The sequence below is a fragment of the Carassius auratus genome, chromosome 10 (genome assembly GCF_003368295.1).
Source record: "Carassius auratus strain Wakin chromosome 10, ASM336829v1, whole genome shotgun sequence".
Classification (NCBI taxonomy): Eukaryota; Metazoa; Chordata; class Actinopteri; order Cypriniformes; family Cyprinidae; genus Carassius; species Carassius auratus.
This window is the reverse complement of record NC_039252.1, coordinates 7,996,510-8,140,688: the sequence shown is the minus strand read 5'-3', so window position 1 is coordinate 8,140,688 and position 144,179 is coordinate 7,996,510. Positions and strand designations below refer to the sequence as shown.

The following is a 144,179-nucleotide window of genomic DNA, read 5'->3' as shown; positions in this document are numbered from 1 at the left end:
GCCATGGAAAGGAAGGGAGAAAGAGATTAAGGGACCACCAGTATCAGTGTCCTTCTTCACCAGACAGGTTAATGAGGTTGAGAGGGTAACTTTGATGTCAGGAACCCTCATTAGAGACCGAGTGAGCCTGATTTATTACAACAAGGAGTCAGTTTGAAGAAGCAGGAAGCTTTGAACAAGGATTAATTGCTAGGTGAGTGTTCAGACCAAGGGTAAGCCACAGCCTAGACAAATAGTTGTCTACATGGGCGACATTGGGGGGAGGGAAAAGGGTGGGCAGTTGGCCCTCCATATCGTCAGTCATGGAATGTCTTTTGTCAGACCAGTCCTGGTTGTACAGGGATACATGACGGTGATAAATATCCTCAAAAGGAAGCAAAGGCAATTAAAGAGGTCCTATTATGCTTTTTCACTTTTTTAACTTTAGATTGTCTGTAATGTTGCTGTTTGAGTACAATTAATTTCTACTTCACTGTAATTGAGATATTTGGGAATTAGATCAAGTAATACTGAGTAAATATGACGATTTTTGTATTATTCCTCAATTCCAGGTATTTTGATAAAGGGGCTCACTATTCTCAAAACCTCTCAAAACTCATAAATGCTTGCTCTGCAACATTGCATTCTCACGGATGAGGCATGCAGATAGAAATAAAAATGTGAAAAAAGGCCGGAAATCAATAGTAATCAACATAATTGCCAGAATATAAAATTAGTTATATTTGTTTCATTTTCTTTCTTTTTTTTTTTTCTAGTATAAGTGCACTGTGCTCACAATTATTTGTGCTTTAAATTACAAATAAAAAAAAACATATCAGCTTGTGATCTTAAATTCTGATCTCGAATTGCACAATATATTTTATTTGTGCATGCATTTGAGAGACGTTGTTGTGTGCTGCGTATACATGCAGTTTACAGTTTTTAATTGTCTTTTTGGTAATTTCTTTTTTGGTAATCTCATCAAACCGCAGTGCACAGTTGTTCTCCTGAAGCTCATTTGGCTGCAGTTTTTCCGCACTTGTTTGACTCATGCCTTACTCTGAGGTGAAGCTGAAATGTGTGACTGAAAAAATCCTGTCTGATGTGGTCATAAAGAGATTAGGAGGTTCCGCATCATAATAAAGGAATTTCTTATCAAGAAAAAAAGGGACAAAAACTGCAGGCCACCCCCTGGCTCCACCCTTGGTTTGAGCATAAAAAAGATCTGCAAAGTTACAATGCTAAGTCCAATTCAATTGGAGATATTTTACTTCAACAGAAATCACTTTTCACAAACGAATGACTTGTTTGGACTACAGCGCACATTTTCCAGTATTTGTGATATCACAAATACTTATGATTAAGACCTGACCTGGTTGAGCTGCACTAGAGAAGGCGATTCTCATTTTTATGGAAAGATATCGATTCTTAAATCCTAAGAATTCTTCAGTTTTCAGATAATGGATGGAACACTGAAGGGCGACTCCTATCCAATATATCACAATAAGAATTGTCCTTTGGTACTTTTAATATGAAACAAAGTCTCATATTTCAAATTCTGTCCATTGTATTGCATTATTCAAACAATAAATAAAATAAACCTCTGTGTTTTGGCGCTGTTTAATGTGGAGTGACAGATCGCTGCTGTAGTGCATCGTGCCTCAGTTCAACAGCTTTAGCACAAAATAAACATGACTAAACATCTGAAGGTGAGTTAAAAGAAAGAGTACAACTTTACAATATGTATCCTGTCTCATGTAATCGCTCAATCTGTGTTTCAGCCATGCAAAGACGTCAGTATAATGGCTTGTAAACAATGTCATGTAACGTCACTTTTACCTCAGAAAAATAATCTATATTGAATCGAATCCGTAATCGAATAGAATCGCAAGCTTGTGGGTGAGAATCAAATCGAATCATGAAATTTGTGTCAAAACCCAGCACTAGTTATCACTATGTCGGAGACATGATAGCTTTCCCAAGGCAGACGAGCTTAGAGTGGTTATTATCATCTGGGTTTAAACCACACTCAAATTGATTTGATTTTGACCAATATTTACAATGAAGCTCGCAGGGACTATGGTATGGTGCATGACATTTCCCCGACCATGCGCCAAGTGGAGCCAATCACAACACACAGTACATTTCGTATTTCTGAAGATGGGCCTTAATTTGATACAGGAACAGTTTCATGCCAAACCGGGGACATAGGTGTTGTAATAATATAAAATATGTCAAAATTAATGTTTTTCGAACGACCTAGTATGATAGCCTGTTCTACTACACCCCTGAAATAAAATAAAGACTATAAAAAAGCATAATAGGACCCCTTTAAAAGATCTGGCAAACTATCTAATATGTTTTTTGCAGCATTGAGTAATGTAGCCAATCAAAAACATGTCTGTTGATTTATTCAACATAGTGGCCAATCAGAGACATTACAGTTTTCATAATTTAGAATCATCTCATAAATAACTAAGTGCAGATGCGATGTAAATAAGAGATTTAGACTATTGTATAGTTTAGAGAGCTTGATTGTAACAGAACTTTGTGAGATCGCGATGAATTTTGACGAGTGATTCTTTTAGTGATAATCAGAGCAATTTCCCCACTGCGCTCCAAGCATTTGATGCAGGATTCATTCTCAAGGTATGACTGATAAGCAATGGACGGGACAAAAATCACCAATCACTTGCATAATAATTGGAACACAGTGTATTCTGGAACCGGTCCTGGCCCAACTTCCAACTTCCTGGGCGAGATCTTGCAAACTAAACTAATAAAGTGCAAACTTTATTGAGATATAAACATATCAATCAGTAATTTCATTTCCAGTAACAGACGGTCAAAATTTCTGAAATGAATGTATGACAATCCCACAACTGATTGTTTATTTTTTCCTCACATGTCTAACACATTGATTTAAAAAGGATGCATCTCAAGTGACAAATGAAAAAAAAAAAAAACAGTAAACATATCAGAAAAGCAGCTCGCACATTTTGGTTAAAAATGAAAGGCCATCAACTGACACTTAAAATGAGAAACATTGCCATTCAAATCAGCAACAGGAGTCAAAGTCCCAAAGTTTCGTAATTGCAGGCAAACTCTTGAAGTTATTCTTCACTGTGCTGTATAGACAAAATGCTTTGCAAAATTGTAGGCCATTGTTTTTATTCATTGGCAACATCTGAAAAAGATTTGTATTAGATTAAAAACTTGGTAGTGTACAAATCAAAGTTTAAAAAGTTATTAAATATATATTTTTCTCCACAGTAGAAAGCAAGCTATGGAGGGTCGGAGCAATATGAGAATACGTAAATTATGAGAAAATATACATTTTGGGCTGAACTATTTTTTTATTTGTTTGTATCACTTTGGGATGGAGGCATCCAAATATGTGAATCTCAACTTATAAATGCAATAAGGAAGTATATGGTGTGTTTGTGCGGGCCGTCATGCGAGTGTGTGTTTCTGTCTATCTTTGACTGATACACCGAGCCCTCCGATATGAAACTCATCACGCTCGGCCCAGATCAATAAAAAAGCTGCGACTTCAACCTTGAGTATGATTGCTGTGGAAAATGACAAGATTGCTCCAGCTGAAGAGGAGACTCATCCAGGCCTCATAGAGCAGATGAAAGTGGAGAAGTACAAGATGATGCAGACCCAACCTACAGTCACCTTTGATCTGCCATGACAAATCAAGAGCTGCGGCACACCGCCTGTGTTCTCCACTGCATTAGTCCATTCACATCTACTTGTGCTGGTCACATAATGTCAGCCTGCAAGGAACTTATGACACTTGATTGTCTCCATTTGAAATAAGATGCAATGTGAATGGGAAAATGTTATTAACATGATGTTACGCGCATGTCAATGGAAGGTAATTTTATGTAATAGAGCAAAATAAATACAGTGAAGCAACTCTTTGGAAAGAGTAGCTACACATACATGTACATACAGTACATAATATGAATTTTAATTAGGGTGACAATAGCAAAAACAGTAGAATACACCCAATACAACTATAACACAATCTAAATCATACATCAAACATATCATAACAGCAGCGTTTAAGCTACATATCGGCTAAATCCTAAAAGTAAGTGCTTCATGTACTTAATGCATGTGATGCTGCTGACCCAGGAGCTCTTAGTTCATTGTCTGGTTATTCTGATTCGAATAAGTAAGGCTGGACAAAAAATTGCAAGTCATCCTCTCTGTTTGAAATCTTCAGTCATGTCTACAAAGTTTTTATAAATAGTGTGCTATCTTCTTCTGCTTGTAAACAAGGCACAGTGCATGCAGATTCTCATGTGAACTTGTGTCAAAGGACGACACGGAAGAGAAGAAATTGTTGAATAAAGTCGTTATTTTTGTTTTCTTTGTGCACAAAAAGTATTCTCATAGCTTCATAAAATTACAGTTGAACCTTTACTACCTTTCTGAGCTTTTAACATGTTAGTTGCTTTGCTGTCTATCAGGGTATGAAAGCTCCCAGATATTATCAAAAAGAACTTAATTTGTGCTCCAAATATGAATGAAGACCTTACAGGCTTGGAATGACATGACGGTGAGTAATTAATGACAGAATTTGTATTTTGGGGTGAACTAACCCTTTTAATGGAACAGGCATATAGAGCTCACAGTCAGTCTCTCTTTAAAGGTTTATTAGTTATTGTTAAAAATCTATTTCCCTTTGGAGAAAAATAAGCAGAGTTATTACTTGCTCTAGTTCTTCCCGTTCCTTGCCACAATTTTTATGTTTTGTCCCACTTCCATCCACAAAATCCAGGCACTAAAAACAGTGTGTTTCTGAATGAATCACATTGTACACATTCTTAAAAAACCACCACCTCCTAAAACAGTTGTGTTCTATCATGAAAGCAGGTTGTTGACTTTCTAAAAAATGGTAAAGTGAGAAGTCAAACTCCTGCCACATCTCAGTATGCTGAAGCACGTATGCGAACCGCTAGGTCATGGTCAAATTTTTGCTCACCTTTGAAACCTAAGCTTTTAAAATGCAGAAGAATAAAAATCTATTTCCCCTTTTATCCTGTCGTTCTCTCCAACACTCACAATACAGAAGTATTCATGCACAACACTATAAAATATTAACAATGCAATTTACCTTCCATCTGCGCTTCAGTCTGCATCTTTGATTTGTTGCCGTTTCACTTTGTTCCTTTTTTTTTGTCTGCCTATCAAAGACACACAGAGGAAGTTCTAAGAACACTGCACTGTCCTGTTTCATAAGGATCCCATTTCATCTCATTTTCATAGGCCTTTTTTATAGGATAGAAAACGGCAGTCTTGTATTTTTTCCCCATCGTTAAAGGTGTTTGGATCACCAGTGTTTAGGAATACAAATTAGAAGTTCCTACCTACATGTTTTCAGCAGAATATCTCTAGTTCAAAAAGTGCCAAGCTACTTTTTTGTAAGTGTAGTGCAACAAATGTTGTTTGTGTCACATTTTATTGCACCATTTTTAATTTTTCACCATTCACACCTCAAAAAGCATAAACAAAAACTGAGTTTTATTTTTAGCTGAACCGTAACAGCTATTCCAACCATCTCATTAAGTTTGTCAGCAAAGGTGTGAGGAGAAGTATCACACTCGACATTAATCTACAGCATAATAAGGACTAGGAGGATCATTAATGCACCAAAGAACATTTAAGAAGGACTGAAAAAAAAGTGCATGCCTTCTAGGTAAATTCTTTGAAAGTAATACCCTGTCTCTAAGAAAAAAGACCTTTGAACAGACTATGTATTTGAAAAATGGGTTAGGAACCTATTTCTGTCTTTTCGGATGTGTTTGGTTTTCAATGAAGCACCTAGGAGGAAAAACAAACACGGGGATAAGAAATTCTTTATTTCAATTCCAAACCCACATTTTCAAATGCTTGAGCTCACATTATTGAGCTGAAATGAAGGATCAGTTCATGGTTACATTCATTTTAGCTCTAAACTAGCAGATTTTGGCGCCACTTTCCAGTATTTCAAGGGCTTCAACTTTTCTTCAACTTTCTTTGCAGCAATGACTGTCATAATTAATGATAAGCATCACACATTCTGCTGGTTTTAGACCCTGATGGGGAGGTGCTGCAGTCTTTTGTCACCTAAGCACCCTTTTTCTTTTCCCTGAAATTGGTGTCAATCAGCAGTAATAGTGGCAGGACACTTCAGTGTCATCCTGTCATCTGTTCTGGGTTTGAGTGAGAACTTATGTGGCAGACACATAATTTTTGCATAATCAAGAAGTAATCAACTTTGTATCAGCCTACAAAATGACATACGGTATAAGTCTGTAATGATTGCTGTTATCTGGGAAGAAACGGAGAGATGGAGAGAAAATAATTAGCATTGAGAATGGATTCATTTCAATACAGTGTTGTTATTGTTAACTAAAACTAATGAATAATTTCTATTAACTGAAAAATAAATAAATAAATAACTAAATACAAATATCAGATGAAAACCTGGAAGGAATATAAGAATTAAAATTGAAATGAAAAAAATAAATAAAAAATAATAATAATAATAGAATAAAAATATAATAAAAGTTAAATAAATAAACAATTAAATCATAATAATAGAAGTAAAAAAATCAATATCAAAATGACTTAAATCAAGCTAAAATGAAAACTGAAAGAATAAAAATAAAGCTAAATGTAAACATTAATAAACATCAATAAGGTATATAAATAATACTAAATTTACATTGCACTGTAAATGTAAACTAAATTCTATTGTCTGTGAACTGCAAATACTTTGACATCTTCCACTTTTAGTTGCTGCTTTATTTAAATACTCAAACACTCACGTTGAATTGTTATTTCTATTTATAAAGTATGACTAATTTTAAATGTACACATTTTATATTGTATTAGCACAATTTGTATCATAATTCGATTTAATAATTATCATCTTGTGATGGAAATTACTACATGTTGATTTTTTTTTTTTTATGTATTGCTTTGAATTGCCAATGCAAATTTTTATGTATCTCAAAGTTACAATTTCATACTATTAACAATTGCATACTATTAAACTTAAAGGGGGGGGGGTGAAATGCTCGTTTTCACTCAATATCCTGTTAATCTTGAGTACATATAGAGTAGTACTGCATCCTTCATAAATCCAAAAAGTCTTTAGTTTTATTATATTCATAAGAGAAAGATAGTCTGTACCGATTTTTCCGATTTTTCTTTGCGATTGCATCATCCTTAAGAAATAAACGATACGCAAATCCGTCGTCAAACTGGGCCTTGTGAACAAGCATCTTCGAAATGCAGGGAACAAACAAAAACACTTGCACAACTCCGTTGATGTTCTGTAAAAAATAAACTCCATCCACTGGTCCCTTAATGCTGTTTTTTTTTTGGTAATCTGTGCAGGGTTGTCTTGCCCAGGTAACCAAAAACACACTTCTTTTGTGACTTTTCGCGACGCTCTCGCTCTGATCAGTGAATCGCTCTGATCAATGAAATGTCTGTGCTGCTCAGCCTCGCTATACGGGAGCGTGCGCTCTTCCGGCAGAAGTGCCTTAGCACCCATATAAGGAAATTCCGCTCCATCTAACGTCACACAGAGCCATACTCGAAAAAAACTTTCCGAAACTTGTGACAAACCGGAAGGAGTATTTTGGGAACAGAAATACTCCTTCAAACGTACAACTTAATTTTTTAAACTTTGTCCATGTTTAGCATGGGAATCCAACTCTTTAACAGTGTAAAAAACTCAGTATGCATGAAATAGCATTTCACCCCCACCTTTAATGCTTCATTTGACACAATTAATTTATAAGAAATGACACAAACTTAGTTTTTCCACATGAAACCTCGTGACAATCAAGTATACAAACTTCAGAAAAAGTTGTATATAAATCATCTTTTGATAACAGACATATTAGATTCATATTTGCATAATAGATTTTCATGGTTTAAGGATATATGATAGCTTTGTGTGATGAACAGACTGATCATTTGTTATCTATTGCTGTTTTTATAGACATTAATAAAAGCTAAAGCAGGCGGATTGACTTACCTAATCAGACAGACAGTATTCAGTACACTCTCAAATACTCTGTGGCCCTGTCTGCCAGTCCAAGGGCTCGTTCATTAGTGATTTTAATTATGTTAAACCTCCAGGTGGATTAAATCTACTCTCTAAAAGCATTACAAGCTTGCTCATTTAGTTTTTGATCATTAAAATGGTGCTTTGCACTCTCTCCCAAGGCAGCTGCTCCTTTCCAGCTTCTCAGCCAAGTAGCATCTAATTTTCTCCATGCCTAAAACGTTCTCCTACTAATCAGATATCGTCCAAGTTGTTCTTGATCTCATCATGCAGCTGTAAATGAGAATATGCGGGTGTAGATGCGTGTGGTAATGAAACACTGCATGTCATTGAAAGCCGAAATATGCTAATATAATTATGAGGGATTTTTGTTCATTTTGGAAGCTCCTTTTGTTAACTTCTCAGCAAGCATATCTCTAGAGACCCGGTTAGAAGCATGAAAAGAGATATCTAAAGAAAAAAAAAATGGAGTAGCTGACAGCTGTATTGTCTTTTACAGACTAAACAATTTGTTGAACCTGAATGGGCAGGCAGTGCATCTTTCTCAGATTGGTGGAGCTAACATTCTTGTCTCTAGCATTGCTTGACAAGGCCAGCGAGGTTTATAATAGCACTGTCATAACCAGTTTTCTAAAAGTAATTTGTGTCCGTATCAAAGCCAGTCAGCATAGGAGCGAGACATTTGACCTATCATATTTCCCAGTGGGCGTGGCTGCTCAACAAAAAAGAAACCAAAATGATCAATCAACACGCTACTAGGTCTACATAAGCGGAAAAAAACACAACATTTTTGAAAACAGATTTCAAAGTGCAAGTTTTCAGATGTAAAAAAAAAAATATATAGTTTTTCTTGTTGCAACTGGAGGTCACGTAGTGTATATTTAACTGGCCTGTTGAATGTTTGATGTGTCATCATTGAAACTGTTTAATGATTACACCTCACCTTAATTAGCACATTGACTTTGCAGAGTCTCTTCTCTGCATCTGAGATGACCAATGCGTGACTCACCGTCAGAATGGGGTCAAAACAATGCAATAACAAATGCCTGGCAAAAAATTCCCACTGCTTCTAAAAACCGCAGGTGTGCTTGCGCCATCAGTAACAGCAGACGTTTCCACAACAAATCCTCTCTCACTGAAGCGGCTGACCTGCTGCGTCCACACAGAAACAAAGACAGCTTCATCACTTAACTGTAAACTAACCAATCACCAAATCATGATAACTTAAGGGGTAGATGCTTCTGTATCACTACAGGGTGGGCAGTTTGGCCAGTTACTCAATTAGCTGGTGAGACAGCTGGTAGTTAGCTGGTAGTGTCTCTTTAACCCTTTCGAGTCGATTAACGCATATATTCGTTTTGAGTCATTTTCTCCTGATAACCCCGAAAAGAACTTAAATTACACTCTCAGTTTTAATCGTACAGATAAGAGCAATACATCAATCGAATCTGTAAAGGGTCTAGTTTTTTTTGGATACAGACATAATAACAAAAAACCTTTGTGCACTTATAAAATAAAGATAACAAACAAGGTGCGCTGTCTACAGTCTTTGTCTCCGCTGATCGTCATGTACAAACATTTCATTAAAATGAACTGTAACTCCGTGAATACTCAACGAAGAGACATGAGAGAGATATCTATAGAAAGCCTGGAATGTCTACTTTTAAACTAAAACAAATATTGCTGCCGAAAACAAATATTCTGAGATAAAGTAATCCATATGAAAACAAGGCGATGTCTGTTTTTCATATCTCCCTTCATTATATTTAATGTGACCATGCCCCCGTGCTGAACGCGCTATTCAGATTCAAACTGAAGCGCGCGGCTTGAATACGCCCACACAGAAGAAAAGGCAGCGAGACTGTTCTTCAAGTTTTTATTTTATTTTACTGTTTGCTTCGCGATGAGAAATGGATGCTATATGTGTATTTGCCCCTGAGACCTCCTTCGGGAAGAATGGGGCCTCCGCAGCGTCCCTCTTCCAAGTGGAACAGGTACGTTTTCCCAGTCTCACCCAATGAAGTACTGCTTTGACAATGGTGAGTGGAACTACTTGTTCCGAGCCCCGGCCTACACCTAATAGGGGTGCAGGTGGCTTGCACAGGGCACTGGAAGGGGCAGCACCCATGGCGCTTTGGTAGATCCCATTTTGCGTCGGTCACCGACGTGGCGTCGAGAGTGACCAACTGAAAGTGAACATCTTGGTTACGTATGGTAACCCTCGTTCCCTGAAGGTGAAAACGGAGATGCCACGTCCCGTCTCATCGCCATGATTGCTGTACAGCCGCTGAGCTTCTGGGTCTCCGGCTCGGCTCCTCAGCGTAAACCTAGAATGCATTGCACTTGCTGCCTTCTTATACTCACGCTGTAATCAGAGGTAGCTGAATGCAATAATTGCATGCCATTGTGCATTGGCTCGTTTATTTTACACTCAAAGTAGATTGGTCTATCGAAGCGATATCCCATTTTGCATCGGTCACCGACGTGGCGTCTCCGTTCCCTCTTTCAGGGAACGAGGGTTACCATACTTAACCAAGACTTTTCTTACACAGTTGGACTAGGACTCAAACCAATATTAGTTAATACTTATCTGAAACATAACTGGGAACTCCATTATGCCTCAAATGTAAAATCTGAAAAATGTCCTTATGGGTCTTCTTTTCTTTTTGCCAGTCTATAAAATAAAGCAGGCAATATTTGTTGACAAACCGACATTCACTTGTGGAAAATCAAACAAAGTGGCTCTCAAAGCCAAACTTCACTTTAATTTTACTTCAAGCGTTTGGACAAAAACAAGCAGTCAAACAGCACAATTCCGGGCATTTAAATCAGAGAACATCAAGAGTTGTTTCCATGGAGACGCTAAGCTTGTTTTAGATCAGAAAGTGTGGAGGGGACAGAAGGTGAGGGTCCTACGAGTGCTGTTGAGTCTTCACACAGAGTGAGCAATAATTAAATCCCCTCATTACAAAGCACTAGAGAGTCAGGTCGCCCGAGCCGCCGAGACCCTCCAGGTAATGCAGACAAATAGCGTGCAGTCAAGCGCATATTCCTGCCATTATGACTGCATTTCCTGAAAAATCCACACTCAGAAATCTAATCTACCAAGTAGATTCATTTTTAGCTGCATGGGAATAGCAATTTATTACTTAATTTTCAAAAGCCACTAAAAGGCAACTGCATTTATTTTTAGCATGCTGTCAAATTTGAGTCACCAAAGCATTTGTTTATGAAGACTGATATATATGACCAAAAAATATATTTTTAAATCTTAACAAAGTATCTTCAGTTGTAAAATATAGTTCAAAGATAGACAACCATCAGGTTGTGTAAGCTAATAATTTTTTTTTTTTTAAATCAGGTGGGCAGATGAGCGTATTTATTTTTGTCTAGCAAGAGAATAATTCAAACAGAAGTGATTAATACATATTTTCGGTGAGTACCAGACCAGGAAGTGTAAGGCTGTGTTCAAAATCACACACTCTCTGAGTTGGTACTTATTTTGAAAATGTTTGAGATCTGTATGTTCGGTATAAATGTGTGTAGTATGAATGTACTACATTTGTGTTGTTGTCATTATCATGCGACCTACCAGCATCAGTTGCTTTGCTGTCATTCACAAATCCTCCCCCATGGCCTCAAGGGATAGTAAAGTTTTTACCGGATGTGCACTTCAGAATCTCACCAGAAACAGTAGATCATCCAGTTTCCAAATGATCCTCATGGAAACAGCAGTTTCTCACATAAAAAAATAAAATAAAATAAATAAGAAATGAAAAATCACAATTCTGGTCCAGTTGGAGTACAATGCATTTTGGGGTACAGTGTGGTCTGTAGTATCCTCTGTTGTTAAGTGCTCACATTAAATATAGTATGTATTTCTTCATAAAAAAGTTAAACAGTGTGTTTTCAGCACTGTTAATTTTTCTAATAGACTCTGCTTCCAGCTTTGCTACCGTTCGGACGTTCTAGCTTACTGCTCTGTGCTTTGCTCCTTATTTCTGTACTTTTCTCAGATTTTTCTAAGATTTTTACTTCAGCAGATCGGCACAGTGCTCCAACAACAGATTTTTGGCACAAACGCTAAAACTAAAAACATTGGGATTGGAATAATACTACAAAAAGAAGACTTTGTCTCCCACTGCTAACAGCTTACATTCCTGTGACAGGATAACAACTGCATAAATTCAAACAAAAGAGAGAGAAAATGCCTCCTGTTGGATCTACTTGTTGCATGAACTGCTGCAAACTTCTACAAAGGATTGTGATTCTTAAAAACAAAGTTACTTTCTGGACTTCCAAAACAGACGGAACACTTAGCAGACCGTCGTCATGGACCCTCTCAGCATACAGCCGGTGAGTCCCATGAATCTTCTGAATCTCAACAGTTTATACCAAGTGTAGAGGAACAAGCCAAAACTGATCGCCACACTAATCGATGGCACAAACAGGGAGCGAGACCCAAGGGAATACAAGACATCAGATTGTCACGAGTTTCTTGTATTGCTGCCATTGCTTCCTCTACCCCAGATTCGACTATGACAAGGCTTGTAAATACTGGTATTCTACCACCCTCTATACATCTGGAGAACAGATTTGAAGCATTAATAAATGTGGGCGAGGAATCCCCAAATGTATTTAAACATGGATCTGATCAGCCAGCAGCTAACACTGCTACTAACAGGTGCTCAAGGACGAGCAGACAGCGGCATTCAGCTCAGAGCGCAGCCGAGCCAAGGACTCTGATAGTGGGTGACTCTGTTATCAGAAACATCCATAGCAGGACTACAACAACATGCTGCCTTCCTCAAGCAACGGTCTCTGATGTGAACAAGGAACTTCAGAACATTCTAATGAAGCACAAGAATGCAAATCAAATCATCATCCATGTGGGAAAGAATGATATTCGGAAAGAGCAGTCAGAACTCCTTAAGAAGGACTTCATTGAATTCTTTGAAACACTCAAAAGACTCAAAGTTCAGTCGTTCATCAGTGGACCACTCCCAGCAAGGGGAACAAATATGTTTTCACGGTTGCTTGGGCTCAACACATGACTACAAAGATCTTGTAATACAAAATGAGTCAATTTCATCAACAACTTCAATCTTTTCTGGGGCCATAGACAATTGTTTAAACCAGATGGCCTCCACCCAAACAAACTTGGTGCAAGAGTGTTTAAGGACAATATCTACTTCTCCCTTCGTCATCCTTCAGCAGAGTGTGTCAATCCATTCAGCACACACACACCGGGTCCGAGTCATCATGTGGTTGACATATCCCACAAGGACACTGATAACACCATGCAGCCAAAACAATCACTGCTGATAGACACTATCCCTGCTGAGCCCTGCCCACAGAGCTCCTCACAGACTGACTGTGATGTATCATAACAGCTACAAGATTCCCCACCCAAGTACGACTTTCTGGAAAACAGCCAGGGAAGCCAGGACAACACATCACAGCCACCGGAAACACCAGAGACACAGCCCATCTCACCAGACACATTATCCCTCTCTCCAGAATCTCCACTTCTGTGCTTCTCACAGAAAATGGAGGAATTGGTGTATGTTGGGACTAAACTCTCCCACTCATTCGCTGCTAGCCTGCAGATATCAACAAAATAAAACGGCGGGCCCCCCAACCACCAAAGACTGTGGGCCCTGTTCCTATGAGAGCTCTCCGACCGCTGCCACAACGCCAGGGCCCAAACCCTCTATCTGCTGAAGGTGAACCAAAAACAACTGATAGCAGCTCTCAGTGATATGTGTCAGGTCCCCACTATAATAGCAGCAACATTCACAATTGCTTACAGACCAAGCGGGAACCCAGTGTGCCTGTAGCTTTCTCTATTTCAGTTTTATCACGTGATAGAAAGTCTAAGGCCTTCTCAAGCCGAAGGGCAAACTCATCTAATCTGCGGCCTATTATGCATCAAACTAAGATTGATATAAAGACACCAAGCACTGCCATCAAGTTAGCACTTTCAAACATTCGCTCACTAAAAAATAAAGGCATTGGCATTGTTACTAAGGACATAGTACTATCTGATCAGTTCTGTATTTTCTTTGATATATTGATCTCGGCTACCACTGAATCTAGATCTGTCTCTGCCAGAAGGAGATGCATAAACGAAAACACAAGTGTACTATTTATGGAGGCTATATCTTTAACACCAAGCATTTCTGCAGACTCTGTTGATATTCTCCTTGATTCCTTCAACTCAAAAGTTAAGAATGTTATTGATGATATTGCTCCAATTATAGTCAGTAAGAAAACAAACAGACAGAAATCAGTTTGGAGAAGATCAACAGCAGTTCAGACTATGAAAAGACAATGCAGAAAAGCCGAGCGAATGTGGAGGAAGACGAAACTTGAAATTCACTATAGCATCTATAAAGAGAGCCTTCATGCTTTTAATGTGAAACTAGCCACTGCTAGACATAATTTCTTCTCAAACCTTTATAAACAGTAACTTAAATAACACTTGTACTCTTTTTGCCACTGTTGAGAGACTGACAAACCCACCAAGTCAGATTCCAAGTGAAATGCTCTCAGACAGCAAATCCAATGAGTTTGCTTCTTTCTTTTCTGAGAAGATCATAAATATCAGGAAGGCGATTAGCACTTCCTCAAGTAATGCAGAGGTCAGACAGATTCGGCTATAGACAGATGTCTATTTTTGAAACAATTGATAGCAAAATTCTGGAAGACATAGTGCAGCAACTAAAATCGTCAACCTGTTGTCTTGACACACTTCCCACATCTTTTTTCAAAAGTGTGCTTGACTGCTTAAAAGCAGATCTCTTAGAAGTGGTGAATGCCTCACTTCTTTCTGCGACATTTCCAAACTCCCTAAAAACTGTTAAGCCCCTCCTGAAAAAGACCAATCTTGATAACACAATTTTGAGCAATTTTAGACCAATATCTAATCTTCCTTTTATAGGTAGAAAAGGTAGTTTTCAGCTAAACAAATACTTAAACTCAAATGGATACCTGGACAATTTTCAATCTGGTTTCCGAACGCATCACAGCACAGAGACAGCACACATTAAGATAATAAATTATATTTGCTTAAATTGTGGCAAAATATCGGTGCTGGTATTGCTAGATCTCAGTGCTGCGTTTGACACTGTCAATCATAACATACTACTAGAGAGACTGGAAATCTGAGCATATCACACCAGTCCTCAGGTCCTTACACTGGCTTCCAGTTACATTTAGGATTGATTTTGAAATACTTTTACTCGTATATAAGTCACTAAATGACCTAGGACCGAAATATATTGCAGATGTGCTCACTGAATATAAACCTAACAGAGCACTCAGATCACTTGGATCAAGTCAGTTAGAAATACCAAGGGTTCACACAAAACAAGGGGAGTCCGCCTTTAGCTACTATGCTGCCCGCAGTTGGAATCAGCTTCCAGAAGAGATCAGATGTGCTAAAACACTAGTCACATTTAAATCTAGACTCAAAACCCATCTGTTTAGCTGTGCATTTATTGAATGAGCACTGTGCAATGTCCGAACAGATTGCACTATATTTTCACTGTTTTTTTTTTTATCATTTTCTATCTGTTTTTAAATGTTTTAATCATTTTAAAAGTTTTGTTAATTTTTTCTTCATGATTATTGTACTTTCTTTTATGTAAAGCACTTTGAATTACCATTGTGTACGAAATGTGCTATATAAATAAACTTGCCTTGCCTTGCCTTGCCTAATAGTGATTTTATTTATTTTTTATTATTTTTTATTATTATTTAAGAATTATAAGCGAATCAAACCAACCAGCTATAAAGTGAATCAAATTATTAACTTTGATCTGAAGTGTGTAATTACTTGCTTTAATGAGGAAAAGAACTCATGGAGGATTGTAAATACAGTATTAAAATATGCATATAAAAGAGATTTATAGAAACAATATATTTTATGTTGCAAAACACGCATATGCATACAAATATTTAAGCAGAGAGCGTATAGACTGACTCTATTAAATCATTTACATGTACAATGCTTCATGGAAGTTGGTGGGCACTAAAATGTTATTTTAATGTGATCTGCTAGCTACTGTATGATTCTCTGATTGGTGGATTTTTTTTGCAGAATAATTGTTAATGTAGTTTTAACCAACAATTCTATTGTTACAACAATTATTTAAAGTTTATGTTATGTGGCCTAATTGTTAAAAAAAAAAAAGATTTATAAGATTTAAAGGTCAATACGAATAAATTTCCCTGTGGAGAAAATTAATAGGGTTTTTTCTTCTGGAAACCGACTCTGTTGGAAATTTGCATACTGTGCACAGCGTACATAACATATACTACAGCACTAGTAAGAGTAGTAAGGGGTTAGTTAGTCAAACACTCCCAGAAGACGTGTCTCCAGCCATGTGTGAAGATTTCAATGTATTCTGCTGTTCAGGTGAAGGTTAATAGTTTGTTCCGCCACTGAGGGAGTATGAAGGTTTTGAAAGTGACCTTGTCTCATGCTGTGATGGGACCATCATCATTCGTTGAGTGGGAGGAAATGGAAATCTGAGTGAAAGTGCTTAGGCAGGAGGTTATAGACCTAGTGGTTGTCCTGTATGCCAGCATCAGAGCTTTGAGAACACCAGCACTGTGTGCCACATTGTACCAGCATACAACATTTTATGTATCACATGACCCTTTAGAAATCATTCTGATCTGTTTACAATATGCTGACTTATTATCAATGATGGAAACAGCTGTGCTTCATAACATTTTTTTTTTTTTTGGGAACCTGTGATACTTTTTTTCAGGATTCTTTGATGAATCTTTTTTTTTACATTTGTTTTATTAATTTAACACATCCTTGATTATAAAAATAAATAAACAAATAAATAAGTAAAATATTCTGAGTCCAAACATTTAAATGGTAGTGTATACATATACATTTTGGTAATAAATGTTCTTTTTTAATAATTGCTGTTCTTTTTTATGTTTTATTCATTCCATTTTATTTATTCAAATACGATTTCCAACATAAAAGGTGAAGCTTTGCATCACAGGAATATATATATATATATATATATATATATATATAAATATATATATATATATATAGTTTTTTTCAGCTTTAATGAGCATAGGATACTTCTTTAAAAACATAGAAAATCTGTCTGATCCCAAACCTTTGAAGGGTAGAATAATTTGAAAGATGTTTCAGTTTTCATGATAAAAAACATAGTAAAGTGATTTTTCTATTGTTTCTGTTAGAGTATATAAAAAGCAGTTTACATCTTGTAGCAAACAACATCTTAAAAAAATGTTTTTGATATCAATGCTCAAAATCAAAAAGTCATACAGAAACTTTTTTTTTTTTTTTTTTTTGCCTTCTGTGGTTAAAAGGAATAGCTCACCCAAAAAAAAAAAAAAATACAATTCTGTCATCATTTACTCAAGTTGCGCTAAACCTGCATGAATCTTTCTTCTCTTGAACACAAAAAAATATATTTTGAAGAATGTTTCGTTTTGAAGAATACTCAATGATACTCAATGGCTACCGTCAACTGTTTGGTTCCCATCTTATTTTAAATATCTTCTTTTGTTTTCAGCAGAAAAAATAAAAAATGATTCATACAGGGTTGGAACAATTTGAAGATAAGTAAATGATGACTTATTTATGTATTTATGTATCAGAATGTGCTAATTTTCAGCAATTTTTGTTTTGACACTACATACTGTAACATCTCCAGAAAAACAGAAGCATTTGGAGTTTTTCACAGGGAGTTTGAAATAATGGGTTAATAAGTACTATGTTGTTTAGAATAAGAGAAACTACTAATGCATCTGTTTAGACACACTTTCTTTATCAGAGACATTATTTCGAAGAAGCCAAGCTGAGATCATTAATGCAATTTTACTCTTGAATGGCACAATAGGAAGTTATTTCTTCCTTTCCTAGCTGCACACACTTTAATGATGTAGGTTTTCTTAACAAGGCTGCTGTGCCGTTGGCTTTTACAGCATTTGGATAATGAAAAGGCCGAGCTGCAGTATGTACGGCTTTATAGCGCTCTGAATAAATACAGATTTTGCAAATGGGAGCTGCAAAAAACTTGAAAATTACCCACTGGCAAACACAAAGGGGGAAAATGCCTCAAGCCACAAATCTGCGCTCCCGCTGGCAGCCGTTATTGTACCTGCCCACAGACAACACGTGAGCGGACACAATGAGACAGAAAAGCCCTGCTGAGTTTTACAAAACTGACAAGTCTTGTAGGAGCCGTGAGTGAAAGCTTGCTGAACCCTCGTTAGATTTACCTGAATTTTGAGCGTAGGCAAACCTGCTCTCTAATCCAACAGAAGCTCTTGGGACTTCATTCTGCACGCGTCCCTGGTGCTGCATCTCCAACAGCTGCTACCTGGGAAAATAGGGCACCTGAACAAGAGACGCTGTGAATGTTTGTACTAGGATGATTTCTGACTCTCTACAACAGCGTCATCAAAATTATACTATACATATTTATGGAATTCAAGCCATGCAACACAACCACAATTGTAAAATGGATCACTTTGGTTGATTGGCCAGATAGAGGCTTATGTTTAATTAAACATAAATATGATGGAAATATACATGAGCATACATATTAGCATATGAAGATTTCAAATTCAAAAACTCTTAAGTCCTTCTGGTTCAGTGATTTCACTTAAAGGCAAAGGAAAGGTTATTAGTCAGTTACTGAATGCCTTATTTAAAGAAAAAAATACATCCAACATAATTTTTTCTTTCATAGGAGCCTGCTCATTAGTGGTTTCAGAGTGTTTTGCATGTTCATTGTAATTATTTCCAATTTTTTTTTAATTTTACTACTACATTAAAATTACAAATAACACTTAAAAAATGGAGGACAATGGTGTCCATACAAGAAGGTTTTATCTTTATTATGATACTTTCACACCTTGGAAAATTAACTAAATCAGTACTTTAGGCTGGAAATTGTCTGTAAATAAGCTAGCCTACTAGTTTAGCATAACTCTAACTGGTAGGGAAAAGATATTTTTGATTTGCCAACACCAGATATCATAACACATGCATTTCACTCATGCATAGCATAACAAAGCTCCTGTGTAGGGAATTTTGCATACATGCCACTAGCATACAAAGTATTAATGTTTCAGAAACCCTATCGAAATGCATAGGAAATAAAATGCAACTCAATTTAAATCTGCAACAATGATTATATATATATATATATATATATATATATATATATATATATATATAGTCCTTAGTGGAATAGACCTGCTACGCTGCTGCTGATGATGTGACAGAGCAAGTACAGAGACTTGCTACTACCAATACATCCACAGCATGCTGTTGTGAGCATGTAATAAATACTGCTGCTGCAAATATAATATACATGAAATAACCCCTATAAAGCATACATTAATCACCTCATAGTAGATCTATACAGGTGGAGCTGGTTTCAGAGCTTATACAGGAGAGGGCCAATCAGCTGTGCCATGTGATAATGATGTCATTAGGTCAGACTCAGTTAGACCTATTGGACTGCGCCATCTAGAGTTTCATGCCAGAACTCTGTATTAATATACTTAATATATACTTATATACTTAAATCCAGTATATAAAGTAAAGTAATTTCCTTTATACAATGAGTTCAAATGACTTTACTTTTGTTAAACCAATTATCCAATTTGGTAAAAGTGTTAAAGAACACATTCAGCAAATCACATTAAAGCTATATTACCACACTACTACACAACCTAGTGCCACGGTCATCAACTACATTATTTTTTATATTCCAATTAGACCTATGTTTTGTTTTTTGTTTTTTTGTTTTTTTACAAGTGGGTAGTAGGGTAAACAAGGCAGTTTAACTCCATACTGATTGCTTTAACTGCATCTATTTGGAAGTCTGGTAACTGATCATTAAATCTAAAGCATATAAAGACTGTTACACAGACTCAAACACAAAGGGCATTGCTTCCTTCATTATCTGACTCTCACAGTGTAACAACACAGTCCATTAATCACCAGCAAACCCAACAGCACTACTCCGCCATTCTCTTCTCAGTAGGGGTAGCAACTAAAGCGCCCGGTATCTCTTTTTGACTGACCACCATAGTTAGCTTGTCTGGACAATGTTCAAAGGCAGTCAAAAGGCGGCTTTTGTGTGATTGCCATGGAACTGAGGAAAATTTGATTACATTGTCGGGAAATGAGCACAGGAGACTTTTTCAAACAGTAATGGGTCTGCTGTGATAAAACTCATGCATCCGGATGCAGCTGTGATGTAACTTTAATCATATAGACAATAACACATACACATGCAACTATAAACTGGATTAAATCAGAATGGATTCACTGGATTTTTTTGATTGAACAGAATTTTCTATCTGAAAAGTTAGAGTGGTTTACAAAAAAGTCATATGATAATATCTGCTTCAGTAAAATTACTTTAGTTAAAAATGGGTTTTTTAATTAGTTTCACATTTGAGACACCAAAGCAGGAAGCCATGGCTTTATTTAAAAGAGATTTTACTGCCAAAACTTGTTTATGTGGCAAATAATTTGATGCAAAAATGTCAAATAACAGATTGCCAAGGTCAATTCCTTCACAAAGTCCCATAAAACGTAATGAGCTTATTCTTATTAAAGTTAAAAAGTTGCCAATTTGGCTTAGAATTTTCTCCAGGTGGCAGGAGAACAAGATTGAATTTTTTGATTCATACGGCTATAAAAATCACAGATTAGCACCTGTAAATGCTGATTAGAACTAGGTCTGTACTGTATGTAAAACATTTACCAGCTGAATTGGGTTTTATATTATATTTGTGGAGTAAAGTCGCTTCTTCTATTGGTTCTTTGAACAACTTTTCAGTCAGATGAAACCGAATCATTCCTCCCACCTAACATAAGCAAACACCCCAGATATAAAGGTTATTTCTGTTGGTGTGATAAATAAAATAACACCTGGTCCAGAGAAAACTGGATGCTGGGTGCAAACATGAGCAGAGAAAAACAATTCCCTAGTGCACAAGCCTCTACCCCATTCAAACAAAGCGAAAAAGCCAAGGTCGCTTCCTCGACTGACTTCTCTTAAAAAACTGAAAGCTTAGAAGAATTCCCTTTTGAAGAAAGGTTAAGCGTGATATGTGACGGTAAGACTAAAATGAAAATGTTGACTTGTTTTCTACCTTCCGGATTTACAATTTTTTTGCAATTAGAAATGATTTATTGGTGAACTCAACATGACAGGACATACAATAAAAATAAATAATTAAATTAACTGTAAATTACTGACACTTCATTCTTAAATGCACTGGTAGTTTAACTTAAATAGTTTAATTTCATCAGTCAAAGTGTGTTAAATCTTCTAAAGATCTTCTAAAGTGCAATATTGAGAAAACAAGCCTGTGTTGGTCTTGAAGATGGAATGAGTGTCAGCTCGGTGCAGACAGGTCGTTTCCCACCCATGCGGGAGGCCCCCTGTGCACAGTAAGTCTTCTGTCCCCGGGCAGATATGGATACTACGCCAGTCTCTACTGATGTTGCTCATCTGCTTCTCAGAGAGTTTGGCTGAGTCAGCGCCCCATTCAGCATAACGCCCTCCATGTGGGCCCTTCCATTTGCATTTCCATTATTCATTTTGTATGTACTAGCCTATACCTGTCTGTGGTAGGGGACAGAGAGGGTAGCTTGCCTGACGAGCTCAATTCTTGCATCAGTATTTGCTTCATTTTTACACTAAAAAATAAGATTGCTAACAAATTCCTTTAAAAAAAAACACTTACTTTTGACAGGTGCCATAGAGTCTTGTACAGTTTGGTGCTTTGTCTAGCCAAGAATCACCCACTTAGAAAGGAAGTATCCGTCTGACCAACATGGAAATTGTCCAGCCACAATTAAAGAGAAGTGTCATTCTGTGACCGGCCGTACAGAGGCACGGAAGAATATTCTAATGATTTCACAGATGTACCACAAAAAATAAAAAAATAAATAAAATAAATGTATACATACATATATATATATATATATATATATATATATATATATATATATATATATATATATATACTGCTTTTTTCCTGTGGACAGGACATTAAACAAAACCTTAAAGTTGTGATGAAATGAGAGTCATGACATTTACACGTACTGTACATCCAAGTAAAAAAAAAAAAAGGAAAAAGTGGCCGTTGCAATAAAAAATAAATAAATAAATACACATTATGTAGGTTTGCATTAAATTGTGGATGAGCAAGGTTTTTGTAGACAAAAAAAAAAAAAAAAGCTTTGCATTGCATTTAAAGATAGCATAGACAATTTCAGAGTGGCTAGCAATAGCAAGCTAGCTTTGAAGGCATAAAATCCCACCCTCCCTGTAAATCACTCTCCAAAGACTCGCCTCCTCCAAAACACATGACCGCACACCGGCAGACCAGAGACTAACCATAATAATAATAAGAAAAACGCCTTCCATTCTTGCTCGGTCTGCAATGGACCGTGCTGATGACCTATCATGTCTGCATGGACTGGTTGCAAAAACATATGTTGACAGGCACGTAGGACACCTATCATAGCCCTCGGACCGAGTGATATGATTGAACAAACATTTTATGGTCCCACGCCTTCCACAGATTATGAAAGATCTCATGTCGTTCCAAAACCGTTACTTTCATTCATCTTAAGAACACAAATTTAAATATTTTTGATGAAATCCGAGAGCTTTCTGATTCTCCTTAGACAGCAATGCATCTACCACGTTCAAGGTACAGAAAGGTCATAAGGACATTGTTAAAATATTTGCAATACTTTTTTGTGTACAAAGAAAACAAAAAGGTGTCATTTATTCACCAACTACTTCTATTGGGTGTCAGTCTTTGATGAATAAGATGAAGAAAACAATGCAGGTTTTGATGAGGAAATTACAGAATTGAGCAAATGGCGAGTAAATGACTTCAATTAAATGATTTCAGTTTGGAGTAAACTATCCTTTTAAGTAAGGTGTACAGTAACTGTGAAATCTTGAATGAAAATGTTACTTACCACAGTGACTTTTATATTGGAAAAAGTCTTGAGTAAGCAGTTATCTAAAATCCCCTCTAACATTGTCATAAAATGGTATGAACTGCTACTACCGATGCCTTTATGCATTAGCGACAGGCTCACATGACGAAAGCCTTGTGTTCTCTTGTCATCCCGGATGCAGACATCAGGCACAGATTTGGCTCAGATCCAGGACCCACACTTCACATCCATTCTGTCTCATTCTCAACTATTTCTATGGTGACAGAGAGAGAGAGAGAGAGAGAGCGGGAGAGAAAAATGCTCGGAATATGAAGCCAGGCAGAAGTAATAAACTTCCTCAACTTTTAGAGCCCTTTAAACTGTTCCATCTGCCAAAACATGTTAAAACTGTTTGCCGAATTTGGGGAGCACATAAAGGAGTGGGGTAAGATGTGTCAGCTGCATCACTCTTTTAGTGTATCATATGCTCCCTTTTTTTTGTCATTGGGAATTATTTACCATGGCCTCTTTGATATGCACATGATAAAAGTCACTTGATTCGTTCCTGAATGAATCGTTTGAACAAATCTGTTAAATGAATCATTATTCAATGACTCACGATTCAATGACTCACTAATGAAGCCAGACACATGTTTTGTTCATGAACAATTCATTTAAATAAAATATAAAATTACTCACTAGGCTTTTATTTGTTTAATTTCGTGTCATTTTAATGATTATGTTGGGAAAAAAAATGTAATGAGTCTCTCTTGACTTTCTTGAATGAATCTTCATTTTTGAAACTAAAATAGTAAATGCAATACTGTGAACCATAGCCTATGCTTCAGGGTAAGATGTGCCATGGCTTTGCATTTCAATGTTTCACTGGGCTAGACATATTTGAGAGGACAAATTTCTATGATCCTGACCTATAAACACATTCTTTTAATTACAGTTATCAGCAGACATCTAACAGACATGATATTTTTACATCTAATAATGTCTCTCTATCTCATTACTTCTAATTAAAAAGTGGCACAAGTCCCCTATTGTTTTGCATTTTGCCAGCCACAGCACATTTCAATTGAATTTCAACAAGAAGACCCTGCTAGAATCCATGTTGATGTTTGACAAGAACATCGCTCAGAGTGTTTACCGTCTGTTTACACTTTTGGGAAATCACAGTCTTCATATCTACCGCCTCAGCAAACCGCGGGAAATGTTTATTAATGTTGTCCGCATGATTTAAGGATGCAGAGCATTGCATGTGAGTAATAACTTTCGGGTACCTAAATGTCTTGGCCACAGCTGTATTCATTAGAGTGTGCCCAGATTGATTACTTTTAATGAATGAGCAACCACTGTACATCAGGTAAGGGCTTTTGGGTGTGATACTGACATCAAAAGAAATGTTTGTTTGAGGTTTCCATTTCATACTTGCAACAGTGTTTGCTCATGCATATTCTATAACTAATAATCGATGTTGGGGTGTCATAAACAATAGAGCGAAACGGATACGCTATGATAAACCAGAACCCACTAATCTGCATGATAAGATGTTTTTTCAAAGGATGAGAATGCAAATAGCTTAAAAGCTTCTCATACGACTTGAACACCCAGTTTAATTTTTGGCTCACGGGTGGAAGAGAGGGTAAAATGTGTTCAACAGAAGAAAGACAGCTTTGTACTTTTAATGGCAAAATCATTTCCATTTTTCTCCTGACATTAGTTGCCTACCTCACATATCCCAGTGCCCACCCCAAGATGGCATCCACTATCGCCAAAGGTGTGAATCCATTATCCAAGCTGCTTTACAACATCGACTACACCGACACAAGCGATACAGCCTCCCTTGGCTACATATAATTGATAAGGCTCTTGAGAAAGAAACCTAGGGACAAGATGAAGATCAGGCTGAAGGAAATTGATTGAGCTCATAAATCCTGTCCAGAGCAGCACCATATTTTATTAGCACTATGCTAGAGGAGTGGGATCCTGCTGCGATTTTAAAAAACGGTGATTTGGTTTGTGTGTGTGTGTCGTGCCTTTGTTTTTGTCTGTCTCCATCTCTAGGGACACATTTTACACAGATACTAGATATTTGCTTATTTCCCCATGAATAATGTAATTAGATTCACAGATTTGTAATGGAAAAATACATTATACATATGCGCCATTATCAAAAACAACAAAAGAATCTCTTAAAACCCAACAGCTTCATTATATAGTCATATTGCCCTCAACCATACTTCAACCCACTTTTGTCTTGCAACCCCCCACCCCCCACCATCATTTGGTTCATAGAGACCTTTTTTTAATCCTGGCATCATCTGTCCGTCTGTAATCTAGCACTTGACTACACACTCCAAGAGATCAGGGTTGTGCGCAGAACAATAAAAACACGGAGCTGAACAGATGTGGGTTTCTTGCTGGAGGGATATGCGGCATATAAACAATAGTACTACCAAGAAACAAACTGTGTGTGTTAAACACTGGGAGATTTCTGTGAGGACCACCTGAGCTCAGAAATGTGGCATCCCAATTGAATTAATAACCCATCCCTGAAGACGAACTCCTGCTCTGAACCCTTTTAGTAGCTTTCAGGAAATGGATGAGTCTGGTAGGTTTTAATATTTTGGTTACCTCACGGCTCACTGCATTCAATCTTATAATCATAATGAGATTGTCCTAGCTTGCAAGACACTAAGTATTCACATATTTACCCTGATGGAGAAATATGGAAAGAAGTGTGCGGACATGTAAAACGAATTTAAAAGGATGAAAAAGCATGTAATGAGTCTCAAGATGTGTTTTTGTTTGTACTGGATACACAGAAGGTTTCATATTGAGTTTCTGGCTGTTTAGCTGGCTTTTCTACAAGAGTGAGAAAAACAGGACTTAAGGATTACAATATAGGCCTGTATAGAAATTGTGATAAGACATATATCAGAGGGCTTACTGAAGAGACATGGACTATGATTTGCTATGACAGTAAGTTGAAGGTGGTATTAGAGGGAGGGACCTTGATATTCTAAAGAGCATTTTGATTGGTCAGAAATGTGTGGTGCAGAATGAGTCATCAATGTATTTTTAAATGTAACAAGTATTGTTATGAAAAAAAAAAATCCCTCTAGAATAGGGGTTGTCAAATAACAGTCTGGGGATTCCACAAAGGGTGCTATCTATATGGAGAAAATATAAAGTATAATAAATAAAAATAAAGAAGAGAACATTCTTAATATGTTTTGGAATCTGCACTTAAATTAATAATGAAAGTATTATTTACCAATATTCATAATACAGTATTAACACTTCTTTCTGTTTTCTAAAGATTTGCTATTATTATTCTATTCGCAAAAAAAAAAAAAAAAAAAGATAAGAAAAGATACTTTTACCTGCATCATTAATCTTCCTTAAAGGGATAGTTTACCCACAAACTGAAGTTGACAATAGCCACTGACTTAGTATTTTTTACATAGTAGTACATAGTATTTATTTACATAGCCTAGTATTTTTTTTGGAAGTCAATGGCTACTATCTACTGTTTGGCTACCACAATTCTTCAAAATATCTTCTTTTGTGTTCAGCATAAGAAAGAATACAGGTTTGAAACAACTTGAGGGGGTAAGTAAAGGATGACAAAATTTTCAATTTTGGTTGAACTGTCCCTTTAATTTCTTTTGAGGCTTCCTGTTCTTTGCCTTTGTGTGCATGTACTCAACCTAATTTGGATCAGATTAGCATTGGTTAGTAACTGAGTATGACAGTTTCCCATTAAATCCTTCACCACATCTCTCCGGTTAAATGAATAGAGTGTTGCAGTGGATAAAGCATGTGACTTGGAGGTGATGAGAGGTGATGCCGTGTGCTTTCAGGCGCATCAGAGTGTGGCAATATTTTGACTCTTATTCGTATATTCAGATCTTATTAGAGTCAAGCATCTATTCCCATGAAATGATGATCCATTTTTAAAGCAGAGAAATGTCTATTACTATGAGAAATTTGGCTGTTTATCAGATATTATTTTTAACTTGCTACTAAGCCAATTCTCATTACTTTTATGAACAAGAGCATACAGCATGATACAAAATATGCTTGTCTATATACAGTATATATTACATATGTTCCTTCTGGTCCTCAGATCTGTCTGGTTGACAGCCTTGCAGCTGTGCAATATTCTAATGATAACAGATCTCTAATCTTTCAATGTTTGTATCACTCTGCTTGCATTATTTCTCATAGCGAGTGTCACGGCAGATGGCCAAATCCACTGTAATGTTATAAATAATACTGTTTTTGTGTCACAGAATGAAGTTTTAACTTTTTTTTTTTTTCAGGTCAGAATGAATTTGTTAAGACTTTAAAAAAAAAAAAGATCTACTTAAAAATGTGCTTCAACGTTTTCAGAGATGTGAGCTCCAGGGTGTCAGTGACTATTCAGCGCTCATGAACCCACAGAGAGCAACCTTACCTCGGCCAGATCTTCTGGAATTTACCGCTGGCTTTGATGTCTCTATAGTGGTTAAACATGGGACAATATTTGTTTTGGGTAAATCTAATGGCCAGTCTTTGGTCTCATGAATCTATATATTTGTTCCAGAGCAAATAGTTTTGGCTGAAAACAAAGTGTCATACGATTATATTTTATGTAACTTTAATGCTGTATATCAGAGAGCTGCCTTTGTACTTGTAAATGCATCACCTAGCGATTTTATTATTCAATAAATAATATTTTATATAATTAATAGCAGTATTTAATAATTGTTTCCGTATTGAGAGACAATGTCTGTCTGTGTGTGTGTGTGTGTGTGTGTGTGTGTGTGTGTGCGTGTGTGCACAATGGTGATTTTAGTTACATTACTGTGTGAGTCAGCAGTAAAGACTTTTATGTTGAAAGAGACTGAAACAGGATTGTAAAAAAGGTAGTTATTTTTACTAAAAAACACATTTTTATTGTGAATAAGAGCTTAAGATGAAAATAATTCTGTACTATATGCAGGTAATCATAATCACTCAGTCCATCTGTCTCATAATACTCTGCTCCACATAATAATAATAATAATAAAATAATTATTATATTAAAAAATACTAATACAAAATGCTTTTAATGAAGCAACTCAACGTTCCTTCGTTACTCCTGGATGTAGGTAGTTCTGCACAAAAGAGGTTTTTTAAAGACACTCCGTTGCTGAGGATCTTTTTTTTTTCTTTTTCTACACACTTGTGCCGTCAAACTGTTTTATAAATGAAAGCATAAAAGCAGACTAAATGAAAGCATGTTTTCCAAGCCTTGCTCGTTCTTTTTAATCAGACCAGAAATGTCATGCATGAATTTGTACCTCAGTTAATAAGAGTTCATATGAATTTTGCACAAATTACTTCTTGGAAGGCCATACAAGCAGCCTTTCACGATTAGCCATCAATATGACTGAGAGATATGATAGCAAAGCACCCAAGATGTTCTACAGATCTCATGATTGAAAGGCACCGAGCGGAGAGGTTCAGGAATGAGTGATGTCGATCTCCATAGAAAAACACATCAAGGCAAACTTGGCAAGAAGCCAGAGTTTAAATATGAAAAAGCATATAATGAGTCTCAGAGGAGCTGCTCTCAAGCTCTGGAGAAAACATGGTAGGAGATTGAGGCCGACACAAGGAAAGGAAAGTATATTCAGGTGGAAAAGGCATCAAGGTCTCTGCAGCATCTTCCCCGAGGCTGTACCTCCACTGAGAAAGTGTCATGAAGAGCGAGGGCGAGCGGGAGGTGTGGTGCTCTGATGGGCAGACAGATAAAGACTGAGTGACTTCATCTACACATGGGATAATCTCACACACCGTGTGTCGAGCCCTGGACGTGACACATTATATCTCCCAAAATACTGACACTGAACTGCTACTGTACATCTAGATTAGATATGAACAAGGATCTTGTGTTGAAGCACTCACTTTATCAAATACATGTGTATGTGAATAGAGGAATCAAGTCCTTTAATAAAGAATTCATTCCTTTAGTGCTTTCAGCTGTCATAGTTTTGATTCACTGGCCTATATCAACATATCTCGACTGCTTAATAAAAAATAAATTACATTTTATACATATTTAAGGTTGTGCAGTATAAATTCACACACACACACACACACAAACACACACACACACACACACACACACACATTATTATTATATTATTATTTTATTTTTATCATATTTTTTTTTTTTTTTGAAAATGTAATGTAAATATAAATGTTCCATATATTATATGAGATAAATAAGTATAAAAAATACTATAATACCCAGATAAATACTATAATTTTCTTATGATTCTCATATAATAATAATAATAATACATTTTCAATAATAACAATAAGAATAAGAATTCTTCTTATTATTATATCATTTAAATTTTATCATGTTTTTAATTTATTTTTAGATATGTTTCCATATATTATATGAGATTAATAAAAAATACTATAATCTGTAAATAAATATAAGTAAATATAGTATAAATACTATATCTGTATTATGATTCTTATATGATAATAATAATAATAATAATAATACATTTTAATAATACTATTATTATTATTATTATTATTATAACATTTAAATTTTATCACGCTTTTATTTTTTATAACGTTTTATTTTTTCATGTATGAGATTTAACATAAATTATATTAATCATATATTATGTGATTATATTACAAAAATCAAGTTTAAATGACAGCCAATGTTATTCTGCTTAAACTTTTTTAAGAGTTCAGTTTAAAAATTGCAATTTTTTTTTTTTTTTTTTATGTGTGTGCATGTTCTACCACCATTAAGTGAATAAAGGACCATTTTCTTTCCTAGGTGAACTATTCTTTTAGATACAATTACGATTTAGGTAATAAGAAATTGAGGGTGACTTTAGTATTGCTGGGATCTCTTTCTTGCATACGTCACTAAACCTTCGCCTTCACACGACACTTACCTTTCAGCATTTTTCTTCTACCCTCTGTTGCTGGTCTTATTCCTCTCTGCCCGACGTGCACACAGACACACACATACATCCGCGTGCAACAATGCTATCAGCCATTCCAGGCACGCAGGCTTCAGCACAATGTAAATTATTCAGCTGGGCTTGCTGGAGGCTGCAAGCGAATCATAAATCGAGACAATCTGGGGCCATTTCGAGGGGTGACTATGGTTAAACGAAGCTAAACATCGATACAGAAAACTCTCACAACCCTAATGCCATCAAAAAGGATCAAATCAAACCATTCACACTAGCACATATCTCGCTATCAATGTTTGGCCATCAGTTCTCCGGAGCAGTGGTTCACCTATCTTTTGTGGATTGCAGGTCTTGGCAGGGCTTCAAAGGTTAAACAACACTTTAAGGATGCAAACCAACCTCAAGCCTTGCTAAACGACTTTAATTATGTATGGCTGCCGGGCCAGAGAAGCCAACAGACTACCTGAAGCAGTACCTCATTCTACTCATGTTCAATGTTTTGACATAAAATCCCAATAAAGCTCTTCTTGCACTGTGAAAATGAATTAGGAATGAGGAAATAAAGGCATCAAAGCAATGCTTGCTCGGCACTGAGTTACCAAAGGTGCACTGCATATTATGACAATTTTATTACTTTTTATTTGTTTATTTATTTATTTGATCTAAATAGGAACCATGGGTCATATTTCGGGCATTTGATTATACTACGGCTGTTTAAAAAAAACACTTTTTGTCCTGAATAGCATGAGTGCAAATGTGATATTGATTTTATACAACAGTTCAATAAATAAGAAGTTAATTTAGTGTTATGTTTTGGGAACAATGCTGTCTCTCTTCGCTCAATTTGCCAGTGAAAATATTAGGTTAAAGCCACAGCAGAATGGGTGCCTGTCTCAACACACAATGATGAATAAATCTGTTTTAAACTAAACAGATGAACGATTAAAAAAATGAAGAATGAATCAGGTGAATGATTCAATAGCCCATTTAGCCATTTACTTAATTCCTGAATGAATCGGCCATTTGAATGAATCGAATTAATGAATCAGTCACTCGATTACTTAGGGGCCGTTCACATATCGCATATTTTGCGCGCAAGTTCATTATTTCCAATGTAGGTGCGCAGCATGCGCGCTCATAATGGAAGCGACCGCGTGCGCGACGCGCCTGGAAAAAACGGGCGCATCGCACCGCGTGCGCGTCGCGACCGCGTCACTTCCATTAAGCTGTACATGTGGAAAGTGCAGTTTGATGACAACATCGCATGTTGTTTACTTGATGTGCTTACACGCCGATAGCTAAGTTAACAACACAGAGATATTTGAAGCAGTTTTACTCACCGCATGCGGTTCCAACACATGATCGTGACCCTTTTTCGTTGGGACTGCATTATCCTTAAGAAATAAACGATGTGCAAACCCAGCGTCAAACTGGGCCTTGTTTGTTAAACAAGCATCTTCGAAATGCAGGGAACAAACAAAAACACTTGCACAACTCCAAAAATAAACTCCATCCACTGGTCCCTTAATGCTTTTTTTTTTTGGGGGGGGGGGGGTTGTCTTGCCCTGGCAACCAAAAACACACTCCTTTTGTGACATTTCGCGACGCTCTCGCTCTGATCGGTGAACGTCTGTTGTGCTCTCATTGCTCTGCTATACGGGAGCGGCGTGCTCTTCCGGCAGAAGTGCCCGTAGGACCCATATAAGGAAATTCCGCTCCATCTAACGTCACACAGAGCCATACTCGGAAAAAAAACTTTCCGAAACTTGTGACAAACCGGAAGGAGTATTTTTGGAACTTAATTTCTGAAACTTTGTCCATGTTTAGCATGGGAATCCAACTCTTTAACAGTGTAAAAAAAAACTCTTTAACAGTGTAAAAAACTCAGTATGCATGAAATAGCATTTCAGCCCCCCTTTAATGTCTATTATGTTTTTCACATTTAACACAGTGCATTTACATGAAAGTCTTCAGGTCAATTAGAATAATTAATCACCACATCCTGTAAATAATGAAAACATTTAATTGCTTGACAGCCAGCCATAGTTTACACACAAAGAAAATGCTGACATTTTTATAATAATAGACTGTGATAATCATATTCTTTTTTTAAAACAAAGCAGTAATCAGTTTATGAATTTGTAATCAGATGTACTATATATATATATATATATATATATATATATATATATATATATATATATATATATTTAGAGAGAGAGATACATTACTTAGCAGAAAAATAAACCTTTAGCTGCATTATTATTCAGAGCGATACCTTCTGTGTGGTCAGTATGTCATTATTTCTTCTTTATTTAAATATTTAACATTACATTTGCCCATATCAAACTCTTTGAAGATTCTAAATTATTCAGTTACCACACACCTTTGAGTACTTGGCATGTATTATTTAACATAAAATATAGACATATAGCATTGTGTGTGCTAGAGTGTATAGCACTGATGATTTTACCTGTCCTGACAGAACTCCAAACCTGACAGAATAATAATTAAGCCAGAGAGAGAGAGAGAGAGAGAGAGAGAGAGTTATTCACTTGTTTGTCCAGCTGGTGTTAAACTCATAGTCGTGCATTTGTTTTTTGAGGTGAGTGTGTGTTCGTGTAGGAATGTTCTCAGCAGGACAGCCGCCATGTTTAGTGAGGCAGTTTGCTGTCTAATTACACACTGCAGGAATGACCTTCTATAGACCTCCTCCTCTCCAGCCTCAGGTACGAGCAAAACAGGCAATATTTCCTCTAAACAACTACACTGCAGTGAACTTTGATAATGGCAGCGTTGGTTTTCCATTAATATTTGAAAGTGAAGTCAGCCTCAGGAGACACCTGGTTGCCCCCTACCATGGTTTACTGTTTTTAATACATTTGAGAGCTTTACCCATGATTTGATTCCTGATAAAAGAGACCAGCATGCATGTCCATGCAGGTCTGGGCTAGTGGACCTGTATTTAGAAGTGAAACTATAAACTATATCTGAACTCTATGAACGCTGATTGCCAAATAAAATCTGAAATTCTAAGTTTCTGGTATTGTATTTTCCCATAATAAAATGTGAGAGCACACTCTTTAGTCATGCAGATTGATTGCAAATATAAATATTCTAGCACAGTATATTATATGCCTTATTTACTACTGTAAACATAACATTTTAGTATGCTACATGAAAACAAAACTCTTTTGTACCAATTTAGTTCCATTTAATTCCTAGCTTTAAAATTGCCAAATAATTGTCTGTGTGAGAGGTGCTTCAAAAATTCAATTCAATTAATTCAATTCAATTGAAGTTTATTTGTAAAGCGCTTTTTATGAAACAAATCATTACAAAGCAACTTTACAGAAAATTAAGTTTCTACAATATTTAGTAGTAGCTTCTAAGTGGTGACTGTCAGTTTATGTGCATGTGACAGGATTTTTCAGAAAAAATGTATACAAGACGTATTCAACCAGACGATGAACACTATTAACAGCAATTATTATATGATGCAATCACACTCATAGCAATATTTGTTAGTTATGTTTGTTGATTCAGGGTTAGCATCATCTGAGGTCCTCTGAGCGGTCAGTATCATCTCTTCTCAGGTTTTCTGGATCCAGACTGGAGCTTGTGTAAATCTTAGTTACAGCAAGACAGAGAAACAAATAGAGACATCATTAGCTTAGCTGCCATTCCAACAAAGTAAAATGAATTAGTTGAACCCAAGCTAAAGAATAATAATGTGCATTTGATCAGATATAACTGCAGTCCAATATTTGGAGATGCATTATTTGAATTCTTGGCCAAAGAGTGTGTCTTTAATCTAGATTTAAACAGAGAGAGTGTGTCTGAACCCCGAACATTAACAGGAAGGCTATTCCAGAGATTGGGAGCCAAATGTGAAAAAGCTCTACCTCCTTTAGTGGACTTTGCTATCCTAGGAACTACCAAAAGTCCAGCGTTTTGTGACCTTAGGGAGCGTGATGGATTGTAGCGTGATATAAGGCTAGTTAAGTACGCAGTAGCTAAACCATTTAGGGCCTTATAGGTAAGTAATGATAATTTGTAACTGATACGGAACTTAATAGGTAGCCAGTGCAGAGACTGTAAAATTGGGGAAAAATGTATATACAAGTTATATACAATCCAGCAGACACACAACATCATAAGACTTTGCTATTTGGTTACATTTCGTTGTGAATTCAGGTGACCAAAATTCTATGTCAATTCAACGTCTAATGTCAATGTTAATTTGATGTCCAATACCAAAATACAATCTTAAGTCAACATCAAATTGGCATCAAATACTGATGTCAACCTGATTCTCATTCTCATCCAAAATGCAACTTCTGTCCAACGTCAACCTGACAATATATTGACATCCTGTTCCTGCAAAATGTATATAATGTGACTACAGCTTAGCTGTATCTGAAATTGATTCCATTTCCTTATTTCCTCTTCCCTATATCTACTAATATAGTCCGCTGAATGATTGAATGAAAACGTGTGAGTGAATTCTGACACTGAGTGTGCTGGACGGACTGTGGACATCTGGTGAAATGAGGAATTCATTTGGTCCACTTATAGTTCCCTAGCGGCTAGCTAGGTTGTGCTCTCATTATTGAGGGTGCATTGTGGGATTTAATAAGTGCACTCAATACTGTCCACTATTATTCCGGACATCACTACAAATTGCTGTCCACTCAAGTATAGGCTAGTGAACTATATAGGGGGGTGATTTAAAACACAGCCTAGATTTGGAAATGATCATGCATAGACTCTTCTTTCTTAATTAAAATTCTTCTTCAAATCTCTCAAAATTCAATTGCGTTTGCAGTTAGCATACTGCTAAGCTAACTGTGTGCGTGCACGCAGATAATAGTAATACATTTAGATTAGTCACGTGAACTGATCATGCATTATTATTAGGGCTGTCAAATGATTAAAATTTTTAATCAAATTAATCAGAATTTTCAGTGGATTAATCATGATTAATCACTATTTGCAAATACACCTGAATCCTAACCATTTTTTTTTCTGAAATGCGTACCAAAAGATAAATAACAGGACACAGATACATAATTTTCATGTATTGATTCATCAATATGTGTTTTTTTTTTTTTTTTTTTTTCTGAATTTCAAAAGTTTAACATTTACTTAATCAAATTTACCTGACCACTATATCAAACCATGCCATTTAACTACAGATAGTGTAAGAGTTTTATGTGAACCAGTGGTTAAATATAGCGACATATCTATGAAATTATGCATAGAGAAACTCGAAAGAATGAACTCAGAAACACAAACATGCGCCCTCTGAACTCTGGGCACTCTTGTTTTTAGGAGGTGTTCATTTGCCATGCCACAATTCTTTAGGATCGATATTTTCACGTTCTGAAGGCTTCAAGTGCCAGTAAAACCAAGTAAAAATGCAAATGCTTTTTCAAACAGCTGTAATTTTCGCTGCATTGCATGTAGGCGTTCTGCGCATGCGCAGTGTGAAACACAGGATGCTATAACAGGAAGAAGCTCCAGCGTATCAACTACCAAAGTCGTCTCTGTTTATCGAGCTTGGCATGAATGTATTTGAGAGTAACTGGGGTAAAACCTTAACCTTCTTCTGTGTTTTCGTCGCGGCGATCGCCGCTGTTTTTTTCTATCTTGATAATTCAGAGATCGACGAGACTTTCCTGACCTAGATAATTTGTCACACTGCGCATGCGTGAAATGCGTTAAAAATTTTTACGTAATTAACGACAAACAACTAATTAACGTCGTTAACGCGCTATTTTTGACAGCCCTAATTATTATATTTGATTTGACTTTTTACTGAATTCTAAATTCATAGAAACTATAGTAAAACAATGTCATTAAATTATTATTACAGCTTCAAATTGGAGAGCATGTGTGCATACGAAGGACATTTAAATGGTCATCAGCATTTTAAAATCCTCTAAAGTTTTTTTTTTTTTATATATATTTTAAAACAAAAATATATAACTATACTATATACTATATAACACTATACTTTGTGTTGTGTGTATAATTGCCTTTGCATCAAATGACAAAAAAACAACAAAACAAAAAAAAAAAAACTAGTTAACGCTATTGGGAGGGTGTTTCTAATGCAGTGTCTATGGGAGGGACAGTAAATTTACATTGTTCTTCTGACTGCCGTTATAAGCATCTCTCTCATTTTTTTTTCTCCCATTCACTGCTCTCGAAGTTAACCCAACTATAATGACTTCTGCAGCTGCGAAACCTGGAAATGGTTAAATGTCTACAATTAAAACAAACTGCTGCTCCCTTGGATATATTATAATTATTATTATTATTATTATTATTTGACGCACTGCATTAAAAGCTCAGCTCTTACCACTGAAGACCTGGCAAGCAAGTGATGAAAATAGTAAATGTGCTTATTACCTGCAGCAGGGTTTCTGATGTGTTTTTCTCTGAGTTGGTCACAAAGACTTTAGCAAGACTGCCGTGTTTGGAACAACTTTGGCATCGCACACACGTGTTGTAATGCAATAAAGTTTGCAGTTCACTAGGTTTTAAAACAGAGCCAAGGAATGATAAGCAAATTCGATGAGTGTAAAGTTAAACTGTCTAAATGTTTGCCTGGCTCTTAAAGCAAACATTCCCCATATTTTGTAACTATAAATGACCGAAATGAAATGCCTTCAAATCAGTGTTTACAAGATAACCACACTCAGTGACATAAGTGAAAGTATAAACACAAATATCCTACTTCACAATGAGCAGATAATGCTACCGCCATGCTTGGATTCCACCCCTCAATGTGATTTAATTAATGTTTGATCTGAGTGGAATATGAAACGATATCATTTAATGACCTTTCATAATTGCTATGACACTGATGGGAGTGGTAATTTATCTGAAGGTCTCTTTTCCATCTGCTGTTTCCTCTGATGGTCTCTCCATGCCTGTTTTGTTTGAATATCTGGGCATTATGATGAGTGACGCTTGTTTAACACTGATGGTTTTGACAGGCAGGGCTGTATCGTTAGAAACACAGGCCATAAACCGCTCTGGTTTCAGATTCCGCAAAGTTCTGTGGGGCTATAAATGAACCCAGTCACCCAAGACGAAAACATTGCACACACCACTATAAAGCATTAAGAAAATCAAATACTAAAGTATATATACAGTACTGTAAATTGCTGTTATGAGTAATTCTACTTGGAATGTTACAGAGAAATATAAAGTTGGGTTGCTGTTTGCTGTTGTCTTTGTTTAATTTGTAACTCTGATCTATGCTTTACGCTCTGCAGTAAGTTACAAAAGGATCCATATGTCCTTTTCCTGTAAATCCAATCCCAGCATCCTATGATTCTCTGTTTAGATAACAGCTCTCCAGATTGGGACACAGCTTGTGGCAAAGGTTGGGAAGGTCTACCCCCACCAAATACACACACACACACACACACACTAAAACCCACTCAAGCGCAATGATACACACGCTCCTGAACTGAAGTGCCGCCACACTTCACAAGTCTTGTCAACAAACCAACGAAGCATCTGTCATTTTATTTGCCGCAGTTTGAGGCTTCCACTTTAATGTTATTTCACGGTTTGGCGAAAGTGCAACAATCACCACCTGGTGATTGCTCAACCTTTTAATTTTTGAACAGGGATTTGTTAAGAAGACGAATAGAAGAAAACCACTGCTGCATGTCTCAAGCCTTTCATCATTGCTGAGGCACAGACTCCCCATCAAGCACAAAAGTACCCTTATTTCTAGGGTGGTGCGGGGGTCTGGACCCCAGGGAGAAATGTTTTTATCTAACACAGCACCAAAGCAGTCTGGTTACAAGGAGAGCAGCATTTTTATATTTTCTCGAGAACTAATAAAGTTAATATGATGCATATGTAGCAGTCATAAATGAAACAGGCATGAACAAAAAATAAATAAAATGGGTAGGATTTCCGTAAAAGACCTACAGTAATAAACTGAATGTGCTTTAAATACACAACCATGTTTAAATATTTATTTTCCAATCCATTCAACATTTTTAATAATTGAATATTGATTGTTACAGCTAGCTATATTATAACCATGTTCATACTTTTGAACTGAATAAATATTTGTAATTAATAATCATAAATAACTGATTTGACAACCTTGACATGTTTCTTACCCGTGTCATTTGTGTATGTCTGACAAATATGCATCACGTTATGTTTAGTAGCTTATGTTAAAACTGTGTAATCCCAATGCATATCCAATACATAAATCTTACATTTACACCTTGAGGAGAAATACACAAATGGTCAAAATATGTCAGAGTGTGGAACAACAAAACAAAACAGAAAAAAACAGCTATATAATATTCAAAATAAACTTGTATAAATCACTTTTTGATATACTATATTAATACATAAACAGCAATACATGAAATAATATATAAATAACAATATATGAAATTGCATTCTACAGTATATCTGTTTTTAAAAATCATCCAACAAGATGGGATTTCCATGAACAGCTCATTCTAATAAGAATTTAACCTCAGTAAACGTCAACAATTATCCATATGGCAGCTGTGAAAAAGTAATTGCCCCATAAATCAACAACATTTTCAGTGATAATTCAATTTAGGAGGCTGAAAACAGGTAGGCCTTTCTGTTGAGTTTAAATTGTATATATATTGAACCATTCAACCAGAGAGAAGTGCTCACCTCAAAGTTTCATACTCCACACTCAATTCCTCAAAAAAAGAAAAAATAATAATAATAACGTTGTCAGTTTGGAAAGGGTTACAAAGCCATTTCAGAGGTTCTTGGACTCAATGGAGCCCCAGTGTGAGTCATTTCTTTCGAATGGAGGAGGTTCGAAGCGGTGGTGAACACAAAAAGTAGCCAACCTGCCAAACTTTCTCCAAGGGCATTGTGGCACCTCCTCTGGGAAGTTTCAGATAAATCCCAGAATATGGTTTCAAAGAACTGCAGATATCTCTCTAGCATTAGCTGTAAGGTCAGTGTTCGTGACTTACAAAGAGAACAATAAGAAGAGCAGCAAGGCGAAAAACCACTGCTTGCCAAGAGGAACATCAAAGCTCATCTCATGCACCTGGATGATCCCTGGATGAATATTCTATGGATAGATGAGTCCCATAATACAGCATTCTACTGCAAGAATGTCATATCTATAGTGAAACATATAGTGACAGCTTGAGTCTGTGGGGATGTGCTGCTGCCTTGGGAACTGGATGACTTGTTATCAGTGCAAAAAGCATAAGTTCTGCTGTATAGCAGGCAATTCTGAAGGAGAATATCCATCCATCTGTGCGTAAGCTGAAGCTTAAGTGTAACTGCGTGATGCAGCCAGACAACAAACCAAAACACAGAAGCAATTGCAGATCTGAATGGCTGAAAGGAAACAAACTGCAAGTTTTAGAGTAGTTTAGTCGATGTTCTGACCTGAATCTTTTGAGATGATGTGGCATGGCTCAAAAAGAGCAGTTCATTTTAGAAGATCTACTGGTTTGTCCCATTTAAAGCATTTCTTTAGTCTTCTAAAGACTCGATTTTTTGATTTCTCCAGTCTTCTTTGTTAGATCTTTCTATAGGCCAATAAAGTCTTTATTGCAAAATTGGATGGTTACATAAAAAATAAACAATAAAGAAATAGTTTACCCAATAAAGAAGATTCTCAGGCCATCCAAGATATAAATGAGTTTGTTTCTTCATTGGAAAAGATTTGGAGAATTTAGCACTACATCACTTGCCCACCGGGTGATCCTATGCAGTGAATGGGTGCCGTCAGAATGACAGTCCAAACAGCAGATAAAAACATCATCATGTCTATATGTACTGTATGTATGTATACTGCAGAACATCATTGCACAATTGCACCTGCTGTTCCTGAGTACAGTATATTGGTTTTCTTGGACATAAAGTCAATATTTAAAATGGTAATAACACTTGATTATCGCAGGCGCCCTGGATTTAGCTTGATATTTCCTCCTTCTCGTGATGTAAGCCCGGGCAGATATCTAACTATAATGTCAGCATGTGTAGCAGCAAAAAGAAAGATAGCATTGACACCAGAGTGAAAGCACTACATGGGACAAGGGCAGCTGCCAGCATCATAACTTCACAGGGTATTAATTGTTTCACCGCTGTCAGCAGGATTGTCTCCGCTCGTTGAACCCTGGCCAAGGAGCGGCCCATCAGCCAAATTGGAGTCCAGTAGGTATGTAAGTAAGAGTTCCAGGGAATGATGTTTTCGCATTACTGATCGAGGTGTCAAGCTCAATTTCTGAAAAAGTGCTGAGGCCAGGTGGAACTCTCAGCCTCTGGTAATATTCACAGCAGTGAATTGAAATGTGCGACTGAAAATTATACCTACTTATAGAATGACAGTTAGCTCAAAAACTGATCGGAGTATGTTTTAGTGCTCATAAAAGTTTATGAAAATTAATATATTCTATTTTTGCTTGCTGGGCAAAAAAATTAAATAAATAAAAACTACCATAGATTTACTATGAAAGTGCAATATATTGGTGCCAGAACATCATAGAGACATCATCCAGAGTGCTCTAATATTTGCGCAGCCAAAGGAATAGTTTACCCAAAAATGTACATTCACTCACCATCAGGCCATTCAATATGTGATTCTTTTTTCTTAGACTTAGCGTTACATCATTTGCTGACCAGTGGATCCTCTGCAGTGAATGGGTGCTATCAGAATGAGAGTCCAAACAGCAGATAAAATATCACAATAATCCACGAGTAATCCACACACATCCAGGCAATCACTTAATATCTTGTGCTGCATTGCTTTTGGCTAAAATAGAAATCTAATCTATCCATACCATTGCTTTCACAAGTGAAATCTGAAACAGGAAAGAAATATGCAGAGATTAAGCAGTATTTACAAGCAAAATCAGTCCAAAACAGTTCTAAACAAATATTTTGGTGGATCCGGATGTGAGAGGACAACAGAGGATTGACTTTTTATGGATTATGGATTTTTTGGGGGGGCCAAAACTACAGTTTAAAGTTAAAATGTCTCAATAATTGATTTACTACATAATATGTTGACTGATGGACTGGAGTGGTGTGGATTACTTGTGATTATTGTGATGTTTTTATCAGCTGTTTGGACTCTCATTCTGACTGCAACCATTCACTCCAAAGAATCCATTGTTGAGCAAATTATGTTTTTGATGGCCTGAGAGTGAATAATTATTTATTTATGTTTTTAACTATTCCTTTAAGCAATAGCATAGCAGTGATGAGAACATGTACCAAAACCTAAAAAACCTAAAAATAAATAAAAAAGAAAGAAAAAAAACATATATATTTGGTCCTGAAGTGGATAAACCAGCATAGTCAGGAACACTCTTCTCCTGCCATGACCTTTTTCTGGACTGTTGTTAAAGCCCGCAGCTGTCTGGCCTCGATTTCCAGGCAATTGTACAGTTGCTGAGACTCAGTGCACTGGGATAAGCTTTTCTCTTTAAAGACAGGCAGATCATGTTAGAACACAAGCCTCTTTTCACTCTTGGCAACAAGGATTCACCTATTATATAATATTTAATATATAAGATGGTCAGCTTCTCAGTAATTGGCTTTGCTAAATCAGTTCACAGACTTCTTGAGAGGTTAAATGCTTTTGTTAACTGGCTTGTTAGTTTGAAGGGGACACTTGATGGACAGAAATTGCAGGGTTGTGCTAATGATGAAGCAGGAAATAGCAGTGCCACTCAAACGTTTCCTTTGCAATGAGGACAACCACAGCCAATCAGATTCAAGTCCATGTGAGAGCCCATAATAATCGATAAGACTGTCATTGTGGAATTGATAATAGCAATGTCAATCAAACCCAGGGCCTTTAGGTGAGCCTATATCAAAAGAAAAACAATCTGAAATAATTGATAAAATAATTAATCACATTATATATTTAGACAAAGGCTATTTAATATCTGAAAAACGGGGTGACTGATAAGAAGGACTACACTATATATCCTTTATTTACAGACTTACCATTTATAAAACACGGCTACTTCAAAATTAACCTTAGTATGCTTGTATACTGCTTTTATGCTTGTATGCTCAGGTGTAAATCTCAATTATATTCATGATAGTTGATAGTTTTCTGTCACAGAAAATCTGTATCAATATATTGTTTTCTGTAAGTGAGTAAACAAGATGATTTTCACATAATTTAGTTCTCCAGTTCTCAAAAATACCGGGAACCATTGTTCTTTATGTTTAGTTTTTCACTAACCACGCATAACATTTTTTTTTCCTCAAAAATACAATCATGTACATACATGCATTTCACATATTATTATAGCCAAGTTTGTGCTGATTACAGTTAGATTAGACTTTAGCCATTTAGATATTTATAAGAAACTGAAAAAAGCACAAATGTCAGGGCATGACAAAACTTCTCCAGGCCCCAAAATTACCCTAAGACTCCAGAGGGTTAATGTAATACCAAATATGAAAATAATAATAAATACACAAATAAACCAATATAGAAATTTATGAGTGAACCCATGGATGCTAAATGCTAATTATCTTATTGGCTATGTGAGCAAACTCCATTGCCCACCATCCTCTTTGGCAGCACGAGAATGATCAAATACGCAGATATATCATCCATTAGCTATGGATAAAGAAAGCGAGATATGAAACTGTACAGTGTGTACATTTTATTTAATCCAAATCAATAATATGTAATAGCTATGTCCACGTGCACCAGAAAGCAGAATTACTCGAACAAAATAGTTAATATTTCATTTATCTTCCCAAAATTCATCTGAAAAGTCAAACGGAACATAAAATCAGTGCATAAAATATTTGGATAGAGAAATGGTCATTTCTTATCAGCTGGATCGTTGTTTGTTCTTTTACGTTAGTCGTGCTAATAGACAGTCTCTCACTCGTTTTCCAGTGGAAATATCGAGTAAGAGTGATATGAGAGGGGAAGAGATTGTTGCTGGGGATGTCAGTTCGCCAGAAGGGGGCATTCGGATGCTGTCTGACAAAGTTATGGTGCGACAGGCGGTTGTGGTTAACCACTCACACTGCTGCATCTCTGTACTGTCGGGAACTGTACAGGAGAGGAGAAACATTCCCGATGGAGTAACACTTCTAAACAGTATTCTGTAAGCGCAGTGATTTGGGACTGGATTGAAATCTTTTAAACATCCTAATTCACACTGATATTTTAAATTCCACGGATTAATCAACGGTAAGCATCATCCTTTTGGGAAAGACAGTATTTGCGCAGTATGCTGCGATGGAATATACTGAGACGGAAGGGAATTGCTGGGATTTCCATAAGTTTGACTTGTGGTAGATAACTTGGATTTGGAATCGCGCGTCTCCTGCTCTGTTTGTGAATTGAGGTATAATTTTAGGATGCAAAATGGATTCTTTCTGTTCCAGCGGATGGTTATGATGCGAGTTTTGTTTTGAGGGGGAATTGAAAGATATGGTCAGTGGTCAGTCAGGAGAGACTGAAAATTTCCCGCGCCTGCTCTGCGGTGGAAGACTACAGGCGGGTGCTCGTGGAAGAACCGAACCATCTGAAGAGAGCGCGTGCCATGCCGTTTTGGGTCTCGAGCGGTAGAAAGCTGTAAAACCTGTGGCCAGGAGTTGACTGAGACGCGGTGATGGGTAAGTTTGCGTGTTCTCACTCGGTCCTAAGTGAACGTGGAAACCACGGTGGATGTTTTATGATAAATTGGGGGGAGAGTTCCATCAGTTTTGTACATTTTGCAATGTAATGTGAACTGGTTTCAGACGGTGTGCATGCAGTAAAACTAAGAGATTGAATGTACTCTGATAAAGCACAAAATGTTCATGCATATTTATGCATACATTTATTGGATGTTCGCCTTAATTTGCATGCATCGATTTATTGTACATATGATAATCATACATATTTAGTGCTCAAATTTGACCGTGCGTTCACTTCATCTCACAAGTGGTTTGATTCTGGTGAGGCAAAATCAAGTGTATCCAACTGTTCGTTTATTTTATGGTCATTTTTTCAGTTCATATATATATATATATATATATATATATATATATATATATATATATATATATATATATACACACACACACACACACATACATACATACATTATGCACAACATTATGTATTAGTGTTTTTTTTCATATTTATGTTGCTTCTAATATATAACTCTAAAATATTTAAAACGAGATCCTAAAACCTAACATTATTGCTTTTATTTATTACATATTAAGTTCATTTCAATTGTAGCAATATCATTGCAATCCGTGGTTTGGACTACTAAAGGGTTAAGAGCTAATTGCTAAACAACATATTTCTCAATCGAGAATGAAAGGTCCTTATCTACAAATTTGAATGTTCTAACAATATATTAAATAATTGTATTATTTACTTGTAAATGCTGTTGTTAGGCGCTCTTCAATTGTGACCCACCAAATGGTGCCATTTATCCCTAAACCTAACAACCAATTAAGTTGAAAAGTGTGAATATTGGTAAAAAAATATCGGTCAGACTGATTATTGGCCTATCTCTGTGCTCCATCTCTCACTGATTTAAAGAGCAGACTGATGCCAACTCATTGATTAACACTGGAATGCTAATTGAACCTCATTTTTGGCAGCAAGGCAATTTCTCAGAGTGTGCCTGTGCATTATTGATAGCACACAGATAGTAGATAATCTTTTGTGGACTTCTTACTTGCCTGTGCTGTTAGAAAAGATGCACATTATGTGCTTGCATTGTGGTATGCGTGCACATTTTTTGCAACGCAAGTGTGCATTCAATGCCTGGAGTGCTTAATGAAGATGTTGTTCAGTTTGCATAATTAGCTTGTTTGAGCAACTGAGTTATTTCTTCATCATCAAAGGAAGACGACGCAGCAGATTTTATGTTTTGACAGGAAACAATGTGGACACAATCACCATGCACTGGATCAGTGAAAACTAAGTTTCTTTAGATGTTAATCTGTTTCATTTTGCATTTGGTAAATGATGCATACTAGTTATATTCCTTACATATTTCTCATGATTTCTGGACTCATTATGTAACTAAGCACTGTGATTAGCTGTAAGCCGCAGACCTTCTCATGGCCACATTAGAGTACTTGATTATAGATGTGCTTCCAATCATTTTACAGAGGTTGTTTGACAGATATGTGACCTGCTCTGATTGTTATTCGTTAGGGATGTGCAGCAAGATGGCCTTCCACAGCTCGTAAAATGATGAGCTATGCTTGGAGCTTTGCGGCACTATAGTGGGCGATTTTGACAGCAAACATAAAATAATCAACCTGGCAAAAATTTTGGAGCATTGCTGTGAAGGGTATGCAGGCCTGTGCAGAGGCAAAATCAGTTTTACCAAGAGAGAAAAAGGTGTAGTTGAATCTAAAATAAGAAAAGTGGCAGTGCAAGTTTGCTACAAATTAATTTTCATTAGACTTCTCTTGGATCATTAACTTTATCAGCATCATTTCATTAGCAATGTCATTAAGCTGATACAGTATGATTGTCTGTTTAGTATGAATGGGAGTGAGTGACGTAATTACTTTATTGTACCGCAGCCTGCTTGTGCATCAGTTGTTGGCAACTGTATACTCATGGATATCGGCACCTCTTTGCTTTGTTTTGTAAATCACAATCAGTGGCTTCAAATATTGCTTGAACCCTGAAGCCTAAAGACATGCAGAAATATAATAAGGTCATTGCAATTAATAAGAAAAGATCAAATCAAGTGGCATTTTTTTTTTTTTTAAAAGAAGGAAAGATGGCACCAACCTTATCAGCAAATAAAACATCTCCCAAATAGACATTTGTTAGATTTGACATGATGCGATAAGAAATTTTATACTTTTCTAAATTAAGACAGTTATTCAGATGTTTTCTGATTATCAGCTTTGTCAGTCTTATCAGCTGATTAAAACTAATTGCGAAAATGGATAAGAAATGTGTAGTTAAATTTCAGATCTAGTGTCATTTGTTGAGAGGAGGGTTTGCTATTTAGTTGTCTTGTGCAGTGATTTCATCATTTGTAGGTATAATGGAAGTAATTTTTTGAGGCCACTGTATATTATAATCATGAACAGGAGGTGTGCTAATAAAGTTCATAAATGTTTGGTTCTGATATGCTTTTAAATTACTTCATGAGTACTAGAGTTCTTTATGAATATTTTCTCCTTTTTAACCTCAGAGAACATCTGGCAGAATTACTGTAACAGTACTGATTAATCAAAACCGTTTTATTACATGCATATGGTTTTAAAATGTTGTTTGGATGGGTCTGGAGTCATTTTGTTTTCAAGCAGAATGGGTGTTTTGATATTTCATAACCACTTTCATGAATTCTTATGACAATATTAATGTGTCATAGCCACATTCTTCATCTCGTACAGACATATAATGCCTTAGGAACTTCATTTCAGAATGTACTTTCTAGGAAGCTTTATAAAAGTTTATGCATCAGAGATAGAATTGAAACACTTTTAAAGCAACACAGTGTAGGCATGAAGGCCAGAAAGATGCAGCACAAATGATAAAATCCCATTACTGGAAAATGTCCAGGCTGTGGCCAAGACCTTCACAAAAAGAACATGTGTATTTTACCCAGACCTCTAACCTCTTGAGCCAATGCTTAGCCGGGAACTCACTGCTGATATAATTCCTCGCTTCACCCCCCCCACCCCTCCACCACCACCACCATCTCCCCCATTTATATTGACAATAACAACACGTAGGCTTTTGTGCATAAAGGAAATATGGACAAAGGCTGGTAGCAGAGTCACTGAGCAGCCAGGCAAATACACCTGATTTGGTTGACTGACAATCATTTAGATTATAATTAGGGACTAATAGGATGGCCAAGGCATATCTCTCAGGACATTTCCTTTGATACTGTAGTGGGCTCGTGTCCAAGCTTATTGGAGGACTGGCTTGCTCTGATAGCATGTTTGCCATTGCCAGAGAGAAGAATTAAACAACATGGCATGACTGGATTGATTTGCACAATCACCACTGTTAATTGAGTCCTGTGTGGTATCATATTGCTGTATAAATGTAATATTTCAAGGGTTTATAATCACAGAACAATTACAATATTTCTTCTCTCATTAGTCGTCTTAATCTCTGCTTTGAAACAGCTCAATAATTAGAGCAGGGTATTGTCAACTACCTCACAATACGATGCACATCATTTTGCACATTTCACAATTCAACAAGTTGCAATGCATCATAGCGCCCTAATAGGATCGTGATTAAATCTGCGGCAAAAAAGTGAGAGAGATACTCATGAAAGTGAATACGCTTTTTCAAATGTGTTTCAAACTCTTGCTGTTTGATTTAATGTGTGACTAATAATGTATGTACATATTGAATACAAGTTTAATTAAATAAATCCCTTTTTAAGTAGCATGACTTAGGTAAAACCCTATTCATTTGTTTATTTGTGTAATCAGGATGTAAGTAGTTTCTTGACAGTTTTCTCTTTTTCTATTTTAGGCTTTGCTATGAGGCACCGCTGGTTCATGGTGCCACTGCTAATGCAGGCATGGCTGTCTGCCACCCCTTGCTTTGGTGAGCGTCCTTGCCCCCGGAGCTGTCGATGCGATGGCAAAATTGTATACTGTGAGTCTAGCGCATTTCGTGATGTTCCCAAGAACCTCTCAGGCGGCTGTCAAGGCCTGTCCCTGCGGTATAACAGCTTAGCAAGCCTGAAGGCAGGCCAATTTGTTGGCCTCAACCAGCTCATTTGGCTGTACCTGGACCACAACTACATTGCCAATGTGGATGCACGTGCTTTTCAAGGGATACGGAGGCTCAAAGAGCTAATACTGAGCTCCAACAAGATCACACTGCTACATAACACCACATTTCACCTGGTACCCAACTTGAGGAACCTGGACCTTTCCTATAACAAGCTACAAGCTCTACAACCAGGGCAGTTCCAGGGACTGCGCAAGCTACTCAGCTTGCATATGCGCTCAAACTCCCTTAAGAATCTTCCCTCTCGCCTTTTTCAAGACTGCCGTAATCTTGAATTCCTTGACCTTGGTTACAACCGACTACGCAGCATTACTCGCAATTCAATGTCCGGCCTGATGAAGCTAACAGAGCTGCATATTGAGCATAACCAGTTCTCCAAAATCAACTTTTTCAACTTTCCACGCTTCTATAACTTGCGTGCTCTTTACTTACAGTGGAACCGCATTAGGACCATGAGTGAAGGCCTTACATGGAGCTGGACATCATTGCAGAAGCTTGACCTTTCAGGAAATGACCTTCAGGAGATCGATGCAGAGGTGTACCGGGGCATACCAAATCTTCAGACACTTAACCTGGATTCAAACAAGCTTGTTAATGTGTCTCAAGAAGCTGTGGATGCCTGGACCTCTTTGACAGCAATTAGTCTGGCAGGCAACATGTGGGACTGTGGACCAGTTGTTTGCCCACTGGTGGCCTGGCTGAGAACCTTCCGTGGAAACAAAGAAATTAATATGATTTGCGCATCACCCAAAGAAGTCCAAGGGGAGAAGGTTATGGATGCTGTTGATGCCAATGGGGTTTGTAGGGCTGCTATGCCATCAACTGTATCTGCAACTGTTCCCTCTACCCCATTTATCGCCTTTGCCCAGTCCACAGCCAGCTCTTTCATGCCAACTCTAAAGTCTGGAGACAGCAGAAGGGGCCAGGGGACATCCTTGGAAGGTACCACCTCTTCTGCACCTTCTCAGCCCGCTGTCCCACCACCTGAGCAAGACTTTGAACCTGTATCATTCCACAAGATAGTGGCAGGAAGTGTTGCCCTCTTCCTGTCGGTTGCCATGATCCTCCTTGTAATTTATGTGTCATGGAAGCGCTATCCAAGCAGTGTTAAGCAGCTACAGGAAAACTCGGCTGCAGCTCGCAAACGTCGGAAAAAGTCACGGGAGACAGAGCGCACACTCAGCACACCATTGCAGGAGTACTATGTGGACTACAAGCCTAATAACACAGAGGGCACGGATGTGCTGGTCAATGGTACCGGGCCATGCACTTACACCATCTCTGGCTCCAGAGAATGTGAGGTAAGACTCCACAAAGCTAATTACCCATTGGATTTGGTATGAAACAAGGTAACTGCTTTTAACAAGGTTCTTCACCTCTTGTGCTGTTTTGATCCCTTTTTTGGAGATTGTAAGTGTTGGATAAAATGATGTGGGGGAATGATATGTTTTTGGCAGGGATAGTTTAGGAAGGACATGTTTTTGAAATGTTTTTGGCACATTATGTGGTTTGTTTAACCTTGTATGAGGTGTGAATTTACAATTGCATATTGATTTGTTAGTGCATATTTGATAAGTCCTGTTAATCCAGTTGATTATTTGTCTTTTAGAAACAACTGTATTTTGGGATGTGGTAGAACACTGTATTTTTACACTGATACAGTACGTCTACCTGCAAAGCCTCCTTCTACCTTTGAGGCTTCTACATGAAGAGGATAGGATGGCTTATAATATGCTCTGTCATGCAGGCTCATGCTTGTTCTTTTAACCCTAGGAGATTTGTGATTCTTTGAAAATTGTAGTTACAGTAATCATAGAAAAACAAACGTCCTTAATAAGATGCTGTGTTACAATTATTTATTTGTCTTCATTAACATATGTACGTATGTGCAGTGACTCCCGAGACTGTAATGAAATTATTTTGTCTATGGTTATCTTCAAACACATCCTGTTGTTGAAAAAAAAAAACCTTCTAACTATCCTTCTAATCTTTACTCCTATATGCTCGTTTTAATACAGTTTGATCTTTACTCATAGTTAGTGTGAAACAGAGCAAAGTGTAGTGTGAAACAAAAGGATCTCTCTATTTTCTGTCCTTTTTTCCTCGTGATCTTCCTGGGGCTAAGAGAATGCCTTCCAAGGGCTCTTATTTGACTTCCTTGTGTATGCCTTCATACCTTTATTTTTGCCTCTTATCTTTAGTTCACACTCATCCTTACTCTTGAATCATCTTTCCCTCATTTAGATTATCCTCTTTTATACTTCACCACAGTCTGCATTTCCAGTTTACAAAATACAGATTTTCCCAGTATGCCCCTCAGGACTCCGCTGACATCGTGTGTTGACAGCTGGGAACAATTGCCACATTTTAAGGAGCCGGATTTGTGTGTGGTTTATATACATGGCATGGCTTTTAGACATGTGCCGGTATTCAGTAATGCGAAATATCACATTAATGAATATGCATTATATTGTTATCTCAGGCATTTCTAAATACCGTGAATAATTATACATAACAAATTATTCAGAATTTGGAATGCATTTTAAAAATATTTTTCCAATCAACTGGTCAAAATGCAAAAGCTGTATGCTGCTTAAAAGATGCGTGTGCGCTCTGATGTAAACAAGCCTGCATGAGAAGCACAAGGGGGAACACGTGAGAGATGTGCTGAATGAAAGCACATTCACTCTCTGACAGCAGATGTCGCTAAACTGCAGAAATGCAGCCGTTAACCTGGAAACCCAATAAATAAAGCAGCTGCTACTTTCTTAAATGTATTTAAATAGATTTACATAGCCATTCAGATTTGTGGATTTGCTATGTTGTTCCTCAAAGTGCCAAATACTTAAATATTTAATAGGCTTAATAGGCTATTCATTTTCAAACTTTTTTTTTTAATCTGAAAAATATATAAAGTTAAACTTTTTACACAGATTAAAGTGCAATAGAACTATATAGACCAATAGGTATAAATTTCCAGTAACACAATGGTTACTGAATATGTACTTTAATATGTATAAAACCTTTAACTTTATTGCATTGCTTTATTGTATTTAAATATTCAGTTATTTTTTATAAGAAAAAAAGTTATTGAAACTGTTATACTGTATAATGGCCACTTTTTTAAAACTAAATTTCATTATTGTGATAATACCGTATATACTGTGATAAAATCATTACCAATTAATCGCAACATGAACATTTGATACCGGCATATCCCTAATGGTTATATTTACATAAGTTTATGCTTTTCCCAAGGGCAGGTGCTACCTTTACTCCTTCGGACTGAGAAACCTGTCAGTAGTGCAGTAAGGTGTCATTAGAGGCAGACACTGCCTCTGGCAGGGCCATAATAGGGCATATATGCTGGTGGCAAGCAAGACAGGGCTGAGTGAAACAAGAAAGGCAGGAAGACATTCTGGACAGGTAAACAGGTATGCCAAATCAGGTCACAGGAGGAAAAGACTATAAAGGTGGGTAAGAACACAAAGGCACACACAGAATGACATCCTGACAGTGATGTTGACCTCTGCGCATGGGTCTCTGCCCCTTCTCTGATCTGCCACCTCAAAGCATTTTTTGAGAGATCATAGGTGCACATCAGAGTCCAGCAGATTGGCATGTTTTTCTCTTGTGACTTTCCCAAGTCAAGGAACAAACTTTTTTCATTATTACGTGCAAATCCCTAAGTCTCTTGCACAAAATGTGTCCCTTTTTGATATGGTGATGATAGGTGGTGACAGCACAATAGAACAACTGAAAAAGAAAAAAGCATGTCTTACGACATGCTTGGCCAAAGGGTCACAGTTTGGCTTGTTAGCATGACCTTATTTGCTCTTGCTAGCAGATACCGTAAATTTACCCTCTGGCACTACAAGTAATTCGACAGTTATTTAAAAAAAAAAATACCTTGCAAACTATTGTCTAAATTTTAGGGTGAACCTGTCAACTCCATAATCATCAAAAGGCCTAACATTGAGTGCACGCACTTGACCTGTTTCCATAATGTTTTCCATTAATAGTCTATAATTCTGAATTGTTTGCCTCTTTTTTTCCCCTGCCATCCTGCATACCACAGCATTGCTGCATCAACACTAATGTGGTTTGGCTTCCCTCCCGTGCAGCAAAGCGCATGTCACCCATGATTGATGAGTTCTATTCTCTCTCTTGCGATTTGGTATTCCACACGCGCACCTGATTTACGGGCTTTTCACATCAAGCCAAAAGACTAGATTCAAACACACAGTTCAGATTGCTCCTGTCTTGAAAACCAGTGTTCTCCTCATGCCTTACATTGCTTCTGTTGCGAATCACAAATGGCATAAAGGTGTGGAAGAGACTGCTAAGAGGTATTGTCCTCTGACCTCACCTTGAAAGCGGTTCTCTGTTAAACTGACATACGATTTAGCCAGCTTTCATCGTAAAATATAATGCCAAGATCTAATGTCTTCTTCGATCGATTTAGATCAACCGAGGGTCTTTATCGTCAGAACTCATAAAGGCTCAACTGCGGTGCATTCAATCCATTTATTTAGGTGATGAACTTTATTTTACTGAACAGTCATCATGCTATAGCAGATCAGAACTGTACAGTTGTGTTCTTTGCTCTTGTAATCATGATTTATTCATTTTGGTTAATAAACCATACTTTGAAATGACATGATTGTACTCAAAACACACATGCAGCTTAATATTTGACCTTTATAATAGTTGTCACAGTTTTCCATTGCAGTATTTATTATTATAGTTGTTGGTAGATGTCACAAAACCCATCAGTTAACTTTACATTGCAGCTTATACCTCATTACATGTTCTCATAAAACATAAAATACTCACATAAGTGCAGGAACGAGGGCGTCACTCTGCCAGGCCCATTGGGGCTATTGTGTGTGAATGTGTTAGTCGTGGAGACTCTGAAATCAAGCGTGTTTTTGAAGGCACCTCATTCAATATTAATTCTTTTTAGTTGTGAGCAATTAGGCCAGTACCATCACATTTTGTCATATTGTACATTATGTTGCTGTCACATTTGCATTAAAAGCTTAACCTGTCAGCCCGTGATGGGTTTCGTGGACTTAAAATTGCTCTAATTGCTTTTGTAGAAAAAAAGAACAAGAAATTTGCTTCATGTAACAGTGAAAGGCCTAGAACAAGGGCATTAATCATCATTAGACTCAACAAATTTTAACAGTGTTGAACAGTACCTTTGACCCCAGCAAATAATGAAAATGGACTAATCCCCCACCTCCCCCCAAACAGACAAAAGTGCTTGCTGGAGATTAACGTTTGGAGCACAAATCTGGTTAACAGTTCAGAATGGGCTCATGAATTAAAAACTGGACAGCTGGACTAAAATAGAGAAGGAAAGGTGAAGTAAGAGACATGCACTCACAATTAAGTTAATTCTGCTCACTGATCAAAAAAAGCGAACTTTCTTTTTTCAGAAAACAGGGTCACGAATAAAAATGTTTTTCAGTTCAGCATTAAACATGGGGGATTAGAAATAATCACCTACTCAATGGTGTTTCAGTAGTGATCTTTTATTAAAAAATGGGGGGGGGGGGGACATACAGCTGCCTGTAATCATGAGGAATGTTTTCATTTTATTTATGTTTTCATTTTATTTATTTTCTATTCGATTTAATCTTTAATTTTTATTTAAAATTGTCACTGGACAACTTTTTTTTCACCTTTTGTAAAAAGATTTCTCTGTATGTTTCTATTACAGATGCTTTCTTCTAATTTCAGTTGATAGCATACATCCTGAAATACAATCAGGAGTATTAATTGCACCTCTACCACATTTCTCTTTGACTAGAGGACAGTTTAAATATAGTGGCACAGCTTACCCCTCTCTTTCCTACTGCACATGAACATTACTAATTGAATCTAGCAGAAAAAGGAAAGAATCTTCTCTGATGGTACAAGAAGTGAGAAATGGGATGAAAAAGAATTTAGAAGAACAGATCCATCTCACTGTGACCTGAGAGTCACAGCCCATTTAATTTAGCACCAATCATGCTTTTTAATGTCTGCAGAGTACATTATAATTTATTGGGATTATCATAAACTTGAGACTGCATCCTGGCACAAGGGCATTCCAGCCTCCCTCTGCAGAATGACTTTCTGATAGCAAGTCTTGACGTCAATCATCATGAAATGGCTAACCATGCTTTTTCTTTAACTCTTCTGATTTTTATCCCAGAAACTTCAGGTTGGCAAAGCTTTGGCACTTGATAAATATTTATGCCCATCAGTGCCTGTCATTTTTGGCCAAGGATCCTGCATAGTGAGCAGGGCTGAAGGGTCCTCAGCGTTTGCTTCATCAAGCAGGGAGGAGGAACAGAACCAATGAGGGCTCTCACTGCGAAAGTGGCCCCTCATGAAAACAGTGCCATTGAGAAGCAAGAGTGGTTTTCCTTTTTTTTTTTTTTTTTTGTGCGGGGGGGGGGGTTGTTTGGAATTGTGAGAGAGGATTGTTTTGCGTCCCAGATGGCCTCTTGTAATTCAGTTTTATTAAATACAGAGTTGGAGTGATTTAGTTGGTTTCCATGGTGGTTGGTCCAAGTTGTCTGTGTAAAGCATAGATGTTGTTTGGAGGTTTTTGTAAATGACAGTCTAGTGGAGTGCAAGCACCCTTGGCTGAAAAGTGACAGTAATTCAATGGTTCATTCACATTTGAACTTCCACAAATCTCTTTAGTGTGCTTTACTGGATTTGTGACATGAACAGACATTACGTATTCCACTGGTACATAGTTAATGTCAACCATTTATGCTAAATGTCCAAGATATCAGCTGTGCAAACTTCTGTATTTAATTGGCTTTGTACTGTACTCTGTAGAATAAAGTTTAATCACAAAAAAAGAAAAAAAAAGTTTTTAATTATTGCAACTCCTATCATGAATTTATTACCTTTTTTTTGGAAGATGGACGTATGACTAAAATTTTATGTCATGGTTTGAGACATTGAGTGGTGGTTTTGTGTCTATATTAGTGAATGTCAATAAGTTATTTAAGTGAAAGATAATTCAGTTATGTGAAGTATGTCTGAACCAGATTGTTTATTGGATTTGTATTTGAATAAATATAAAATAATATTAGATTATGTGCTTATTTCCTCCTTTTTTTGCATTTGAACTAAATCTAATCTTTAAACATCCATTTTCGAAAATCCAGTGAATATCCATTTTTCATATTTAACCTATGCATCTCTAACTATATTTATTTCATTTTGTAATTGTTAGATGCTATAGGATTGAAATCGCCAACTACCTCATGGAGCGATACACAAATCCTGCTGCCTCAGGCTATAATTTTCCGCTTGGCGTCAAGTCTTTTTTAATTACGTTGTGGATACTTTGTGGTATAAGCGATATAGCATGTTTAACACATTTCTCCCATCACACATTATATACAGTAGCATCATTCCACCCAGCCTTACCTTGTATTTGCCTACACAGCTAACAAAGTACCCTTCCCACTGGAAATTACAGACTCATGTACACTCCAAAGACTGGAGCATTAAAATCCATACAATAACAATGTGGCATGTTTTATGAGGGAACGGAGGGTGGCACTGGCAGGAAACACAGTGGGAGAATGAGAGGCAGGCAAACTGAAAGCCTAATTAATCCGGCCTTCCTTAATTAGCTTCTGTCCCCTCCATTATGTGCTTTCCAATATGTTCGCTCCGTTTCTCTCTCTCCTGCTCTTTATCTCAGTTTTTTTACGGTGTCCTCTCTCCCTCGCTTTGTTTGCTGCTCTTTCTCTATTCATCTTTTTCACAGCCTCTATTTGTTCTGTTTCTCTTTCGTTCCCTTTACTTGTGTCCGACTCTCCATCTTCCCGTCTCTCTCTTTCTCTCTCTTCGCCTTGTGAGGACATCGGCAATATGCTTCGGTGTGATAAACAAGCTCTCTCCGTCGCAGAGGGCAGCAGAGGCGACGGCGTAGGTGTCTAAGCCTGCGTGGTGTGTCTCTGACGGATGGAGAGAGAGACAAAAGCACAGCTGTGGACTGATATCGAAGGCTTGTTTCCCTGACTGGGCATTGTTTGTAAGGCGCTCGAAGATGGCGGAATGGGAGAGCTGGTCATTGTGTTCCGTGTCTGGCCCTCGGCCCTGGGCTGGAGCCCTCCCGTGTTCTTATGTCGTGCTTGAGCAGGCATTTGGCCCAGTAGGCACACATGAGGCTCTCACCTCTCGAGTACATGGTGCATGGTGGGCTAAAGCATGTTTCTTGTTCAGAAGCTCAGTTTTGAGCAGAAGAATACCGCTGATTATGATTATAGTGCAGCAACTCAAGGGTGGAATTAGCAGAACCTCAAATGTCAAGCGCATACGTTAGTAAAGAAAGGGTGTTGTCAGCTTAAACGGCTGTTTATTCCTTTTTCAGGCAGAGGTTCATTGTGCTTGAATGGATAGTTCACCCAAAAATTAAAACCTTGTCATCTATTACTCGCCTTTATGTTGGTATAGACTTTCCTGTTTTTGAGGAGCAATTGTTTGAACCCCCTTTAAAATCTACTGGCTGTGGGAAAATTGAAATATTATAGACGATGATAATTAAATGAAGCAGAACCCATCTACTTTCCTGCCAATGGCCCGGTGTATGATAAATATCTTTAGTGGCTTTCTTTTTTCCCCTTCTTTTTTAAAGAAGGTCTATTTGCGTATCAAGGTCATCTCACCTCCCTCACGACCGGGGCGGTCACCACATTTCTCTTCACTCCTGTTATCGTGAACCGCTCTTTTTTATCTTTGGAGAGGGCAGATTCAGGAAGGTTGAGGAAATGAAACAAGGACAGTAGAGCCTTCATTGTGGATGGAGAGGTGATCTGGGAATTGACCTTTAAAGTCGTGTCTCAGAAATTCATAGCCCAATGGTTATAAATGTCTTCGCCGGATAGCTTGTCAAGTGGATATATTTACCTGAATTCAGTTTTTACTTCATCCTATGTTTGGATATTGGCAATGCTCATAACTACAGATAGAAAACAAGATGATTTTAAATTATACCTGTATGACATCTCAGGAGTAGTTTTTTGTGCAATCAGAACTCCATAAGCCAATATCTGATAGTTCCATAAGCTTCTGTCACTACAAATTAAAAGCGATAAATTGTTCACCTCTAGATTTTACCTGGTGCTAGGACAACTACAATTATAATTGGCCTTCGTAGTTCATCTTGTGCATTTTACATATCTTAGGAAAGATAGTCACAAGAGAGCAAGCTCACGAGGAATGCTTATTCTGAGCAAATCTAGGGCGGCTTTGTGTCAAGAGAAGTGCTCAGAGAGCAATCTCAATGGCAATGAGGTCGAAAAACATTGTCCCTGGACAGAGTGAGAGGATGACATGTCTAACTCATCACTGGAAGTGTTGTTTGGCGGCCATATAATCCTTCATGCATCATTTCAATGTCTGCAATATCTTGTCTGCAATGTCTGCCAAGGCCTGTTGGGAGCATGCACTTAACTGAGCCCTGGGACTAAAGCCTGTCTCCTGTCAGAATGGTGAGATAACCAAGTGTGGCTTTGCAGGTAATGACTGTTCCCTGTGACTGGGGCTCAGTGTCTTGAAGGTCTCACGGGTCTCATTGTGAACAATTCGAAGTATAGTGCCAAGCTGATATACAATTTCGCTGGCACTTGCAATTCTTTGGCCCCAGATGCAATTTTGAATTTTATTTTCATTAGCTGTAGCTCTCTAAAGCATAATTATCTCCAGCAGGTCTAGCTTTTAACACCTTCATTATATTTAGGGTTATGTCTCTGAATATTGAACTTCAGTCAGTTTATTAGCAAATAAAATTAGGTTAATTTAATGTTATTTTAGGTGTAATTCATAATTCCTTTTACAACTGTTCTCACATTCAGTTGGACAAAGGCTGTGCTTAAAACACGAGAATACGTCACAGGAGATATTGTGAACTAAATCAAGCTGGACAAAGGTGAGCATGTGTAGTTTTAAAGAGAGGACTTTTATTTCTCATCTGGAATCATGTGGATTACATTGAATCTTCAATGATTTTGGATGGTCATAAAGGGTTTGTGGTGAGCACCATTCAAGTTATTAGTCTTGTACCTGAAATCAGGGTACCACTTATACTTGGGCTGCATCCAAAATCCTAAAAATTGCTGCTGTTGAAGAAGTAATTCCAAGGTAGGAAGGCATCAAGGCTTGTCCGAATCCAATCTTAACCTGCATGCACTTATCTGATGTTAACTTCATAAATGTATCCTTATAGATCTCCCATAATCCTCTGCTTTCCATTCTATGACAGTTAAAAAGCTAAAAAGAAATATGGCATCTGGAAGTTGTGATTGGTGGTAGGTTGTGTGCAAATGAATGTTTCTGACTAACTTTTTCCACTTTTGATGTTATTTCAAGCAAGAAATTAGTATTGTAGTAATGAATAATTGTTCACTTAATAATCATCAAAGCTATCTCTGATTTGTTGTAGATCGTTAAACCATCTGGTGCCTCAGAAGTCTGTCCAAAATCAGTTTCATAAGGTTACCTCCATAGGACAGATGCAGATAGTCTGCTGCCTTAGCTTTCAGACACAGTTTTTGACTGACCGTTCATCTGTTTTTGCTTTTGGATGCAACTTGTGCGCTGAAACATAAATTCATTTATATTGCAGCACACCTGGAGCTTATAGTTGTTAAGTGCCTTGCTCAAGGGTACCACAGCAGTCATCAACTGAGGAACGATGCACTTACCATTGAGCCTCTCTAGAACCCCCTTTAGTGTTTTCATGCAAAATGTACTAGGTAATTATTTTTGCTGCACCTCGGAAAAGCAGAGAATCTTCAGATGGGAATTTTTAGATCGTGGTGATCTAAACTGGCTCTGGCTTTTTTTCTAGTAAAGTGGCTGGCACTCTACAGATGGCCTATTTTTTAAAGTGGGGCTCCTTAATACCTCCATCGAGGGGCTGCAGAGTGGTAAACACTCCTTTCAACACTGGTGCCTGCGACCGTCCCAAATGAAATGATCCACTTATGATTTACTTTGCCTATGCCCTCGCATCCTCAAGAGCCCCCTACTCTTTCCATCTGTAATTCTAACACACCCCTCCTCGATCATAGATGTACCCCTGTATGCTAGCTCCCACAATCTTTGTTTTCTCATGGGGCCTACGCATACAAGATGCTCTCTGTTTGATTTTCATATTGCATTCATTCGTGCCGAATCACTGTTGTTTGCGCTTATGCTGTACCATGTTCTCAAACAAGACCCGTGCTGAGGTGTTTCTTCCTGAATAGGTAAGCTTTGTTTTAGTTTCAAGTGAGGGTACTATCACCTCCTACTTCGTTGCTAGATTCAGGCACCAATTTTTGGATATGCCTCTTTAGCATAGCACCCTTCGGGCTATCTCTGGCTGTGTCAGATAAGTCAGATGCTACCCAAACCACCCACTACTCTGCCTTGCTCTCAGAGTGAGATGATATTTTTCAAGAGGAGGCAAAAAAGAGGCAACAAGGGCTTGTGCTTTTCTAAAATTCTTGATGCAGTTGTTTTTGTGAGGGAGTCATATTGTTTGAGTTGTATTTCTTGTGTATGCTTGCATTTTGCATCTGAAACAAACCCTTTGAACATCAAGAGAGATGTGAAAATTACATAAAATTTTGCTGTGTTATTGAGAGCAGAGTTTTTTAAAAAGTGGGTCTGCAAAGGAAGCACTGAATGTAAATTTGAGAGAAAGAGAACATGTGAAAAGATTGTTGTCACCGTTATCTTTATTGTGGGTAGAAAAATAGGTGCACTGTCAGCTTAAGAGTAAGTGAATATTGTTTCTGTTTTTAATTTGTTTTGGCTTTAGTACAACACCAAACTTTAGGGGAAAAGTATTTAGAGAATATTTAATGTCAGTTAATAAAGCATTCAAACTAGGAGCTGTGTAAGATTAAATGAGACTCGGTATTGGGGAAATTCATTTCAGTTATTTCTTCTAACGACAACCAACGCTCGTCAACCAATTATTAACCATTAACTATAAAGATTATTTTAAATTAGAATTGAAATAAATTAGGATACGTGTCTTTGACCCTTTAAAAATACGAGCATTTGTTTTCCGGGGATTAATTTTACATGCGCAAAAAGCAGCAAACAACAGAACATGAGGATAGGCGAGTCTTCAAATTAAAATATTTTGACAAATTACTGGAAAAATAAATCAATAACTTTTAAACGTTTAACTGATTGTATTAATGAGTCATAAAACTTACAGTCGGTTTATAGGAAACTGGTTAAAATGAACATCCCTACTTGATACTGTAGCCTAGTCAACAATATAGTAAAGATTAATCAGAGCAATATAAATATCTAATGGCAGAAAAACAAACACCTTACAATGTAGGTTGAATAGTCTCAAAACAGTAGCATGGGTTGTGGTTGTTATGGCAACAAAAAAACACAAAATTTTGTCCAGCCACCTTTCCTTCTTCCAGCCTATGAATTTTGTATCGGGTTTGCTTAGTGTCCTGTGTGACTGATTCTTTGTACATTGTGTTTTCCTTTGTTTCATTTACAGTTCAGGTACACTTTATCTGCCTGAAATCAAGTGGCAGCTATCAGTGGCTTGGCAACCTATCTGACATCAAAAATCTGGGAAAGAAACAAGTCATAATGTGCACTACACCTCCCTATGGATGTAGAATTTCTTCAACAGTTTTTTTTTTTTTTTACTTCATAAAAATATAAGTGCTTTCTCATCAGTTTCTTGAGCTTCTGGCTAAAGTGTGCCTCAAGCTTATGTTTAAAATTCTAATTTCTTACCAAATAAAAGTAGGCTTTTTATGCAGTGCAAGACATGACCCAAGTTAAATATATAAAGTATACCTGTTTATCACATATTGGGCCCATGTTATTAAATGGTTGAAAAAACCCTGATCTCAGACATTGACATTTGCAACAGAAGGAAATATGAATCACAGATATTGCTCTGTCATACAAGAATCTGTTTGGTGGACATTCCAGCCTGGACCATTCTCTCCCACGTTCGATCTGAAGGTGCTCCACTTTGTCGTCCGTCTCTCGCCATCTGTAAAACGAAAGCCTGGCTGGCTATGCTTGGTGAGTCACACAACACATCAAATGCCTGCGACTAACCACTTTTTTGACCTGTAACTGTTTTTAAGAATGACTCACTTACACATGGAAAATGAATGATGTATTGATGTACTGTTATTATTTATAGGTGGATATTGTTGTGGCTGAAGGTTACAGTGGCACTGTCCAAATTGCTCATCCAAAGTGTCTGGAGCTCTGACCACTCAAGAGTTTTTTTTTTTTTTTTTTTTTCATATTGCAGCTGCTTCTCATACAATGCTTTTCAACAGCAAGAATCATTGATTAGAGTGTGTGAATGGACATAAAGCAGTGAGTTCACAATATTGCTTGGAGTGAGGAGTTTTTCTTCCCTTTTTGAACGATGGAGCAGAGATGTACTCCCTCACTTCAAGATCTTAAAAGGCATTCTAAGATAGCAAATACATCAAACACATGCAAAAGATGATTTAACTTAATATATGTATTGTATAAAATGCCACGATTACAAAAAAAGTTTAAAGTTAAAAAGTTAATTGATGTATCAGATTTAATTAAATAACAATGAACAGTTATTGTACAGCATTAATTTATTTCGGCTAACTATTTTATTTTAACATTTCAAGTTGAGTGTATTTGTGCATGAATTAATGAACAGTTGTATATTCATAAATTGTAATTATAAAATGTGTTTTTCGTTGTTAGTTCATGATACTTTAACATTAATTTTACAGTAGATATTTAAAAGAGCATGAGGAGTGGGAAAAAGAAAACCTGGAGTGGCTTGGAGTAATTACAGAATGCTTTAAGTGGTAAGGGGGAATTGCTTTTGGTTCAATCTCCATCACACAGTGCTTTATACTTCTAAATATAGGAAACTCAGAGAAGCCGCCTGGATTAGGTTTTATTTCTTGATCCACAACCAGAAAAACTAAATTTGCACTTATGTGAAAATTAGAAAAGAGTTCCTTGAATTCTGTTGGAGGTAGTACACTGGACGCTTTCATTGATTTCCCCATCATTGCTGGCATTTGAGTGCCGTCAAAGTCCTCCCCAGTCTCCTTCAATTAGCTTTCTGCCTAGGAGCTCTGTCAATCCCCATCTGCTCCTGCGCCTATCAATGGCTCCCCTCCACTGAGCAAGAAAGAGATAGAGACAAGCCCTGTATTTGGAGCCTTTTTGCAGGAGAATAAATAAGGCTGAGACAGTGGAATGTCCAGACTCTTCATGTCACATACAGGAGTGTTCATAAGCAGAAACACAAGACACTTTGAGACAATTGGTATACAGTTTGGTCTTTGGACCTTGAATATCAAACAGCTTACTTCAAAAAAACCCTGCTGTTTCTCATTGCCCTGGAGGTAACTGGTTCCGGATATGTTGCGTCCGAAATCATAGATGGAAAGTGTCCTAGCTGCTGAGTCCCAAGAGGGCTTGGCACCTCCAGCTGGCAGGACCATATGGGCAGTCAGAGAAGACATGATGGCTCCAATTTCCATTTCAGACTTTTTTTTTCTGCTCCTGCCTAAATTTGGGGAAGGGCTTTTTAGCATCGCCTGGCTTTTGAATTGTCTGTGGTTAGAATTCCACTGATAGCTGGACAGTGAAAGCTTATGCTTTTTTCCCCAAGGAAAATGTGGAGACTCATTGGAAAGACACAATAAATCTAGAACAGAAAAAAAATATTGACATTATGGCACTATTTAGCTGCTAGTTTTTGCAAGACTGCGCATTTGTGTTCTAGACTTTGGCTTAGTCTTGATGGGTGGTGTAATTACCAAGCAGTGGGTGAGCAACGAAATTGGCGACATTGAGATGACATGCTGAGATATGCTGAAGAAGCGGGTGAAGAAGTGGATTATGCCAAAGATAACTTACTCCCATAGCTTTATCCTTGTATGCACTACTTCCTGTAGTTGCCACATACTGATTTCACAACTGTGTAAATCCACAAATATTTTAAAGTCCAGAATTCTGATTGGACTCTTCCTTAGTTTTATTATTTTCCATAGACTCATTTGATCGAAAGGCTGCAGTGTCTAGACACATAAGCAGTCGTGGGACCAGCAGGTGCTTCACTTGTGTTTGCGAATGCACTGTAGGCGAATCGGAAGAGTCCGGAAATGGCCCAGCAGTCTCCTTTATGATGGTCCAGACGTTCATGGCTGATCATAGGAAGCTAATTCACAACAGGGATGAGAAATAATGAGCCGCTGAATAGTGGGAAGGCAAAGAAATGAAGCCCCAGCAGCTAGCATGGAACAAGGTCAAATCTGACAAGAGGAACCCTTTAGAGAGGTTAAGAGTTTGGGGATAGTCTCCATTGTTGCACAGCCTCATTGTGGTATCGACCGCAAGGGTAGGGGTGCTACATCATTTTTGTTAAAGGAAATGTCAATATTAGCAACAGTGTTTGAAATGTTAACAACACTTGCTCACTGGAAAAGAGAGACCAACCAGGAAGCATAAAGTCTAGTAGAATGACTCATCGAGCATGCAGACGTAATGACCGCTGACTCCCATTCCGAAAATGTAAGGTGAGCTGAAGACCCAGGGCACCAAGTTCTGTGGAGGTGTACTCTTACCTTCTTTTGACAGGTTAAATCTGATGTTTGTCTAACGAGCCTCCAGATAAATATCCTTTCCTATATTCCTACACTCTTCATCCTTACGCCTTCTCTGAGTTATAAATAAATTCCTGCTGCATTAATGTCCTTGTCAAAATAAAGCAGTCTCCAACAAATGCACCGTGGAGCACCAAATCATAGTGGAAATTACTTAATTGATGGGGCAACCTTGGTAATTTAATATGGCAGTCTTTACCTAAGGAATATATTAAAGTTTCAATGAGTCAAATGACATGTGGCAGTCTTTACCTAAGGAGTCCGTGCAAGTTAATGCGAGTCAAATGAGAAGGTTTTTGCTTGAAATTCCAACTATGTTTGGAGCTATGTCTTTCAGTGCCCAACAATCCAAATATGATTTTGTAATGCATAGCCTTTAAATCATCACTAATACGACCAAAGCGACCAAATTTACCTCATCAAACATCTTTGTTTTTTTTCTTTTCACTATTTTTTTTCACTATTTTTTTCTCTAAATGCAGTCCTATTTCCCTTCCTTCCTTCTTCATCCCATCGACTGCTGCAGTGCCTGGAGGGGTTAGCCTCAACTCTCCTGCTCAAACTGAGCTATTGTTCCTCAGCTCATTCGGTTTGACTGGAGGGGGGAGAAGACTCAAAGGCTCTCTTGTTGAGGAAGGGTGCTCAGAAATATGGAGAAGAGATATGAGGCTTGGGGTATTGGCTCTCCTGGTACAGTACCGGTTTAGATTCACAGCAACATCTCCCTTCACCTAAGCTTTACAAATCCTTGTTATTTGCCTGAAAAGTGTCTTATGGATATAGTATGTTTTGTTTGGCAAGGTTTACCTCATTTTTATTTGTTAATTAACTTTTTTGATCAGAGGGTTAATGAGCCATCAGTCTCTTTCTGTCTTCAGTGGAATAAAGCAATTTTTGAAGGGTCAACTAATAGTTTAAGAAATACTGTTCTTTGCAAAGTTGAACTTTCCACTCATATACTTTTGCAATCCTCAACTTGTTACATGGGAATGGGCTTTTGGTGTCCTTTATGGTGCATCAAGTGTGTGATGGGGCGGCTTGCCTCATGCCAGCAGGGAATTTCACATAACTCATCTCAGTGGGAGATGGACATTCGGTACAGTTGGGCGGTAACATCAGGAGCAGCAGCCCAGAAAATGGGTGAAACGGAGTAGAACTGAGTGTGACTCTGGCTTATTTCATGAGTTCATATCACAGAGCTGTAGAACAGCTCGCTCCAGCCTCATGCAGCTTCTCTTCTCATTCTAAACTGGTCATGCTGGCGTGGGCTCAGCAGGAGCTTTACAGGCTTAAGGGGCTCAGCCGCCAGTTCTGATTGACAGGCATCAGTGCTGATGTATGTGACGGGCAGCCCCTTGACAGCGCCTGCAGATATCTTAACGCAGGAGGCTAATTAACTGTCCTCCGATAAATCATTGAATGTGGCAACTAGCCTGAGGTTAGGAGGAGAGTTTCTAGTGATTGGTTAGTGTTAACACTTAGCGTATATCTTGCCCTATGAAATCAAATGTAAATGACAATTATTGGTGTTAGGGGCTCGATCAACCAGAAATGCCTCTATGGCCTAAAATTTACATCCCACTGTGGTTATTTCTGCTGTAACACTTTTAACGGTTCACACTTGTTTTTGCTGGGTGGTCACTGTTACTAATGTGACTGCATCATCACAATTTTTGTTTGCTTTCAAAAACACTAGCACTCAAAATGGGCTTAGTTACAGTGGTCTGTGAAATAAAACATTTTATGTGGCTAAATTATTGAACATCTAGAGATGTATACCTGTGGGGAGATTCCTTCTTTGAGTGATTTCTTTTGAAAAGTGGCCAGCAACACACAAAAGCACTTGTTGTCAATAATGGATCCAACGTGTCTTTTTAAGGAGGGTTGAATCTTATTAGAGACCAGTTAAAAGAAGAAACCAAATGGAGATTTATATATTTTCATTAGCCATAATTTGAATTTCAAAATTTGTACACCAAAAAAAATAAATAAAAATAAAAATCTAATAAAGATAAGGACATTGTGATTTGTAACAGAGCCATAGTGAGTATACAGAACATAAAGAAGGGGTCAAATCGAATCTATTTTGCTAAATCTGTTGGCATTTGTGAACAATCAAGACTCATATAAGCAGGAACCACAGCACCTTCTATATTGTTACACCCAGAGCCATCCTTTCCCAGGCTGGTCAGTTCACCGTGGGGCCCTCTCAAGTGCGGGGCCCGATGCGACCACACCAGTGCGAACACACACCTGGTTACACTTTATTGGTTAGTAAAGTGCAAAGTTTGTTGCCATCTCTTGTTCAAGAGGGAGCCTGGGGGATCTAGCCCACATCACAATACAAGAAAATAAGGTTAGAGGTTAATACGCGCATATATAAATTAATAAAGGGTCTTGAGATTTAGAGACGGCCAATGATATTGCAACCTAATGAAGGGTATGCAGCGTTTCTCTGGAGCCAGGGCCCCAGCCTCGCAATTGACAAGCTGTCCACATTTGAGTGTAATTTAAGACCTTCCCCAAGAGAGCCCAACAGAGTTAGGACATGCCTCTTCCTTTCGGTCTTCCTTATTCCCATTTCTTCATGCTGGACCCTAGGCAACAACTTATACTCTCTATCTCTATTCCACAAATTAGAGAGTCTTGGCGTTTACTGCCTACATGGGCAGTTGATTTGTAAGGCAGCAACATAGCTGCAACAGAACCTCAAAAGTGGCTGGTTTGGGATGCTACATTTATAATCTGTCTTCACAATTTGAGCATGCTTATGATGCCTTAAAATGCTAATTGCTTAGCAGCTCACTAGGTTTTTGGAACAGAGTCGTCTTTGGCTTCTCCATGTACACACCAACTTATCCTTTAAATTCACCTGTAAGCATTCCGGCAGACATTTATTTCCCCAACTTGACGTCTTTTCATTCTCCTATGCTTGCCATCCATTTATTCTCCTACTCCTCTATCTTCCTTTCTATGCCTGCCTCTCCTTCCTATTTACTTTTCGTCTCTTCAACCTGTCTCTGCCAGCCCCTGTAGTTCCCAATTACTGCAGTCCTCCATCCATCTCGTTTCCCTCCTTACGTAGTCTTTTGTCACTGCTCACTCCTGCCTTCTCTTGGCACCCTCCCTCTGGATCATTGCAATGTGCCTAGCCATCCATGGTACAGTGCAAGGCAACAGAAGCACTGTTCCTATTCAGACTGAGGACTAGTGTCCTGCAAGATTGTTTTCATCTTTAAATTCATACCCATTTTCACTTTGCGTTTCAAGTTAAACATGCTCCCAAGAAAGCATCAAAGATACATGCACACTATTGAATATGTCCAATCTGAGACAGACAAAAAACAAAAATAAAAAATAAAATAAACTAACAAGTTTACCTTAAGAAAAAGGATGTCCAGACTCGGTGCTGGAGAGTTTAGCTCCAACTTGCCTCAACACACCTGCCTGGAAATTTCTAGTATGCCTAATAAGAGCTTGATTAGCTGGTTCAGGTGTGTTTAATTGGGGTTGGGGCTAAACTTTGCAGGACAGTGGCCCTCCAGGAACAGAATTGGGCATGCTATAGCTTAAGACCATTTTGCCAACTAGATGGCCAGGTAAACCATTACTAATACATTTTTTTAAATATGATATATATTTAAACCCTTCCGCTAGGGTAACATGTCTTATTACTAACTTGGTAAAAAGTTTTCTACAGGTAGGTGAAGTCTTATGTTGTATGTTGTCCCAAGTCAAACATGTTTGTACCTGAAGCCTCATCAATCAAAAATAGTTGTATGAGGCCCCTGCATGGCAGAGACCCGCTCCCTCATTCCACCCCATCCAATAAGCAAGGAGAACTTTCTGTTCTCACCATGGTTCCCCACATTAACAGTCCAGAGCAACTGTGCATGTGAACTCTTTCTCTATTTTGAATTAACATGGGGTCATATTGAGTTACGTGTTGTTGTGGTCCCATTTTGAGTAAATGGCATTATGACAGCTAAGATTTAAAGTGGTGATTTGTTGAACGCCAAGAGAAATAAATGGCCCTGTAGAGTCCTAAGCTCTGGCCAGCATTAAGCACTCTCACCACACACCAAGAGATCAAGAGAGAGAATTGAGCTCTCTTCCAACAGCACCATTTATCCACTGAGTTTAACCACCCAGTTTGGCTCACGCTGAGAGCCACAAATGCCTTCATTACCTTTGTTTTTAATCACTTAATTTCCCAGTTTTTAATGAATAAAGAAAACTACAAATGCACAAACAGCATAAGCAACAGTGAGCCTGCTCCGTAATAGCTTATAAATCTTTTAAAACTGGTAATTAGCTACTGCACTGTCTCATACTGGGCTTAGCTCCACTTCCACAAACAGGAGCCATACGCCAAGCGTTCCCTACACTTCTTCTCAAATAAGTTTCCGTTGAAGAGCTTTGCTGGTGGAGGGATGGGAGGAGTGGGGTATTCATTTGTTTGTATACTTGGGAGAGTTAAGTTAATTTATTTACCTGTAATGTTTTCCTTACCTCCCATAAATGATTCACTCATTTTGTCTGTAGTTCATTATCAGGCTCTGCATTTTTAGTGGAGCCTATTTTCCAAATGCATGTGGAATTGTAATAAGACTGAAGCGTTGAGTGTTACCTCTTAATATAATGCCAACTACAAACATTGTGTGTGTGTTGCTGTTAATTTGCCATGCTGAGTTTGCCTAAGAGTCCCCTCTGTACATCTGAGCTCTAACTGAATGGTCTTTAAGCTGGGTTAATAGAGTTTATGTTTAAACCGCCACAGCTTGCTTGAATACAAAGAACCTCAATGCTGTGGATGTTTCAGAAATTAGCTTAAGATAAACACACACACACACACACATATATATATATATATATATATATATATATATATATTTTTTTTTTTTTTTTTTTTTTTTTTTTTTGAAGGAGGTGCATTTGTAGTGTTGTATTTGTTGCTAAAAGCATTCTGTTATTACTTTGCTCAAATTCCACTCTGGGTCTCTCACTCTCTGTGTTAGGAATTTGCACATTACTGCTCCATTGTGATGTCCTTAGATTTGTATTAATTATTTTAGTTCAAACATAAACAAGCATGAAATATATAGAGTGAGATCATGTTTACTCAATTTCTATATGGTTGTGATGACAATGCATTTTAGAATACTTCAGGTTGCCCAAAAACACGACTGAGAAATGTCATGCCTTCGCAGCAAATGCACTGTCCAATTGATGTCATTCGCGTTTTTGCATTGACTTTGTATGTAATCTACTTGCGCAAATAATTCTATTTGCATTTGGTGTGTACACACCATTAGGATTATAACATCCCTTACGAAAAAGTAGTATACTTCAAGTTTATTTTACTAAGTATAATTAAGTAAATTTCAAGTATATTTTAAGTATACTTTATGTAGCAAGTATACAAATTTCAGTGTTCTAGTAGTACACTTGTAAGTGTACTGTTTCAATACTCCTTGGGACTAAATTGGCCCACTTTCTAGTATATAAAAGTATACTTTTAAGTATACTTTAAGTATAACAGTAGCAAAATTTGAGAACACTACTAGTTTATCTCTATGTTTGTAGTTTGTACTGCAATTATATTAAAAGTGAACTTATAGGTTTACTGATAGTTTACTAATTCAATACTTTGTACACTTTAAAGTATAGTCTCAGTAAACTACTAGTTTAGTAGTTTTATACTGCAAGTATACTCTGTTCATCTTCGGAACACAGTTTAAGATATTTTAGATTTAGTCTGAGAGCTCTCAGTCCGGTACGGTCAGTACGGTATACTGTCCATGTCCAGAAAGGTAAGAAAAACATCATCAAAGTAGTCCATGTGACATCACAGGGTCATTTAGAATTTTTTGGAGCATCGCAAAATAAATTTTGGTCCAAAAATAGCAAAAACTATGACTTTATTCAGCATTGGCTTCTCTTCCGTCTCTGTTTTGAGAGAGAGTTCAAAACAAAGCAGTTTGTGATGTCCGGTTCGCGAACGAATCATTCGATGTAACTGGATTTTTTTGAACCAGTTCACCAAATCGAACTGAATCGTTTTAAACGGTTCGCGTCTCCAATACGCATTAATCCACAATAACTTAAGCTGTTAACTTTTTTAATGTGGCTGACACTCCCTCTGAGTTCAAACAAAACAATATCCCGGGGGAATTCATTTACTCAAACAGTACACTGACTGAACTGCTGTGAAGAGAGAACTGAAGATGAACACAGAGCCGAGCCAGATAATGAATGAAACACTTACTTTATTATTATTTATTTATTGCTAAGGGTTGCATGTGATGTTGTGTTCTTAATGACAATTTTCCTAAAAATGTATCCTATTCCTAAAATAAGAAATATCCCAATAGATCGCCTTGCTTACAGTATCGCAGCAAATCACAGTATATCGTATCGCAACCCCTGTACCGTGATATGGATCGTATTGCCAGATTCTTGCCAATACAGAGCCCTAGTCCACTCCCATTTATGTCCAATTCTTCTGACATATTGAGTATGATGTTTTCGATGAATCGGCTAAAGCGATTCACAGTTCACAAATGTTCAAAGCCATTTGTTGTTTGTAGACTGAATCAGTCCAAGTGTTTCAAAAGATTATTGAATAGTATTAGTAGTATTTGTTGCCTTGCTGATTTAATTCATTCTCCAAAATGCCTGTCCTCTGTAGGGTCGCAGGGATGCTGGAGCCTAGCCCAGCATTATGTTTAGCTTAATGTTTTACTGAGCTGAATCATGGCTTAACTAGGGCACATGAAATTAGAATAAACATACTAATTAATGGGAAATAAGCCTGTAATAAATAGCAGATGTGCCTACATTATCTGAATGCTTAAAAAAAGGTAATACAGTATGTCACACTTGGATGTCAGGTATCAAATTGTGAGCGTCTGGAACTGTACTAGAACCGGTTCTTGAAAACTGTATAAAAAAAATAAAAAAAAACTGTTCAGGGAAATGACTTCCCATCACTACCCACTCTATATCCATTCTGCAGTGCTCATATACTGTAATGAGTGGGGGTGTGAGGGATCGAGAAAAAGTGGGCAACAGCTTTTCTGCTAAACCTTTAATGCAAATAGCATGACTAGCACCTTTCTCTCTTTGCAGGGAAATTTAGCCGTACTTGTACATGACCAATGGGCTATGAGAGCTGGATAGAGTCAGTCACCAAGCAACAGCATAAGCACAGCATAAACTCTCTCTATTGTTTTCCTCTTCCTCACTCTCTCTCTCTCTCTCTCTCTCTTTCTCTCTCTCTCTCTCTCTCTCTCTCTCTCTCTCTCTCTCTCTCTCGCTCGCTCTCTTTTATTAAAGCAAAATGATTAGTTCTCTACATAAAGTAAATGCAAAGTAAAATGGCCTGATGTTTGCCTGGTTAGGTGACGCCTGGGGGGTAAATTCACTTGTGCCACTTTAGAGAACGCAGACAGTGTGTGCCAATAAACAAAGCAGCGAGTGACTGAAATGAATGCTTAGTTTGATTTCCCTCTGTGCATTTCTCCTTGAAGAGTGATAGAGAAGTTGTCTGTCAGTGAAGGCAAGTGGCTTCAGGTTATGACAGGCGCCGGGCCTCTCATGTGATCCACATGTATGATGGGGAGATATATGATGGCAGAGTTCAGTGTCATCTTGTCACCTCCTTTAAGTGCTATAAATCACCAAAAGGAGAAGGGTTCGTTAGAGCAGCAAGCCTGGGTGTGTGTAAGAGAGTGCAGGCATGTCTGTTAATATGGCATGAAGATCAGGACATTATATAAACTTTGGAGAGTATAGCTTATTTGCATATGCAATGGGGAGCTCATAAATAATGTAGATTTGCTTAGTAGAAATTAATGACTAGAAAACCTCTGATGGTCTTTTTAAAGCTGCAGGGAAGTTGAAAATGAGCTTCTGTAGCCATATATGATCAGAGTATTCCCAATTAAAGATACAATCTGTTTTTGTACAGTTTTAATGGAGCACATATGAGGGCTTCCATTCATCATTAAGGTCATACTGTATCATACATCATGATATCATGTAAAAAGTAAAACAAAATCAGTTTTTTTATCTTTTTGGATTGTACGCCAAGAGATTCTTTACACTGTACATAATAATACATAAATAAATAAAATATTCAAAACAATGGGTGATGTCCTGAAAGAAAATGACTAGTACATTTTCGGTTTTTAATAACCTTAACAACAAAATATGGGTAAAATAGCTGTAAAAATAAGATAAAGAAAGAAAATGCCATAGTATTAACACTGTACATTGGAGTGTATTTGGGTTGTAAATTACATACTGTAAAGTGTAATTACATTTAGAGGCACATGTCACCACATTTATATTTTTATATTTTAGTTTTATATACATGTGTCACAGTGAGGTGCTGGAGAGAAGCACACAAAGAACAACAACAAATGTTACAAAGTTAACAAACCACATAGGGATAATCCACAGAGAGTTGGCAGAAACACAAGTACACATCAACAAGACTGGACAACCAAACACTGAACAGAGTGTAACTTATAAGGGGACCGTTAATGAAGGTAATTGACAAAACACACCTGAACATAATGACACAATCAATAGTAAACTAGGTCACAGAGCACATGGGGAATGGAAACAGTCCTGTGGTGTAACAATATGAAGATATATAGATAGAGATATATATATATATATATATATATATATACATACATACATACATACATATGTATATACATACATACATACATACATACATACACACACACACACACAAGTGCATCTCAACAGACTGAAGTACTTCAAGTATTTGGTTATTTTAATTGTGATTATTTTGGCTCACATTTAACAAAAACCCACCAATCTCAATCTCAACAAATCTGCTTCTGCTCATTTACTGTACATGTACTCAATACTTGGTAGGGGCTCCTTCTACTTTTGCCTCAATTCAGCGTGGCATGGAGGTGATTCTCTGTGGGGTTCAGTCAAGCACACCAACACCATGGTTATTTAACCAACTTTTGGTATTTTTGGCAGTGTAGGCAGGTGCCAAATCCTGCTAGAAAATGAAATCAGAATCTTCAAAAAGTTGGTCAGCAGAAGGAAGCATGAAGTTCTCCAAAATTTCTTGGTAAACGGGTGCAGTGACTTTTTTTTTTCTTTTATCTTTAAAACACTATGGACCAACACCAGCAGATGACATTGCACCCCAAATCATCACAGACTGTGGAAACTTAACACTGAACTTCAAGCAACTTGGGCTATGAGCTTCTCCACCCTTCCTCCAGACTCTAGGACTTTGGTTTCCAAATGAAATACAAAACTTGCTTTCATTAGAAAGGAGGAATATGGACCACTGGGCAACAATCTGTTTCTTCTTCCCCTTAGCCCAGGTAAGATGCCTCTGACGTTGTCTGTGGTTCAGGAATGGCTTAAAAAGAGAAATACGACAACTGTACCCAAATTCCCTGACATGTCTGTATGCCTTGACCCCAGTCTCAGTCCATTCCTTGTGAAGTTCACTCAAATTCTTGAATCGATTTTGCTTGACAATCCTCATAAGGCTGTGCTTCTCTCGGTTGGTTATGCATCTTTTTTTTCACACTTTTTACTTCCACTCAACTTTCTGTTAACATGATTGAATACAGCACTCCCTGAACAGCCAGCTTCATTGGCAATGAATGTTTGTGGCTTGCCCTCCTTGTGAAGGGTGTCAATGATTGTCTGAGACCATTTTGAAGGCTCAGGAAACCTTTGCAGGTGTTTTGAGTTGATTAGCTGATTGGTATTTCACCATATTCTAATTTGTTGAGATGGTGAATTGGTTGTTTTTTGTTTAATGTGAGCCAATATCACAATAAAAATAAAAAACAAAGACTAAAACTACTTCATTCTGTGTGCATTTAATTTATTTAATTGGTTGGCTGGGTTGAATTTCGGAAATAAATGAACTTTTCCATTCTAATTTTTTTAGATGCACCTGTATATATATATATATATATATATATATATATATATATATATATATATACACATACACAGTACAGACCAAAAGTTTGGACACACCTTCTCATTCAAAGAGTTTTCTTTATTTTCATGACTGTGAAAATTGTAAAATCACACTGAAGGCATCAAGGGCTATTTGACCAAGAAGGAGAGTGATGGAGTGCTGCGCCAGATGACCTGGCCTCCACAGTCACCGGACCTGAACCCAATCGAGATGGTTTAGGGGTGAGCTGGACCGCAGACAGAAGGCAAAAGGGCCAACAAGTGCGAAGCATCTCTCGTGGGAACTCCTTCAAGACTGTTGGAAGACCATTTCAGGTGCCTACCTCTTGAAGCTCATCAAGAGAATGCCAAGAGTGTGCAAAGCAGTAATCAAAGCAAAGGGTGTCTACTTTGAAGAACCTAGAATATGACAGATTTTCAGTTGCTTCACACTTTTTTGTTATGTATATAATTCCACATGTGTTACTTCAAAGTTTTGATGCCTTCAGTGTGAATCTACAATTTTCATAGTCATGAAAATAAAGAAAACGCTTTGAATGAGAAAGTGTGTCCAAACTTTTTAAGATTAAAATTGGTTTTGCTGTAAAAATCAAATATATTAATCACTAGTAAGGAATACCTGTAACACTTTTTGTTTGCACATCAGTGTGTCCCAAATATAGCTATAATATTCCTATTTTAGTCTTATATTGTAGATGTAAAACACACATAAATGATATATATTTGAAATATATATTTTTTAACAGAGTCTTCTCGGTAGGCTGGTGGTCATACATGATGATTACTCTCCACCTTAGTTTTAATTAGTTTAACTGATATTGTTACAACTCACTCCATGTTACAACACCCCCCATTCTCCCTTATGGAGCTACGTTAACATGTTGCATCAGCATCTCTAAAACCGAGAGCCTGACACATCTCACGCCGACTTCTTGCCGGAAAACCATAGAGACTCCATCGAAGATTGACATATAGGTCCAGTCCATTTCCTGTTGATTGGCAGGGAAGAGCCAGAGGCTGGACAGACTCGGGGCAGTGCACGGCAGCCTGGCTGCTAATTAAGTGTTTAGCAGAGAGAGCATCTCTATGCAAGCGTGCCTTCTGACACAACAATGCAAAGTAGTGCGAGCGGTGCAATTTAGCTACTTCACTAAAGACTGCCAAAACAAATTGGTTTGCAAAGGTTGTGATGGCAAAACACCTCTCGTTTACCACCTTCACTCGCAGTGATTTTGAAGGGATTTCTTTTCCAGCTCATATTGTCGAAGTTCAACGGGCTACTCGCCGCTGATGCATTTATCTATAAAGCATGCTCTCTGTATATCTTGTTTCCTTTCATCCTTTTCAAATAATCAATACACATTGCAAGAAAATTGGGCTCCGGGGAGGATTACGTCTAACAGAGCGTTTACTCAAGCACCATGCAACCTGGATTTTTTGGTATGGACTGTTTAACATAATCCTTCCCACTGCAGAATTTTCATTCCTGGAAAGCTATCCATCCTAGGCATTCATACCTCTCATTTACTATCATAGATGGAGAGCTAATTGCTTTTCAGCCCCTCTTGGAATGTGTGCAGGAAATCAAGCAGCAAGAGAGGGCCCCCTTTTCAATTTTCTCTCTAATAAATTTCCTCCCCTTTTTTTCCCGAGCTCTTTCGAAAGTACAGGCAAATTAGAATTCATTGAATTCCGACATGTTCATTAAGCTCAGGCGCACTTTTCTTCAAGTGGCGCGGACAGTTGAAGTCAGCGGATGAGATGAAGGGAGACGGTGAGGCTCTGATCTCTTGACACAATGACAAAGAAATTGAAAGCGCCAAAGAAATGCTTAAATCACTTATTCAGATGTAGCCTTAGATCTGCTGGAGATCTTTGGTCTTCTGGACTCAAGCCAGCTGACTTGTAAATTTGTCAGGAAGCTCTTGAGAAACAGCCATTTTGTTGTGACCGGTGGCTTGCTTTAGTGCGTGAAATATTTCCAAAGCATCTTTATACGTTTGATGACAGCCATGTTGTTTTACCGTTGCTTTCTGGCTGCAAAATTTCCATCTGTAGTCTGTTAAGCAGAAGCGACATCGAGGCGATAGGCAGAGTGAAATTCTCAAAGGCTGTAATTTTTCCTTAAAATCCAGACATTTGCTACCACAGAGGGAGGAGGTTTAGTGAGAGCATATTCAATTGAAGAGACTTCTGGGAACAGGAAATTGCAGGGGTGAACCTTACGGCACTTCGGGATGTGTAAGTGGGAAAATGTGGCTCATAGGCTTCATTGAATCAGTAGGGTTGCAGCCTAAAAGGATCATTAAATAAACATTTTCTTTTTTTATGCAAGAGGTGTGCCATGCAGCAACATATCTGATTAAGATAAATGAGCACGTAATATCATGTCCACTGTCTGTAATGGACTCTCGTTGACCTGTTAGAGAATAATGGTTGTCTGGGAAAGAATAATACCCTGTTGAAGGTCATTGGGAATATTTGTGAAGATAAAGATATGGGCATCTCGATATATGGTGATGAAGAAATTTTAAATGTCCTTGCTTCATTAAACTGCATGGATGTGAATAATATTAACTGGCCCAATGCCATTTCAAGCCAAGTAGTTTTCTTATAACAAAAAAAAAGCATGTTAGTGGTGATTACTTTGTGATAAAGCTGTGAAGAGATTTTGTTTATTACTATTTATGCCTTTGGAGAGGGTTCAATAGGTCTTGGGAAGCCCCGAGGGCAGGAGACTGGAGACAAGGACAGCCAAAGCCTCCCCCAATTTCCCTCCCACCTCGCTCCATCTCCCAGCACTGTTCAACCATGCTAGGACTTGCATCTAAATAAGAGAATCTGAATACCACTGCTTCATCCCACGAGGCTAACTGGTAAAACAACCACAAACACACAGGCACTGAAAAGATGCATTCTCACCCACCAAATATGTTTGAGAGCAGAGTAATATTAATGGACACGTTCATCGGCCGTTTAGGCTGTCTGCATACACGTAAACCCCTCGACATAAATGCTTCTTAAACATATCTTAAAGGGACAGTACATGCAAACATCCAGTCATTATTTTCTCACCTTACTTTCTTCTGCAGAACACAAAAGTTATTCCACACAGTTGGGATGAATGAGTACCGAATATGTCAAGCTTTGAAAATTGTATAAGTGCGTGATAAAAATAGTCAATGTGAGTCATTAATCTGATTATAGATTGAAGTTTAAGTCATTGCTTTCTGCTAATTAGTGACTCTGTGATTTGAACTCCAACTGGATTAGAGTGATTCATTTACCCTGGTTTTGTAAACTGATCGAAAGATTCAAATAGGAATCATCCGAGGCTACTTGTCTCATGAATATGCTAAAGATAGCTAGGATGGGTGTCAAGATTATCTCTGAGTAATAATGTGAATTTTGTTTTTCTGACACAAATCTATTGCATGACTTCTTAAAACAGGGTTTATGTGGGTTTTAAATAGTCCTAATTCATCCTGTCACAAAACAGGGCCTTGAAAAGTCTTAAATCGGAGTGAAAAGTTTTAAATTCATAAAGCTATGGCATTAAATCTTGAATGCATTGCAAAAAAAAAAAAAAAAAGAGTAAGGAAAAAGAAAAGATTGTTTCTCATTATTTTTGTTTTCCAACACAAATATCCAGACATCCTTAAATCAAGATACGTTTGCTTGAGATGCAGAAGTAAAATGAAGTCTTGAAATCTGAACAAAATTAGGTTGAAAAAACATGTTTTCCCTTCAAATTAAGTTGATTGGCAGATATTTGTTTTTGTTTTAATCATAAACTCATTTCATTTCGATCAGTTCCATGGAAAACAAGACTTTTATCTTATGTTTTATCTTATTTTGCTTCTTAAGTAAACATGTCTTGATAAAAAAAAAAAAAAAATGCTTTTGACATTTGTATTGGAAAACAAGTAAAAAATGCTGAAGAACATGACTTTTTTGCATTATGATCAGAGGTGCAATTAAAGTTATTTCCATATTCTAGTGGATTTGGAGCAGAGATTGTATTTTCTAACTTTTAAGTAAGACATTTGCATTAAGAGAACATTTTGATGTTTTTTTGTACCCCTTTAATTTGTTTTGCTTATTTTATTTTTCACAAAGCCTTAAAAAGTTCTTTAAAATTGTTAAATTTACCTCAAACAAATCTATAGAAAAACATGAAATATGTCACATTGAGCATATGATATCTCAGTGGTGCTCTTTCATCCTTTTTTGAAGCTTGAATGCTACAGTCCTCAAATAATATGGACTACAGTCTTCAAACCGTCGTCTTTTGTATTCTGCAGAATAAACTCATACAGGTTTGAAATGACAGTCAGGCTAGTAAGTGATGACAGAATTTCAATTTTCAAGTAAGCTATCCCTTTAAGGATGTGCACGACACATCCTCTCACATCGCCACACACACATCAGCGTTGGCAGAAATATTCTGCGGGCTACAGATTAAATTACTGCCATGGTGAAACTATAAACGGCAAATTAAGTGGCTGGCAAAGGCTGCTACAAGGAACGATCTTCGCCAGAATCCAAATGCTCTTTCAGTCCAAAAAAAGAGCAAAAAGAAGCCTTCAAACCATCACTCTTTTCCGTTTAGGGGAAGTTGGTGTGTGGGTTTTGTGTTAGTAGAAACTGAGATTGCTGGACTCAAAATATATTTTTTTTTTTCTGCTGCATCATCCACAATATGCACTGGTGAACCATTTCCATAATTCAGAAAAATTAAAAAAGAGTGTATGGATGTACTATTCAACTATACAACCACTTTTTCACTCACAAGTTTACTTCCCTCTTGCAGAATCTGTAAAATGTTGAGGATTAAAAAAATAAAAACCTAAATAAAATAGCACTCAATATTAAGTACTAATGGTATACAAACTTTTTTAACAGAATCATTTGTGTAAGTTTGATTATTATTTAGTCTTGGGGAATATATCCATTGTCAAATGGTTTAAAGGCTGCACCAATTAAGCAAAATAGCTTTATTTGTATTTTTTTATTATCTCATAGATTTTGCCAGGGGTGTACTGTATATAATTATGAGTACAATTGCAATTAATTAAGTTAATGCTTGAATCTGCACCGTAAACAAAAACTCAAATTCGATGCAAACTTGATGTTACGTGTGAAAAACTGATATTGCACGATACCTTGGGTTAGTTAAGTCAAACCAGAACAGAAATCCATAATGAAAAAACGTATGGTCCACTAATGTTTTGTGTGGAATATTACGTATAATAAAGTGCTTCAACAAATAGTTGTTCTGGGCCTTGTCAGATTGTGCTGTCCCTACTAGCCTGTAATTCTCATTTCAGACTTGGTTCCACTTCAGCCGTTGTGTGAAACAGCAGTTTTTAATGTCAAACTAAAGATGGAGATTATTTTTCGTCTCATGAATTCATCAAAATATGCATCCAATTATTTTCCATGCTACTTCTCCCCATCAAGTACATTGGAACGAACAGTGCATTGGAAATGAGCCACCAGCATGGACGCGGGGCCCACACTAATACGGTGACCTTTTAAGTTGACAAGTGTGGAATGTGATTGTGTGCGTATCGCGAGTGCGATTTTGTCGCTGAATGTTCTGTCCTCTGCTCCTTTAACTCAGACTCGTAATAGCTTGAGAGTGGCGCTCATGCCTCACTGTGTTCTGATGTCTTTCCTCGCCTAACTAAAGCTACTCAACATCCGATAAAGACGGCATTGTGGGAACTGCATGACTGCCTAATGTGGCCATTTGAAATCTTCTCGCATTAATCCTATTTGGAACAAAATCCTTGTGTTCATGGAGTCTGACACAATGACACCACATATCCAGATTGTTTTATTCTGGTATTGTAAATCATGGCTTTGAATGTTAAGTTGGTGCTTTAAATAAATAAATAAATAATAAGTAAAATAGATAATTATTAACAACAAATTTTCCTACCATGAATAATAATGGTAAGAATAATTAACAGCTTTGTTTTTTTTTTTTCTATACTTATTGATAAATCACAAATTCATTCATTGATTCATTGCAATATAATGTTAATTATTTAAGGTAACACTTTAATATATGGACCTGTTCTCACTTTTAACTAGCTGCTTATTAGCATGCCTGTTATTCAAATATTTACTGTTTATTAGTATTTATAAAGCACATATTCAACATGACCATACATCCCTAATCCTGCACAATACCTAGACTTGACACCTTACTAACTACTGATAAGCAGCAAATTTAAGCAAGGTTAATTGAGGCAAAAGTCATATTTAATGGTTTATTAATAGCAAGAGTTGGGCCCAATTTTGTTTATTTATATATATATATATATATATATATATATATATATATATATATATATATATATATATATATTTTTTTTTTTTTTTTTTTTTTCAGATGTTCCGTTAAACATGTGATTAATTGAATTTAGGCTAATGGGCAACCTTGTTTTATTTATTTATTTATTTATTTATTTATTTATTTATTTATTTATTTATTTATTTATTTATTTATTTATGTAATAAATGTTGTACATGTAAATTCAGTATTAAGTCATTCTTTTTCATTTAAAAATCGCAAAAAAAGATAATAAATAATAAAATAATAATAAGTGGTTTTGCAATTATTTGAGTTTTTTTTCATTATTGACATGTAATTACATATTAGTAATTCATTAAAACATATTAATTGATTGACAACTTCAGGACATTGCTTAAAAATTGCACAAATTTGCACTTACAAGAATAATAAACTTATAATAAAAAATATATTTTGTTATGTTATATGTAAATTACATTACAACTTGTTTGACAGTCTAATTTATGCTAATTTGTGCAACCCTTTTTTTTTATTTAATAAATCTAGTATTTGTCATTTAAGTATATTTTTTGTTTGTTTGTTTTTCATTTGAAAAATTGCTCAAATAATGACCTGCTTTGGAAATATTTACATTTCTGTAATTATTGGCATTTGCATTTAATTGCCATTAATGAATTGCCATACATTGTTAATAATTCCATTGAAAGGTTTGATGGATTAGCAGCTCTCTTCCTTCATGGAAAGTTGTATGTAGTAAGACATGGACTGTTTACCCTATGCGTGTGCATACACAGGCACTTCCAAGTTCTTTCACATTACTGGAATTACCCAAAGGGCATTGACAGGGGGGTTTTAATGAATTAAAGTGGACAGAGCTGACTCAGAGCGATCGATTGCTTGTCCCTTATGGACCTGTGTGTGTTTAGTGCCAGCAGTTTCATTCTGGCACAGAGAGCAACTGAAAGAGAGGCAGGTTTGGATGTAGTGCTCTGCAGGGAGAGGACGGCACAAAGTGTTTTTAACTGGCCAATCATTTTTGATTAATGAGAGTCTCTGCTGGTACAATGTTAACAGAAGGAAAAACATATCTCTGAGACTCGCAGGGACAGAGACTTTATGATACTCTGTCTTCATGTTTCCATCTATGTCAGGGCTTTTCAACACATTTTCTCATTGGGAGATCTAGAGACGATGCAACACAGAGCCCAGCCGTTGAGAGCCGCTGTTCAGAGCAGATAGCATATCTACTGTGATGCAAAAAATGAGGCTATGAGGGACGGAGCTACAAGGTCTTAAAGGGATAGTTCACTTGAAAATAAGAACCCTTGTGTTGTTCCAAAACTGTATGACTTACTTTCCTAGGTGGAGCATAAAAGAAGGAATAATTGCTGAATATCAATACATCAAAATATTTTGTTTCTTATTTTAAAATTAGTTTGAAATCTTTTTGATAATTTGTTTGTTTAATTTAATTAATGGTTATTTATTTTTCCATCGTTAACATTATTGGGTCAAGTAATAATCGTGTTCTGTTTTCCTAATTTTTATACAAATGGTATGTTCATTGCACCCCCCCCCACCCCCTCAAACTCAGCCATTCAACCGTGGTACCAAACTACCCCCACCACCCCCCAATTTATTTATATGTTTACATTTTATACACTGTAAAAATAAGTGTAATTTTAACTGTAAAATTTTGTAAAAACGCTACGGAAAAAAACTGATAATAGGTTAACAGTAAGTTCCCGTACTATATACAGGGAAAAACTGTAAAAGATCTAACAAAGCATTAAATGTAAATTTACAGTAAAATTCTGTTAATTATACAGCTTTTAGAAGTAAAAAAAGAACAAATCAATGTATAATTTACAGTCTAAAACTGTAAACTGATATTCCCAGAATTGGACACTCCACGTTTGAAAGTATTTTGTTTAAATAATCATGTTTTTAAATAGTTCTTGTTATCAGTTATGTACATTTGAGCTTTATGTTACATCTTCTGTTGCTTAATGAAAGTTTTTTGCATTATTTAAGTATCACGTGTGTTACCATCATGGTGTTTTGTGTTTCCATAAATGTGCACCTTCTATATGTTAATATATACTTCTGCTTGTGGTGAAGCTACTTGTGATGAGCTTTGATACTTCATGTGGCTTTCTCTTATACAGTACCATCTTTATTATTATGGTGGTTGTCAGTATTTTCAAGGTACAAAACAGATTTAATTTTGTGTGTTGTTGAATTTACTGGTTTATATTCACATTTTCTTGTTTGTAAATTACAGCTTTATATTGTAAAATTAACAGTTTTTGACGTAAATGTGTTTACAGTTTTCTGTATTTTTACAAAATTATTCTGGCAACCACAGCTGCCAAAAAGTTTTTGTAAAAACAACAAGAAATTTTTTACAGTGTATATAATTTATGGGAAATATAAGTTTATCAAGAATACGTATAAGCCCTTCTGAGAAATGTCCTATGCAATTTTGCATATTGCATTATCATTTGAAAAGCAAGAAGTCACACAAATACATTTTTTTTTTTTTACTTTTTTAGAGACATTAAAGACAAATTATGAGACATTGCGGCATTTAAAAGGGTAAAATTGTAAACCTCATTAGGATGTCATTTCTATTTATAAATTTGAAAAATAATAATACTTTACATGCAATTATGTATTTATTTATTTATTTATTTATTTATTTGCCTATTCATTTAATAGAAAAAAGAAAGAAAAAACAGCATGTACAGTATTTATTTGTTCATTCATTCAGTCAGTTATTTTGACCTCCTGAGGTTAAGCACCTTGTTTCATTGACAGTTTTGGGAGAGAGAGAGAACGAGAGAGAGAGAGAGTGGGAAAAAAAAGAGAACTGACTTCATGATTTAGGCCCTATTTGTGGAAAGTGCCAGGTAGTGGCCTTACAGCAGCAGACAAGGGGTCACTGGATCTCCCCGTGGAGTAGTGGATGTTAACTCACTTGCTGAAGGTCATAAGTCCTGATGTCCGTTCCCTGTCCAGTGGTCCAGCACCCTTAAGTGAAGCACTTAACCTTAGAGCTGGTCCTGGGCTTCAACAGCATGCCTGCCCCCGACCCCCGTATAGATTCTTTACAAAGAGCAGAAGCCATTTTGCAGAACCGTAGTGAATAGCTGAGGGCTAAATCTGCACTACATCTATTGTGAAAATAGCCTCTGTGACCCACTGCTTTGAAAACACGATCAAATCTTGATGTAAGTCAACACTGCAGTGTGGATCGGAGAGGGGCATCGAAACGTGTCAGGAACTACTTAAAACGCTGTCAGAGAGGGCTGACATTTTATTAGCATATATATCCTACCTCTGCAAATGTCACCCTCAGTTTGTATGACTAGCCTAAAGCCTACTTAGTGTGGGATAGAGGAATATCATTAACTTTTTTTAAAGGACATTCATTACATTTGATATTTTTTAAAAGATATCTTTCTTTGGAAATACCCTGAAGACTTAAGAACGGCACAGAAACCCCATTTACTGTTTATGACAACTATGTGGTTTATTTATATCCTCTTAGTGTGTGTTCAGTCTACTTTTTTTTTTTTTTGCTACGTTTGCAAATATTTCTACTAAACCTATGGGGAATGTGAGTTTATCAATATTACATTCCAGTCCAGCTGAGATGTGTTATTTACACAGTTGTTTACTTGTTAATTTTGTAAATGCTGTATGTAATTTCAGTATTTATTTATTGTTTAATAAACAATCAGACTTTATTGTTACATTACAAACTCATGAAACCACAAGTTTTTAAACTCTTTTAAGAGACAAGCTTTTAGACATTGGAACATTGCTAAAAATTGTTAATTATTTTTTTATTTTTTTTTAAGATACATTTTACTTTATTTTATTAGAACAGCTGATACAATGTATTTATTAGAAAATAGTGTTCATGCAATGTTATTTATTTGTTTGTTTGTTTATTTATTTATTTATTCTGGGTGTATATTTATTGTATTTATGTATTTAATAGACATGGTGTTTTTTTATGTACAAAAGCCAATTAGTGGCAAAGAAATTACATCGTAAAGTTTTCAAAGTCATTAACATTTGTGCCTTTCGGCCCACTTTAATATTATGTTGAACACAGGGGGTTAAAGAGGATATTTACTCTAAAAAATACTTTCTTTTTTTTTTTGAAGACAACAGGGTGAGTAATAAATGGCACAGCTTGGGACAATTTCAGCTGTCTAAAAGTGTAAAAAAAAAAAAAAACATTTTGCATAATGCAGTTTAGTCTTTGTCAAGGTGCAGCATAAAAAATTAGTCCTACTGACAGTTTCAAGATAGGCTGTTGCTTCTAATTTCCCTCGCTTCTCTCCTGCTCTCACTCAACATGGCTGAGTGTTGTTTTGTACTTTTGTCTTTGTTGGAATTGGGAAAGAAAAAAAGTAATGTTCCGCTCCGTTTGAACGTCACACAACACATATTGACTGCTTAACCCCGTCACAGTTTCCTTTTACATCACGGTTTCATCTCATTTTGGTCGGTCTTGCATTTACCCTTTTTTAGTGTCATATTCCCATTTATTTCTCTCTGGAACACTCAATTCTTTCTTTACACGCATATATCTCTTTAGAGAGAAAGGTGAGCTGTGAGTTCCCAATTATAGAGAGTATGTTGTGCATATCTGTCAGAGTTGTATGACTGAAGAGTTGGAAGCTCAATTTATAGGGCTGTCACGCTTTTATATGCATTTATTTCCCTAGTAGATGCTTTCAGACCAAATGTCCTGTCACCATCTCAAAATCTGAATACATAGATGGGGCATATCTTTTTTATTTTTTTTATTTTTTGCGTTTTCTGACAGTCAGATGGAAGATAAGGTTATGCAAGCTAATAATTTTCTTTATTCCCCAACTCCGTTCCAGCTTCGGAAAGCTCAGGGGACATAAAACATGTATACTTATGAAATTATGTATTTTCTTTTTCATAGCAATTATTTTATATTAATGAGGAGAGACTGTGTGCTGTACAGCTGTATAGACAGCTTTAATCTTATATGGATATACATTTTTATATTGCTTAATATTAGAATTTAATATATTTTATATCTAAATAAGTAATATTGTATAGTTACACTGAGAGAAATAGCCATAATAGCAAGACATTTTTGCCAGTGTAAAATAAGTCGCAATTTAGAGATTCATAATTAAGACAAATATGTGCTATGAAGTTGCAAGTATGAAACTAAAGTTGCAATTGTGAGAAACACAACTGTGAAATGTCACAATTCTGATTTATACATTTTGCAGTTGTGTGAGTCACAGTGGTGAGATATTAATTTACTAATGTTAGATGTGAACTCACAACTGTGACATTTTCCTCATAATTGTAACTTAATATTGCACATTTCTACAAACTTCTGTATATTCACCATTTAAAAAAGGGGTCCCTCTTTATATTAGGTGGTCTTAACTACTGTGTACTTACAGTTAAATCGATCATTTGACACAATACACTTATTGTGTACATACATGTATTACGTTAAACTTATATCTTAAAAATACCTGCATGTTATTACATCTGTAATTATTTTTTTAATTACACTGTTGACTGTTTCCTGTCATCTTAACCTACCAATACCACCAAACCGGTCCCTACCATTACCTGTATGGAAACATTTCAACTGTTCAGTCATTATGAATGCGCGATATGAGGTTTCGAGTACTGGAGCTGCAATTATGAAAACAGTCACAAATGTGAAGTATATTACAATTCTTAGATATAAATTTGTATTTATGAAACACAATGATTATATAACGTCACCAGTGTTATTATGAACTCGTAACCCGACTTTATTCTTGTAATTGTAACTTCGTATCTCACATCTGTGACTGTAAAGAATTCTGTAAAGAATATCGAGAGATGACATAATTACGATTACGATAAAGTCAAAAATGTGATATAAGAGCCAAAAAAAACAGTGTTTCTTGTTTGAATTTCTTTAAAATAGACTTTGGAATTTTTAAGTAACCCACTCTGCCTTGTCTGTTGGCATGTTGTCAGTTTCCTCTTTGCTTCGCAATATATTTTTCACGGTCTGATAACATGATTTGTAGTGTGAGAGCGACATTGCTTGCCGGATATAGCAACAGTATTTATTTGACCTTCGCGAAGGGTCAATTATGAGAAAGTCACAAATCTGAAATATGTCACAATTCTGAGACAGAAATTTGCAGTAGTGAGTCACAATGCATGGTGAGATATTAAGTCACCAATGTTAGATAAGAACTTGCGGTTTTCGACTTTGTCCTCGTAGTTGTAACTTCATATCTCACATTCGTTACAAATGTGAGAGAAGTCGTTGCGATTATAAAAAAAATAAAGTCGTGATTATGAGTAAAAAATGTGTAATTGCAGTATAAATGGTCTTTATATATATATATATATATATATATATATATATATATATATATATATATATATATATATGTGTGTGTGTGTATGTGTGTGTGTGTGTGTGTGTGTGTGTGTGTGTGTGTGTGTGTGTTTGTGTGTGAAGGGGTTTGGGGACTTTAGTTAATTTGTTTTCTCCACTAGAAAACTTACACACAACTATAATCATGCACACAATGAAATTTTAAATTACTAGCGCACACTACATTTTAGCTATCGTCATGATTTCCAAACTTTTTTTTATTTATTTTTTTTTATCCTGATTACGCAACGCTGTTACTTGTATTCCGTTACTCCCCAAGCCTGGTTGCCTCATAGGCCATAAATGCTGCATGCGGTTTATGATCCATGCATTGAGTAGCGCAGCATCTTCTCCCGTATCACGTTATTTTCACTTACCACACCAATCACGATCCATGGTCGCCAATGACAAAGAGCTCAAACTTAGTTATGCTAAAGTGGCACTGGAGAAAAAGTGTAGGTTTGGAAAGGAGGTCCTGCGTAATGGAGGCCTGATTGATTGGCAGAGCCATTCTCTCATGCGCTTGAGTGGCAGAGCTGCGTTCGCCATGGTGCAGCAAATGAGAGTGGAATTACAATACAGCCCTGTCACTTCCTCGGGGACAGAGAAAACACAATCAGGCTTTTTACCTTTACATCAAACACACTGCCTAACGCCCACATGCTCTGCATCCACAGCACACACACTTTCACAGCCTCACACAATAGCACTTGCCACAATGGGCTCCACATCAAAAATACACTTGGCAGCCTTGCTTTTACCCGATATTATACCCCTGACTCTCTTTGCCTTTAATCTGTCACCTCACACACAACCCACAAGAGCCATTATGGAAATACAGAACAGGGCTTCAGTGGCTCGCTCTAAAATACGGCCCTGAGTGATTTGCACAAGGTTCTGCCCCACAAATCGGTCTATTAGCCGGGTAATGCAGTGATACTGTAATCATGGGCACAGACACCGTAATAACCAATTGTTTTCCTACAGGGTTACAGATACAAACAGAGAGTATATCACTTGATCTCTGTTTATCACAGAAGCCTAAATGCAATTCTGAAGCTCTTGAGGAAAAAAAGCATATTTCAGTCTTTAAAAACGGAAGAAATGGTTTTGTTAAAGAAAATTACTTTTTTTTTTACTAATTAGAATTTCATTTGCATTGAGACTTTTTTAAAGGACAATTTTCCTCATTACTGTGGTTTGTCTATACTCAAAAGGTTTTACTATTTTTTTTTTCTTCTGAATAATGATTCTCATTAGATTCACATTATTGTATTACAGTATTATTATTTTTTTATCTGCATAAATGTAGTTTCAATAAACACTATCTTGATTTATGAATACTTCTCCATTTAAATAATATATAATCACTTTAATGAACCTGAAGTTTTTTATTACTATTTTTATTACATTAGTGGTCTTATTTTTTGTTAAGAAAATGAAACTATTATTAAGAATCTCTTTTACATTATGACATTATTTTGCTTTAGATTATGAACAATTATTCTCATTATTGCGGTGTATTTTAGCATTTTACTTTTTTATTTTTTTATTCTGAACAATGATTCTCAACATACAAGTACGTTTTTTATCACTATTATGATGCTCTTATACATATATATTAACCCTATATGCATTGTGGCCTTATATTGATGACATTTTTTCACATCATACTAATGAGAATGTTGTTGTTCTTGTTGTTGTTGTTATTAATAATAATAATAATAATGATAGAAAGATATTACTGGTGCTAAACTAATCTTCATTGTCTTTAAGCAAATTATTAATTTGTGTAAATTCATTTGGCTCGACATGTTTTGATTCATCCTTTTCAAAGGAAGTGTTCTTTTCATCTGTGTCTGTTTATGTCACTTTGCACTGATTACTCAGGAGGTTTTTGCCTGAAAATACGTTTTTTCTTTTTTCTTTTTTTTCTTTTTAATTGTTGCATCCAGCCTCCCAAACTCCCTTCATCATTCCCAGCATGCATCAGCTGTCCCCCTAAGGCATTTACCACTTTAAATTCCATTTCTTTGCTACATTGTAAACTTTTTACTGCACCATTCATCCTTGTGACAAGCATCCTTTAATTATATATTTCTGAAATGTGCATTTTTAATTAGAAGCATTGTCTGTTTGGAGTGTGAATATAGAGTTGCATGTTTGATGCTCCTTATTGCAAAAAGCTTAGGATTATGAGCTCAGGCCATGTTTTATGTCCTTTTTTATGACCACCGAATCTCCTGTGGGTGTTTACGACCGTATGAAGAGTCTGATGTATCATCTTTAATACAATTCCGATATGCTGCTTTCTTTGGTCAACACAGAGAAGCGTTAAACCCTGTTAAACACCTTTAAAGCTTGGCAGCTTGGGGCCCGTTACATGCAACAATAACCTCTAACTGGAAATTCATTTCGGTTGTCATTTAATAGGATGTAGCCCTTTGAATCAGCTACAGTTACCAGCCCTAGGGCAGATGAAACTCAAAAAATAACCACTTCAGGAGGCTGTGGTGAGAATTGCCCTTCTGCACCGATCAAGCAAGTCTCCGAAAATCTCAGATCATTGCGCTATAAAAAAAAAAATTGAGTCTCAGACAAGCTTTGAAAGGTCATTTTTACCAGCGCTACGGTCAGTGGACCATCCGGCGGTTGTGAGGGCCAGTATGTGAGTGTGGTTGGAGACCGGCAAGCTTGCAGGCAGTCAGTGGCCCGTGACCTGACATTTCGGATAGCCGAGGCAGGTGGGTCGAGGTGTGAGAGGAGAGGGTGGCGCTGGGGAACAGATACAAGTGTCTTTAAGGTTAAACGCTGCCTCAGCTGGGGCTACAGCAAGCTTGATGAGGTAGTTTTGGAGCTTGCAGAGGCCAGGTGGCTGAACCACCGCTGGTGGATGAGAGCCAATCTTGTTGCCTTGTGTGAGAGCGGCTGGAAATAAGCACAGTTAGGGCTGCACCGTTATCAGTATTGCTATATGACCTTGCACAATTTTTACGATGTTACATTAATATACAGGTCTATATCTATTTGGAAACTGACACGATTTCATCATTTTCCAAATCCCTTAAAGATAACTTTTTGGAATTGGAGCATGGGCAAAATATAATTTCATTCGCTTAAAAAAAAAAAAAAAAAAAAACCTACAGTGCGTGAGTTGTTTTTAATTAATTAATTTAGCTATTTTTACTTCTTTTTTGTAAGCCTTTTTGTTGTTTTAGCCTTCAATCAAGCAACACCAGTTTGAAATAATAATAACTACCTATACTGCTGGGATTTGTTTGCATGAGGAAAGTAACTTTGTGACTTTGAATGACTTTATGTACAAGTACAACACTTTCGAACACTAATCCATGTTTTATAACTTATGCATAGCGCTCAAGCTTAATGAATGATTTTGAATAATTGCCAGTGAGTAAGGGGAAGCTGAAAATTACTTAACTAATCTTACATGCCGCTCTTATAATCACAGCTTGATGACAATATATGCTTGTATTATCAATCAAAGTGTTTAATTAAGTTATTAAGATCATCAGAACACCGTGGATATCATTCTCAGTCGACTGTGTAATGGGCAGTAATGACTTTCACCTAGTGAGACCTATTAAGGCGTCCTCCTGTTTGTCACACGCACATCTGCCCGAGCTCCAGATGTTAGCAGCCATAAAACACCTCCTTAAGGAGCTCCCAACAAAAACACTCCTCCGTGTCGACGTTTTCCATTCAGCCATTCGGAAGACCCATTGATCGTCTTCACTATCACCACATCGTCAGTCCCAATCCCTATTAGCGTTAGCACGTGCAGCGCAACAGCCGTATCTCAAGCTGTGACGTTTCTCACCGCTAATGCACTTAGTATCAATGGCTAATTAAACCATGAGATCGCTTTGCCAAAACATCTGTTCTGCTCTAAACAGCACTGGGTTTGTCTTGAAGTGATTGCGTTAAGTGTCATTAACCGCTGATCAAATGGCGCGGCCCGGTCAATGGCTGTAAATGCTGCTGACTGCTAAGAAACATTTGTGTGGAGAATGCTAATGCTAAAGCAATACAAGGGGTGGGGAATGGCTAGGCTTCATTCACAAAGTAAATGTTTGGGAGTGTTTGCTACGAGGTGTGACTCTTGAAAAATTGCAGATAAGAAAATTAAGGAAATAAAAGGCCACTTAAGTGTACTTAACCATATTTGCATAAATTATATAGTTACATACAGATTTAAGATCCTATTTAAGTGGATCAAAAACCCACTCAATTTCAGCTAATTGCTTTAAATATGAATTTAAATTCTAATGCATTTTAATTTAATAGCAATTAACATGCAATTGAATTCTTGAAAACATTCAATGTATATTATTTCCATATGCACCATCTCGTTCTAGAATGCAAGTCCCTTTTTTGGTTACACTATATTTTAAAAGTCCACTTTATACATGCTACTATAAGTAACTTTGCAACTACATGTCTACTAACTCTCAGAGTTACGTTAGGTTTAGGGTTAGTAGAATAAGTTTAAATATACCTGCAAAGTTTCTCATAGTCAGTATATTCTATTTTGCGGACCCATCTAAATAAAATGTTATTATTAAGCAGACAGTCTACCGATACTCTAATGACTGCTAGATGATATGTAGTTGCAAATTTCTAATAAAGTGTTACCCCTTTTTTTCTGAAACATTCTGTATATTCTGTTCTAAAGCGACTTAGATAATGAAATTATATCAAACATGTTAATGAATAAATGTAGGCTTGGTGTTAGTGATATTTCGTACAACAAAAACTATGACGAAAATTTTTGTTGAAAAGCTCTTTTCAATACACTAAAACAAGTCGATGACCTGATGACAATAAGGTCAGTAAACAATATCTGTGACTAAATCCACATGCAATATTGATGATGATAAAGGTGAAAAACTTTACCAAAATCTAATTATTTTCGTCAAAAAAAGGATACTAAATATTATTATATACTACACAAGATTTCTTGTGTGCGGTTGCTAGATATCAAAAGTCCAAATCCCCAATTAGAGCTTCTCTGTTAAACACATTTTCTGCCCGGTGTTTTGCTCATGTACTCTGAATGCTCTTTATTGCGGAAGTGCAGACAATGATCTGACAACATAGACAAACAAATAAGCTGAAGTTTAGCAATCTAGGCTTAAATGAAAGTGTCATCCAGCCAGTCAGTGTTCTGTCATGACTCATGAGATCTCAACTATATTGTTTGCAATTGTAGTTGCTGGATAAATACTCTTACTCAACCATGGTTGTTTTAGCAGAAAAAAAATGATTTGCAAATTAGAATGATTGGAATTACTATTGGGAATTTCACAGTTATAATATATACCAGTTACCGGTAATATAGACAGAATGTGTATATCAAAGTATTTAATATTTATTTATATAATAAATAGCCTTTAATAAGTCAGCAGACGATGTAAAATAAGCCATGCGTATGATTCGTCATTCTGTTGTTTTGTGCTTATTGGTAAAAGTTGGTGTTCATTAGAAATATTGTTGATAATGGAATAATGGCTCATATATGATGGAATAATGGAATAATATATATATATATATATATATATATATATGACCTTTTTTTTTTTTTTCAACGATGCTCTGACTCTGCAAGTTGTGATTTGCAGAATGTGCAGTTTTCTTTTAAGATTTGCTTTATGCTAAAGTGTATGTCTTATTCACAAGGGGTATCGTGAAGAAGCTGTCTGTTATAATTCTCATTCATCATGTACATAGCCGTATAGCACTCTGAAAAGGGCTGACATCTATATTCGGCTACAGTCATAATGTAGCCAAATGCTAATATCTAATGTACCAAGAGCAGGTTCTCTTGGACTTAGACATGTAAGCTGTTAACCTTCCTGGCCTGTCAGTGTAAAGTTTGTACTCCTGAGTCACTCTAGCAAACAAGTTTTAGCATTGTGGCTAACAAGGTTGCAAGGAGCAGATTCAAACAGCATATCACATCCTGAGTTTAATTAGTCATAAAAGGAAAATAAATGAAAGTTCTCTTCCTAGCCAATTAAACTTGTACTTTGAAGAAAGATAATGAGGGTAGTTAAAGATAAAGTGCACTTGCACAACGCTAGCTCTGATAAATCAAGATTTTAGAAGATTCTGCAACGATGGACTGTACTATATAGCTGGGATATTCGAATTACACAGCTCAGGGGCCACTTTTAGAAAATGCAAGGGCCAGTGAATCAATATGACCTGGTTATTGTAATGTTACCTGGGTTTTATTTGCTTTCAACAGTCACAGGATCTTATTTTTATCACCTCACCCTCAGGCCATCCTGTTTCTTCATTGAAACAGATTTTGTGAAATCACTGCTGCAGTGAATGGGTGCTGTCAGAATGAGAGTCCAAACAGCTGATAAAAAACATACAACAATAAACAAACAATAATCCACAAAGGCCTTTCACGTCACAAAACATTAACTGATGGACTCTCATTCTGACGGCACCCATTCACTGCACAGAATCCATTGGTAAGCAAGCGATGTAATGCTTCATTTCTCCAAATCTGTTCATGTAAAGAAACAAACTCATCTAAATGTTGGATGGCCTGAGGGTGAGTAAATTTTCTAACTTCCATTACAAGCACTTGGAGTGTTGTCGGCTTCATTTGTAATAATGGGTACATGCATCAAGTTTTGACACTGTCCTCTTGTTTGCAGTGGAGACAAATTATAATCTTCAAACTCTCTGGAAGTGCAGACAACTTGGTTCATTATAACGGGAGATTTCTGATTTATTGTGTTGCGTCATTCAGTCGCAGAGCACAAGGGGCAAGTGAATTTTCAAAACATGTCTGGATTGTGGTAAACTGGCACTGATAACCATGCGGTGGAGCAGATTTTGTCCCGTGGGTCGTGCATTGCATCTCTCTGCAGTGTAGTCCTCTTCTTTTAATAAGACAATGTCTATATAATACATTTCATAGTTTAACTAGGGTGCAACCACTTATAAATGAGACTGGAACCAAAAATAATTTCTTTGTTCTTAAAAAACGAAAAAGAAAAAGAAGTAAAAGTATTTTCATGACGATGTGCAGACAGAACGACTTACTAACATATCCATGCATGACTCTACTGAGATTATTATTATTTTTTTAGCAAATCTGAGTAAATTACTAGGATGCAGTTATTTTAGAGAATCATAACTTGATCAGCATTTGACCACGCTGCTCCAAAAATTGGAGTAATGATGCTAAAAATTCTGCTTTGTCAGAACAGGAATGCATTCCATTTTTAAATGTATAAAAAAAAAATATTCAATAATATTTCACAATATTACAGTTAAAGGCTCCTTGGTGAGCAGAAGAAAATAATACTACTTGAAGTTGCATTGCATTGTCTGCTTCTGAAAAGCATGAAAACACACTGAAAATCTGAAATGATCTCATCATGTGTCATCAGACTGCTGAGGGCTGTAAATGTAATAAGAATTTTGTTTTGTGTTTGCACGTATTTCTTTTTCAAAAGTACTAAAACAATTGCTGTTGGAGACAAAAATCTGAATCGCAACCCGAATGTACAAATTCCTTCCAATTCTCATCACTGCTTCTCAATAATTCACACCTCCACACTTCTCAGGAGCCTGTTTCTTTTGAGGACACTTACAGAGGTTCGGTGTATTTTTTTTCGACATGTTCGCACATTATGGACTGCTACGGCTTTTATGAGCTGTACCGTTGAAAATGATATGATGAAGTGTTGAGATTAGACGTATAATCCCTGTGAATATTGCAGTAGGTGCTTCACACTTTTATCTAGGACAGTCATTTACATACCGGGGAAACGGAAAGACATAGGAAGAGACAAATGGAAATTAATTCATTTAAAGTGGGGGAAAAAGAGGAAAGACACAGAGCCTCAAGAGAAAGGTGAATTTAGCAGAGAGCTACAAAGGCATTTAGTTTGGGTTATGAAGCCTTATAACACAGGCTCTAAGTAGAGCACATAGACCAAGAGTAAAGATTCAACTCACCTTTAAGTGGAACATTTTGTAAGGTACACCAAGATATATTCACCTCAATGTCTGCGAGAAATACTGTGTTCTTGCTTTACTGGCTGCAATTAATGTGGATGACCTTGCTTCTGTGCCTGTTATTCAATGTTTTATGTTGTTGAGGCTGTTTTTTCCCCAGTTAAATATGAAGAAACAAGTAGAAGTAAACAGTTTTTAGGTTGATTCCTCTGAAAAGTAAAAAAAAGACAAAAAAAAAGTTTATTTAGTTATTAGAGAGGTGTAGAGGTTTGTTCAATATATATATATATATATATATATATATATATATATGTCATGTAAATGATCATCAAAGTTTTTCACAATTTTTTATCACTTTTTAAGTCTGTTTGGTGAACCTCTGTTTGCTGACCCTAGTGTCATAAAAATGACACACCTCACCTTAAATGCCGTCTGTCGCAGCAACTAAAACAGAAGCACTTTTTAAATACAACATAACCTCGAGCGAGAAATCAATAGTTTTTCAGTTCCCCATCATTCAAGCGAGAGCACGGATCTGACGAGGTCTCCCAACATCGACTGCCTCACCTGACAGTGCATCATAGAAAGTGTGTAGAGCGATAAAAAAAAGAGAATTTGAGGTTGTAGCTCCAGGGACTGTGTCTAAAAGATGTCACCCTCCCTGCAAAAAACAATAAAATAAATATACGAAAAACGACTGTTATTTGGAAAGGATCCAGTCGAAGTGTGCCCTTGTCCTTCAGAGCCGCAGAACGCTCTGTTGTGACTTACCATTCAAAACACGACCTTTGCCATTTGTTCTGCCACATCCACCTGCACCAGCCCGACTTCTGAAATGTCTCCCCGAGGACTAGTAATGTCTCCTTTTTCTCCTGCCTGTCTCATTGTCCTGTGTTTGGCAGGCTGACAGCAGATTGACTCCGGGTACATTTCCCCACGCTCCCCTAGAGCGGCCTCCCTAGGGAGCTTCCTCCCCAGGACAGAGTCTCACTTCTGAGGCCGTCCAAGACAGATCCCACAACCCTACGTTTCAGATGGCTGAGCTGAGGAGAAAAAATCCCTCTGATGGCCTTTTCTTCGCCTCAAGAGCTCTGGCAGACAGTCAGAAGATAAATCTGAACTCTGCAGGGGTTACCCGCAGCTAGAACGCTGCACTATCTTCGATTCGGTGGCCCCCCGCTAACTATTCGGTTAACTGAGACTGAAAATGACAAAGATGAGCTTCCATTTCTTTATCTTTGCTCTTTGAACGAAGCGGCACCCCGCGGAAAGCGCTAGGTGCGATCTGAAGATAAATGCCCTCTTTATATCCCATCCACTATTAGAATTTTGTTTGCTAGATGTAGTCCCCTAACAAGTGCGACAGTCTGGTTTCGTCAGATACAGAATAATGCATCTGTCGTGCCTGGATTTGACACATGTCCTTTTATCTGAAAAATGGGTTAGATGTATATTGCAAACTTTTCTTACACCTGAACCGATTCTTAGTCAAAATCACAACTCTGGCTTTGAGCCTGAACAACAAAGCGCCAGACTGAAGAAGCATTATTTTTAAGACTACTGACAGTTTTGCTGCTACAGGTTTTGTGTCAGGCCGTCGTGTTTGGAAAATATTCTCTAACATTTACCTTTTCACCAATTCATCATTTCTGTATCGGAAAACAACTGTTGTCTGATCCCTAAAGGTATTTTACTTGAAGATGCTGTTGCATGCAAAATCTTTGGTGCGGATACTAGTCTTAAAACTCTCGTTTACCAGGTGCCAGACAGAATTCGATAAAGGTCAAAGGGATTGATATGCATATATTATTTTATGGCACTCGTAACCTTAAAGAAACAGCCCTGACTCTTTGTATCTAATGCATCGGTGGGCAGGCACTGGAGGAAGCGAGTGCAAATGTCACTACACCCCTTAGTTTTTTGTGGAATTAATGGAAGCCGAATTTAAATAATTGCTAAATATCATTTCTAAACTCAAATTAAAGGTTAAACCTGTAGTTCCTGGTGATATCGAATACCCCTTTAATCCTGTTCGGTAGCTGTGGCTGATGGAGGGGTTTTAAAGGCCTCGAATGGCTGTAATAACTCAAGCAGAAGTGAAGTGGATGTTGGCCGGACTATATTCCTGTGTCTGCCTGCTGGGGTCTCGGTATGTGTGTACATTCAGGAAGCTGCTTGCTAATGCAAATATCTAATCCACATATCAGCTTTACCTATCATATCAGCCTAGTATGTAAAAATGGAAACATGGGGGAAATGAAAATTACTGTATGCATGCAAATTGCAAAAAGCAGAAATTAGTGATGGTCATTTTTGATTAATCTTAGTGAATTTGAATCCTTAAAACAGTTTGGCAATTCAGATTCATTTACTGATTAAATTTTTGACACTTTCTGTAGGTTACATTGTTACTCCAGTAGGTGAACAAAAAATGTCTTTTTTGTGCTTTGAGTCAATGTTTTTAACGAATCGGTTGAATCAGTGATTCATAGTCATTCATGATTAAACAAATTTTTTTTTTTACATTTTATCAAACTTTCATTTATACATATAGGCAGCGGCTATTTACACTAAGTGAAAATAGCAATAGATTATATTTACACTGTTTAAAATAGGATAATTTTCTTTGCAATAGTAGTAATGTGCTATTTATACCACTTAATGCAAATAGTGGCAGATATCTGCTCATTAGTATTTTTGTACATTATAAGACACTATGCAATAATAACGTACTAAGTGTAAAATATTTTTTTTTTTTTAATTAAAATTATTAAATGGATGCTGCTAATTGGTACAATAAAGCCCTCTCTACAACTAACCCTAACCAATATACAGCAGTGAGCCACATTATTTTCCACTTTTTGATTATTTCCTTCATTTTCATTGAAAATAAATGCCTTTCTGATGTGATATGCGATGCAAAAAACAGAGAAGAATGAGTTCAGCAAAAGGTGGATTTGAACTCGAGTTGGTCGCGACAAAAGGTCATTTTTATGCAAGTTACTATCTATGCCACTTTAGCTGCTTTTAACCATTGTTTTTTGTAATGTTGTCTAACCCTAATAATCTCTGACAAAAAAAATAATAATTATTAAAGAATGCATGCAGATATATAACCAGCCAATCATGTGGCATGTATCTTGAATTTGAATTTATTCTCTCAAAAGATTAGTTTTAAATTTAAATGTATAAAATTTATAAGACTAATTTTTAAAAATGTTATATAAAAAAAGATTACTTATTTACAGTGATTTATTTGCTGGCACTATGTTATGTTACGTTATGATCATGGCAGTGGCATCGTTTATATATTTGGTGCATTTATACTGACAACTGCCTAGTAACTGTTTCTAAAAATTCCAGAGTTCAATTCAAAGGAAACTAGAGGTGACTGGAACACACATGTGATCAAGTGCTTCCGTTGTTGTTCAAAGTAAACATCAGAATTGGGACAAAATGTTATCTCAGTATCTCAGAAACTGCTGATCTCCGGGGATTTTTCATGTACGGGAGACTCTAGGGATTGCAGAGAATTTTGCGAACAACAGAACGCATCCATTGAGAGGCAGTTCTGTGGGCGAAAATGCCTTGGTAACAAGAGAGGTCAGAGGAGAATGGCCAGCCTGCTTCAAGCTGACAGGAAGGTGAGAGCAAGCAGGCTTTACAACATGCCATGCAGAAGAGAATCTCTGAATGTACCTTGAATCAAACCTAATATGATGAGCCACTGCAGCAAAATACCACTCCAGGTTGTACCTCTGTCAGTTACAAATGTAAAGGGTCAGAATTTGACATCAACTGTGAATCCATGCATCTGTTCTGCCCTGTGTCATCCGTTCAGGCTCGGAGTGTTGGTGTAATGATGTGGGAAATATTTTCTTGGCCCGCATTAGGCCCTTAACACCAGTTGAGCATTGTTTAAATGTCACAGCATACCTGAGTATTGTCGCAGACCATGTGCACCCTTTTATAGCCTCATTCTGCCTATCTTGTCACGGCTGTTTGCGGTTGGATAACACACCATGTTACAAAGCACTAGACGCATCAGACCCAGTATTAGAGAAGTGAATAAAGTGGCCAATGAGTAGAGGCTCGTAACACAACCAACTGTAATCACAAATGTTAGGGAGGATAATTATTTTCTGCCAATTTTTAGCGTATAACGGGGTTAGGGCGGTCAACTAGTTGTTGAGGTGAGCTTTTTGAATTTTAGCGTTAGTATCTTTTTCAGCAGCAGGGGATGAATTTAGACACAGTTGCTTTTGTATTGCATAGCTTGTGTAATTTAAATGACAAAGTAGTTCAACAAAAACATAAAAAAAAAAAAATAAATAAACATAATAGAAATAGCATGAAACATTTTAGCAGTAACAAAAAAAAATGGCAAGAAGCCTTATTGTTTTTGTTTTTTTTAAGAACACAATATACAAAAAAAAGTGTTATATTGGGAATATGTTATGTTTAGGAGTCCTTTGAATGAAAATGTCTGACAAACAGCACTGTCTAGTTGTCTTTGAACATCAGTACAACTCCTTCCCTGCACCACAGATTCAATCTATTTCTTCTCTGCCCGCAGATCTGAAACTGCATATGTCACAGTCATTAACACATTAGCATTATTAACACAGCTGTCAAGTCAAAACAGCCCTGTCAGAAACCCATTGATCTTCTGTCTGTCTGTCACCTCTATCTGTCAGTTTTGTCAAGTTTAGTCAGTTTTCTCTTCCTGAATTCTCTTGCTCGTTTCTCCCACGTTATTATTTTGCATCACCTGTTTATCCACGGGAAGCCCGAGATGGTGGAGTCAGTGGTGTGTAGCTCAGACGGGAACTATTGAACTGCAGACATCAAGGTTATGTTGTTTTGATGGAGCGATCCTCGCTGCATCCCGTTTCAGTCACAAGTTGCTTCGCGCTTTTGAAAATTGACACATGTCGGAGAGAAAACCATGTCTATCAGTTTGTCATTTTTTTGCTAGTGTGTATGCTAGCGCCCTTGAATGTGTGGGTGAGCAACTATCTCCGTTACAAAAAAACACTGACTACAGTCATGAACGTTTTTTCATGTAACTATATGTCGTCGTATATCTCGTATACACTGTTGCATTGCCTATCTAATCTTTTAATCCACAAGTAAATGTCTGGATTTTCATTTTTATCTGCTTCCAAGGAGATGATGCTGGGTGGCCTTCCTGCTTTGTTCAGTATATCAGCCAGCTTGCACCTGTGTTGCTATGGACTGTATAATTTGCCGTCTCTGAGGACTTCCTGCACGGAAATTGAACTGGAAAAATCCAGAGACAGACTGAAGCTGCTGGGTTATCTGATGTAGATAGGTACATTTGGATAATACTTTGTCTGGTGCCAAATAAAACTGTCCCCCCACTGAGCGCAGGGAGTAACATCTCTTTCAAGAAACCCGGGGAAAACAGACTTTGGAGTTCAAATGTGCAGCTGTCAAATTCAGCCTGCTGCAGCGTGCGCCAAGAGCTCAAATTATCAAATGAAGCTAGCTATTTAGCATCGATCTATGACACAAAACAGGGCACAGCAAAATGTGGTTATATCTGAAAATCTACCGTAGTTCTTGAAGCGCAGCCATGTCAATCAGTGGTAGGTCAACTATTCCCTTTTAAAACTAACTATACCCACAAATTTGGAAAAAAAACTGGCTCTGTTTCAAAACCAAGTGAGCTGTCTTGGTGTCTGCTATTAATGCAGTATTCTTCCTGTCATAAACCTTGTGTGGAACCAAAGTGACAGATTTGGAGTGCCCTACATAGGCAGAAACTGTTAAAATGGCGCACCTCCAACATGAAATGAACAGGAAATTAAATTTGCAGTTGATTTCAATAGTTTAACATTAGCATGTTGCTATGCTAACACCATGATACATTAATACAGTAAATAGTAAATATATTTTTTGTGTTAAAGACATTTTTTGTTGAAAGCTTTTTTTTGGTGTTGCCTCATGAAGTAAATAGTTTGTAAACAACATTTTGCTAATTTTATATGGCATTTTGGACAGATTTAGTTTTTCAGTGAATCCAGTGCTTTTCCACCAGAATACGTCTTACAAAACCATCGTTTTACCACTAAATACAGTAAATAAATGCAGTAAAATAAATAAAAAAATGGCCACAAAAGGTAAACCATGGTAACCACAAATGAACCATGGTTTTGTTAGTTTGACTATGGTATTGTAAAACTGTGGTAATACAAATAGTGATCTGTTTGTCAAAAAAACGTGGTTAATACAAGTTTTCTATAATAAAACCATGGTTAATTTTCATTAGGGACATAGTACTTTTTACTACAGTACTATAGATTTAGCAACAGCTGAACACTGTTGATGTCATCCAGATTTGAGTTCCCTACCTAGGCAGCAACTGTTCAAATGGCACACATCCAACACAAAATGAATGAGGTGCTTAATTTCAACTGTTTAACATTTACATGTTGTAATGCACACACTATTATACAGTCATAAAGAGAAGAAAAAAATAATATATAAAAAAAACTTTTGGCTGATTTTTTCTTCTGAATTTTCTACTTTTACACCAGAATACATACAGTTAATTATACCACAGTACTTTTTTTCAAAGGGACTGTAAGGCATGACCTTAACTTTATTCGCAGCAGAATGCTTTGTTGGCATTGTTCCTTATTAAGACCTTGTTTATGCTAGCTGCTACTTGCTTTAGCTTGTCGTTTTTGAGTGGACTTCATTAACAGGCTCAAGTTTTTCCAGGGTAAATAACTGCAGTAAATGTCCCGGCTCTTTTGTTTACAACGTACAAGTCGACAGTGTTGCCCTCATTTGAGTGTAAATAATTTAGCCCTCTCTGCTCTTCAAGCCTCAGTGATTTGACTAAGCACCTCGGTTTTTAAGTGTAGAGACAGAAAAATACGAAAGGATACCATTAGAGACAGCCTATGTGTTTTCACACTCTCTGATATGAAACGCTAGCTCAGGTTGTACATTCTAAGGGATATATGGAGAGATAAGCCTACAGTATGTGGGAGTATTTAGTATAATGAACATTGTATCTGAACAGTATCACTGTCATGTATGATTTATTTCTGAGTATAATCCTGCGCTGTTTCTCGACACGACGCCTTTGTGTTTTTAAGCCACGTATTTAAGTCAACCATATGCTAATGAAGTTAATTGTTAAATCAACCTGCAGGCTTTGAAGCTCTTTTCTCTGCATTTCATGTGCTTGGTTTGTTTGTTTCACCTTGTTTCTTCCCCAATCAGGGGAAATGTTTCCCGAAGCTGTCTTTTTTTTCACTCCCTTGTTCTCTCTCTTCCTCCCCTGACAGTGTTGCTGTAAATAGACTTACCTTTCCTAATAGCAAAGTCCTTCGTTTTGCCTTTGTATTCCCAATCCTGGCTTTCATCCCCAACCACAGTCTTCTAGACATTCGACCCTTGCCGCTTTGATTCTCACCCCCAGACGGCCGCTAAAACCAGACCCCCAGAGCCGTGCACGGGGTTAAGGAATGATCAAAGCGAAATCCTGGGAGATTAAATCCCGAATCAGCTCCCGCTGTCCTTACTGATGCCTAATTAGGCACAGGTTAAAGAATCTCATTAACGGGTTTAGCTAGGTGTTAATGGAAATAAGGATGGAGCCGCGCTGAATCTGAAATTCAGAAAACATCTCAAGAGATTCTGATTGATCACTTGAGCAAACGTACAACATGTACACCAAGAGCAAAGTAACTCAGATTTTTTTTTTTGTGGAATAATACATCTCCCCAACGTCCCGTAACGGCAACAAACCATGCATGACTCAGTCAACGTGACTCGCTTCCACAAATGTTGTGAGGGACTCCGCGTCGCTAGTCGTGAGATTTAATGCATATTTGAAAACGTTTCCGTCAGGCTTCGGGAGTGCTTGTCATGTCGTTGTGTTGACAGTGCGTCTTCAGAAAAACCATTGGGTGAACATCTACGCTAGGCGAAGAGGCAAGTGAGTGGGAACTAGAGAGGCATCTGTCTCCAAGGCTTAGTGGAACTTGCTCACAATCCGCTAAGGAACCATGTGGCGTGACATCCTCCTCAAAGTGCTGCGAATTTAGGTCTCTCTGCGACTGAGTTCCTATTTAGGTTTTTCCACAAGCTTTGAAATGGTACTTAAAGCCATTCAGGATGTTTCTGCGCTAATGGATTGCAGGAAAAAGTATGTTTGTTGGCCAATCTGTTTAGTATTTTAAATGGATAAATACTTATTGAAGTGTTTAATTGCATCATGGTTATTTGTTATTTATCTTTAAAATGAGATTTAATAAAGATATTATCTCAATATAATTTGCCCTCAGGTGGTCCTAATCAGATTAACCTGATTTGTTTTTGGTTGATGCTTAGTTACTTTACCCACTGCAGTCGAGTATTAAAATATCTGGTTGAATGCCTGTTTAACCACACACTTTTAATGACTTTTAATGTGCCGTTTTTACAGTGCATTATATCCATGTACTCTTCTGGTATAGTCCTTTTACACCTGTATTCTGTGAAAGTATTGATGGCTTCATGTCTGGTGTGTGTGGTGTGGTCTCCATCCCGGTGTTACCTGCAGTTTCCTAGCCCAGCCCAACTTTGCTGACATTTCAGCCTCTATTTAACCCTATAAAGCCTACTGTATCAATTTAATACACACATTTCTAAGGCCACTGAATTATCAATATGTTCTAAACTACCTGTACCTACAGTCCTTCTGTCGTCTTTTTAGTGAGTAAAACACCTTTTAATATCACGTCGCAGTTCGGGTGTCTTTTTGCTGTGAAATCTTTAATGTTTTTTTCCAAGTAAACTTAAGAACTGTTATGTTGATAGTAATATTTTAAGATGAATTCTTGTTGGACTAAAGCAAGTTGGGTTTACTTGATGATCTGTACACCATTGTGAAATTGAGGAATTTATATCTTTCAGTCATCATTGTATTGCATTGCATTATACATTTTTCCCCCTATAAGAAGAACTAAAGAGCTTTGAATGTAAAACGAAGCACTCAAGTATCATTTTTAAAGACATGTTATTGGGAGATATAGAATGCCAGTTTGTGTGCATTTTATATATAAAAGATCTAAATGATTAATGAAAGTTTCTTCATAATCATCCTTTTTTGCTATTTAAATAACAAAATAAACTGCAACTTACAACTGCACCAAACTGCATATTTATGCTCAGTTAAGGCTTCTGTGTAACACTGATGTGTTTTTTTTTTTTTTTTTGTCTTCTTCATCATCATACTCACATCACATCATATCATCATGACTATTTATTATTTCAGATGTCAGGTTTAACAGGGTTAACCAGTGCACACAATCCTTTGCTTTCCTCATCGGGTCGCTTCCTGCACCAACTGGCAAACACACTTGAGAGGGAGAGAGGGCGAGAGCAATTCTCTTTGACGGCAACACTGGCTTGTGATCTTGAAGCAAATACTGGCTGCCAGAAATCACACAAGTGTAATGCATTCTAATGAATGAGAATGGAGGAAGAGAGACTGGCATGGACAAACATGGCTCATCTGAATTATTCCATTAGAAAACGGTCGATGTTCCTTTTGACTTTAATTAGAGGCATCTTCACATAGATCTGCCAGGCCCGGGCTGATAGTAAAATTACAGATTCTTCTCCACCACTCCCATTCCTCAAACCCAACTCATGAATAAACCAAAAGGGCAGCCTGAAGGCTCACACTCTGAAACAAGAATCACAATTACAACACACTGGAGGCACGGCTTTCTGCTGTAGACTTGGCAATAGTGGAATTGAGCAGTTTATCACAGCGCCCGTGCATATGGACATGTTCCCTGATTTCTGAATAAATTCGGGGGAAAGGGCTTTCTTGTGAGAATGCTTTCACAGTGACAGAGTCAGCAGCACTGAATGATTCTTTGTTGGACGTGTTAGAGAGAGTTCAGGCGGCTAGTTGCCTGCTGGGTAGGGGTAGAGTGGATTTTTGCCAAAAAGCTCATCTGCTAGGAATGAGTCACGGTGGTTAAGTCATCAAAGTTCAACAGAGCAGTTGATTAGGGAGGCAGAGCAGTTTGTCTTGTTTCTTTTCTTTTTCTTTTAACTAATGCTGCTTTAATTAGCATACTAGCAGCGGGTGAAGCTTTGCCTTGTATTGTGTGCACATTTTGCCATTGTGATACTATAATGGGCTGCAGGGATTTGTTTGTGAAAGTGATGCGACATACAGCCAAGTATGGTGACCTATACTTAGAATTCGTGCTGTCCATTTAACCCATCCAAAGTGTGCACACACAGCAGTGACACCATAAACACAAACCCGGAGCAGTGGGCAGCCATTTATGCTGCAGCATCGGGGAGCAGTTGGGGGTTCAGTGCCTTGCTCAAGGGCAGCTCAATCGTGGTATTGAGGGTGGAGAGAGTGCTGTACATTCACCTCACCCCCTGCCAATTCCTGGACGACCCGAAACTCAAACTCGCAACCTTTGGATTACGAGTCTGACTCTCTAACCATAAGGCCACGACTTCCCCATTTTGTAGGCATTCAAGGAATAAAGTACAGGGGGGAAAAAGTAAAAAAAAAAATATAGTTACCCTTTAGGCCATCCAAGAAAGATTTTAAGTTTGTTTGTTTATCAGAACAGATTTGGGGAACTTATATTATTGCATAACATCACTTGCTCAAGAATGAATCCTCTGCAGAGGCGTCAGTGAGATTCCAAATATCTGATAAAATAAATCCACAAGTATTCCACACAACTCCAATGAAGCAAAGTGAAAAGCTGTATGTTTGTAAGAAACAAAGTAATCAAATTCTGGCTGAAATACGAGTTCCCTATCAATAGTTTTTATCGCAGCAAGTGTTATTATAGATTAAGGACTGGTATTTTGGCCAGAAGCTACCGTTTAAAATCAAAACACCTGGGTGATGGACTTGTTTCTTACAAACAAGCAGCTTTACACTTCACAAGATGTTCATTTATCTACTGGAGACGTGTTGATTACTTGCGGAATATTGTGATTTTTTTTATCAACTGTAATGGCACTCATTCACTGTAGGAGATCTATTGGTGAACAAGTGATACAAAGCTAATTTTCTCCACATCTGTTCAAATGAAGAAAAAATAAAAACTCATATAAACCTTGGAAGGAAAAAAAATAAAAATTAAAAAAATAATTATATTAAAAAATTGTCTAACTTCATTCTGATCGTTTTTGAATGACCTGTGCTTTCTTTCACCCTCAAAGCACTGAACCCCCAACTGCTCCCCGGGCGCCACTGCAAAAATGAATGCCTGTTGCTTGCGATTGTGTACTCACAGTGTGTGTGTGTGTGTGTGTGTGTGATCAATACACACTGCTGTGTGTGTCCACTTGGATGGGTTAATTGTAGAGGACAAAGTGCCCCATGTCACGTCCTTTCCTTGTTTTTACTTCATCTACTCAGGTTTTGCACATCCCAGTGCAAATATATGAATGTGTTTGTATAAAGCCGCGGTAGAGCAGATAAAATGCAAGATAACTGTATTTTAAGATTCTGAGAAAGTCCCTTGAGGACTCTGGAGTGTGCATGTGTTTATGTTTGAATCAGAATGAGCCCATGTACGTAGAATTGGCTATTGAGCTGAATCCTCTGTGGTTGCTGTATGTGACATGAAGGAAAAGGAAGTATGCCTGTAGTAATGACTTAATTTGAATACCATCACACAATTCCACATGACAGGGCGGTACGCATGGTACAGCATGTGTCTTCTGCCTTGGGACATTGTTGTAATAAATGTGTGCACACAAACACATGCATGATATGATTTTTGTTATTGCTTCCTACCTCAGTGTAATGTTTTCTCACTTGGAATATTTGTTGGAAGCAAGGATCAGAATTGGTTAAGCTTTAGTAGCAAGTTATTTATATTTTACAAGTATGTGTATATGCTAGTGATATAAATATCATGATATTATGATAGAAAAACTGTCTAGATATTATCGTGGTCACAAGACAAAATGAAACGATAGGTCTTCCGGGCAAAAAGGTTTTAAAATATATTTAAACTTATTCTAACATAAAAGGTCTTTAAAGTTGTGTTTTGGGCCATTATGCTTTGGTATACAGTACAGTAGTATCTGTCAAACTAACTAAAACCGAAAGCACAATATGGATTAATCTCTACATCTTCAACAAACTGATGTAGTTTGTTTGCGCTGTACATTTCAAACCGAAGAGTACACATTTGTAAGCTGGGCAGATGAAATAGCCTCGGACCTCGAGCACAGAGGCCAAGATCATGTTGTGTCATGCCAGTATCCTCGCAGCACTCCTGTAAAACCCGCTCAAAAAAATGCTTTCACTGGACTACGTCACACAATACAATGTTCCACCGGCAAGAGGGAGATTAATAAAAAAAATAAATTGCTAGACAACTATATAAGAAAAGCTGTCGTTTAGTCTTCATTATCGAACTTGGACACCACACGCAGCTATTGCCTGACCACAAACAGGAAATAGAACTTATTTGCTGCATTTTTGATTCATTAATATCTTGCGGTCTTGCTGTTTTTTTTTTTTTCTTTGAAAAATGACATTTTATTCTAAAAGTGTGTTGTAATGCAAGCGTTACTGAACATGTAGAAAGTAAAATATTACTGAAAATTGATTAGTAATGCCTTACACTACTGCAGTATGTTTCTGTAATGCATTACTTCTGAAATGCGTTACTCCCAACACTGCTCCTCATAACTGAGAAACTTTCCGATGTAGTCGAACCAATGAGTGCGAACTGTAGTAGTCTGAAAAAGTCTGGATATTTTTCTTTTGGAGCCTACTAAATCTTTAAGTTTCTTAAGAGGAATCAGCGACATTTCACAATATCCACTTCAGCTGTCACAAGCCGAGGGTCAATCTTAAGGCTTGCATACATGCTTAAAATTAATACTGCATCACACACCACAATCAAGGCCATTGCTTCAAATCCCCTGTGCAATTCAGCCAAAAATGACTCAGTACACAACGAAAACAACAAATATTTGTTAACTTGCTAAAGCGGCAAAATAATGAAAAGAGAGTCCCAATTTAGCCCAAAACTTACATATTCTAACCACTTAAATAATAGGATAATACAAATAAAATGTGAATTCTTTAATTGTTTTACTTGATTCATAGCTCAGACAAAACCATTATTGGCTCTTGTCTAAACTCTGCTTATGCTCTTGAAGAGAAGCATCCAAAGACAGAATTAGACAAAACTTATGAGAAAACCAAGATCAGAGTCGGGACACTAGGTTAAGGGGTCACAATGACTCATTCGTCTTGTGTTGGCACTTAATTTTACATGACTTCCTGTTCTATTGCTCCATTAAAATCTCATCCAAAGCCTTGCCTAGAAACCCCTTAGGAGTTTTCAGTGCACATACAGCTCTTCTTTTTTTGTACCACTTTTGACGCCTGAGGAAGACATACTTCTTCTGTCAGATATCTGAGCAAGACTTGTTTGATACGATTTACATGCATGCCTTACACTTATCCATCAAAACCAAAAGAAGAGGTCTTCTTCTTAGCCTATTGCAGACAAATGCATTGCATGACCTTATGCTAACTTTCAGATATATTTTGTAATGGTGTCAAGGCAATGTGGGGCAATGCAGCCAGACAGTAACTTCCAGACAGATTCTATTTCTCTTTCCATTTGGCCACATTTTTCTGAATTTGAGGAGACCAGAACATTTGGATGATTAAAAGGATTTGATGAGCACAGTGTCATGTTTTCCTAATCTCCCAGATAAGGATTAGGGCTTCTGCAGTGTCACTCTTCCTATAATCCGGTCGCATGACGTCTCGACATGGTGCGTCTGCTGCCCATATTCTCTTTGTTCTCTGTTTTGTTGTGCCAACCTACTGACACTGATTCTCATATGAGCTCGGCATTGTGTCAGCTGAGTTCAGACAGCTGGCTAGGATTCTGGACAGATGTGTAGTGAACTTTTTCAGGACCCTGGACAGTTACCTGATCAACGCGGTTGAGTACAGCTCAATTACTGAACTGATGTAGTTTCAGGACCAAGGACAGCTACATATCCTATTCTCTGTTTCAGAGTGGTTACGGTTTGGCTCATTAATATACAGTAGCCCAGTTAACCCCTGTTGGTTTCCTCATTGTAACATAAACAGTAAAGAATGGCACTGGCAATGCTAATGACAGCTCTGCTGTCCTGCAGAGTTTAGCTTTAACCCTAATTAAGCACAAATAAACCAGCATACATGATCAAAGTCTTCAGACTCGCTAGACACTTCCAGGCAAGTGTGTTGTAGATGATTGCAGATAAACTCTGCAGGACCTTGGCCTCCAGGAGCATGATTTGACACACCCCAGGTAAATGGTAGATTCTAAATGTTACCTACACCATCGCAGCATAGGACTGTAGGAGTTGTTCTATGGTAACACGAGTGAAGATGGCAGAGTCTGAATTGTCTCCTGTGACAGTTATTACTGACTACCATTCAGCTCAATATGTATTCTAACAAACAGCTTTTTTCAGATATTAAAGACCTCATTGGTTTCAGCAGCATGCAGTAATCAAGTCGGTTGCTTTTGTAAAGCAGCGCTATGCAAAAAATCGGACCTTGATGTGTCCCTTTAGGATAAGCTTGCACATTTGTGTTGGCAAATCTGCTAATGACCAAACGTACCGTGATAAGCTGGAAACATCGAGGGATCATGCCTAGCTTTTCTTTTCCTTTTTTTGCTGCAGTTAATTTGGAAGGTGTCTGTGTCTGTTTCCCCAGATAAAGTAGAGTTTATTTTGTGAGGCATGTGAAATTCTGTCAGATGGGGCAGGTTGGGTAGTTTCCTACCATTTCCCATGTGGCCACCATCGCAAGCTGGGTGTGAGAAATGATGATGTGGTTGATGAAGAGATTGGTACAGAGCGCTGTCTTCCTTCTGTCTTCAGACATTCCTAACCCTCACAGGGATTCATCAGGTCTATTGCAAACATAACAGATAGCTGTGAGATGTCAGGGAGGTAATTAAGACGAACGTTCACCGTATTCCCCCAAACACACCGTGATCTACAACCTCTTTATCTGCTGATCCCAAAACAGCCTCTCACAAGAGTCCGTTTGAGTGCCTACATCGCTTCCCTCTCCACCCTGCTGTTTCGAGGTAAGCTCTGGCATTCAAAAAGCTGCCTTCGTATTGTGATGTACAACAGATAGCGCAGGGGGAGTGGGGCCTGTGTTTTTTTTTGGCCTGACAATGCCCCTGTCATCTCCCTCCAAAGAGCAGGCGGCCAGCTCCTCTGTGTGACACCTCCGCATAGAATGTCAAGGGAGAACAAATTCCCCCGTCCAATTTGTGAGGAGGCTGAACTTTACACCCACTGGGTCTAGTGGTGATTTTCTTTCTACCCCCCTTCTATCGATGTCTCTGCGCATCTTCTCTTCTCTCTCTTCTTGACATGATATTTTTATTCACTGGCTCTTCAGCTTTTGCACACTCTAAGCTTCTGAAATGATGCTGCAGTCTATTCAAATGTCAATGAGAATTTCTACAGTATGTCTCTTTTATTTCTTTCCTGTCTCCGCCTTATCTTCTATTTCCCCTTCTCAATCTCAGTTTCATGCTTTTTCCTGATTGCTGCCTCACCTATGTGGAAGGATTCTATTACTGAAGCTATAGTCAAAGCTCTTGAAGATGCTAGGAATAAAAGTGCACTATTTCTTACCTCGCTGAGTAAACAGATAGTGCACCTCTCTTATATTTGACACTGACATAGAGGCCGACACTTACCGAGCATACAAGGCAGAGGGCATCGAGACGGTGCCATGACTGAGATTAAAACCACTGTGGCTGGAGTATCATCTCTGAGCCTGTTTGAAAAGCTTTAAATCCAACACACAGCAAAAGCAAAGCTCTCAGCAGATGGCCTTAAACAAACTGCAAAGCATTTCCATCTCAACTTAGACTTTGTTTACAGTTTAAAGGCAGTACGCTTTGGGTACACACATTTGTGTAATCATAAATCTTAAAAGTGGGTTGATGCCTAAGTCCACATAACCCCAACCAGCTCTATAGTGTGATATCAGGAATAAGAGAGAGCCAATCTGATGTAATTTTTTCTGTGTTAAAATACTCCTATCTAAGCTTAACGTGCAGAGAGAGACAAATATAGTTAAGCTTTTCATAGGATGATTTCCCCGAAGGGTGGCTCTGTGGGGCTTTCAGCATAACTGTGCTTGTTTCAGTCAACCATCTCAGCAACATTGAACTGAGTTTGGGGCAGGACTACCGGTTAGGCCAGAGCTGGGCAACTGGGTCCTGGAGGGCCAGTGTACTGAAGAGTTTAGCTCAAGCCAAAATCAAACACATCTGACTGTAGGTAGCTTTAAGGTGATCTTGAAGACATCAATTGGCTTGTTCAGGTGTGTTGGGTTAGGGTTAGGGTTAGAGCTAAACTCTGCAGGACAGTGGCCATCCATGATCGAAGCTGTTCAGCTCAAGGTTAGTCTGAACACTGAAAGAGTATTTGGGGAACCTTTTGGAAAACTTCTTAAGGCACATTTTTTTTTCTTCTTCTAGACAATAAATTTGGCACATAACCTTTCCTGGATATGAAGCTTCAAATCATGCAGCTTATTGTGCTTCCAAATTACAGTTTTTGCCTGGTGGATGAAAAATCTGACACAAAAATAATCCCATAGATTTACCCTGAAATTAAACATTATATATCAGGAACAGAATGAGACTCCGGGGTGGGCTCTTTTGGCTCAGCACTCTAGCAATTGTCCAAAACACCCTTTAGCAACACCCCTAAGCCATGCAGGTCTATCTTATGGCAATATTCCACTGCATTGAACAGCACTGTATGGTTCGGTACGGTTCACTTTTGAGGGGTTTTCCACTGGGTACAGTACCTGGTACCTGGTACTTTTTTTAGTACCACTTCGGTTGAGGTTCCAAGTGAACCGTACTGTTACCAAAATATGATGTGCAAACTCTGCTGAGCACTGATTGGCCAGAGATAATAGTCAACTAGCTGCATCACTGAACTTGCGAGACAAACACATAAGAACCACTACATTTAAATCAGCACAGCCAGCGAAGGATTGAACGCAACTGTTTTGAACAAGCACACCTTTTTTATCAACACAAAAATGGCTGTTTCACTGAATCTTGAGGAAGTACAGACATTCCTCTCATTAAAAATAGAGGAGTGGATCCAGCGAGAGCTTTATGGGGCGATGTGGAATGAAAACATTTTTCACGAGTCGCGCCAGTAGAGGCGGCGCAACAATTTAAATAATCCCACCCACTCTAAAGGGGTACTAAACTACAGTGGAATAGCAAACCGAGCCAAGTCATGTCATGTCGCACCATACTGAGTCGTACCTAGCCGAGTCGTACCATTCAGTGGAAAAGCGCCATTAGTATCTTAGAGACATGGCAGTGGGTTTGTTTCATTCAGGGCAGTGTACACAGGCCCCTGGGGGCCCCAGTCATATCACTGCACTCTTTGCAATTGGGACAGTGAACTGGGGACATGTGATCCACTAATTAGCAGTTTCTCAGCAGGTGCAAAGAACTGGGATTTCTCTAATGTAGGAGATCCTCACAAATGCAATTTATTTAGATATTAATGTTATGCTGTGCACGTGTGAGCCATCAATGTTTTACTTTACTTGTGTGATATGAAGTCATTAGGGCTCTTCAGAAGGATGGAAGAGGAGGTTGAAACCAGCTGTGGCAATTACTCCAGCATGGATAAAATATAAGAGAAGATCTTAGAGGGATTCTGAATCTCTCCAGTCTTTTGCATTTATTGATGTCATAGTGTGTGTGTGGGTGTGAATAGGAGAGAAAGAGAGAGACTCGTCTCATAATATGAAGTGATCATTACTGTAGTCTATTTAACAGTGCATTGGAAGCAGTTTTGGTAGGCTATTTATTTTGTGTGTTATCTGAAATTGCATTATGAACAACTGGCATTCTAGAAACTCATTTCTTTTTATGATATTGTATTCCCTCGTGGAAGAGTTCAGGTATTCATGAGTTTCTCCAAAATACCTTTATAAAGCCATTTAAGAAGTCTATTATGCTACTTACCAATATTGCTTACCAAACACGACCCACCAATCCTCTGCCCAAAGCACAACGCTGTCATTCAAGAGAGACCTAGCGGCTCTTTCTGTCTGTTGTTGCCATTTACATGAAATATGCATGATCTCCAGTGCCGTGGGCCACATGGCTAAGTCTTGATGGCTCTCCCCTGTCTCATATGCTGAACATTATTCTCTAGAGATTATGTCGCCGAAGGGACCAAACTAGCAGCATGCACATTCTGGCATCCGGATTGCATAGCAGCAGTTGCTTGCCAGGCCATAGTTCTTGCCCCATGCTAGTGTTTTTGATGCAACTTTTGGACTCGAAAATAGTGCGACTACTAATTTGACAAGTACCAAGGACAAAGCTGGTTCTTTCACGTCTAATGCAAATTCCAATATGTAACCACATTACCGCAACTGCGTTCGCTGCAGGAAGCGGATTACAGTGCATTTATAAAAGGAGTCCACAGCTCATTGTATAAACACAGTAGCTGATCCCCCCATGGAGACGGTGGAATAACTATTCACATATTGTATGATAATCTCTTTTTTGCAATGGGATGTCTGTACTTACAGGGCCGCCCATAAAATCTGATTGAACACTTAAAAAATTGCATTTAAGACTGTGGGAATAATAATACGAATAATAAAGTGTATTATTATCGCTGTGTGTGTCATTTTCAATCTTGTTTTATTCAGTGCATTACACATGGCCACCCCAGTCAAAAAACGATTTTTAACTTGACATCGCATTTAAAAAAAGCTACGTTCACACAGCAATGAAACGGCCAGTTGACCATCTGAATCCTGGACTGCTGGGTTGATTTTGCGGTTAAGTACTCAAAGAGTCAAAACGACCAATCTGCACATCTCTAGTATGCATTTATGTTAATGCAGTATTCATATGTGAATATGGGCTGTATACTTGTATAGTGGTGTTAGACTTCTCTCACTCCTCTACAGTTCTGCACCAGTAGATTATAAAAGCAAGGTCACTTATTCTGAAAAACTAATGGAATGTCTGCATTATAATTGTTTGCTGCCCACACACCAATGCTGTGGTTTGGATGTTTGCATGGTTACTGGCAGGGAAAAACAATGTGTTTTTTGTTTTTTTGTTTTTTGTTGTTGTTTTTTGCTAGAGGCATGGCTTTCAGCTGTTCCAGATGTGATTTTTTTGCATGCACAGACAGGCATTTTAATTGCTATTAATTATTGAGTGTGATTGCAATCCCTCAAGCCTCTCATGGTGGTTTAGTGTCATTGTTTATATACAGTGTTGGCCTTGCATAGGGAGGATGGGAGTGTGTATGTGGCCCCTAATGCAGGGCCAGAAGGTCATGGTTCTTGCCTCTATTATTCATTGTCTGTGAATCATATATGATTTTGCTGTCGCCCATTCTTCCGCGGTAATGTCATAATCGAGGGACAGCTGGCATCCTCGTTTCCTGTCGGCACATATTTTCTGCCACATCAGTAACGAGTGCCTGCATGCTGCTACACAGGCCACGGCTCAATGCTCTTCTGCACCTCTCCCTAACTTCTTCCTCTGGATCGGTCTTGCTACAGCTCTCTGTCTCTGCTTAGCCTTCCCCCCGGTTTTCTCTCCCCTGTGCTATCCCTCACTGTTTCTGTCTTATTCCATTAAGGTTTCTTCCAAGAAATTTGTGTCTCTCTGCATTTCTTAAATGGATAGCTCACTCAAAAGTGACGATCCAAACCTGTATGTTTGTTTTAGTTTTCTTGTGATACACAAAATTTGAAGTTTAGAAAAATGTTCATGCTCCACTTTTCCATGGATTTTTTTATTTTTATTTTATTTATTTTTTTAAGGGGTGGGGGGGTTGGGGGATTTTGTATTTTTATAGTATATATTTTAAGCTTAGTTAGCTTTGTTTGAGGAACAGGTTAAATTTTAAATCATTATTTACTGATAATTGTCCTCGACAGTCATGGTTACCATTCACTTTCATTGTATGGAAAAGAAGCAGCTTGAAATTGCCATCCTTTGTGTTCCAGGCAGTGTCATATAAGTATTAGTTGTATGCTATTACAGTTTGAATTATATTTTGAATTACCTTTGATATTTTAGTAATTTTTTATGTTTATTTGTAATTTTAATTAGTTCTTTTTTATATTATTAGTTAGATTTCATTCATTTTAATTTAAACCTTAGTTTAATTTTATTTTTTATCTATGTATACTTAGTAATTACAGTACTTATATTGCGCATGCGCAAATTTAACTGCTACTTTGTGACGTTCTACTTTAACGGTCTACTACGGGAGAAGAATGATAAAAAATGATAGCTTGAATGCACTGTAAGTCACTCCGGATAAAAAATAATCTACCAGAATTGGTAGGTCGCATTTTCTGACACGAAATTCATTTAAGCATTCGTCTCCCTCCATGTAATCAAGGTTAAAAGGCAAGTATTGCTTACATGTTAAATCTAGGTTTTTAGACTTATTTACATCATACAATATTAAAATCTCCCCTTCTGACAAAAGATTGTCATTTAATGCCAAAAGCATATATATGACATACAACACCCCGCCCCGCCCCCCCCCCCCCCGCGCCTTTTGTATATCTCCCTAATTCTGAGGTATCAAGGTTGGCAAGTATGCACTACACTAGACTTTAGAAAGTGCCGCAGAACCTATTTTATTTAATTAATTATCAAAAATGTGTTTAATAGTTTTAGTTAACAATAATAGTCCTGGTTCTAGGTTGTTAAAAAAATTTCACTAATTGAAGATCTATTTCGATTAAACAGATTTGTTTTTACAGTTTTGTTTTGCTGTGACTAACATACACAAGGGGCACGGTGACATTATACACCTCTCTTCAGACACCATGTGCACTTTGCATTTTCAGACACTTATGTGTTCTCTACAGACTGTTCTTAAAAGGTGAGCTAGCATCGATGTGACAAGAGTGGTAGAAAGAAAAGAAAAGGGCCGAGAGAAATTAGAGGGGTTCCTGCCAGTCCCTGCAGCCTTTTTGAAAGATACTTAGTCATTATGGGCACATCACTATGGAAACAGTGGAACAGGAAGGATGAAGGTGATGAAAAGGGGCAGCAGAGGTGGCACCTGAGAATGATGGATGTTATGATGTTGAAACAAAGAGATGCAGAGAGATATTTCAGAGGAATCTACCCCGACCCAATCACTCATCAGAACTGAGATTCCCGTCAAAGAAAGAACATTTACACTAGCTATGGTCTTCCAAACAGATCCATATAGAGTACTAGTTAATATATATATATATATATATATATTAAGAATGTCCAGGATTTAGATTTTGAGTTTTTATTTACATGATCATTGTTGTTATTATTTATTAGCATTACATCACTTGCTCACCAATGGATCCTCTGCAGTGAATGGGTGCCATCAGAATGACAGTCCAAATTATGATTCTATGATGCTTTTATCAGCTGTTTGGATTCTGATGGCACCCATTCACTGCAGATGATCCGTTGGTGAGCAAGTGGTGTATGATGCTAAATTCCTCCAAATCTGTTCTGATTAAGAAACAAACATATTTATATTATGAAAGTCCTAAGGGTGAGTAAAGTTTTAGCAAATGTGTACAAAACACATAAGTACCTGAGATAATCAGCTGTCAGCCACTACTGTATGTCACAGAAATGGAAATGATTCCAAAAATAAAATCCCATCTCTCTTCATGAATTAATATCTGATTAAACATCATAATATCAAATACCAAACTATACTGGACCTTTCAAAGCACTGCCAAATTGTATCACACTCTTTTTTTTTTAGAACGTTTCCATTCGCCCATGAACACCCAAAATTGTAGGTGCATATTAGTATGCGAGTACTCCAGAAATGAATTTAATTCCCTGCAGCATAATTTCCTTTCCCTTTTTGACTTTATAAACCAACTCTCTTATATTAAACACCATTCATTCACACTGGCTCTGGTGTGCAAATCTCACAGGGCACAGATTCTTCTGATTAGGCCAGAACCCTGAGTCACACTGCAAAATTAAAATGATCAGAGCCAGAGCCTTGAGAAATGTCCGGAAAAGACACTCAATTATACACCAATCAGCCGCAGGCGCCTCACTTTTAACTGCTGATTTATACCCTTCACCAGGCCTCTGACTGGGCAGGGGTGGCGAGAGGACCACTTCCCCCATCTCTGCACACAGCCGGAGCTTTTCGCTCTCCCATAATGCCACGCTTCAATCCTCAGTCAAATGACGTTGCCTGATTTCCATCCATTGACATTTTTGGGAAGGGTGATCATTGGGATTCTGAACAAGTGCCAGACCTTTTCAGCTGCTGTTTGTGGGCGTAATGGAGGGAGAAATTGGCGAAGGAGGGAGAGAGATGGACAGGGAAAGTAAAAAAGAATGAGAAATGGATGTAGAGCCAAGGGGAAAATGATGATATAGCACATAAGTATAGGGTTGCCACATTTCTGAAAAGCAAAGAAATATCAGCGGATCTGTCATTTCTTATTTACAGATCTGAAAAACTCATTGGATTCAATAATAATAATAATAACTGAGATTTTAACTGAGATTTTCTTTTCATGGCGGCATATTAAGCTTGTCATTTGTTATTTCACAATTTGTCACAATATGTCTCCTGATTCAGTATTACCCATTATCTTTTTTTATTTTTTTTTATTTTTTTTATTTTGTATAAACCTTGTTGTTGATTTATTTCACTAATTCCATTTAGAAAGTGAAACTTGTGTATTATATTAATTAATTACACAGACTGATATTTTTCAAATGTTTATTTCTTTTAATTTTGATGATTATAACTGACAACTAAAGAAAATCCTAAATTCAGTATCTCAGAAAATTAGAAAATAGCTTAAGACCAATACAAAGAACAAAATGATTTTTAGAAATCTTGGCAAACTAAAAAGTATGAAAATGAAAAGTATGAGCATGTACAGCACTCAATACTTAGTTGGGGCTCCTTTTCCTTCTGAATTACTGCAGTAATGCGGCGTGGCATGGAGTCGATCAGTCTGTGACACTGCTCAGGTGTTATGAGAGCCCAGGTTACTCTGATAGTGGCATTCAACTCTTCTGCATTCTTGGGTCTGGCATATGGCATCTTCCTCTTCACAATACACAATAGATTTTCTATGGGGTTAAGGTCAGGTGAGTTTGCTGACCAATTAAGAACAGGGATACCATGGTCCTTAAACCAGGTACTGGTAGCTTTGGCACTGTGTGCAGGTGCCAAGTCCTGTTGGAAAATGAAATCTGCACCTCCATAAAGTTTATCAGCAAGTGCTCTAAAACTTCCTGGTATATGGATGCGTTGACCCTGGACCTCAGAAAACACAGTGGACCAACACCAGCAGATGACATGGCACCCCAAACCATCACTGACTGTGGAAACTTTACACTGGACCTCAAGCAATGTGTATTGTGTGCTTCTCCTCTGGGACACTGATATCCAAAGGAAATGCACAATTTACTGTCATCAGAGAACTGTGGAACACTCAGCAACTGTCCAGTCCTTTTTGAAGCGAGACGCTTCTGACGCTGTCTGTTGTTCAAGAGTGGCTTGACACAATGAATGCGACAGTAAAACCCATGTCTTGCATACATTTGTGCGTAATGGTTCTTGAAGCACTGACTCCAGCTGCAGTCCACTCTTTGTGTATCTCCCCCACATTTTTGAATGGGTTTTGTTTCACAATCTTCTCCAGGGTGCGGTTATCCCTGTTTCTTTTACACTTTTTTCTACCACATCTTTTCCTTCACTTCGCTTCTCTATTAATGTGCTTGGAGCTGTGTGAACAGCCAGCCTCTTTTGCAATGACCTTTTGTCTCCTTGTGCAAGGTGTCAATAGTCGTCTTTTGGACAACTGTCAATTCAGCAGTCTTCCCCATGGTTGTGTAGCCTACAGAACTAGACTGAGTCACCATTTAAAGGCCTTTTCAGGTGTTTTTAGTTAATTAACTGATTAGAGTGTGGCACCAGGTGTCTTCAATATTGAACCTTTTCAAAATATTCAAATTTTCTGAGATACTGAATTTGGGATTTCCCTTAGTTGTCAGTTGTCAATTAAAATAAATAAACATTTGAAATATATCAGTCTGTGTGTAATGAATGAATATAATATACAAATTTCACTTTTTTGAATGGAATTAGTGAAATAAATCAACAATGCACAAAAATGTCATATCAATGTTTTTTACAAAAATATGAAACAGCACAACTGTCAACACAACATTCATTATAATAAAAAATAGTGCTGTCAAAACGATTAATCACATCCAAAATAAAAGCTTTTGTTTGCATAATATGTGTGTGTTCTGTGTATATTTATTATGTAAATACACATACCTACAGTACATATTTTGAAAACATTTACATTTATTTACATGTCTATATTTATATTCATATAATTTATATTATTAATATACAAACATAACATATTTTCCTGAAATATATACATGCATGTGTGTGTGTGTGTGTGTGTATATATATATATATTTTTAAATAGTGATACTACTCCACAATATTACTGTATTTTGTAATGTATAAAAATAAAAACCTTACCAATACCAAAATTATGTACATATTCATTGTGCTTATTTGCTATGTGTCATTTATGTGAAAATAATACAATGACCAACAAAATAAAACCTAATTTGTCAAAAAATGGGAAAACCATGTAGTCTTTAAGTTTTGGCTGAAGCATTTTCTCAGCACTTTGCAACTGTATCATTACCCATAACATGCTCTGGGTAAATCGTGCAACCTAAAACAACCATCTGTAATGTGATGGTATATCTGGCCAACTTAATCCAAGCCTAGGCCCAGTATTTACCCATCTCGCTCCAAGCACATCCACCAAGCTCAGGAAGAGATTTGATGTGACAGGAGGGCTAGCCAGGGCACGCTGTTCTGAAATCAGAACACCTCTGTAGAGAATCTTACTTTCGGCACACAGGGCCAAAGAGCAATTCGGAGGCTGAGAAAGAAGCGGTGGGAGTATCATTCAGCATTGTGCTCTGGAACTGTTGAGCACACCATCAAAGTTCTCCACCATTTCATGAGATGAACTATTTTTCACAACATATGAAGAGCTGTCTTGGAACAAAAGTATTTTTCCAAAGGACTTTTTTTTTCCTCTCAGCAGGATGAAGCCTGATTTTGGGGTCAAAAGGTTTGCTAGACGAAAGTCACCAGAGGATGACCCAGCAGGACGTCTTCAGAGCAGCCAAGTAACTGGTTATCAACAGTGTTTATTAAAGTTTGATTAGAGCCTGCTGATGTTCGGTGTGTTATAGGCGTGCATAAGACGGCTCATGCTTTCTATGAAGGGTCACAATGAGGTTAAAGGGAAAAAGACCACTTAGTGTTTAGGGTAATTGCAGCTCTGGGGGTTACTCAGCCTTCCATTCATCTCTCAATTGCGGTGGACTCCTGCTGTGCTTGAGCATCACTTTTCAAATAAACCACTGAGGAATGACAGATCAGCAGCGGGAATTGCTGAAAGAGAGTCATTTTCTCTCAAGATGCTGTCTGTCGTAGCCATTGTATGGGTTTTATTTTCCTCACTTAATAAAGAGTTTCACTTTTGTGCTTCAAAGGGTGAAAAGAGGGAGTTTGAAATTAACTTTACAAAATGATTTGAATTGTTCAGTGCATGTTTGCGGAAACTCATTTTCTCATATTGCATATAAACCAAATCATATATTAATATGGTTTATGGATAGCAGTTAACAATGTGTTTGTTAACATTAATTTATGCATTAGCTAAAATGCATTAGCTTTTTTTACATACATTTTTTTTAAACCACAACTTACCATAAGTTATTTTTTTTCTCAATATTGTACATTTTTATTCCTGTCACTTAACTCCACCCCAACATCTTCCACTGAGGTTGAATTTCATGTCTGACATTGTAAGCTGGATGTGAAGCCCCAGTCATGCAATAGTAAAACACATTATTTGGTCCCAGGTGAGGTGAGAAGCAAGTTTTACATTTAGATTCGACGAGATTTTCTACTTTGTAGCACTTTGCTGACTCAGAGATTTTATTTGTTGACTATCTGCAGAACTGCAGTCGTAAATAGACATCCGTAAGCCAGCGTGTTTGTGAATATCTCACTACACTTGTTACATGACCTTTTAAAAACAGTACCAAGGGACGGGTGTCATTGGCGTAAACACAGTAGGATGTTAGTGAGATAAACGCACCCTCTCGTGGCCTCACAAGTGAAACTCGGGTGCTGTTATCGATTTGAAACGTAAACGTACACAATACATTCTTAATGCACTTTTACATACTAAATACTCACACATGCATTATTAATAAACCTCTTTGGATTTGTAGCTGTAGTTCTGGAAGTGTCACATTTTTCCCACTGGAGCTTTAATAATGCAGTTATATGTCTGTCCAAAGCTATTTATCTCAGAATGATTGAATCCATAATGTATTGCTTTATGGTGCCAAAGGATTGAGACAGTAATTAAGGAATGTAGACTATTTTAATGAGAATGGATAGAATTAAGACCACTTGAGTCATCATTTTTATAGGTTAGAGGTGGCATATGTTCAGTAGGGGTCCGTAAATGTATGAAGATTAAATTCAGTCTTGAATTTTATGCATCACAAAGTAATTAATCAATAATATGCTACCACACACACATGCTGTTTTAGACCCTGTTCCATTTCCCTATTCAGTTTCTTTGTATTCCTCAGACCATCCAAGATATAGCTGAGTTTGTTTCTTCATCAGAACAGATTTGGATCAATTTAGCATTACTGTATCACTTGCTCACTAATCGATCCTCTGCAGTGAATGGGTGCCGTCAGATTGAGAGTCCAAACAGCTGATAAAAACATCACAATAACCGACATGACTCCAGTCCATCAAGTAATGGCTTGAGAAGTTAAAAGCTGCATGTTTATATTAAATAAATCCATTATTAAGTTATTTTCACTTAAAAGTGTCAAAATATGTGAGTCCATAATTCCAAAAATTCCATCCCCTGTTGTAGGTTCACATCAAAATCCACTGGGACTATTTTGGACTGTTTTCACGTGTAAACATGACAAAAAACATGAACACATACACACACACACACACAAAACAAAAAAAGCAACAGGGGGCAGCGAGAGTAGGACTAGTAGTAAGTTAATGTTGACAGCTCTGATTATCAATGAGCCATTTCTTTAACTGGATCTTAAATGTACTATATGTGTTTAGATTTCTGATGTTTATGGGGGTGAGGTTTCAAACAGAAAAAGCGGTTTGGCCATATACACTTTTCCTAAAGGGAATAATACAATCTCCCCTCGCTGCACCTCTGGTTCTACTATGATCAGTTGTTCGGATGTTGACACACTGATGGAGAGGGGGAATGATAAACCATGTGAAATTTCCTAACTGTTTAACAGCTCAAACTATCACTGGCAGTATTTTAAGAGGTGATGAGCCAGAAATCAAAAATGAGGATTGGAATGCAAGTGAAAATTAGAGTTCACTTTAGCTTTTTCAGCTTTCAGTGGATAAAAGCAGCAATTGCAATAGTGTATGTTGGTAAAATGTTTATGGTTGCTAATGCACAATCTTAAGCCCGAGGTCAAGGTCTGGTGCCCGGATGTCCTGTCTTATCTCTTCCTCACTGAACATCAGATCAAAGCAGCACAGCCTCCGCTTTGATAAGGAGCTCAGTGTCAGAGGACGTAAGGGTTGGTATGTCTGTATTAGCACTATTGATCCAAACATTCAACACAAACTGTACCACAAGACATCTGAATCCATATACAGTGAAGCAGTTTATACACACAAATATGAGCTCAAATGTCAGATGGCAAAGTGCAGAATCTAAAGGGGAGATGATCTAGTGAACTGTAAGTCAGAAATGGCAGTGCTTATTTACTCCTCCATGTATGTGTATCTGTATGTGAATTTACAAGCATTTTATTTCTTTTATTTTCACTTCATTTCATTGCATTGAACCAGTTATTAAATCGATGTGACAATTTTAATATATATATATATATATATATATATATATATATATATATATATATATATATTTTTTACAGGTCAGTGTACAATATTTGTTTATATATATATATATATATATATATATATATATATATATATATATATATATATATATATATATATATATATATATATATATATATAGTTTATACAGTTATATATATAGTTTTTAATCAGTATTTTAAATTAGTTTTTACTTTCTTTTTTTTTTGTACAGTAATTTAGATGTCTGCTTTTTATCATTTCTATTACTTTTACTTATACTTTATTACTTATTATTTTATGTAGCTTTATATAGTTATTTATTTAAGGTGTTTTTTTTTTTTTTGGCACTTCATCTTAACTTTTCAACTCAGCTTTTAGTTTTTATTTTATTTTATATAAACTCTGAAGCCGAGACAAGACATTTGCTGCTAATCACTAACACACAAGTCAAAACAAATTGTTATTTTGTTAAATATTACCACAATGTGAGTTACTCCACTTTTGATATAAAAATTACTCATACCCGAGTCATATCCCGTCATCAATTCATGTGCAACTATGTGACCTTTCATTGTTTCCATAGATTTCACGTGATAATTATCACTGCAGATGAAAACATATGCCCCTTCATTAATTTTATTCCATACAATTTATCTTAATTACCAGCAAATAAGTTGTTGTTATCGTTTTAATTCAGATTAGTGGTCTAGACGTGGCATGCAGAAGTGTGCCAGCACAGGAACACACACGATGAAGGTAACAAACCCACCAGCACCAGCACCACAGCAGGCAGAGCAGAACAGCACTGCAGCTCTCTGCTAATGTAATCACACGCCAGGCAAGGAGAGCTGGAGAGATATTACACCACAATATAATTACATATCAGCTGTACACCTCCACAACCCTTTGCAGCTTGGTAATCTGTAAATGAAAGTGGACTGATTTTGAAAATTGAAGGAGCGTATATGTGTGTCTGTGGCGCAAATGACATTGTTTATATGGTTTTAGAGAGGTTTTTCTAATGGGTTGGATATAACTTGATGGCAAATTACATTACTACTGTGCAAAAAGCAAAAAGGATTGTCAGATTTATCAAATTAAATATAGGTAGGGAGTCCAGGGCTAGATGTAATATAATTTTTGTGAATCCTGTCATCCCAGACAAACTTTTTGCTTTAGCTGCTAGTTAAACAAATAAAAACATTATCCATAAACACATTAACCAAATGTAAAAATAAATGGTGTTGTCATTTTTCGTACAACAAATGTTAGGTCAGGATACGTTGTCACAGGTTTTATATTTATATAAATATAAAAACCTGTGTATATATATTTATATATACATATAAATATATATGTATATATATATATATTTTTTTTTTTTTTGCATTTTTGCCGTTTCATTTGTCAGTCTTTGCTTCATAATTGTTTTACTTGTTGACATTTGTTGAATAATGACTACCACAAAGTTCACCCAAAAATGAAAATTTGCTGGAAATATATTCACCCTCAGGCCATCCATCCAGCCATTACAACAGATTTGGAGAAATGTAGCATTACATCACTTGCTCACCAATGGATCCTCAGCAGTGAATGGGTGCCGTCAGAATGAGAGTCCAAACAGCTGATGAAATATATTGATTGAATATATAAATTATTGATTTAAAAAAATGTTTACAAACTTGCAGCTTTTAACTTCACGAGACATTAACGGATTGATTGGAGTTGTTTGGATTACTTTTGGATTATTGTGATAGTGTTAAAACATTAAAAGCGAGTTGAAAAAAATAGTGATTAAAATCCAGTGAGGGCACCTAAAATATGCATTTTCTCTTAAAAAATGTAATTTAATTAAAAATAAAAATAATAAAAATGATAATAATTGAAATTTGTCTGTGAAGATGAGCTGTACAATGTCTTGCATTGGTGGCACAACATGGCTACATGGATCTTGAGAAACCAATGGATTAGTAATGCAAGACCACAGTGGGCTTCTGTAAGATACGTAGCAACAGCCAATCAGATCACAATTAGTGGTTTCATGCCAGTTGTGTGTGCAATTTGCATCAGACAGTAAAGGAACAGGTTGTGGGCGTACCGTCTGAGGCTGCCACTTGAGTAGAGGTGGAGAGAAGCATACTAAACAGACATGTGTTTTCCCAGGAGATCCAGCAGCGGAGCAAAACCTGTTGTCTACAGCTCCATTTATTAGAATTAGGGATTTGTCCATTTACCAAAGAGCAGTAAATTCTTAGTATTTCTTTCTCAAGAGCACCTTAAAGCAGAAATCCAGGACTTAGATGCACAGGAGGGAGAGACAATCCGCATCGATCCTTTTCAAACAGACGCATCTTCAGTAAAGGCTTATCCTGAGTGCTCTTTTCCAGATAGAATGCCTCATTTTAGATAATCTCCCTCTCCGAAATGAAATCAGACGGGAGAGAGAAAGTAGAAGGGAAAGAAACAAAGGCAGAGACGGAGCGAGGTCTTCACACAGGCCTGGCTTCGGTCCAGTTCACGGAGGCATGTCTGATTAGCCCCGGCTTAAAAAGACCCGTTCACACACTCCTTTTCAATATCCCTGATTAAAAGTTGACAGGGGTGGCGACCACAGAGCCAAAAATCCTTTTTACTTTTTTGGAAATGTTCATCAGCTAGACATAGTAAGAATGAAAGTAGATTCGGACGGATGGACACAGCAGTTTTGGGCGTGCAGACGGAGTTTACCTTTTCAAAGGATGATGGAGATGGCGCAGTGCCACAAAAGGAACGGAGATCGTCCTAGATGTGTCCGATCTTGTCATTTCTCTGTTCCCACCGACACAGAATTGATAAATCGTTTAAAGCTTCTGTCTAATCAGAGACTTCAATTCTTCTTAAAGTGACAGTTCACCCTTAAAGGGTTAGTTCACCCCAAATGAAAATTAGCTTGTGTTTTACTCGCCCTCGAAGCAGGTGTATATGACTTTCTTCTTTCAGACAAATCCAGTCGGGGTTATATTAAAAAGTGTCCCCCCAATTCTATCATCGCAGTCAACAAGTTGTTGATGAAAGTGCGGGCATTCATAATAAACGTGCCTCACATAGCTCTGGAGGGTAAATAAAGGCCTCCTGTAGTGAATCCATGTGTTTTTGTAAGGAAAATATCCATATTTCAAACATAATAAACATTTTTCTCTTACTTCAGCTGACTGTTATACACTGAAGCAGTTCCAGCAGATGACGCAGCAATGTATGCTCAGCGTTCACGCTTCTGAGATATGCTAGTCTCGCGAGTTTGTTCATAGGAGCAAATGAAGCAAAGTTTCCTTACTTTGGCGGAGGAAATCCAGCCTACTCTTGGTTTATATCGAAATCCTCACAGAAATTATCTTTATTCACCCCCCAGAGCCATGTGAGACACATTTTATGATGGATGTGTGCACTTTATTTGACGACATGTTGACTGTTACACACTCCGACTCTAATGACAGGGCTTAGAATAGCCAGGACAATTTTTTATATAACTCCAACTGGATTCGTCTGAAAGAAGAAAGTCATATACACCTAGGATGCATTGAAGGTGAATAAAACACAAGATCATTTTCATTTTTGGGTCAATTCATCCTTTAAAGACAAATATCTTAAAATCACCAAAAAACAACATTATTGTAAAAATTTTTGACCGCATTGACTTTTATAATATGGAGAAAACCAACTGAAACGTTCTTCATAAACACAAATAAATAAATAAATATAAATAATTCCAGAATTGTAATTTTAGGCTAAAAACTAAAATAATTATATATATATATATATATACACACATACATACACACATACATACACACACACACACACACACACACACTGGTATTTATATTTTTTTTTCTAGGAAACGGAAATAAAGAAATGGCATGAGGGAGTGTAAATTTGACCATTTTACATGAAAATCGATTGATTTGCTGAAAATTTAGATTTGTTTCTTCATCAGAAGACCTTTGGAGAAATGTAGCATTGCATCACTTCCTTACCAATGGACCTTCTTTAGTGAATGGGTGCCGTCAGAATGAGAGTCCAAACAGCTGCTAAAATCAACACAATAATCCACACTACCCCAGTCCCCCAGTTAACATCTCAACACAGTAAAGCTGTGTGTTTGTAATAAACAAATCACTCATTAAGGTTTTAACTTATTGAGGTGAACTATTCCTTTAAAAATGTCACTGTGTACCAACTCTGCCAACATTTCCCAAAGATCAGTGCACAGACCTTTATTGGATAAAGGCAGTTAAGCCTTCAGTTTTCTGACAGATAATGTATGAGTTCATCTGTTACATAAATGAAAAGCAAACTCTTGTCACGGTTACTTCATCTTCAAATTCCCTTTTCTCTCTTAAACATGTTCTTGCCCTCCCGCTTGTTTAAATGTAATGCTGCTCAGGCGAACTCGCCCTCAGACATGTGTTTTACTTCACTGAAAGTGTGTCAGATGTCTTTAGTGTCACACGGGCTCCCCATGCAGCATCTGTGTCGTCTTCCTCCACGCAGCACAGACACATGAATTTTTCACGTACCCTGATGCAACACTCACACGCACATGCATGCGAACACTTTTAAGCCCCATCAGGGACGATTTAAACTCTCTCGACAGTGATAAAAATACTTCTGCCACACTATTGTGAAGATAATTTGTAACTACGCATCCTGCCCTGGTGTCTGTTTGCTGCTTTGGTAAACAAACTAAAAGGGATAGTTCACCCATAAATGACAATTCTGCTGTTATTTTCTCTCCCTCATGTTTCCCATGGAACAAAAGCAAGTAGCAATTTATAAAGACTCGTACACGCAACTCTTGTCTACCAGTAGTAGTTTATAGTGACTAGAGGTTGTCAACTTCCAAAAATGACAAAAATAAATAACAAAATAAACAAATAAATAAACAAAAATACAAGTAACCTGTTGAAAAAAGGATTGCAATTTTATTTCTCAAAATAAGTATTTTATTTATTTTAATGGCAACTTTATTTCTTTTTGTCACTGCATTTGGCTTAATTGTGACTGTTTTTTTTTTTTCAGTATGATATGTGAAATGTAATCTTTTTATTTATTTGCTTATTTGTTTGTTTGTAATTTTGACTTTATTTCTGATCTTTATACATGAAAACTGAAACTTTTTCATTATTTATTATTATAAATTACCTCAAGATTATTTGTTTTATTCTTAATATTATACTGACCACTTAATAGCACTTAAAAATTGACTGGCTATGTACATATGTGTATATATTCATTTATATAGTCATTTTATGTATTTAGTCACTATATATATATATATATATATATATATATATATATATATATATATATATATATATATATATATATATATACATACATTCAATCATTTTATTTACTTATCTATTTGTTTAAGTCCTTTATTAATTTTGTGAATTTTTACATTTGTTTAGTCATTTTATTTAATTATTTAGTAATGGAAATGTATGTTTTTATTCACTCACATTTATTTACTTATTTAGTCATATTTATTTAGTTGTTTGTTTGTTTATACTTGTGTATTGATTTAGTCATTTTATTTATTTACTTTTTCAGTCCTTTTATCTAGTCCCTCTTATTTATATATTTAGTCCTATTTTTCCAGGTATTCAAAAATAATTAAATGAATTATCTTCTGTGCAACATACAGAAGAATAAATAATGATAGAAAATCTGTACCAATTGCACCACTTTCACACTTGCACAATGTCTGAACATCCTCTCTCACGTAGTCATGCATTTTGCCATTACATGCAGGCTGTGCTTGGAAACCTGAGTAATTTAATATTGCTTATCATACTTGTCACCTTATTAACTAAAGATCTATCGGATTCTATACTGCGCACGCTTAGCTATAGCAGGATGACTCATGCATGCAGATGGTGGATGTCTTTCGCCTTGTTTAGCATTTTAGACATGGTAAATACATTGTTGCCCTGATTTTCCTCCTGCATGAATGCACTGCAAATGCACTGCAGTAATGTTTCTTGTAATAGAAAGGTTTTGGCCTGAACATTGGGAAAAATGAATCCTATAGATTCCTTACAGAGCTCGGCAGGGGCAATCTATTATCCTTTGCTGTCAGCTAGTTGGCACGCTTCTAAGGCCAGCAGCGTGCAACAAATCAAAGTGTTCGCTTGACTGTATTGCTTTAATATGCTACGTGAGCGTGCTTATTTGCATAACTAGTGGCCAGGGCACAAGAATTCCCTGTTAAGCTCTGAATAAACAGGAGTGGCGAAGAGACCGTGTCCCTCACATACTGATGAGTCCCTGCTGTCACCGTCCCCCGTAATGGACAAACAGCCCAGCACTTGACTGTAGTTGGCCGCAGTGTTGTCGTCTGGGTAATGGTGCAGGAGACAGTGAGTTGAGAAACATCACAATATGTACCACTCCAAATAAAAGCACCAGAGCCCAGGAACAGAACAGGAGATTCGTGACAGACGCTGAATAGAAGCTATTTAAACCTCATCCAAATGCATTATGGGATTGTCTTCAAGCTGTAACAGATGACTGATGATGTGTCATTACCACAGTACATTACCAATAATAAAAAGCTTGCCTAGTGTACTATGAATAAGCATTAAAAGATGGCAAAAGACTGGTGAGTTATAAGGGTCAGTGACAAATAAGAATAGCCGAGATGAAAACAAAGAATTAATTTAAAGAAAAAGAAAAGTTTGGAATTAAAAATGTAATTAAATGTGAGCGAATAAGCGTTTTAAAACACTGTACAGTTTAAAAGTTTGGGGTCATACTTTGTTGTTATTTTTTTATAATATAGCAAGGACACATTTAATTGATTAAATGTGACAGTAAAGACATTTATAATGTTACAAAAGATTTCTGTTTCGAAGAAATTCTAAAAACTTTTGCTAATCAAAGAATCTTTAAGAAATTACCACAGTTTCATAAAAATATTAAGCGCCAGAATTATTAAAGGGGGGGTGAAATGCTATTTCATGCATACTGAGTTTTTTACACTGTTAAAGAGTTGGATTCCCATGCTAAACATGGACAAAGTTTCAAAAATTAAGTTGTAAGTTTGAAGGAGTATTTTCTGTTCCAAAAAAACCTCTTCTGGTTTGTCACAAGTTTCGGAAAGTTTTTTTTTCGAGTATGGGTCTGTGTGACGTTAGATGGAGCAGAATATCCTTATATGGGTCCTAAGGCACTTCTGCCGGAAGAGCGCGCGCTCCTGTATAGCAGAGCACTGAGAGGACTGAGCACAGGCATCCTGATCAGAGCGAGAGCGCGAAATGTCACAAAAGAAGTGTGTTTTTGGTTGCCAGGGCAAGACAACCCTGCACAGATTACCAAAAAAAAAACAGCATTAAGGGACCAGTGGATGGAGTTTATTTTTACAGAGCATCAACGGAGTTGTGCAAGTGTTTGTGTTTGTTCCCAGCATTTCGAAGATGCTTGTTTTACAAACAAGGCCCAGTTTGATGACGGATTTGCGTATCGTTTATTTCTTAAGGATGATGCAATCCCAACGAAAAAGGGTCACGATCGTGTGTTGGAACCGCAGGCGGTGAGTAAAACTGCTTCAAATATCTCTGTGTTGTTAACTTAGCTATCGATGCGTAACATCATCGACATAAAGTGGAACTTAGTCATTTTCCAAAACTGCTAAGCAAATATATACAGTTTCAGTACATACCACATAGAGACGCCTTTACTGATGCTGCTCTTGTTAAATTTCAGCCTCTGGATCTGTGTCACAGCTTCCAAGCGCTCTCAACGCAAAAGCCTACTGGCGCTCGTGATTCTTTAGCTCCGCCCACACGTCACACCTCTAGGCGCTCGTGTGTTTCCGGGAAAAATCGGTACAGACTACCTTTCTCTTATAAATATAATAAAACTAAAGACTTTTTGGAGTTCTGAAGGATGCAGTACTACTCTATAGGTACTCAAGATTAACAGGATATTGAGTCAAAACGAGCATTTCACCCCCCCTTTAAGCAACTGTGTTCAACATCAATAATAAGAAATGCTTCTTGAGCACTAAATTAGCATGAATTCTAAAGGATTTCTAAAAGGGTTTTAAAATAAATGAAAAAATAGAAAACAGTTTGTTTACATTGTAATAGTATTTCAAAAATTGTGCTTTCAAAAACATTAAAACATCCTATAAACCCCAGACTTTTGGCTTTAATATGAAATTATAGCCACGCAACATTTTACATCCTGAACTAACCTTGCCTTTGTAATAAAAAAATAATAATAATTTAGGAGCATTATTGACTTACATTCAAAAGGGTCTGCAGGGGCATTTCTGCTTTACTAGTTTACTTAAGAATGTATCCTTATATTATATATATATATATATATATATATATATATATATATATATAATTATTATTATTACAAAAAGTCTGTTCATGGCGCCCGGTCTGGATGTACTGTTCCTTTAAGACAGTGAAACCCATTAAACGGACCATACGTCTGTCCCTCACAGCCGTTTTTCATTCGTGTTAAATTAAATATAGTGTCTACCCTGACTAAGGTCCACATCTGTCACTTTGCCATGCTGAAAGGTGTAGTTATGACTTGTCACACACCGTTTCTCTCGATCTCACACACACACACACACACACTCTTAAGGTTAGATTTGTGTCCCTGCACTCCTCAGAATCCACTGAAACAGTTAGTAGTTAATATATTATAATTAATCAATGCAACTTCACTGAAGATCAGTTGGGAGTGGCTGAAAGAAGGAGAGAGAAAAGTGTGTGTGTGTGTGTGTGTGTGTGCTAGCCCACTGAGTGTCTACAATAAGTAAACGAGTTGATATGAGCAGGAGAGAGTGAAGGAGTGATATTATGGTAGCACTGAGTGCTCATTGGAAAGGTTTGACTCACTGTGAGTGTAATGTCTGCTCAGTGTACAGGATTCACCCTGTTTATCATTTATATGTCTCTTCATTTGCATAGTGCACTTCATTCACGGTAGGATAAACATCCTGGTCTAAATATTTGTGTTCTCAGCTGACTGCTCTTTTCCTCTGACACACACTGTTGCTCAGCACAATTTGACCTTGCCACTTCATCAGAGTAGATGCTTCCAGCCAACAGCAACTCAAAATCAGCAATCTACTTTCTTAATGAATCTTAATTCATTTGTGGGTGTGCTATTCTGCATAAAACAAAAGTGTTTGTCTTTTCTAGTCACTTTAACTTAGACAACAGCCATTTTTTATTCACTATATGTCCAGCTGTTGAGAAGATGTGCTCAGACCACACTGATGTCCCAGGGACACTCAGGTATAGCTGTGCAAGGTGGGGGTATTACTGCCAATTTTCCACCACAAAAGCCGGTCGCTCTCAGCTTGCAATGGTTCTTTTCATAACTCAGAATCTCCTGTAACTAGATGCGCGGATGAGGCGAATTCACCTCTACCGCGCCGCGAGACCTCCAGAAGCGCATCTTTACATTGACTTAACATTGAAATAATTCACACCAGACGCTCTATTCGCGTTTGGTCTGTATGCAGCATAAGAGGTCGCTTTCACATCACTTGGTCTTATAGGCGCGTAAAATTGCTGGTAATTTCTGTCTGCCTTTCACAGCACATACTGCTCTTTCGGAATTCTCTATTTTCTTATTCTGCTTGTTTGTAAGTTTTGTTAATCTATATTTTTTATTGTTTAATTCTATTAAAATGAATAGTGTACATATTTGGTTAAAATTGATTCCCTTTTTTCATTTTCGAAACTTTTTTTGGTTGGTCCGATTGATTTCGATTTTGCAATCGATTTTCGACAGCCTTAATATATATATATATATATATATATATATATATATATATATATATATATATATATATATATAAACAATTTGTATGAATTTTTAAACAAATGTACTGTATATGAATTTTCTTCATTGTGTTAATTTATTGTAAAACTGCAGAAAATGTCATGTTTTTTTTTAAACTAGATTTTTACTGTGTTTAACTTTTTGCATTAAATGTTATAAATCTACTTGGCAACAATATATGTATGCTTAAATTAACATTTGAAAGTCATTTAACAACAATTACAATGGTATCTAATTAAATATTTACAATATTGTGGTTCCGAATATCTATGACAGATTGTAGAAAAGGGGAAAATAATAGTGAAGGTTCTTTCATTTTGACAACAATGATTCTTCCTCTTTCTTGTTTATTTTCTATTTTTCCAAGCCACCTGGGGCAATGGTTTCGGATTTTGTCAAGTGCTCATCTCTTTCTACCCGGGCACCTTTTGATGGTTATGAGGGTCCTCGTAGACTGAAGGTGGGACCCACCTGTGTCCTAAACACACCAATAACTCATCAAATTCAACAGGATCTTGTGCCATCACTTAATAGCTCAGCTCCTAGCCTCTTCCTGTGTTTTTGTAAGATTGCTGCTTCTTTGTGATTGATATTGTCAACCGGACCGACATACTGTGTCAGATAAGCCAACTAATTAGCAGAAACTTGACGATGTATGATTATCATCATCTGCCGATAACCAATCACAAAACTTTTAGCTTAATAACAAAATGATCTGTTTTCAGCTTTTCTCAATTAAATAAACATTGCATCACGTAATTGCATCAAGAAATCATATTTGTTATAAGCCACAGAACAAATGAAGTCAACAGTGCTTAAAGTTTTATGTAAAAGCAGAATCATGTATTCAAGTAATCAAATGCGAAATAAACCACTTAAATAATTGGCACAGTCTTCGCTGCATGACTATTAGATACGATGCATTAATATTGGATGCTGTTTGAGTTTAAATGAGAAGCAGGCCTGTAATCAAAATGTGCAAAGTAATTATTTTGCTTTGTTTAGGCCTAATGTTGTGCTCATATTTGATTGCAGAGACTTAAAGCTATCCAGCCAACATAGAAAGCATTTATTGTTTGTAGTGTCAATATTGTTTTTGATTTATATAAGATAACAGACAGCAACATATGTATTAAATTGCACTAAGACCTAAAGCACAGATCAACTTTTTTTATACATATCTGATTTTATTATTTGCATGCTTTGCAGCATTGCTGTATCTTGTTGAGCAAGTGCTTTTCACATACATATAAACACAAACAGGCATGACAGTGCTTTTCGCATTTTAGTATCGGCTTTAGTACTTCTGGCATCCCTTGTAGTGACCCTACAGTATATGACTATCCATTTCCTCCTAACAAATCCCATGAGACTCTAAGTAAAGCAGTTTTTTAAGTAGCTGTGCATTCTGCTTGTGCCCATGCAAAGAAGCCTTTCACTCTGCTCAGGGGAATATGGGGAAGTGGATTAATTGTGGCATACAAAGAGCTTTAAACCCGAGCCGCTGACACAACGCATCTCATTATCACTTTAGAGTCGGCCCTGCATTTGACGTTGTTTATTTATTTTTCCTCCTGTCAGGAGTCTCTTTGTAAAACCTCTTCGTCTGTCACACCGGCAGAGCTCTCTTGTCACTAATGTTCACTTAGTCCTCGGTGACGGTAATCGCGCTCAGGTTGCTCTTCACTATCTCTAAGCATTCACTAATTTGCTCCTTTAAAAGCAATGGTCTCTGATTTTTCAGTGGAAGTAAATGGCGACTCGTTTCAGCTGACTTGTCAATGTGTTATCATGCGTGTGGTTATATATAACTCTGAAAAAAAAATACATATAATATATCCGTGATTTTGTCTAGTTTTCTGGAAATAATATACAGTATAAAACGTATACAGTAAAATGCATGACCAATATTTTGTGCATTTTTTCTGGGAAAATAAAAATATATATTGTTGCACTATATATGAGGCAGCCACATGTGGCATGTTTCTCCACAGTGACTGTCCCGGAGTCACGCAATGAAAAGGAAAGGCATATTTGCTTGTGTCACTCATCATAGGAATAGCTGCAGCAGTCTGTGCGGGGGTTCACGTGTGTGTGTGTGTGTGTTCTGCCTCTTGTGTATACACAGAGTGAGTCACCAGCGAGCACAGCACACACACTGGGAAGCAAGACAGATGCTGGGTGTGCACTCGGTGTAAAAAGCTATTACCCCTACCAGCGCGGTGCCTCTTTGAAAACGCGGCGCCACGAGGCAGCTTCTAAATGCAGACGGAAGCAGAGCTTAAAGAGGAAGTTGCGAGTGGGCTGAGAACGATGCGGGAATGAGGGATGTTGGAATGAACTCTGTGTGTGTGCATGTCTCTTGGTGGTAGAATCGTTATCGGAGATATTTTATGACTATTTAATGACTCTTGTGGTAAGGGGGTGTTTTAATTACTCTAATTAAAGGGATAGTTCACCCAAAAATGAAAAATGTCATTATTTACTTGGCTTCATGGCGGTCCAAACCTGAATGACTTTATTCGTCCTTGGAACACAGTACTGTAGGTGAATTTCTGATGAATATCCTGATTGCTTTTTTTCCATAAAGGAAACAGAATTAGGACATGGGCTGTCAAGCTCCAAAAGGACATCATAAATGTGACTCACGTGCAGTATTCAGAGTGGTACAATAGCTTTGTGTGATGAAATAAAGATCAAAATATAAGACATTATTCACTGAAAATTCACTGTTATTCACTGAATAATTGAATTCATGAACAAATAATCTTTTTTTTCAAATCTGATCTTTTCAGCGAAACTTCCAGTCCATATCTCCAGTCTGAATGATTCAAATTCTTCTTGGGAGACATAGCAATGTGCAATTTGTGAACAAATCATTCTTTTGAACTGGATCTTTTCAATGAAATGTTTATTCAGTTCCAGTCTAAATAATTCATCCACGTGAAACTCTTCCTGAGAAAAGTGGCAATGCCCAATTTTTGAGCAAATCATTGTTTTGTTTGTTTTTGCTTCTTTCTTTCTTTCTTTCTTTTTCTTTCCCTTTTTTGGAATATATTGTCAAAAGACTTGAAATATACACTGAAAGTGGCATTGAAACAATTTTCACTCATAAATTGCTAGTAAATTTAACAAACGATGGCATGAAGATGGCAAGTTACATTGAATTAATCTTGAAATTTTGATGTAGAAAAACTATTGAATTGTGGTTATTGAACAGTGACGAGCATAACTCAAATGCAATACTTTTTGATATTTTATGGCAGCGGCTCTTAATTCCAGTCCTCGCGTACCCCCGCCCTGGACGTTTTGTTTGTTTCTCTCATCGCTTCAGACGTTTGTTATATTTGACTGTAAAGTTCCCTGCAAAGTGGACATCACTGGATATTCCACTATGATTCCAGTTAAAGGGTGTTAAAGTGTGCGAGATGTAAATTTGAATTGTATTTATTAACAGAGGTATATTTTGTCCCACTTCACACTTCTCTAGTAAGTTTTGTCTGTGTGTGAAGACGCTGCAGGCAGTGGTGCAGCGCAAATCTGTGAATGAATATTCTGAAGTGAAGTAAACTTCAATGGATTTCCCGTGCATTGGGAGTAGGGGAAATGGACACTGTGTAGGGACCTTATCAATCGAAACACAGTCCATGCATGGCGCTCACTTCTAACGAGCTGATGATCTGAATCAAGTGTGTTAACAAAGAGAGACTAGGGTAAGCGAGGACTGGAATTGAGAAGCGCTGTTTTATGGATGCTGTTTTGTATCATTTTGTGAAGCTTGAATCCTTCAATCTCTATTTATGTTAGTCAAATGGAAAAGAGCAACTAGCACAATCTTAGCAATTTCTCTTTTTGTGTCCTACGGAAGAAAGAAATTCATACAGGTCTAAACTGACGTGAGGGTGAGCGAAAAATGACAAAGTGTTCAATTTTGAGTCATTTTAATGACAATTTAATGACTGTTAATGACTTAATTATTCTAATTAGGGATCTTCAGCTCACTCTTTCTCTCTTCTCTCTCTCTCTCTCCTTTACCCCCTACAGGTCCCTCACCAGATGAGCACTCTAGCCTTCTACAGGTACGAGCAGCCCATAGTGGACTACTGCCAGGCTCATCAGCCCCTGCGGCTCAACATGAGCTACGAGGGGCCGCCGCAAAGCCTGGAGGGGCTGGAGGAGCTTCCCCCCCGCGAGAGGAGCACCATCCAGACTGTGGCCCTGCCGGCAGTGCCCACCATCAACACGGGCACCACAGGACCCTGCTCCCCACCCAGCCAGAGAGCACCCATGGAGGGGCCCAGCATCCCATACCCCACCACAGAACGCTCCATTAACTATCCAACAACAGAACGTTCCACCAGCACCCTCACTTTTAGACGCTAATAGTTCCACTCGCAAATCAAGGCATGATGGGTACTTTCAAAAGAGGATGTGCCTGGGCGGTGATCCACATCCACATTTTCGCAGCGGCACGTCTGAAAACTGCGCGTACTGCTGTGCACTAACTGTTTCTCGCAAATATAGAGAAGTGAAAAACATTCCCACGACATCGCTGGAGGACACGAGGATCTGGCAAATGGTACACTTTCATTGTGGAGTGCAGTGTATCCTGGAAAATGGGATTCCATTCGTCTTTTTCCATCTTTTCTTTGTTCCGACTCAAAGGCCCGTACACGTTTTGTTGTCCCCGTTCTGCTCAGTGGCAAATTGAAATCCAATGCAACATGCATAAGACCTTAAACGTGGCTTTGGTTTCATTCAGCCGCTCGCTCTGTACCAACTCTACAGGACGCCTTCTCTGAAGAGTAGATAATGGTGATTCTCTCATGCTGAGTGAAGAATGAATAGGAATGTGCAATAAATAAGTCTTTTTCTTTCTTTTTTTTGACAAGGAGAGAGTGTGAGAACGAGAAAATGAAACGAAACAAATTAATGTTCACCAGAGCTCAAAGGCCTCTCGCTGTTATTTTCATTTAGTTGCCAGGGAGTGCTCATAAATGCTGTCATTATTTGATTAAAAAGACAGATCTGTCCAGACATGAGCATCTCAGATGGAAGATCTCTTGAGTATAAAAAAAGCATTCATTAAAAGTGAAATGAAGTCTTACAAAGCAAGGTCTTTCAGAGTGCACATGTACCAAAGATCAAGCTACTTTAGATGTACATATAGCTTGTCTTTCTTTTCAAAATGTAATCTGACTAATCAGTGTGTGTCTATTGCATACTGTAATGTGCGGGCGCCGGAGTTTCTAATTTTCAATTCTGTAGGATTCAATACTGTGTGAAAAACATCAAGCTCAGTGTTTGAACGCTACATGTTGACTAGATAGCGTATGTGTGTGTTTGCTTGTGAGTGTGTATGTGTTTTTTTTTAAGTTTAAAAGCTGAAGTGTGTAATTTCTGCGCCCAGTGGTGTGAAAAATAATGACTAAATGAAAATAATGGTTTCCCTAATCTGCCATTGGTCAGGCAAACAGAAAGCCACACCCTCAAACCTATGCCATTGGTTGAGCAAGTGTTGCTATGTTGGCTTGTCGGAGTTTAAACAAACAAACAATGTTTTGATAGTGCCACAGTATTTATATGTGTCTGCGAAGCCATCCTCTTGTTCATACAGTACTTGTTACTGAATACTAGTTGTCTCTGCTTTTTGCTAAAAAGCCAAAAAATTACACACTTCAGCTTCAAGCGGGAAGAATCTTAGGGGGGCAAAGCAAACGTCCCTCACTCGCTTAGCATGTTGGAGTTACCATACAGTGGTGGAAATATCTTCTTCGCAAGTATGCAACACATCGCAAGTGCAAACACTGTTGTAACACACCTCCAGTGGGAGCGGTATTACACTGTGTGTGTTTATATTGAGGTGACTAGCTATATGTTATTGAGGAGTGTGCTAACTTGCTTAGCCATATTTTTTCTTCAAACAGTTGCTATACGCTATGCCAGTAATTGACCCGAATGGAAAACCTGAGAATGCTGAAAATTCAACGCATACTTGAGTTTCTGGCAGATGACAATGTGTGAAATGGAGCTTGGCTAGAAGTGTTTGCATGCTTGTGTGGGACATTTTTCTGACCAAAACGATCTTTCTAACCCATTTTCAAATGGCTTTCCAATGATCTAACAATAACAAAGCATGAATCTCTATTAAGAGCCTCCAGTTGTATCAAAGAGCTGAATAAACCAATATTTTCTGACTCCAGATGTCACAAAGTAGCTACATGGATGGAATTGCTATAACTGGCTTTAACATTAAGACATATGGGAGACCGGAGACAATTGTAATAGCAATGATCCTATATAACTCAGACTTCTACAAATCTACATGTCATGTGTTGATGTACGAAATATATGTATATGTTCCAAATGTAATAGTATCATTACATTGAATTTAATACAAGTAGTCAGAGGGTTATGGGTTCGATTGCGACAATCGACGAGGTGCAATCATAACAATTACAAACAAATAAAATATTAGCCCATTGTATCTCAAATAAGAGTGCAAATCAAAATAATAGTGATATTGATTTAATATGTAGTGATGTAATATGTTTATTACTGAATCGTTTTCACAAAGTCTAAGTGGAAAATGCTTTATATCATTTTTATTATCATTTTAAGACAACAGAAGAGAAAAATCAATGTTATTTCTCACAAAGTCAAACGATCATGCTTTTCCTCAAGCATCTCTACTGAGCATATGCTGAATAAGTGTTACAATAGCCTCCGGTCTCCCATAGTCATTCGAGGGCCTGTTCATTTTTATTTTGAGTTGAGATTAAGGCAGACCAGATGCTCCTGTGTGTTTTTTTTGTTTGAACATTGGACTATTACTAGTCTAATAGACTTCTGCGGTCATCCATTAGTCACATTTCACTGATTCTGTATTACTCATTTTGCTGTTTCACTCGCCGAAGTTCAAACAGAGCATTTTGTTCAAGAAACTGTTGCCATTGTCCAATTGCGTTAATGTTTTGTTTGTTTTTTTTCTTTCTTTCAACCTTCAAGGACTTTGAGAATATAGAATTATTGCCTGTAAACACGGATTGTTTTGTTTGTTTGTTCTTTTTTTTCACCCTGTGTGCCTGTGCGTTCGGACTTCACACAATGAATGTGGACATGGTACCTCACCAACAGTCAGTGTGGATATTGCAAATTTCAACCTGTTCAGGGCCTCCGGAACAATGACGGAATGTCACCCGTCTCCTCAGGAGCCACTATAACTGCTTTGGCCCCTCCAGGACTCTACGCTGGCATGTTTATAATGGACAATGATGGATAAAACGCTGTGACATCACAGGAAATGTGCTGGCGAGGTAAGAAACGGATTTCACACTGTCATGTCTCAATCCCTTCGAGAGAAGTGATGCTGTCAAGACGATCATTTTGAAACGTGTCCTGGCGGTCTCCGGCACCAGTTATCTTCGTATGTTTATCTTGTAAATAGAGAGTATAAAGAAACATATTGTTTTGCTTCTTTCGACGCAAGTTTTGTGAAAAAGGCCGAAGCCTCAGCTGTTTAAACGCGCACCCTGATCAAAGAATACGCTTCTAGAGAGACTGGATATGACCCCTCATTTGGAAGATTGATATTTTTCTATCTGCCGTCTCATTGGGTTCCTCATCTCATTAGCATCATAGATTTTCATTTTCTTTGTATCGCTTTACTGCTGACATCTGTTTGGGAATAGAAAGATTGATATCAATGCTCATTTTGATACTTTGATTCTGCTATGTGCCCTAACCGTTGTGATCCTCTCTCTCTTTCTCCTCAGTTTGTATTTTCGAGACACCCAGGCAAAATAATATCTACTTGTTCAATGAGAGTGGCTTGTACTTTGCTCCGAGGCTTCATGCATGATGTATCAAGTATAAGCTTGATGTTGTTAAGTAAATGCTAATAGGGTTACCTGCCCACCGCATTTCAATTCTGAGTAAGTCGCAAGAACCTTACAACCTCATAAAACGCTCCTTACAGCAAGGCATTAGCTCGACGGCAGTGTTGCAGAAAATCCATACTACTTTCTGTGTCCTTAATTTGAAAAGGCAAAGTCAGATTGTTGTTCAGGGGGAACTAGAATATTTCGTTCTAATTATTCTAATTGAAATTAGATAAATAATTTTATTTAATGTTCTCCATGCATTATAGACCTCCTGTTTGGGACTCTCTGCTTGGTCAGTCTGGATAATATACGTAGCACATACTAATTTATTCAGAACCGCAAAATTTCAACAAGAAATGCGTATGAAAGCATCTGATCCTATCACTATTTGGATGAGTTACCTTGACTAGATAATCTAAGCTCTTAAACCGTCATTCAAAGCAACGATTCTCCTCCTCCACAGAGTCACCAAATCATGGCGCCTTATGTAACTGTCTCTTCACATTATTCTGACAATTTGCTGCTTTACGGTCATTTACGTAAGGCTGAGGACGCCCCTGCATCTTCTCTTCACTTGTCATTCACATTTTGCCGTTTACGTTTTTAACCCTCCTGTTGTCTTGTTTATTTTTGGTAAAAACAATACATTAAAAATATGAACATATTTGGTATTAAAATCTGGCTTTGTGACAATGTCTTAACACAATTCTAAATAATAATAATTTATTGTATGAAAATAACTATTTAAAAAAAAATCTGATTTTTGCACAATTAATAATTTATATTTTCATTTCTCTATTAATCATTAAATTAATGAAGCAACAAAATCAGTCTGGAGTAATGGCTGCAGGAAAAATGCATTGTTGCCATCACAGGAATAAACTATACATTAAAATAATTTAAAACAGTTATTTAAATATTCCACAATGTTTCTAGTTTGAAACATTTTTTTTTTTTTTTATCAAATAAATGCAGCCTAAGTGACTCCTTCAAAATCATTACAAAATTGGACAGACCGCACATTTTTTTTATGGTTTTGTATACTTTTAATTTATAAATAATATTTGACCCCAAAATACTTGACATTTAAAAAAATAATACTACTAATAATAATAAAAATAAATGTAGTGTCTTGCACTTTCTGCGAAGCAGTGATTTTTAATGTAAGTCATTTATTTGTGAAATACAAAATAAACCTTAAAGTGTACCTTTTTACACAAATATTTTTTTATTTAAATCTGTAATCATAATACACTTTACAAGCAGAAAAAAAATTCTACTTAATGTTAATAATCCTTAATCAAGAATCCATGAATTATTAATGGATTCCAATGCAATCACATTTCAATTTGGCACAAGGATCATAGGTGGGCACAGTTTCATGCGACAAGAGGGGGTTTAAATCAAACCTGTGTTAATGTTTACAAAACAAAACACTTCCAGGATTTTTTTTTCCCTGAAAGCATCCAAGCAGGTGTTATTAAGCAGCAGAAAACAGAAAGCAGAAAAGGATGTTGTCTAACAGCAGTAGGTGTTATCTGCTAATATTCAGAGAGAACTTTCCATAAAAAAGGATGTGTCAATACAGTCCACTCACATAAAAGTGAAATTAGAGCCTCAAAAGAAAATGAAAAAAATCACAGCTTCACTGAGTATCCCTCCCGCTTGTTTGTTTTGGTCGTTCTTTTTTCCCCTTGTGATTTGGGCTCCAGTGTCTTCTGGGAACACATTTTTCCTCAAGGGGAGGATTTAAAGGAACAGAAAATACTTTTATGTTTCTGTGTTGACTCTTAAATTAGTGTCTAATGCAAATATCCAGAAGGACAGGAAAGTCAGAGGGAAGGAATTTCAGCTCACTGGCCATTTTCTTCTCTGCTGCGCAGCCATATAAATATTGGGTCAGAAGTCTTGGTGAAAGGAGCTATATACGACAAACACACAAATGCGTACATCTGCTCATCTGTGCAGAAATTGGAGAAGAAAAAACCCTTTGCTTATCTCCAGGCTTGCACATGGCTGAGACATTGCGCTGTTGTCAGTGAGCGGGGGTTGGCCCATGGGGCTAACATCTGCTGCTATTGTGGACTTGGCTCTGTCACCATACTTATTCTCTGTCTACTAAATCTGCCACATTTAACCAGAACTCTAGCCCACAAACTATCTACACATCAAGTGTCGTAGTTTAGCAAGTGAAAGTTGGACAGAACGGCCGGGTGTGAAAATGGAGCCAAACGATCTGTTCCAAAATCTAGCGTGTTCCCTCGCCACCTACGTCGACAGCATTCTAGCCAGCATGAATCTACAGAAGTGGCCAATTTGGAGCGTTCTACATAGAAACATCCACATTTTACATGAGCGTTAGCATGTTGCTAAGCTAACAACACAGTATGTTAGTAAACATAAAAACATGGCACACTAATTCAGAGTAAAATATTCTGTAACTTGTCTAAACTTGACATGATATGGGCTACTCGTAAAAAAAGAAAAACATCTACAAATCTGAATCTTTATTCAACAAGTTCATTGTAGTGAATCATCTGAGTGAACAGATTGATTCCAGTGAATCAGAATTCCCAACTCAAATAAAATTCATATTCAAATAACCAAATAAGGTATAAAACATACTTGAAAAAAAAGAAAGAGTTTGGATGAATCCACAAATCTTTTTGTAGCACTTTCTGAATCATCTGAATAAATAGATTCACGTAAATGAATCTGATTTCCCAACTCAAATTTTGTTCATTCATACTGCCAAGTAGAAAACATAAAAAAATAAAAAAAGAAAGAAAGAAAGAAAGAAAGAGAAAAAAAATGAACCAGTTCATTTAAATGAGCCATTTGAACATATTTACTCAAATGAATCAGATTTCACAAGTGCAAATCCATATAAACAAGTGATCTCTATAACACATAGTGATCTCTGTTATAAAAAAGGATCGGGGGATGAGTTAAAAAAAGGTATTTTTTTTAAACAGTTTATTCAAATTAACCATCTGATTGAACAGATTCACTTAAATGAATCTGATTCGTCAACCCACAAGCAAATTTATATAATCAAGTAAAAAGCATTACTAAACAGATTTAAATGAATCTATGAAATTCAATTTTTTTGAATTTTTTTGTGAACAATCTGAATAAACTGATTCACTCAAATGAATCAGATTTTCATGGGCACACACGCCAATTTACGAACCAAGTAGACTATTATACATAGAATATTATGTATAGAAACTTAAACTGTATTCATAATCATCAGTTTTACAGTTTTAAGTATTCAACAAGTATTTATATTATTATTATTATTATTATTTTAGGTAAGCTGATCACAATGCATTGTGGGATTGTCTTCTATGCAAAGAAGACCTGTGGACCTGCTATTTTGAATTGAATTGGCCAAAAGTAGATATTTTAGATGGCAGCTTAATCATGCTGCCTACCTTTTGGAATGCTTTTAAATGGGGAACATGCCAATAATGCCTTAAAATGCTGCCTACGTAGGCAACACGCTATGTTTTGGAAAAGAGAAACAATTTCCTCTCAAATGCTAAAAAAGGCATTCATTACAAATATAAAATTGGTCATAATGCAGCTCCGTGGGACAAAACTCACTCCGACCTGAACGTATTATAATCAATGAACAGGAAATTAGAAACATTAAGCAGGGAAAATTCGAACAGGCTGGAGGGATGGAAGTACGGTCTGTTCAGTGTGTCCTGCTGGTCTGAGATCATCTATTTTTCACGAGCCCTTGATTTCTGGAGTCTTTTATCATTGCACATTTCTGGAAATATAAATGTTTTATCGTGTGAATGACTGACAGAACTTGAACTGACTGTACATCCATCTCAAACAGTGCTGTTTTTGTTTGTGACCGTTTCAGTATTGCATCAACGAAAGCACATTGCTTCATGTATTTCATGCTGATTTTGAGATGCCGTTAGAGCTCTTTTGCTTTTGAGTGTCATCTGCTGGAAAAAGCATCTGATATAGACAGACGTTTCATTCACACTTCGACTGATATACAGCAGGCCTGCTTGTCACAGTAGCTCCCAT

The 144,179-nt window shown here is 37.2% G+C and overlaps 1 protein-coding gene across 1 annotated transcript; it reads left to right on the top strand.

Moving 5' to 3' along the window:
• The first annotated feature begins 43,117 nt into the window (after positions 1-43,117).
• LOC113109708 (leucine-rich repeat transmembrane neuronal protein 4) lies at positions 43,118-137,480 on the top strand. The gene is made up of 3 exons (XM_026273445.1): positions 43,118-43,696; positions 47,550-49,114; positions 136,288-137,480. The coding sequence occupies exons 1-3, from the start codon at positions 43,693-43,695 to the stop codon at positions 136,624-136,626; spliced, it is 1,908 nt and encodes a 635-aa protein (XP_026129230.1). The 5' UTR covers positions 43,118-43,692; the 3' UTR covers positions 136,627-137,480.
• The last annotated feature ends 6,699 nt before the right edge of the window (positions 137,481-144,179 follow it).

Excerpts from the sequence above, each read along its gene's own strand:
- LOC113109708 (XM_026273445.1), top strand. Across the intron at positions 49,115-136,287 it reads CTGGCTCCAGAGAATGTGAG|GTCCCTCACCAGATGAGCAC; the intron begins GTAAGACTCCAC and ends TACCCCCTACAG.